This window comes from Pseudophryne corroboree, chromosome 10, assembly GCF_028390025.1.
Source record: "Pseudophryne corroboree isolate aPseCor3 chromosome 10, aPseCor3.hap2, whole genome shotgun sequence".
Classification (NCBI taxonomy): Eukaryota; Metazoa; Chordata; class Amphibia; order Anura; family Myobatrachidae; genus Pseudophryne; species Pseudophryne corroboree.
The window spans coordinates 19,451,233-19,576,809 of NC_086453.1; the positions used below are offsets into that span (position 1 = coordinate 19,451,233).

The 125,577-nt window shown below is 46.3% G+C and overlaps 1 protein-coding gene and 2 pseudogenes across 1 annotated transcript; 2 read left to right on the forward strand and 1 right to left on the reverse strand.

Moving 5' to 3' along the window:
- Positions 1 to 62,368: 62,368 nt before the first annotated feature.
- Positions 62,369 to 98,989, forward strand: NPHS1 (NPHS1 adhesion molecule, nephrin). The gene is made up of 29 exons (XM_063943928.1): positions 62,369 to 62,455; positions 68,084 to 68,281; positions 70,769 to 70,891; positions 71,443 to 71,574; positions 72,942 to 73,020; positions 73,399 to 73,502; positions 74,229 to 74,350; positions 77,456 to 77,627; positions 78,380 to 78,537; positions 78,880 to 79,021; positions 80,874 to 80,998; positions 82,122 to 82,287; positions 82,898 to 83,027; positions 83,466 to 83,638; positions 83,869 to 84,009; positions 87,346 to 87,483; positions 87,896 to 88,017; positions 88,782 to 88,947; positions 93,212 to 93,368; positions 93,461 to 93,612; positions 93,852 to 93,963; positions 94,167 to 94,348; positions 94,680 to 94,739; positions 95,314 to 95,436; positions 96,473 to 96,497; positions 97,215 to 97,326; positions 97,524 to 97,638; positions 98,160 to 98,266; positions 98,357 to 98,989. Exons 1-29 carry the CDS (start codon positions 62,407 to 62,409, stop codon positions 98,477 to 98,479), a joined length of 3,708 nt encoding a protein of 1,235 aa, XP_063799998.1. The 5' UTR covers positions 62,369 to 62,406; the 3' UTR covers positions 98,480 to 98,989.
- Positions 98,990 to 121,247: 22,258 nt separating this feature from the next.
- LOC134968112 (5S ribosomal RNA) lies at positions 121,248 to 121,366 on the reverse strand (annotated as a pseudogene).
- Positions 121,367 to 122,769: 1,403 nt separating this feature from the next.
- LOC134967143 (5S ribosomal RNA) lies at positions 122,770 to 122,888 on the forward strand (annotated as a pseudogene).
- Positions 122,889 to 125,577: the final 2,689 nt, after the last annotated feature.

Here is a 125,577-nt window from a genome sequence, read left to right on the forward strand (position 1 = left end):
GCTTCTTGGTCTTTTAAGGACTCAATACAAAAAAACAAAGGATGGAATCGAACTCATTTAGAGTTGAGTTGGTTTTATCGACCTCTGGTGAGAGAAGTACAACGCTCCGTGGACCCTGAGGTACGGATGTGCCCCCTCGTGCACTGTCGTCAGTCTCCTCAGACAGCCGCTCTCAGCGCACCAGTACTGGGCGTCTCCCTTGCTCATAATCTGCGTCTTATTCACATAAATAAAACACCTTAGAGCAGCAGAACCACATCGCTAGCGAACACTGATCAATTCGGCGTGCGACATTTGTATATCAGTGTATGACTGAGTCTGAATCTGTATATGAAGTGCTGCGATACAGCTGTCGCAGGTTTTTCTTGCGCCGGGTTCTGTGGTATTTCATCTGTGACATTGTACCTTTGCAAGACCAACTCCTGTGCGGTTAGTGTCGCTGCCCAGCGTCTATAGTACCCTCGAGCGTCTGTTTGCTGACTCTGCGATGCGTATATGATGCAAAATTGTCAGAAAGGTACGGCATGACGTCTCTCCCATAGATCAGAGGAGCGGCGCCGGCGGCCGGAGACGGAGGTCAGCAGCGGTCGGGAATCAGGAGCGGGGATGGTGAGTATTAATTAATTTATTTTTAAAAAAAATATTTTTTTTTTTGAGAGCGGCACAAACTAGGGGGCACAAACGGGGGCACAACTCTACTGGGGGCACAAACGGTGGCACAACTCTACAGGGGGCACAAACGGGGGCACAACTCTACAGGGGGCACAAACGGGGGCACAACTCTACAGGGGGCACAAACGTGGGGCACAACTCTACAGGGGGCTCAAACAGGGGCACAACTCTACAGGGGGCACAAACGGGGGCACAACTCTACAGGGGGCACAAACGGGGGCACAACTCTACTGGGGGCACAAACGGGGGCACAACTCTACTGGGGGCACAAACGGGGGCACAACTCTACAGGGGGAACAAACGTGGGGCACAACTCTACAGGGGGCACAAACGTGGGGCACAACTCTACAGGGGGCACAAACGGGGGCACAACTCTACAGGGGGCACAAACGGGGGCACAACTCTACTGGGGGCACAAACGGGGGCACAACTCTACTGGGGGCACAAACGGGGGCACAACTCTACAGGGGGAACAAACGTGGGGCACAACTCTACAGGGGGCACAAACGTGGGGCACAACTCTACAGGGGGCACAAACGGGGGCACAACTCTACTGGGGGCACAAACGGGGGCACAACTCTACAGGGGGCACAAACGTGGGGCACAATTCTACAGGGGGCATAACTGACCACGCCCCTTTATGAAGCCACGCCCCTGTTTTCGCCCGGGGCGCCACAAGGGCTAGAACCGGCCCTGCTATGGGGTCTATGTACTAAGCCTTGGAGAGAGATAAAAAAGTAGAGAGAGATAAAGTAGCAGCCAATCAGCTCCTAACTGTCAAGTTACAGGCTGTGTTTGAAAAATGTCAGTATGGAGCTGGTTGGTTGGTACTTTATCTCTCTCCCCTCCATATGGTGCCTGTATATCGGAGTCTCTGATCTTCTCGCATTTCTTTACTCTTTATGGAGCTGGTTCGGAGGAGGTCACTGCCGGTGTCTTTTGGCGGTCGCTTTGCTTTATACAAATACCGCCACATTCATGCGTGTGAATATACATGGACTCAGACACCCACTTTTCCCGTCTGTACACTCCGCCCTATGGGCGTAATTCAGCATGGATGGCTATTCCGAGAATTCGCAAATTGAGCGATTATTGAACGACTGCACAGGTGTAGCGTTCGCATTGCGCACGCGCGAGGGGTAATAGCGACAGAAATTGCATACAGATCTTAATCGCAATGTAGCCATTGTTTGACCGACAGGAAGCCGGTGTTTCTGGCCGGAAACCTGACGTGTTCTGGGTGTGTCCGAAAAAACGCAGGCGTGCCCAGGCCTTTTTGGGGAGGGTCTCTGACGTCAGCGCAGACCACTTCCAGGCCGTCTCAGTCGCAGATTAATGGCAGCCTCAGACCTGCTCACATTTGCTCAGACGGCAAAAAAATCTTTGATGTTCCGGGAATTGCGTCTGCGTCTGCGAGTGGATTGCGATCTGCGACGCATTCACAAACTTGCATGGGGCGTTGTTTCTTCCTGTCGGGGCGGCGCCTTTCTACTCGCAGACAACTGCAATGTCTCTGAATAGCGGTGCATGCTGAATTAGGGCCTTTGGCAGGTGCAGATTTACCATCGGAGTATGAACAATTGAGCATCTGAGTACGCAAGCACTTCAGTGACAAGCGCACACACTTGTGCGCATGTTTAGCCACCTCCCATTCCCCGCCCAGGAACACCCAGCACTCTTCCAAGACATTTCCGATACTGTGCGTCTCAGTCGCACCAACGCCTTTGCGCCAATTTGTGTAACACTCGCGTTGTAAGAGTTTGTTTAGAGCGTAGCAAAAAAATCACTCGACTCCATCAACACCGCCGTCTCCCGCCGTCAGACCCTATATGCCCCAGGATCATTGCTCCGTCCCTGCCTAGGGGTCTCCGTGCTTCCCCTCTTCTCTTCTCCTCCTCTCTCCTCCTATGTCTCTGTTTCCAGGTCTCTGTCTCAGGTCCTGCACTCTGTGAATCCCAGCGTGCATTGCTCGTACTGCTTTATCCAGAGTTTAATTGGGATTTTCAGGGTTTTTGTAATCCAGGTCTGTTTGAGTTCAGTGGCATTAATCCGGGCGCTGGACTGTTACATCTGTTCTGCGGATTGCGGCTAACACTGCAAGGGCACCTTGTCATCTGTACGTCTTCCCTGCCCCAGCTGTTTCCTGCTCGCTGTCTGTATATTATATAGGTGCATTTACCATTATACACGCAGCCCGCACACTACGGCCCAGGTGTCACAGATCTGACTGCAGACAAAGCGCTGACTCACTCAGGAACCGGAATTCTGTAAAATAAATAACAGATTTGAAATAATTTTAGGCTGCAATAAATAAAATGACGGAATAAAATCTGGAACATGTCCCCCGTCCCCCCTAGCGGAACACAGACAGGAAATGCTAGTGTATCCCGTGGACTGGTACAGTCCTAAATCGTACCTTGTACGTGTAAAGGGGTCAAGTCACTATTTATTTATCCTAGCAATTTACTAGGAAATACTGGTATCACCTAGCCTTGAGGCACTGAGTGCCTCACACCTCCGTGATTACACTAGTTGCTCAGGAATGTCTAGGCTGCTTTCTTATGAATTTTTGTTCATTAAATAAAAAAGAATCTCCTATATAATAGCCCAGATCTGTGACTTTGTGATTCATTTGCTAACGCTGGGCGGAGTCACAACAGTGGGCGGAGTTAGTCAAATGAGTCACAGATCTGGCCAAATCTACTGGAGACTAGGAGCAGAAGCAGATAGTATGGGCATGGCACAGGCAGGGGTGCATACCTCCCAGCTTTCTGCAGGAGCTTTCTTCAGACAGAAGGAGGGACACACACTCGGCGAAAAGGGGGCGTGGCTTCACGGGAGGGCCCCGTTTTCGTCAATGAGGGGGCATGCCCAGCGCTCTGTGAGCTGCTGGCATGCCCCCAGGGGCTGATTATGAGTCCGGGGGGGGCCAGGGCACTTGAGACAGGGGAGCGCTATCTCACTGCTGTGCCTGCTGTGGGTTGGGGGCGTGGCCTAATCACGGCCCGCGATGCCACGCCCCCTTACGCAAATTCCGTTTTTATTTTTTTAAATGTAATTTTGGCCCCTCAGCTAGGGGTAAATCCAGAGGAGGTGGTCGCTCCCCCCTACACACCCGCACAGGCAGAAGAAAGCAGGGAGACTGCTGCCTCCCTGCAACACCACAGACCTGCCAACACGCAGCAGTAGCACAATGCTGCCGTTGTTGCTGGCAGGACGGGGGGGGGCTTCTGAGCTGGGACAGAGCTACTCGAGCCGGGGGCCCCCCTAAAACTGTGGGGGCAACGGTACGTACCCCCTGCCCCCCCCCTTAATCCGGCTCTGCTGCTTGAACCCCCCCTTAATCCATACCCCCTGATGCCCCCTCTCCCTCTGTCTCCACTATTCACCGCTGCTCTGCTAAGCAGAACAGCGAGTACAGGAGCTTTCCAACAGACCCCCCCGTTACCGCGGGACACTGCGACCCGCGGGTGGGACAGCGGGACAGACCCAAAAAAACGGGACTGTCCCGTGAAAATCGGGACATTTGGGAGGTATGGGGGTGTGTGAGGGTGTATGCCGTACAGACAGACGGGCACCGGCTCACTGTGTGCTTGACCCCCCCCCCCCTCTGGCGCGGAGGAGCGTCACTCTCTGGCACACTCCACGCTTCTTAGCTGCAGTTTTGTGGGGCACCTGCCGCTGTGCAGATTCCGTAATGCCTCTGTTATCTCCAGCCCCGGCAACCCCACCGCTAGCTGCAGTGCTGCCACCCACAGTGAGGTGCGCCCAGCTCCTCCACACACTTTAGCCGGCGGGTAACGCTGCAGAAGTCCGAGCTGCTTGCAGGCTCCGACCCCCTCCTCCCTCCAGCCGCAGCATCTCCTGGGGGCTAACCAGTCACTCCCAGTCTCCCCTTACCACAGTGCCCGGCAGCTGCGCGAGGTCTGCGGTGTGTGACTGAGGAGGGGGGGAGGGATGCGGACGGGCAGAGGAAGCAGGACTCCAGCCTAAGAGAGTCAGCCATGCCAGTCTCCACCAGCAGCAGATCCCAACAGGTTGGAGTGGAACAGCAGCAGCCAGCAGCAGTGACTCCGGTAAGACACATCTGTCTGTCACCACTGTTTTGTCCCTAATACCAATCTCTCCCGTGCCCTGTGATCTGTCATGTCCCTGTCACCCCTGGCCTTGCCCTGCCACACTTATCCTGGCCCTTTCACCCTTATCCTGGCCCTGTCACCCTTATCCTGGCCCTGTCACCCTTATCCTGGCCCTTTCACCCTTATCCTGGCCCTTTCACCCTTATGCTGGCCCTGTCACCCTTATGCTGGCCCTGTTACCCTTATGCTGGCTCTGTTACCCCTATCCTGGCCCTGTTACCCCTGTGCTTGCCCTGTCAACCCTATACTGGCCCTGTCACCCCTGTCCTGTTCCTGCCACCCCTACCCTAGCCTGTCACCCCTATCCTGTCCCTGTCATTTCTGTCCTGGCCCCGTCGCCCCTGTCCTGGCCCCGTCACCCCTTTTCTGACCCTGTCACCCCTGTCCTGGCCCCATCAACCCTGTTCTGACCCTGTCACCCCTGTCCTGGCCCTGTTACTGCATACCCTCCAACTACCTTTTTGGCAGGTACAGTACCCGCAGCGCCTCCAGACCTCTCCCCAATGCACCACACCTCTGCACCTTCCCCTCCACCCCTCCCCCACACGCTGTGCCTCCAGACCCCCTACACCACCCGCGGCTCCTACTCCTCCGCCCCTTCACCACCCACAGCACCTCCAGGCCCCCTCCACCATCCACCCCCTTTATATGTCTCCCCCCACACCTGCCCCCCTCCACCCACAGCATCTGCAGACACCCTCCTCCATCCGCGGTCCCCCCCTCACCCGCCCCTCCCCCACCAATGGCACCACCGCACCTGCCCCTCCACCACCAGCAGCACCTCCGGACCTCCTTCCCTATGCACCGCACCACCTGTACCTGCCCCTCCCCTACCCATGGCGCCTGCGGACCCCTACCCCACCCCCGGCACTCCCGCCCCTTCCCATCCCACAGCACCTCCGGAACCCTTCACCCATCCACAACATCCCCACACCTGCCCCTCTTCCACCCATGGCACCCCTGCCCCTCCCCCACCTGCAGTGCCTCCGGACCCCTCCCCAATCTGCATCCCCCACTCCTCTGCCCCTCCCCCACCCGCAGCACCTCCCGACTCTTCCCCATCCGGGCCCCACCCCCACTTCTGCCCCCCCTCCACCTGCAGCATCTACAGATACCATCCGCAGTCCCCCCCCCGCACCCGCTACATTCTGTACATCATGCCCTGCAGGTGCTGTTCACGCCGTCGCAAGGGGCTGCGCCTCCTTCACCATCGCACACCTTTTCATTGTGCAATATTTAACCACTAACAAAGGAATGCAGGTAATACTTTATATAATACAAATATTGAACCCCAGAAAGGCATGCAAGGGTTAAGGGGGCGTAGCCCCTTGCGACGGTGTGAAGAGCGCCCGTAGGGTGCGATGAAGCACCTAGTAAATATATATATTGTTACTTTTGTTAGTTGTATCCTCATGCAGTAGCAAACACAAGATTTCTAGGGGGGATGGGGGGGGGGGGTGTCCAAATGCAATCCACAATTCTCCCGCTCTGCGGAACATTGGAACAAGTGCCGGAGCTTGGAGGAGCAGTAAAAGAACCTAGCATCGACCCTGGGCATTAATGTATACACTGGATGGTATCCGTTCACATGGTCGACCATGTTATGGTCGACAGTCATTAGGTCGACCACTATTGGTCGACATTGACATGGTCGACATGGACACATGGTCGACACATGAAAATGGTCGACACGTGAAAGGTTGACACATGAAAAGGTTGACATGAGTTTTTTAACTTTTTTTTCTTTTGGGGAACTTTTCCATACTTTCCGATCCACATGGACTACGATTGGAACGGTAAAGTGTGCCGAGCGAAGCGGTAGCGGAGCGAAGGCACCATGCCCGAAGCATGGCGAGCGAAGCGAGCCATGCGAGGGGACGCGGTGCACTAATTGGGGTTCCCAGTCACTTTATGCAAAAAACGACACCTAAAAAAGTTAAAAAACTCATGTCGACCTTTTCATGTGTCGACCTTTCATGTGTCGCCCATGTGTCCATGTCGACCATGTCAATGTCGACCAATAGTGGTCGACCTAATGACTGGAACCACACTGAATACAGTATTAATATTTAACCCTATAGATGGTCTATAGTATAGGCTGTATCAAACATATTTAACTACTATAAATAAGTGGTCAGGAAAAGGTTAAACATACAATAATAAATAAATAACTAACTAAATACATAAATACACAAACATGATAGAACCAGCACCTCACATTCTCCCACCTCATGGTAAGGCTCCTGTCTCTTCTTCCTGGCAGCTACTCTCTGGTCCAGTGCACTGATTGGGGATCCACACACACACAGCAAGCTTGGTAGAAGAAGCTGCTATGACTGGGCATGTGTAGCAGCTCTGCTCTGTCCCTTACACTGCATGATGTGGCGGCAGATCTAGTAATCGTATTAAACACCATTGCTGTTGTGGTCATAATTTGAGCCACTTGCTAAGAAGGAGGGAGGGGGGAAGGGGGGAGAGATACACCGTAATGCCTGTCACATACCGCAATGCCCGTTATACCCTATGCCACACACCGCAATGCCCGTTATACATTATGCCACACTGCAATGCCCCTGGGACATTATACCACATACCACAATGCCCGTGATATAGTATGCCACACACCGTAATGCCTGTGACACATTATGACACACACCGCAATGTCCGTGATACATTATGCCACACACCGTAATGCCCATTACACATTAAGTCCTACAGTAAGGCTACTAATTACTTTTAAATTACCTGCTCGTTGCCAGGGGTTTCATGCTCTAGGTTCCATGCACGGTGCCAGGGGTATTCATGCTCAGGGTGTCATGCTCGTTGTCAGGGGTTTCATGCACTGGGTGTCATGCTCATTGCCAGGGGTTTCATGCTCATTGCTAGGGGGTAGTGCTTGTTGCTAGGGCTGTGCCCCCAGTGCCAGATATTCCCCCACAGTGCCAGGTACTCACATGCCCCCAGTGCCAAATATAGCCCCCCCCATGTGCCAGGTACACATATACCCCCCCCCCCAGTGCCACATATGCCCCCAGTGCCAGATATTCCCCCACAGTGCCAGGTACTCACATGCCCCCAGTGCCAAATATAGCCCTCCTGTGTGCCAGGTACACATATACCCCCCCCCCCCCAGTGCCACATATGCCCCTAGTGCCAGATATTCCCCCACAGTGCCAGGTACTCACATGCCCCCAGTGCCAAATATAGCCCCCCCATGTGCCAGGTACACATATACCCCCCCAGTGCCACATATGCCCCCAGTGCCAGATATTCCCCCACAGTGCCAGGTACTCACATGCCCCCAGTGCCAAATATAGCCCCCCCCCATGTGCCAGGTACACATATACCCCCCCAGTGCCACATATGCCCCCAGTTCCAGATATTACCCCACAGTGCCACATATGCCCCCTCAGTGGCACATATGCTCCCCCTCCCCCGAATATGCTCCCCCAGTGCCAGTTAAATTCCTTCCCCCCCCCCCCCCCCCCGCTGTTTTGTGATGAAGGGACACGGAGGGCACAGCGCGCGCCTCTCCTGTGTCCCTCCTCCGTCTCCGGCGGGTCTGTTAAAGGAAGTGCCGGTTCGTGAGCCAATCAGAGCTCACGAACGGCACTTCATTTATTAGACCCGCCGGAGACGCAGGAGGGACACAGGAGAGGCGTGCGCTGTGCCCTCCGTGTCCCTCCTTACAGCAGCGGAGGGTTAGTGAGAGGAGACAGCAGATTGAATCTGCGCTAAATCAGTGGCGGCGCCCCCGCAGCCCTGCGCCCCCAAGCCACCGCGAGGGCTGCGGGGGCAGTAGTTACGCCACTGCCTTCACTGCTTGAATCCTTGTACAAATAGGGCTCATTGTGCCCACATATAAACCATAGATGTAGCCTGTAATACGGTTATATTGTGCAGTGATGTGACACGAATTGCTGCTAACAGGACGCTTATTGATTGAAATCAGTGACTTGCAGGTGATCTGCGTGGTCTGGGCATATATATATATATATATATATATATATATATATATATATATTAGCCTCACTTATGTAATATACAGTAAAGACATGTGACAGTAGTGACAAGCCCTGTTCCAGCACACAGTACAACCACACATTATTGCGCTACTTCCAGCTGCCAGACTGAATTCCTATTTTACCTTTACAGCAGAGCATTGCTATTGTATGTATCCATTATATACGGGGGATTAGTAGGTATATAGTCATTGTCCTGGGTCTCCTGTCCCCCTGGTGGGAGTTTATACAGCCCTGATAACCTCTGGCTGTGGCAGGTCCCAGGGTCAGATAGACAATCAGCAAACTGCTGCGTCTGGTAAATGTATGTACAGAGGAGGAACAGCCTCTGCCGGAACGCTGGACCCCTAATCATCACCCCAGAGCTGAAACATCTTACCAGTCTGATGGATCAATATCTATCTATCTATCTATCTATCTATCTATCTATCTATCTATCTATCTATCTGACAAATCTATGTTTATCCATCTATGTCATGTCTATCTATCTTTCTATCTATCTATCTATCTATCTATCTATCTATCTATCTATCTGACAAATCTATGTTTATCCATCTATGTCATGTCTATCTATCTATCTATCTATCTATCTATCTATCTATCTATCTATCTATCTATCTATCTATCTGACAAATCTATGTTTATCCATCTATGTCATGTCTATCATTCTATCTATCTATCTATCTTTCTATCTATCTATCTATCTATCTATCTATCTATCTATCTATCTATCTTATCTATCTATCTATCTCTTATCTATCTATCCCTTATCTATCTATCTATCTATCTATCTATCTATCTATCTATCTATCTATCTATCTATCTGACAAATCTATGTTTATCCATCTATGTCATGTCTATCATTCTATCTATCTATCTATCTATCTATCTATCTATCTATCTATCTATCTATCTATCTATCCCTTATCTATCTATCTATCTATCTATCTATCTATCTACCTATCTATCTATCTATCTATCTATCTATCTATCCCTTATCTATCTATCTATCTATCTATCTATCTATCTATCTATCTATCTATCTATCCCTTATCTATCTATCTATCTATCTATCTATCCCTTATCTATCTATCTATCTATCTATCTATTTATCTATCTATCTATCTATCTATCTATCTGACAAATCTATGTTTATCCATCTATGTCATGTCTATCATTCTATCTATCTATCTATCTATCTATCTATCTATCTATCTATCTATCTATCTATCTATCATCTATCTATCTATCTATCTATCTATCTATCTATCCCTTATCTATCTATCTATCTATCTATCTATCTATCTATCTATCCCTTATCTATCTATCTATCTATCTATCTATCTATCTATCTATCCCTTATCTATCTATCTATCTATCTATCTATCTATCTATCTATCTATCTATCTGACAAATCTATGTTTATCCATCTATGTCATGTCTATCATTCTATCTATCTATCTATCTATCTATCTATCTATCTATCTATCTATCTATCTGTCATCTATCTATCTATCTCTCTATCTATCTATCTATCTATCTATCTATCTATCTATCTATCTATCTATCTATCTATCTATCCCTTATCTATCTATCTATCTATCTATCTATCTATCTATCTATCTATCTATCTATCTATCTATCTATCTATCTATCTATCTAATCTATGTTTATCCATCTATGTCATGTCTATCATTCTATCTATCTATCTATCTATCTATCTATCTATCTAAAAGAAAAATAATCAGAAGCCCAAGGCGCAAATACACTTCTGCAGCTAAACGACAAAAAAGTGGGCCACCTCACCCACATAAACAAACATATAAAACAAGAAAAAGTCGAAATATAGCGCTCAGTGTGATTCCATTTGATATACTTAGAGTTCATAAATGTCCATATAGGAATATCAACTTCATTGGTCAATCTTGCTGCTGAAATGTGGATCGGAACTTCTGCTTCACAAGTAGACTCAAGACAATATGGAATAAAAGCAGAGATAACAGATCATGGTGCAGTATATCCTTATGGAATATAAAGTTGATATTATGTCTGATGGCAATAAATTCTTTATCTATTGAATGGCGTACCCCACTCACAAGAAAGATAGTAAGAATCCGCTCATAAAGGTATCTTTAACTCTACCATAGTACACGGATCGTGACAGGGAATGCGTACCGTTACTCACTCTGGAATTAGCGTAGATCCTCACGTAGCGGTTTCTTTTCTCGTCACTCCATAAAATAAATATGCTGGTGGCAATGAATACTAATAAAAAACTTTTTATTGTTATAAAAAACAGGGGACCGCAAATGGCTCGAGGCGGAACATGTGATAACTGGTGAGCCGTCGGCCGAAAACGGCAACTACCAGCAAGTTCTAAAAACACAGAATTCCAGCCTCAAGGGAGCAAGTGTGTATAAATCCTCCTGTATATCTTATTCCAACGCGTTTCTACCCAATGAATGGGTCTTTTTCAAGGAAGAAGATTGATCTCATGAATAATTCTATTTAAATAACACAACAGGAAGTGATGTCAAACTAAGCCAATTGGGTAATCATGTGGGTTACCTAGGCAACGTGTCTCCACGTGTACCCAGAATCCCACATGGTAATTAAATTGGCCGTGACGACATCCGTGTTCCTAATAGAACACTATGTCCGATTATCACCATGGTTACAAGACGTATCCACGGGCTTCCGCCCGCCGATCGCATGCACAGACAGGGCCCTGGAATGACGGACTTCCGCCCACGCATCACGTGTACTTCCGCCCGTCCTCCACAGATCGAGTGTCCAACTTCCGCCCTCCAAGCACCGTACTTATGTGCTTCCGCCCTCCAGTCACCACACTAATAGGTTTTGGATTTTAAATCCACTCTGGCGGCGGTAAAGAAATTAATCAAGTTACCATAGTGACGAATCACCATGGCAACAGTGCATGATCATCACCATGGTTACAAACGAGTCCGCCGATCGCATATACAAACAGGGCCCTGGATTGACGGACTTCCGCCCGTGAATTACACGTACTTCCGCCCGTCCTCCACATGTCAAAATAGAGGGTTATGTGGACCTACTTCCGCCCTCCAAGCACCGTGCTTGTGTGTTTCCGCCATCCAAGCACCGCACTTATAGGCTTACTTCCTGGGCTTAATTTGACGGCACTGAATAAATTGGGCATGTTGCCATAGTGACGAATCACCATGGCAGCATGATTATTAACCCTAGTTACAATGATGATGATCATTGCTACAAAGGGATAACCAAATAAAATAAAATAGAAACCACTTGAAGCTGAAATTGTGTAACATAAATGTATAAAACTTATAAAACTTATAAAAACCACCGTAACTCAAAATCATGATTCAAACCATTTGGGACTAATGTTTGCAAATTAAAAATCCATCTCATCTCGCTTTTGGCTAATCTTTTGTCTCTGTCGTTAGTACGCTAAAGAATTTATTGCCATCAGACATAATATCAACTTTATATTCCATAAGGATATACTGCACCATGATCTGTTATCTCTGCTTTTATTCCATATTGTCTTGAGTCTACTTGTGAAGCAGAAGTTCCGATCCACATTTCAGCAGCAAGATTGACCAATGAAGTTGATATTCCTATATGGACATTTATGAACTCTAAGTATATCAAATGGAATCACACTGAGCGCTATATTTCGACTTTTTCTTGTTTTATATGTTTATCTATCTATCTATCTATCTATCTATCTATCTATCTATCTATCTATCTATCTATCTATCTATCTCCATATATGTAATATCTATCTATCTATCTATCTATCTATCTATCTATCTATCTATCTATCTATCTATCTATGTTTTATCTATCTATCTATCTATCTATCTATCCCTTATCTATCTATCTATCTATCTATCTATCTATCTATCTATCTATCTATCTATCTATCTATCTATCTATCTATCTATCTAATCTATGTTTATCCTTCTATGTCATGTCTATCTATCTTTCTATCTATGTCCTATCTATCTATCTATCTATCTATCTATCTATCTATCTATCTATCTATCTGTCTGTCTATCTATGTTTTATCTATCTATCTATCTATCTATCTATCTATCTATCTATCTATCTATCTATCTATGTTTTATCTATCTATCTATCTATCTATCTATCCCTTATCTATCTATCTATCTATCTATCTATCTATCTATCTATCTATCTATCTATCTATCTATCTATCTATCTAATCTATGTTTATCCTTCTATGTCATGTCTATCTATCTTTCTATCTATGTCCTATCTATCTATCTATCTATCTATCTATCTATCTATCTATCTATCTATCTATCTGTCTGTCTATCTATGTTTTATCTATCTATCTATCTATCTATCTATCTATCTATCTATCTATCTATCTATCTATCTATCTATCTAGGTAATTCAGAGTTGATCGCAGCTGCAAATTTGTTAGCAGTTGGGCAAAACCATGGGGGTCATTCCGAGTTGATCGCTCGCTAGCTATTTTTTGCAGCGCTGCGATCAGATAGTCGCCGCCTATAGAGGAGTGTATTTTTGCTTTGCAAGTGTGCGATCGCATGTGCAGCCGAGCGGTACAAAAAAAACTGCAGCGTGCGATCAGGTCGGAATGACGCCCCCATGTGCACTCAGCTGTAGCAGATGTAACATGTGCAGAGAGAGTTAGATTTGGTTGGGTTATATTGTTTCTGTGCAGGGTAAATACTGGCTGCTATATGCTTACACTGCAATTTATATTTCAGTTTGAACACACCCCACCCAAATCTAACTCTCTCTGCACATGTTATAGAAACATAGAAACATAGAATTTGACGGCAGATATGAACCACTTGGCCCATCTAGTCTGCCCATTTTTTTTTATCCTTTAGATAATCTCAACCCTTTAGGTATCTGCCCCCCCCCCCCCCCCCTCCCCCGCAGTGCACATGGTTTTGCTAACAAATTTGCTACTGCAATCAACTCTGAATTGGGCCCTATGGGGGTCATTCCGAGTTGATCGTAGTTGTGCATCGTTCATCGCTGGTGCCTCCACACTGCACGATATGAATGTTATCTCGTTCATTAATGAACGAGATCGTTCATATCGTGCAGTGATGTCGGCCAGTGTGTAGGTCCCATAAGTCTTATCTATCTATCTATCTATCTATCTATCTATCTATCTATCTATCTATCTATCTATCTATCTATCTATCTATCTATCTATCTATCTATCTATCTACAGTATGACAGTATTGCATTTGCATTCTCCTGTTCTGTGTAGCTGTTCCCATTCTCTGGGATGTATTATGGTAACGTATTCTTTGTCAGTGATTATTACGGCAGAATATAAATGGATTATGATCATTTCCGGCCTGTGGGTTCTGCAGCAGATCTGAGTCTGTATCTGACTATTTCTTAGTGCAGAGAGCTGGTGATATATGTTTGGGGGAAACAATACTGAATGTAGCTATATATCTATGATTAGGAGGTGGAATGGTGTAAATGACACAATCCGCTGATCATAGGAAACCATCTGAGAGATATTTTAAATGTTGCAGAAAAAAACAGACTTTAAAACAAAGCAGAAGATGGAATGTTGGGAGACCCAGATGCTTCGGCCTTTGTTCTAGCCACTGGGACATAGTTACTCGGTGACAGATCCCCTCTCTCCCACTTATCCGGAAAGGAATGTTCCCCTCATACTTGCAGGTCCTGTGCGCTGAGACCGGGGACAGCTGCAGAGCCCTGGGGAAGGGGCACCTTTACTCCTCTCTAGAGGTCACTAAATTAATTAGAAAGTGAGAGTCTGGATAGGAAGGGGGGACCTGCGGGTCAGGTATTACTTTTCAAGTGGCTGGGGTCTTTGGGGACTGCGAAATTCCCCCTCCTGCAACTTTACAATCACCACTTTCATTACACTATTCGTTTCCATCTACTCCTAAAATACTGTACTTTAGCAATAGCATTGCCCCTATGATGTATAGGACATACATACTGCAGTACAGCAGCACCCCCATAATGTACAGGACATACATACTGCAGTACAGCAGTATCCCCATGTTGTATAGGACATACATACTGCAGTACAGGAGCACCCCCATAATGTAAAGGACATACATACTGCAGTACAGCAGTACCCCCATGATGTATAGGACATACATACTGCAGTACAGCAGCACCCCCATGATGTATAGGACATACATACTGCAGTACAGCAGTACCCCCATGATGTATAGTACATACATACTGCAGTACAGCAGCACCCCCATAATGTACAGGACATACATACTGCAGTACAGCAGTACCCCCATGATGTATAGGACATACATACTGCAGTACAGGAGCACCCCCATGATGTATAGGACATACATACTGCAGTACAGCAGCACCCCCATGATGTATAGTACATACATACTGCAGTACAGCAGCACCCCCATAATGTACAGGACATACATACTGCAGTACAGCAGTACCCCCATGTTGTATAGGACATACATACTGCAGTACAGCAGTACCCCCATAATGTATAGTATATACATACTGCGGTACAGCAGCACCCCCATAATGTACAGGACATACATACTGCAGTACAGCAGTACCCCCATGGTGTATAGGACATACATACATACTGCAGTACAGGAGCACCCCCATGATGTATAGGACATACATACTGCAGTACAGCAGTACCCCCATGATGTATAGTACATACATACTGCAGTACAGCAGTACCCCCATGTTGTATAGGACATACATACTGCAGTACAGCAGCACCCCCATAATGTACAGGACATACATACTGCAGTACAGTAGTACCCCCATGATGTATAGTACATACATACTGCAGTACAGCAGTACCCCCATGTTGTATAGGACATACATACTGCAGTACAGGAGCACCCCCATGATGTATAGGACATACATACTGCAGTACAGCAGTACCCCCATGATGTATAGTACATACATACTGCAGTACAGCAGCACCCCCATAATGTACAGGACTTACATACTGCAGTTGAGCAGCACCCCCATGATGTATAGTACATACATACTGCAGTACAGCAGCACCCCCATAATGTACAGGACATACATACTGCAGTACAGCAGTACCCCCATGGTGTATAGGACATACATACTGCAGTACAGGAGCACCCCCATGATGTATAGGACATACATACTGCAGTACAGCAGTACCCCCATGATGTATAGTACATACATACTGCAGTACAGCAGTACCCCCATGTTGTATAGGACATACATACTGCAGTACAGGAGCACCCCCATGATGTATAGGACATACATACTGCAGTACAGCAGCACCCCCATGATGTATAGGACATACATACTGCAGTACAACAGTACCCCCATGATGTATAGTACATACATACTGCAGTACAGCAGTACCCCCATGTTGTATAGGACATACATACTGCAGTACAGGAGCACCCCCATGATGTAACATAGAAACATAGAATTTGACGGCAGATAAGAACCACTTGGCCCATCTAGTCTGCCCCTTTTTTATTTTATCCTTTAGGCAATCTCAACCCTTTTTTAACCTTAATTCTTTGTAAGGATATTTATATGCCTGTCCCAAGCATGTTTAAATTGCCCTACAGTCTTAGCCTCTACCACCTCTGATGGGAGGCTATTCCACTTATCCACTACCCTTTCTGTGAAGTAATTTTTCCTTAAATTTCCCCTGAACCTCCCCCCCTCCAGTCTCAATGTATGCCCTCGAGTTCTAATACTTCTTTTCCTTTGAAGAATGTTTCCCTCCTGAACTTTGTTAAGACCCTTGATATATTTGAAAGTTTCTATCATGTCCCCCCTTTCCCTTCTCTCCTCCAAACTATACATGTTAAGATCTTTTAGCCTTTCCGGGTAAGTTTTGTGATGTAGGCCATGCACCATTTTAGTTGCCCTTCTTTGTACACTCTCTAATGTATTTATACATTAGAGAGTGTACAAAGAAGGGCATACATACTGCAGTACAGCAGCACCCCCATAATGTACAGGACATACATACTGCAGTACAGCATTACCCGTAGGACATACAAACTGCAGTACAGCATTACCCCGATGATGTCTTGGACATACATACTGCAGTACAGCAGCACCCCCATGATGTATAGTACATACATACTGGAGTACAGCATTACCCCGATGATGTCTTGGACATACATACTGCAGTACAGCAGCACCCCCATGATGTATAGTACATACATACTGCAGTACAGCAGCACCCCCATGATGTATAGTACATACATACTGCAGTACAGCAGCACCCCCATGATGTATAGTACATACATTAAGCAGAACAGCAGTACCCCCCATGATGTATAGTGCATACATACTGCAGTACAGCAGCACCCCCATGATGTATAGGACATACATACTGCAGTACAGCAGCACCACCATCATGATGTATAGTACATACTGCAGTACAGCAGCACCCCCATGATGTATAGAACATAGGACATACATACTGCAGTACAGCAGTACCCCCATGATGTATAGGACATACATACTGCAGTACAGCTGCACCCACATGATGTATAGTACATACATACTGCATTACAGCAGCAACCCCATGATGCATAGGACATACATACTGCAGTACAGCAGCACTCTCATGATGTATAGGACATACATACTGCAGTACAGCAGCACCCCCATGATGTATAGTACATACAAACTGCAGTACAGCAGTACCCCATGATGTATAGGGCATACATACTGCAGTACAGTAGTTCCGCCATGATGCATAGGACATAAATACTGCAGTATAGCCATGACCCCATAATGTATAGGACATACATACTGCAGCACCCTCATAATGTATAGGACATACATACTGCAGCACCCCCATGGTGTATAGGACATACATACTGCACTACAGCAGTACCCCCATGATGTATAGAACATACATACTGCAGTACAGCAGTACCCCCATGATGTATATAACATACATACTGCAGTATAGCAGCACCTCCATGATTTATAGTACATACATACTGCAGTGCAGCAGCACCCCATGATGTATAGAACATACATACTGCAGTACAGCAGTACACCCATGATGTATAGGACATACATACTGCAGTACAGAAGTACCCCCATGATGTATAGGACATACATACTGCAGTACAGCAGCACCCCCATGATATATAGTACATACATACTGCAGTACAGCAGCACCCCCATGATGTATAGTACATACATTAAGCAGAACAGCAGTACCCCCCATGATGTATAGTACATACATACTGCAGTACAGCAGCACCCCCATGATGTATAGGACATACATACTGCAGTACAGCAGCACCACCATCATGATGTATAGAACATACTGCAGTACAGCAGCACCCCCATGATGTATAGAACATAGGACATACATACTGCAGTACAGCAGTACCCCCATGATGTATAGGACATACATACTGCAGTACAGCGGCACCCCCATGATGTATAGTACATACATACATACTGCATTACAGCAGCAACCCCATGATGCATAGGACATACATACTGCAGTACAGCAGCACTCTCATGATGTGTAGGAAATACATACTGCAGTACAGCAGCACCCCCATGATGTATAGGACATACATACTGCAGTACAGGAGCACCCCCATGATGTATAGGACATACATACTGCAGTACAGCAGTACCCCCATGATGTATAGTACATACATACTGCAGTACAGCAGTACCCCCATGTTGTATAGGACATACATACTGCAGTACAGGAGCACCCCCATGATGTATAGGACATACATACTGCAGTACAGCAGCACCCCCATAATGTACAGGACATACATACTGCAGTACAGCAGTACCCCCATGATGTATAGTACATACATACTGCAGTACAGCAGTACCCCCATGTTGTATAGGACATACATACTGCAGTACAGGAGCACCCCCATGATGTATAGGACATACATACTGCAGTACAGCAGTACCCCCATGATGTATAGTACATACATACTGCAGTACAGCAGTACCCCCATGTTGTATAGGACATACATACTGCAGTACAGGAGCACCCCCATGATGTAACATAGAAACATAGAAACATAGAATTTGACGGCAGATAAGAACCACTTGGCCCATCTAGTCTGCCCCTTTTTTATTTTATCCTTTAGGCAATCTCAACCCTTTTTTAACCTTAATTCTTTGTAAGGATATTTATATGCCTGTCCCAAGCATGTTTAAATTGCCCTACAGTCTTAGCCTCTACCACCTCTGATGGGAGGCTATTCCACTTATCCACTACCCTTTCTGTGAAGTAATTTTTCCTTAAATTTCCCCTGAACCTCCCCCCCTCCAGTCTCAATGTATGCCCTCGAGTTCTAATACTTCTTTTCCTTTGAAGAATGTTTCCCTCCTGAACTTTGTTAAGACCCTTGATATATTTGAAAGTTTCTATCATGTCCCCCCTTTCCCTTCTCTCCTCCAAACTATACATGTTAAGATCTTTTAGCCTTTCCGGGTAAGTTTTGTGATGTAGGCCATGCACCATTTTAGTTGCCCTTCTTTGTACACTCTCTAATGTATTTATACATTAGAGAGTGTACAAAGAAGGGCATACATACTGCAGTACAGCAGCACCCCCATAATGTACAGGACATACATACTGCAGTACAGCATTACCCGTAGGACATACAAACTGCAGTACAGCATTACCCCGATGATGTCTTGGACATACATACTGCAGTACAGCAGCACCCCCATGATGTATAGTACATACATACTGGAGTACAGCATTACCCCGATGATGTCTTGGACATACATACTGCAGTACAGCAGCACCCCCATGATGTATAGTACATACATACTGCAGTACAGCAGCACCCCCATGATGTATAGTACATACATACTGCAGTACAGCAGCACCCCCATGATGTATAGTACATACATTAAGCAGAACAGCAGTACCCCCCATGATGTATAGTACATACATACTGCAGTACAGCAGCACCCCCATGATGTATAGGACATACATACTGCAGTACAGCAGCACCACCATCATGATGTATAGTACATACTGCAGTACAGCAGCACCCCCATGATGTATAGAACATAGGACATACATACTGCAGTACAGCAGTACCCACAAGATGTATAGGACATACATACTGCAGTACAACTGCACCCACATGATGTATAGTACATACATACTGCATTACAGCAGCAACCCCATGATGCATAGGACATACATACTGCAGTACAGCAGCACTCTCATGATGTATAGGACATACATACTGCAGTACAGCAGCACCCCCATGATGTATAGAACATACATACTGCAGTACAGCAGTACACCCATGATGTATAGGACATACATACTGCAGTACAGAAGTACCCCCATGATGTATAGGACATACATACTGCAGTACAGCAGCACCCCCATGATATATAGTACATGCATACTGCAGTACAGCAGCACCCCCATGATGTATAGTACATACATTAAGCAGAACAGCAGTACCCCCCATGATGTATAGTACATACATACTGCAGTACAGCAGCACCCCCATGATGTATAGGACATACATACTGCAGTACAGCAGCACCACCATCATGATGTATAGTACATACTGCAGTACAGCAGCACCCCCATGATGTATAGAACATAGGACATACATACTGCAGTACAGCAGTACCCCCATGATGTATAGGACATACATACTGCAGTACAGCGGCACCCCCATGATGTATAGTACATACATGCTGCATTACAGCAGCAACCCCATGATGCATAGGACATACATACTGCAGTACAGCAGCACTCTCATGATGTATAGGAAATACATACTGCAGTACAGCAGCACCCCCATGATGTATATTACATACATACTGCAGTACATCAGTACCTCATGATGTATAGGGCATACATACTGCAGTACAGCAGTCCCGCCATGATGTATAGGACATAAATACTGCAGTATAGCCATGACCCCATAATGTATAGGACATACATACTGCAGCACCCTCATAATATATAGGACATACATACTGCAGCACCCCCATGGTGTATAGGACATACATACTGCACTACAGCAGTACCCCCATGATGTATAGAACATACATACTGCAGTACAGCAGTACCCCCATGATGTATATAACATACATACTGCAGTATAGCAGCACCCCCATGATTTATAGTACATACATACTGCAGTGCAGCAGCACCCCATGATGTACAGAACATACATACTGCAGTACAGCAGTACACCCATGATGTATAGGACATACATACTGCAGTACAGAAGTACCCCCATGATGTATAGGACATACATACTGCAGTACAGCAGCACCCCCATGATGTATAGTACATACATACTGCAGTACAGCAGCACCCCCATGATGTATAGTACATACATTAAGCAGAACAGCAGTACCCCCCATGATGTATAGTACATACATACTGCAGTACAGCAGCACCCCCATGATGTATAGTACATACATACATACTGCAGTACAGCAGCACCCCCATGATGTATAGTACATACATTAAGCAGAACAGCAGTACCCCCCATGATGTATAGTACATACATACTGCAGTACAGCAGCACCCCCATGATGTATAGGACATACATACTGCAGTACAGCAGCACCACCATCATGATGTATAGTACATACTGCAGTACAGCAGCACCCCCATGATGTATAGAACATAGGACATACTGCAGTACAGCAGCACCCCCATGATTTATAGAACATAGGACATACATACTGCAGTACAGCAGCACCCCCATGATGTTTAGTACATACATACTGCATTACAGCAGCAACCCCATGATGCATAGGACATACATACTTCAGTACAGCAGCACTCTCATTATGTATAGGAAATACATACTGCAGTACAGTAGCACCCCCATGATGTATAGTACATACATACTGCAGTACAGCAGTACCCCCATGATGTATAGGACATACATACTGCAGTACAGCGGTACCCCCATGATGTATAGTACATACATACTGCATTACAGCAGCAACCCCATGATGCATAGGACATACATACTGCAGTACAGCAGCACTCTCATGATGTATAGGAAATACATACTGCAGTACAGCAGCACCCCCATGATGTATAGTACATACATACTGCAGTACAGCAGTACCCCATGATGTATAGGGCATACATACTGCAGTACAGCAGTCCCTCCATGATGTATAGGACATAAATACTGCAGTATAGCTATGACCCCATAATGTATAGGACATACATACTGCAGCACCCTCATAATATATAGGACATACATACTGCAGCACCCCCATGGTGTATAGGACATACATACTGCACTACAGCAGTACCCCCATGATGTATAGAACATACATATTGCAGTACAGCAGTACCCCAATGATGTATATAACATACATACTGCAGTATAGCAGCACCCCCATGATTTATAGTACATACATACTGCAGTGCAGCAGCACCCCATGATGTACAGAACATACATACTGCAGTACAGCAGTACACCCATGATGTATAGGACATACATACTGCAGTACAGAAGTACCCCCATGATGTATAGGACATACATACTGCAGTACAGCAGCACCCCCATGATGTATAGTACATACATTAAGCAGAACAGCAGTACCCCCCATGATGTATAGTACATACATACTGCAGTACAGCAGCACCCCCATGATGTATAGGACATACATACTGCAGTACAGCAGCACCACCATCATGATGTATAGTACATACTGCAGTACAGCAGCACCCCCATAATGTATAGAACATAGGACATACATACTGCAGTACAGCAGTACCCCCATGATGTATAGGACATACATACTGCAGTACAGCGGCACCCCCATGATGTATAGTACATACATACTGCATTACAGCAGCAACCCCATGATGCATAGGACAAACATACTGCAGTACAGCAGCACTCTCATGATGTATAGGAAATACATACTGCAGTACAGCAGCACCCCCATGATGTATAGTACATACATACTGCAGTACAGCAGCACTCTCATGATGTATAGGACATACATACTGCAGTACAGCAGCACCCCCATGATGTATAGAACATACATACTGCAGTACAGCAGTACACCCATGATGTATAGGACATACATACTGCAGTACAGAAGTACCCCCATGATGTATAGGACATACATACTGCAGTACAGCATCACCCCCATGATATATAGTACATGCATACTGCAGTACAGCAGCACCCCCATGATGTATAGTACATACATTAAGCAGAACAGCAGTACCCCCCATGATGTATAGTACATACATACTGCAGTACAGCAGCACCCCCATGATGTATAGGACATACATACTGCAGTACAGCAGCACCACCATCATGATGTATAGTACATACTGCAGTACAGCAGCACCCCCATGATGTATAGAACATAGGACATACATACTGCAGTACAGCAGTACCCCCATGATGTATAGGACATACATACTGCAGTACAGCGGCACCCCCATGATGTATAGCACATACATACTGCATTACAGCAGCAACCCCATGATGCATATTACATACATACTGCAGTACATCAGTACCTCATGATGTATAGGGCATACATACTGCAGTACAGCAGTCCCGCCATGATGTATAGGACATAAATACTGCAGTATAGCCATGACCCTCATAATATATAGGACATACATACTGCAGCACCCCCATGGTGTATAGGACATACATACTGCACTACAGCAGTACCCCCATGATGTATAGAACATACATACTGCAGTACAGCAGTACCCCCATGATGTATATAACATACATACTGCAGTATAGCAGCACCCCCATGATTTATAGTACATACATACTGCAGTGCAGCAGCACCCCATGATGTACAGAACATACATACTGCAGTACAGCAGTACACCCATGATGTATAGGACATACATACTGCAGTACAGAAGTAACCCCATGATGTATAGGACATACATACTGCAGTACAGCAGCACCCCCATGATGTATAGTACATACATACTGCAGTACAGCAGCACCCCCATGATGTATAGTACATACATTAAGCAGAACAGCAGTACCCCCCATGATGTATAGTACATACATACTGCAGTACAGCAGCACCCCCATGATGTATAGTACATACATACTGCAGTACAGCAGCACCCCCATGATGTATAGTACATACATTAAGCAGAACAGCAGTATCCCCCATGATGTATAGTACATACATACTGCAGTACAGCAGCACCCCCATGATGTATAGGACATACATACTGCAGTACAGCAGCACCACCATCATGATGTATAGTACATACTGCAGTACAGCAGCACCCCCATGATGTATAGAACATAGGACATACTGCAGTACAGCAGCACCCCCATGATTTATAGAACATAGGACATACATACTGCAGTACAGCAGCACCCCCATGATGTTTAGTACATACATACTGCATTACAGCAGCAACCCCATGATGCATAGGACATACATACTTCAGTACAGCAGCACTCTCATTATGTATAGGAAATACATACTGCAGTACAGTAGCACCCCCATGATGTATAGTACATACATACTGCAGTACAGCAGTACCCCCATGATGTATAGGACATACATACTGCAGTACAGCGGCACCCCCATGATGTATAGTACATACATACTGCATTACAGCAGCAACCCCATGATGCATAGGACATACATACTGCAGTACAGCAGCACTCTCATGATGTATAGGAAATACATACTGCAGTACAGCAGCACCCCCATGATGTATAGTACATACATACTGCAGTACAGCAGTACCCCATGATGTATAGGGCATACATACTGCAGTACAGCAGTCCCTCCATGATGTATAGGACATAAATACTGCAGTATAGCTATGACCCCATAATGTATAGGACATACATACTGCAGCACCCTCATAATATATAGGACATACATACTGCAGCACCCCCATGGTGTATAGGACATACATACTGCACTACAGCAGTACCCCCATGATGTATAGAACATACATACTGCAGTACAGCAGTACCCCAATGATGTATATAACATACATACTGCAGTATAGCAGCACCCCCATGATTTATAGTACATACATACTGCAGTGCAGCAGCACCCCATGATGTACAGAACATACATACTGCAGTACAGCAGTACACCCATGATGTATAGGACATACATACTGCAGTACAGAAGTACCCCCATGATGTATAGGACATACATACTGTAGTACAGCAGCACCCCCATGATGTATAGTACATACATTAAGCAGAACAGCAGTACCCCCCATGATGTATAGTACATACATACTGCAGTACAGCAGCACCCCCATGATGTATAGGACATACATACTGCAGTACAGCAGCACCACCATCATGATGTATAGTACACACTGCAGTACAGCAGCACCCCCATGATGTATAGAACATAGGACATACATACTGCAGTACAGCAGTACCCCCATGATGTATAGGACATACATACTGCAGTACAGCGGCACCCCCATGATGTATAGTACATACATACTGCATTACAGCAGCAACCCCATGATGCATAGGACAAACATACTGCAGTACAGCAGCACTCTCATGATGTATAGGAAATACATACTGCAGTACAGCAGCACCCCCATGATGTATAGTACATACATACTGCAGTACAGCAGTACCCCATGATGTATAGGGCATACATACTGCAGTACAGCAGTCCCGCCATGATGTATAGGACATTAATGCTGCAGTATAGCCATGACTCCATAATGTATAGGACATACATACTGCAGCACCCTCATAATATATAGGACATACATACTGCAGCACCCCCATGGTGTATATGACATACATACTGCACTACAGCAGTACCCCTATGATGTATAGAACATACATACTGCTGTACAGCTGTACCCCCATGATGTATATAACATACATACTGCAGTATAGCAGCACCCCCATGATTTATAGTACATACATACTGCAGTGCAGCAGCACCCCATGATGTACAGAACATACATACTGCAGTACAGCAGTACACCCATGATGTATAGGACATACATACTGCAGTACATAAGTACCCCCATGATGTATAGGACATACATACTGCAGTACAGCAGCACCCCCATGATGTATAGTACATACATACTGCAGTACAGCAGCACCCCCATGATGTATAGTACATACATTAAGCAGAACAGCAGTACCCCCCATGATGTATAGTACATACATACTGCAGTACAGCAGCACCCCCATGATGTATAGGACATACATACTGCAGTACAGCAGCACCACCATCATGATGTATAGTACATACTGCAGTACAGCGGCACCCCCATGATGTATAGAGCATAGGACATACATACTGCAGTACAGCGGCACCCCCATGATGTTTAGTACATACATACTGCATTACAGCAGCAACCCCATGATGCATAGGACATACATACTGCAGTACAGCAGCACTCTCATTATGTATAGGAAATACACACTGCAGTACAGCAGCACCCCAATGATGTATAGTACATACATACTGCAGTACAGCAGTACCCCCATGATGTATAGGACATACAGACTGCAGTACAGCGGCACCCCCATGATGTATAGTACATACATACTGCATTACAGCAGCAACCCCATGATGCATAGGACATACATACTGCAGTACAGCAGCACTCTCATGATGTATAGGAAATACATACTGCAGTACAGCAGCACCCCCATGATGTATAATACATACATACTGCAGTACAGCAGTACCCCATGATGTATAGGGCATACATACTGCAGTACAGCAGTTCCGCCATGATGTATAGGACATAAATACTGCAGTATAGCCATGACCCCATAATGTATAGGACATACATACTGCAGCCTCCTCATAATGTATAGGACATACATACTGCAGCACCCCCATGGTGTATAGAACATACATACTGCACTACAGCAGTACCCCCATGATGTATAGAACATACATACTGCAGTACAGCTGTACCCCCATGATGTATATAACATACATACTGCAGTATAGAAGCACCCCCATGATTTATAGTACATACATACTGCAGTGCAGCAGCACCCCATGATGTACAGAACATACATACTGCAGTACAGCAGTACACCCATGATGTATAGGACATACATACTACAGTACAGAAGTACCCCCATGATGTATAGGACATACATACTGCAGTACAGCAGCACCCCCACAATGTATAGTACATACATACACTGCAGTACAGCAGCACCCCCATGATGTATAGGACATACATACTGCAGCACAGCAGCACCCCCATCATGATGTATAGTACATACGTACTGCAGTACAGCAGCACCCCCATGATGTATAGAACATAAGACATACATACTGCAGTACAGCAGCACCCCCATGATGTATAGGACATACATACTGCAGTACAGCAGCACCCCCATGATGTATAGGACATACATACTGCAGTACAGCAGCACTCTAATGATGTATAGGACATACATACTGCAGAACAGCAGCACCCTCATGCTGTATAGTACATATTGCAGTACAGCAGCACCCCCTTGATGTATAGAACATACATACTGCAGTACAGCAGTACCCCCATGATGTCTAGGACATACATACTGCAGTACAGCAGTACCCCCATGATGTCTAGGACATACATACTGCAGTACAGCAGCACCCCCATGATGTCTAGGACATACATACTGCAGTACAGCAGTACCCCCATGATGTCTAGGACATACATACTGCAGTACAGCAGCATTCCCATAATGTATAGGACATACATACTGCACTACAGCAGCACCCCACGATGTATAGGACATACCTACTGCAGTACAGCAGCACCCCATGTAAGAAAAAAATCTCCAATGAGCGAAATGCGTTAGCTAACCTGCTTCTGTACTGCTTGTGCCATTTGGACCTTGCCTGTGAGGTCTGTCCAGGGTAGGAGTACTGGTGCGGCCACTTCTACACAACCATGGACATCCATTTGATTTGGACTACTGAGATGCATTGAGAGACTTCAGTGCGCCCTGGACCCCTCGTGCATACACTACAGGAGACGCTGACGCCGCTAGCAGCTGCAGGCCGGCTTCCCCCTCTTGCATGTGATGTTATATAAGATAGAGGGACAGCGCTACAGAAAGCAGCGGTAAGCACATTGGGAACCTATGTGCTTTATACTTCAGCAGTAACACTGCTATAGCGGACAGTGCACTGTTTTCAACGGGTGTGGTATGTTAGATAGACTAGACTTAGGTCGACCACTATTGGTCGACATGTTTTCTAGGTCGACAGGGACTCTAGGTCGACGTGTACTAGGCCGACGTGAAAAAAGGCCGACATGAGTTTTTTTCACTTTTTTTGGTGTCGTTTTCTCCGTGCAATGATGGGGAACTCCAATTATTGCACCGCGTCCCCTTGCATGGGTCGCCATGCTTCGGGCAAGGTGCCTCGCTCTGCTACCGCTGCGCTCGGCACGGGTTACCGTTCCCAATTGTAGTCCATGTGGATTGGAAAGTATGAAAAAGTAAAAAAGAAAAAAAGAAAATACGTGAAAAACTCACGTCGACCTTTTGTCATGTCAACCTAGTACATGTCGACATAGAGTCCATGTCGACCTAGAAACCATGTTGACCTACTTACTGTCGACCAATAGTGGTCGAACTAAAGACCGGATCCCGTTTTAAACTGTTACATTTCCCAGGACTCGAGAAACATTCACTAAAGTAACGAATTGGAGGAATTCCCATTGATAACATTACCCAAGAGTTCCTATATAAAGTGGATATACTGAATGCCTGGCCTGCACTTTATCTGGATGAACGTTTTTAAGAATATTAATAGTAATCGATTGCAGCATTGTTATAATAATAAATTGTATATGTTCTTTACTTTTTCTGCATTGTTGTACTTGTCAGTTCATCTCAGCCATAGCAATCGTTTTTTCTCCGGCGGGACACACACGCGGTTATGCTTTAAACGCATGCGCAGTAGCAAAACATCGCTCCACTGCGTTCGACATCGGCACTGCATCCACCTCTGAATCCGCCATTCCGTTACAGTATTTGTAAATTCCCATTCTGCTTTTTAAAAAAAATAATAACTTATTTTACACATTGCGCTGGAACGGCAATAGTTAACTCATTTCGCAGTGCTGTGCACCGGGAACAGCTACAGCCAAACGCCGCCAGTGATACGTGCAACATTTTGTTGGGTACTGAAGCAAATATTTTGCGGAGCAGTTATGGAAATGCCACTCGTCGTTGGGGTCAAAGTGCCAGCGTGTCATCGTTATGGTGAGAGAACCTGCGCATTTGCGCCACCTAGTGGACAAGCTTCATATAAACATTCATTGAATAGAGGGCTCACGAAGCCATTGCGTCACCACACATAAAATAAATAAATAATCTGAATAAAACAAATATCCCCATAAATCTAACCACACTATGATTGGCTGACACCAAATAATCTGCAACGTGAGACAGCACTTTGATTGGTGGAAAAAGAACTGGGTAATGGGGTACACTACAGTATCCCAACTTGTTTCCTTCTCTCCTGTGTGGTGATTGTTAGGGGGTTTAGTGTTTAGAGAATGTAAAGAATATTTACAAGTGCGCTGTCAGCAGCAGCTGGTAAGGGATGGTCAGTACCCCAAGGACAAAATAGAAATTAAATAATGGAAACCAGCGCTGGCAGTACAAATATTATAAAGATTAATTATATCTATAAACGGCTTGTTTAGAATAAACACATTTATTATAAAAACATATTCAATTAAAAAATTGTATTAAAATATATATATATACACAAAGCGTGATATCACATATTGATAGTGAAAGTAGATTTGTATGAATAATTACCGGAAATGATTACCAAGGTCCTGGTGGTAGATTAAGCTCCTGAGGTAGCTGGACACCACCAGCAAAACGCGTTGAGCTTTATCTACCACCAGGACCTTGGTAATCATTTCCGGCCTATTGGGAGACATTAATCTCTTGGACATCACCATACAGCTAAGTCCCAAACTGTATTCATTCACATAAGGACCTTTCATAACAACCCATGGAGATGGCTGCAATATGAGAGATCTACTATGAACCTGCAATTGAATTACCCCACCTGCATTTTAAAGGACTAATTGCTAATTGACCTTTTATGGGGAACATCCATCTCTAACAAGCAGATTCCTGGTATGAAAATTGGGATTCATTAAGAACTTACCATCAGCCGGTCATCTATATCACCATAGAGCACAACGTTCCAAACTGTGCAAATCCCAACCAGCCAAAATCCAAGGACATCCTGTGGTATTATTCATACAAATCTTTTGTCACTATCAATTAGTGATGAGCGGGTTCGGTTCCTCGGAATCTGAACCCCCCCCGAACTTCACCCATTTTACACGGTTCCGAGGCAGACTCGGATCCTCCCGCCTTGCTCGGTTAACCCGAGCGCGCCCGAACGTCATCATTCCGCTGTCGTATTCTCGCGAGATTCGTATTCTATATAAGGAGCCGCGCGTCACCGCCATTTTCACTCGTGCATTGGAGATGATAGGGAGAGGACGTGCAGCGTTCTCTCAGTTGTGTTCAGTGTGCTGCAAATATCTGTGCTCAGTGTGCTGCAAATATCTGTGCTCAGTGTGCTTGCAAATATCTGTGCTCAGTGTGCTGAAAATATCTACGTTCTCTAACTGAAAAACGCTCCATATCTGTGCTGCATTGTAGTATATAGTAGGAGGACAGTGCAGAATTTTGCTGACCAGTGACCACCAGTATTATATCAGTACGGTACAGTAGTCCACTGCTCTACCTACCTCTGTGTCGTCAAGTATACTATCCATCCATACCTGTGGTGCATTTTAGTTGTGCGCAGTATATATAGTAGGAGGACAGTGCATCATTTTGCTGACCACCAGTATATAATATATAGCAGTACGGTACAGTAGTCCACTGCTCTACCTACCTCTGTGTCGTCAAGTATACTATCCATCCATACCTGTGGTGCATTTAAGTTGTGCGCAGTATATATAGTAGGGGACAGTGCATAATTGTGCTGACCACCAGTATATAATATATAGCAGTACAGTACAGTAGTCCACTGCTCTACCTACCTCTGTGTCGTCAAGTATACTATCCATCCATACCTGTGGTGTATTTAAGTTGTGCGCAGTATATATAGTAGAAGGACAGTGCATAATTGTGCTGACCACCAGTATATAATATATAGCAGTACGGTACAGTAGTCCACTGCTCTACCTACCTCTGTGTCGTCAAGTATACTATCCATCCATACCTGTGGTGCATTTAAGTTGTGCGCAGTATATATAGTAGGAGGACAGTGCATAATTTTGCTAACCACCAGTATATAATATATAGCAGTACGGTACAGTAGTCCACTGCTCTACCTACCTCTGTGTCGTCAAGTATACTATCCATCCATACCTGTGGTGCATTTAAGTTGTGCACAGTATATATAGTAGGAGGACAGTGCATAATTGTGCTGACCACCAGTATATAATATATAGCAGTACAGTACAGTAGTCCACTGCTCTACCTACCTCTGTGTCATCAAGTATACTATCCATCCATACCTGTGGTGCATTTAAGTTGTGCGCAGTATATATAGTAGAAGGACAGTGCATAATTGTGCTGACCACCAGTATATAATATATAGCAGTACAGTACAGTAGTCCACTGCTCTACCTACCTCTGTGTCGTCAAGTATACTATCCATCCATACCTGTGGTGCATTTAAGTTGTGCGCAGTATATATAGTAGGAGGACAGTGCATAATTTTGCTGACCACCAGTATATAATATATAGCAGTACGGTACAGTAGGCCATTGCTATTGATATATTACTGGCATATAATTTCACACATTAAAAAATGGAGAACAAAAATGTGGAGGGTAAAATAGGGAAAGATCAAGATCCACTTTCACCTCGTGCTGAAGCTGCTGCCACTAGTCATGGCCGAGACGATGAAATGCCATCGTCGTCTGCCAAGGCCGATGCCCAATGTCATAGTAGAGAGCATGTAAAATCCAAAAAACAAAAGTTCAGTAAAATGACCCAAAAATCAAAATTAAAAGCGTCTGATGAGAAGCGTAAACTTGCCAATATGCCATTTACGACACGGAGTGGCAAGGAACGGCTGAGGCCCTGGCCTATGTTCATGGCTAGTGGTTCAGATTCACATGAGGATGGAAGCACTCATCCTCTCGCTAGAAAACTGCAGTGCCACTCCTAGATGGGCCAGGTGTTTGTGTCGGCCACTTGTGTCGCTTAGCTTAGCCATCCAGCGTCCTTGGTGCACCTCTTTTTTTCTTTGCATCATGTGCTGTTTGGGGACTATTTTTTGAAGTGCCATCCTGTCTGACACTGCAGTGCCACTCCTAGATGGGCCAGGTGTTTGTGTCGGCCACTTGGGTCGCTTAGCTTAGTCATCCAGCGACCTCGGTGCAAATTTTAGGACTAAAAATAATATTGTGAGGTGTGAGGTGTTCAGAATAGACTGGAAATGAGTGGAAATTATGGTTATTGAGGTTAATAATACTATGGCATCAAAATGACCCCCAAATTCTATGATTTAAGCTGTTTTTGAGGGTGTTTTGTAAAAAAACACCTGAATCCAAAACACACCCGAATCCGACAAAAAATTTTCAGGGAGGTTTTGCCAAAACGCGTCCGAAGCCAAAACACGGCCGCGGAACCGAATCCAAAACCAAAACACAAAACCCGAAAAATGTCCGGTGCACATCACTACTATCAATATGTGATCTCACACTTTGTGTATATATATTTATATATATATATATATATATAGTTTTTTAATTGAATATGTTTTTATAATAAATGTGTTTATTCTAAACAAGCCGTTTAAAGATTTAATTAATCTTTATTATTTGGTTTAGAGTTTAGCATTACTGTCTCACGGCACTGAGGTCTTGGGTTTCATTCCCACAAAGACTCTATGGGGGAGATTCAAATGTTTGAAAAGTCAGCTGGGAGTCTGTTTTTTCCTATCTAATAGACAGACACCCAACCGACTTATCAAACATTTGAATTCCACCCTATATGTGTGGACTTTGTATGTACTCCTTGGCTTCTGATAACAATTTAACCCTAGTGTCTGTCTCTAAATGATAGGAATATAGAGTGTAACATACTTGCCTACCCTCCCGGAATGGGAGGGAGGCTCCCAAAAATTGGGTGACCCTCCCGGTCCCCCGGAAAGGTGGGCAAGCCTCCCGCTTTCCCCCTCGGCCGCCCGCAGCAGAGAACAAGTGGGCGGCCAGAGGGGTCCGATGACACGATTCGCACTGAATCGCGTCATCGTAGCTCCGCCCCCGCTATGTAGCGCCTCGTTTCTCGGCACAGCACAGCGGGGGGTGGAGTCACGATGACGCGACCCTGATGCAACGCCCCCGGACCGCCCATCCTGCTGCCAGCCATGCCCCTGAACCGCCCATCCTGCTGCCGGCCACGCCCCCATGCACCTACAACGCTGCCTCCTCCCAGAGGAGGAGGCAGCAAAGTAGGTAAGTATGGAGTGTAAGCTCCACTGGGGCAGAAGCTGATGTGAGTGACTGATATATACGCTGAGTAAATAATGGTTAATAACTGTGGGGGTAATTCAGACCTGATCGTAGCAGCAAATTTGTTAGCAGTTGGGTAAAACCATGTGCACTGCAGGTGGGGCAGATGTAACATGTGCAGAGAGTTAGATTTGGGTGGGGTGTGTTCAAACTGAAATCTAAATTGCAGTGTAAAAATAAAGCAGCCAGTATTTACCCTGCACAGAAACAATTTAATCCACCCAAATCTAACTCTCTAACAGTGCCGTAACTAGACATTTTAGCGCTGTGTGCAAGAAACAGCATCGGCCCCCCCTATCCACACCCCATATACAAAACAGGGTCAATGCGCGTGGATTCATGGGGAAGGTGACGTGGTCACAGAGCTCCATTTTACACATTACGTTAGGAAAAGCTCCCTTTTACACAGTACGTTAGGAAAAGCTCCCTTTTACACAGTATGTTAGGAAAAGCTCCCTTTTACACAGTACGGCAGGAAAAGCTCCCTTTTACACAGTACGTTAGGAAAAGCTCCCTTTTACACAGTACGTTAGGAAAAGCTCCCTTTTACACAGTACGTTAGGAAAAGCTCCCTTTTACACAGTACGTTAGGAAAAGCTCCCTTTTACACAGTACGGCAGGAAAAGCTCCCTTTTACACAGTACGTTAGGAAAAGCTCCCTTTTACACATTACGTTAGGAAAAGCTCCCTTTTACACAGTACGTTAGGAAAAGCTCCCTTTTACACAGTACGGCAGGAAAAGCTCCCTTTTACACAGTACGGCAGGAAAAGCTCCCTTTTACACAGTACGGCAGGTATTCTCCCCTTTTTACACATTAAGCAAGCAGAGTCCCTCCTTGTTTTGCACATTACATCAGCATCCACTTTTTTTTTACACTTTAGGCAGGGTCCCCCTTTTTTACACATGACAGTAACAGAGTCCCTATTTTCACATATTAAGCAGGCAGGGGGTGAGTGTGTGTGTGTGTGTTTTACTCACGTGCGGGGAGGCCACAATCCAGCATCCACAGAATGCAGGCTCTCTCCTTGGGGACGGCAGCTGCTGCGTTGCTCCGGTGCCCTATACAGCGGAAGCTACACACAGCCGGCGGAGCAAGCTGGACTCAGGGCCAGAGTGGGGGTAGCGACGAAGCTCCGCAGCCCTTACCTGCAACAGCACGACACAGCCGGCGGCACAAGCGGGCCTTAGCACGGAGCGGGGGGATGACTGCTTTCATATGACGGCTGCGCAAGACCTCCGCTCCCTCGGCTGCAGTGCAGGGGGGAAGGTGTGCGCTGCCAGATGGCATCTGTTACAGCGTTCAATGGCAGAGACACAAGCGGCGGTGGAACACAAGCGCCCAGGACACAAGAGGCGGGACACAAGCGCGGGCGGCAGGACTTAGAGTAAAAACTTGCTGGTGAAAATGGCTGTACGGGGGTGTGATGCCTGATGGTGCGCCTTCAGTGCATTTGCGCTGTGGGCAAGGCACCATCGGCACACACCTAGTTACGGCCTTGGGCAGTAATTCAGAGTCGATCGCAGCAGCAAATTTGTTAGCAGTTGGGCAAAACCATGTGCACTGCAGGGGAGGCAGATGTAACATGTGCAGAGAGAGGTAGATTTGGGTGGGGTGTGTTCAATCTGCAATCTAAATTGCAGTGTAAAAATAAAGCAGCCAGTATTTACCCTGCACAGAAACAATATGACCCACCCAAATCTAACTCTCTCTGCACATGTTACATCTGTCACACCTGCAGTGCACATGGTTTTGCCCAACTGCTAACAAAATTCCTGCTGCGATCAACTTGGAATTACCCCCCATGTGCACTGCAGGTGGGGCAGATGTAACATGTGCAGAGAGAGTCAGACCCCTTTCCCACTAGCTCAAAAAAACACACACGGGTAAATGCATTGGGGCGCGCATTTACCCATGTCTTTTGCTAGTGGAAACGGCTCCCTCAGGAAAAACCCGGATCAAGTGACCTGGGAATCCTACCTGGGTAGGACACGGGAATGATCCGGGTAGGGTTGTAGTGTAAACGGGAGCCGTGTCGATGCGACACGGCTCCCGTTTACACTGTATGGAAGGGCGGCGCTTGGGAGATCATGTGATCTCCCAGTGCTGCCGGTGCCACATCACCAGCAGCGTCACCAACCCACCAATATGCCGGGATGGTGACTGCTGATGGGAAAGGGGCCGATGCGGGTCGCACCCGTGTCAGGCTCCCGGCTGCGACTCACATCGTCAGATGGAAAAGGGGTATTAGATTTGGGTGGGTTTTATTGTTTCTGTGCAGGGTAAATACTGGCTGCTTTATTTTTACACTGCAATTAAGATTTCAATTTGAACACACCCCATCCAAATCTAACTCTCTCTGCACATGTTACATCTGCCCCCCCTGCAGTGCACATGGTTTTGCCCAACTGCTAACAAATTTGCTGCTGCGATCAACTCTGAATTAGGCTCTATGGGGCCCTCATTCCGAGTTGTTCGCTCGTTAGCTGCTTTTAGCAGCATTGCACACGCTAGGCCGCCGCCCTCTGGGAGTGTATCTTAGCATAGCAGAATTGCGAACGAAAGATTAGCAGAATTGCGAATAATAAATAATTCTTAGCATTTTCTGAGTAGCTCGAGACTTACTCCTACACTGCGAACAGCTCAGCCCGTTTCGTTCCTGGTTTGACGTCACAAACACGCCCTGCGTTCGGCCAGCCACTCCCCCGTTTCTCCAGACACTCCTGCATTTTATCCTGGCACGCCTGCGTTTTTCCGCACACTCCCAGAAAATGGTCAGTTTCCGCCCAGAAACACCCACTTCCTGTCAATCACACTCCGATCACTTCAACGATGAAAATTCTTCGTTCGGACGTGAGTAAATCTACTAAGTTTTGTGCTAAAATACTTAGCGCATGCGCGCTGCGTACCATGCGCATTTTTGCCTTAATCGCTCCATTGCGAAAATCGGCAACGAGCGAACAACTCTGAATGACCCCCTATGTGTTTATTACCAGTTATTTATATAGCGCAGCGCTTTACAGACGTTCATGCAAGGGCAGTGCCGTAACTAGACATTTTAGCGCTGTGTGCAAGAAACAGCATCGGCGCCCACCCATATACAAAACAAGGCCAGTGTACGCCAAAAATATAGGGACGTGGCTTCATGGGGAAGGTGCATGGCCACAGATCTCCATTTTACACATTACAGCAGCAGAGTCCCCTTTTTACACATTAGGCAGCAGAGTCCCCCCTTTTTTACACATAAGGCAGGCCAGAACGGTAACTAGACTTTTGGTGCCCCATGCCAAAAAGAGAATTGGTGCCCCCTTCCCCCCCACAATTAAAATAGGGCAGTGCGTGCCGCAGTGTGTTCCACAGGCGTGAGCTAAATATATAGGGATGTGGCTTTATGGGGACGGGGCATGGCCATAGAATTGTACCAATTCATATTACGCCGCACAGCAGAATCCGTCAATCACATGACCATGCACCTTAGCATCCGTCGGTCACAGTACACCACAAAGTAGCGTCCAACGGTCACATTACACCATACAGTAGCATCCAACGGTCACATTACACCGTACAGTAGTGTCCAACGGTCACATTACACCGCACAGTAGCATCCAACGGTCACATTACACCGCACAGTAGCATCCGTTGGTCACATTACACCGCACAGTAGCGTCCAACAATCACATTACACCGCACAGTAACATCCGTTGGTCACATTACACTGCACAGTAGCATCCAACGGTCACATTACACCGTACAGTAGTGTCCGTCGGTCACATTACACCGCACAGTAGCGTTGAACGGTCACATTACACTGTACAGTAGTGTCCAACGGTCATATTACACCACACAGTAGCGTGCAACGGTCACATTACACCACACAGTAGCATCCGTTGGTCACATTACACCGCACAGTAGCGTCCAACAATCACATTACACCACACAGTACCATCCGTTGGTCACATTACACTGCACAGTAGCATCCAACGGTCACATTACATCGTACAGTAGTGTCCAACGGTCATATTACACCACACAGTAGCGTCCAACGGTCACATTACACCGCACAGTAGCGTCCGTCGGCAGTGGCGTAACTAGAAATTTTTCTCCCCCAAGCCAAAAAATTCTTCGGCCCCCCCCCATAATTGGCACTAGGAAAGGGACAAACATGTGCGCGCCGAAGGCGCGCGTCACCAAAAAGGGGCGTGGTTTTGTTTAAATGGGCGCGGCTTCGCATAAAGAGGCGTGGCATTGCAGGAATAGACTACCTTATACCCCAGTTTTGCAACCTGCACGCCCAGACGTTAGCCACCACAGGAAAGAAAAATTATCCTGATTCATGCCCCTTCCATTATTTGTCATCTTTCCTCCTTATAGTAATGCCCAGTATACATTATGCCACATACTGCAAAGGCCCTCAGACATTATGCCACACACAATAATGCACATGACACAATATGCACACACCGTAATGCCCCCGACACATTATGCCACACACCGTAATGTCTGTGACACATTATGACAGGAATCGCAATGCCAGTTATACATTATGCTACACACTGCAATGCCCCTGATACATTATAGCACATACCACAATGCCCATGATATAGTATACCACACACCGCAATGTCCGTGATACATTATGACACACACCGCAATGTCCGTGATACATTATGACACACACTGCAATGAACCTGAGACATTATACCACATACCACAATGCCCATGATATAGTATACCACACACCGCAATGTCCGTGATACATTATGACACACACTGCAATGCCCGTTATACATTATGCCACACTGCAATGACCCTGAGACATTATACCACAATGCCCGTGATATAGTATACAGACACCGTAATGCCTGACACATTATGCCACACACCGCAATGCCCATTATACATTATGCCACACACTGCAATGACCCTGAGACATTATACCACATACCACAATGCCCGTGATCTAGTATACCATACACCGTAATGCCTGTGACACATACCGCAATGCGCGTTATACCCTATGCCCCACTGCAATGCCCCTGAGACATTATACCACATACCACAATGCCCGTGATATAGTTTGCCACACACCGTAATGCCTGTGACACATTCTGACACACACCGCAATGTCCGTGATACATTATGCCACACACCGTAATGCCCATTACACATTAAGTCCTACATTAAGGCTTCTAATTACTTTTAAATTACCTGCTCGTTGCCAGGGGTTTCATGCTCTTGGTTCCATGCACGGTGCCAGGGGTTTTCATGCTCAGGGTGTCATGCTCGTTGCCAGGTGTTTCATGCACTCGGTGTCATGCTCGTTGCCAGGGGTTTCATGCACTGGGTGTCATGCTCATTGCTAGGGGGTAGTGCTTGTTGCTAGGGCTGTGCTCCCAGTGCCACATATGTCCTCAGTGCCAGATATTCCCCCACGGTGCCAGGTACTCACATGCCCCCAGTGCCAAATATAGCCTCTCCCCCCAGTGCCACATATGCCCCCAGTGCCAGATATTCCCCCACAATGCCAGGTGCTCACGTGCCCCCAGTGCCAAATATAGCCCCCCATGTGCCAGGTACACATACAGTGCCATATATGCCCCCTCAGTGCCTCCCCAGTGCCATATATGCCCCCTCAGTGCCCCCCAGTGCCATATATGCCCCCTCAGTACCCCCCAGTGCCATATATGCCCCCTCAGTGCCCCCCCAGTCCCATATATGCCCCCTCAGTGCCCCACCAGTGCCATATATGCCCCCTCAGTGCCATATATGCCCCCTCAGTGCCTCCCCAGTGCCATATATGCCCCCTCAGTGCCCCCCAGTGCCATCTATGCCCCCTCAGTGCCCCCCAGTGCCATATATGCCCTGTGCCCCCCAGTGCCATATATGCCTCCTCAGTGCCATATATGCCCCCTCAGTGCCCCCCGCAGTGCCATATATGCCCCCTCAGTGCCATATATGACCTCTCTGTGCCCCCCCAGTGCCATATATGCCCCCTCAGTGCCCCCAGTGCCATATATGCCCCCTCAGTGCCATATATGCCCCTCAGTGCCACCCCAGTGCCATATATGCCCCCTCAGGCCATATATGCCCCCTCAGTGCCCCCCCCTGTTCCATATATGCCCCCTCAGTGCCATATATGCATACCTCCCGCAGTGTCCCGCGATGGGGGGGGGCAGTTAGGAGGCTCCTACAGTCACTGCTCTGCATAGCAGAGCAGTAGTGAATAGACGCTGTGCGCTATTCAGCAAAGACAGTGGGAGAGAGGGCATGCCAGCAGCTCACAGAGCGCTGGGCATGTCCCCTCAGTGACGAAACGGGGGCGTGGCCCGCGATCGCGGGTCCTCCGCGAAGCCACGCCCCCTTTTCATAGGACACCCCCCCCCCCCCGACACGCCGGAGACTCAGAGGGACACAGGAGAGGCGCACGCTGTGCCCTCCGTGTCCCTACTTCACAGCGGGGGGCTAGTGACAACAGATTGACATGCGGACGTTCGTCCGCATGTCAATCTGCTCTAAATCAGTGGCGGCGCCCCCGCAGCCCCTCGCCCCTCGCCCCCAAGCCACCGCGAGGGCTGCGGGGGCAGTAGTTACGCCACTGTCCGTCGGTCACATTACACCGCACAGTAGCGTCCAACAATTACATTACACCGCACAGTAGCATCCGTTGGTCACATTACACCGCACAGTAGCGTCCGTCGGTCACATTACACCACACAGTAGCGTCCGTCGGTCACATTACACCGCACAGTAGCATCCAACAATCACATTACACCGCACAGTAGCGTCCAACAATCACATTACACTGCACAGTAGCATCCGTTGGTCACATTACACTGCACAGTAGCATCCAACGGTCACATTACACCGTACAGTAGTGTCCAACGGTCATATTACACCACACAGTAGCATCCGTTGGTCACATTACACCGCACAGTAGCATCCAACAATCACATTACACCGCACAGTAGCATCCGTTGGTCACATTACACCGCACAGTAGCGTCCAACAATCACATTACACCGCACAGTAGCGTCCAACAATCACATTACACCGCACAGTAGCATCCGTTGGTCACATTACACTGCACAGTAGTGTCCAACGGTCATATTACACCACACAGTAGCATCCAACGGTCACATTACACCGCACAGTAGCGTCCGTCGGTCACATTACACCGCACAGTAGCGTCCAACAATCACATTACACCGCACAGTAGCATCCGTTGGTCACATTACTCTGCACAGTAGTGTCCAACGGTCATATTACACCACACAGTAGCGTCCAACGGTCACATTACACCGCACAGTAGTGTCCAACGGTCATATTACACCACACAGTAGCATCCAACGGTCACATTACACCGCACAGTAGTGTCCAACGGTCATATTACACCACACAGTAGCGTCCAACGGTCACATTACACCGCACAGTAGTGTCCAACGGTCATATTACACCACACAGTAGCGTCCAACGGTCACGTTACGCTGCACAGTAGCGTCCGTCGGTCACATTACACCGCACAGTAGCGTCCAACAATCACATTACACCGCACAGTAGCATCCGTTGGTCACATTATACCGCACAGTAGCGTCCAGCTTCTGTTCTGTCCCCTGGAAGTCCCTCTCCTCACACAGCAAGACGGGCAGCGCTGGGGGGACGGTGATCTGAGCGCATGGGAAGCACTCTCTTACTTCCTGCTGCTGTAATCTACATACAGTAGACAGACATTGCGGGGGTCAGAAGGAGTTAAGTGGGCGGGGCTTCGGGCGGCCGGAGGAGCTGCCGCCGAGTATGGGAAGCAGTCAGCTAGAGCTCTGGTGGTAGAGTAGTGCTGATCAGGAACAACATACACACAACGATTGCGGTAATTGCGGGAGAAGGGGCCAGGCTTACCTCTCCGGTCACTGCTGCCAGCACTGCAGCTAGCGGTGGTAGTCGCGGCCCCACAGTTTCTGGCGGCGGTCCCGCGCCCACAGTGCTTTTGCGCTGTGTGCCAGACACCGCTTGCCCATAGGTAGTTACAGCTCTGTGCAAGGGTTAATTATGTTGGGAGCCAATTAACCTACCAGTATATTTTTGGACTGTGGGAGCAAGACGGCGTACCAGTAGGAAATCAATACAAGGATGGGGAGAACATATAAACTCTACACAGGGCCATGGTGGGAGTCAAACCCATGACCTCAGTGCTGTGAGGCAGTAACGCTAACCACTACACCATCCGTGCTTCCCATTATGTGCCGTAGTAAGTCCCAAAAAATTATTTCAATGTCTACTGACTCCCGGAACTTCTCACGGAGACTAATGAGAATAACACGCTGGCACATTATAAATAGAGGTGTGTGATAAGATAAAGATAGGATATTACTGGCATATTTTAGCACATTAACACAAGGTAGTTTTATTTAATCCTGTTCCTCTCTCTCTCTCCGTTGTCACTTGATGATTCATTTGTTTTCATTGTCAGCAGGTAAGGAATATGGGGGTCATTCCGAGTTGATCGCTAGCTGCAGTCATTCGCTGTGCAGCGATGAGGCAAAAAAAGGCACTTCTGTGCATGCGTATGCGGCGCAATGCGCACGCGCGACGTACTATTACAACGAACTATGTAGTTTCACACAGGGTCTAGCGAAGCTTTTCAGTCGCACTGCTGGCCGCAGAGTGATTGACATGAAGTCGGCGTTTCTGGTTGTCAGCTGACCGTTTTCAGGGAGTGGTCGGAAAAATGCAGGCGTGCCAGGGAAAACACAGGCATGGCTGGGCGAACGCAGGGCATGTTTGTGACGTCAAAACAGGAACTGAACAGTCTGAAGTGATCGCAAGCGCTGAGTAGGTTTTGAGCTACTCTAAAACTGCACAAAACAACTTTGTAGCCGCTCTGCGATCCTTTCGTTCGCACTTCTGCTAAGCTAAAATACACTCCCAGTGGGCGGCGGCATAGCGTTTGCACGACTGCTAAAAACTGCTAGCGAGCGATCAACTCGGAATGACCACCCTGATCTTGTGAAGTTCCCTGCTGTTTGCCGGATGGACACTGAGCGTGCGCAGAAGGCGAGCCTGATCAAGTGGACAGAAAACATTCATACCAAGACAAACGGTGCGCAATCTCTGTAGAGGGTGTTGGGCATCGCCCAGAAATTCCAAATATCTATTTCCACTCAGAAGAAATCATTCAAAAGTTGGTCACTGCCGGCTGCTGCCATATTTAGGTGAATGTCTGCCCCAAACCCCAACTTATTGATCAGTGTGTTGTGGGTAATGTTTATAGCACAAACCATTGGGGGTCATTCCGAGTTGGTCGCTCGTTATATTTTTCTCGCAACGGAGTGATTAGTCGCTAATGCGCATGCGCAATGTCCGCAGTGCGACTGCGCCAAGTAAATTTGCTATGCAGTTAGGTATTTTACTCACGGCATTACAAGGTTTTTTCTTCGTTCTGGTGATCGTAATGTGATTGACAGGAAGTGGGTGTTTCTGGGCGGAAACAGGCCGTTTTATGGGTGTGTGCGAAAAAACGCTACCGTTTCTGGGAAAAACGCGGGAGTGGCTGGAGAAACGGAGGAGTGTCTGGCCGAACGTTGGGAGTGTTTGTGACGTCAAACCAGGAACGAAACTGACTGAACTGATCGCAGTTGCCGAGTAAGTCTCGAGCTACTCAGAAACTGCTAAGAAGTGTCTATTCGCAATTTTGCTAATCTTTCGTTCGCAATTTTGATAAGCTAAGATTCACTCCCAGTAGGCGGCGGCTTAGCGTGTGCAAAGCTGCTAAAAGCAGCTTGCGAGCGAACAACTCGGAATGAGGGCCCATAATAGAGGTTAAATTGAAAAACATATTAGTTTAGATCAGAGAAATGTGTGGCATAATATTATTGAAATACAATTAAAACTACAAAAAAGTAAAAAGAATAACATAAAAGTTAACAAAATTCTGATGCTGGAAAATGCTAGAATTTTTTTTCTTTTAATCTCAAGGATTCACAATCCTGTCCCCAAAATACAAATTCCCAGCTATTATAAAACAGCTACTTGTGGTGGGAGGCACTCCATATCCCGGCTGTCGGAATCCCTGCGTTCTGTATACCGGTGCCGGGATACCGACAGCTGTTCTCCCTCTTGGGGTGTCCACGACACTTAATAAAAACCAAACACAGTGTAGCAATCCTTTAAAACGAAAACATTTAATGCTACAGATTGCACTTACAAAACACATAGATTTAAAACCAGTGGTGCAAGTAGAAAAAATGCCCCAAAGGTACTGTGTGCGCGCGCCGAAGGCGCGCATTGAAAAACATGGGTGTGGCCAAATGGCACATGGGGCGTGGCCAATGGAAATTGGGGCATGATACACATATGGGGGGAGGGGCAGATACACATATGACCCCAATAGTGCCAGATACACGTTGCCCCACAGTGCCAGATATACATTGCCCCACAGTGCCAGATGCACGTTGCCCCACAGTGCCAGATACACAATTGCCCCACAGTGCCAGATACACATTGCCCCACAGTGCCAGATACACATAACCCCACAGTGCCAGATACACATTGCCCCACAGTGCCAGATACACAATTGCCCCACAGTGCCAGATACACATTGCCCCACAGTGCCAGATACACATAACCCCACAGTGCCAGATACACATTGCCCCACAGTGCCAGATACACGTTGCCCCACAGTGCCAGATACACATTGCCCCACAGTGCCAGATACACGTTGCCCCACAGTGCCAGATATACATTGCCTCACAATGCCAGATACACAAATGCCCCCACTGTGTCAGATATACATTGCCCCCCAGTGCCAGATACAGAAATGCCCCCACAGTGCCAGATATGCCCCCGGTGCCAGACATACATGTCCCCCAATGCCAGATATGCCCCCAGTGCCAGATACACATGCCCCCCCAGTGCCAGATATGCTCCCTGTGCCAGATGTGCCCCCAGTGCCAGATATGCCCCCAGTGCCAGGTACACATGCCCCCCTGCTGCTTACCGCGCTGCTGCTATCCTGTGTGTGAGGGGAGGAGAGCGCAGTGTGCGCCTCTCCTGCACCTCAGTCTACGGCGGCGGTGCGGGTGTCTACCTTCAATTCAACGCTGATCCGTTAGCCAATCAAAGCTCGCGGTCCGGCAGCCAATCAGGAGCCTTGGCTGAATTGAAGGTAGACACTGAGGGGCAGGAGAGGCGCATGCTGCGCTCTCCTCTCCTCAAACAGCAGCGGCGTGGTGAGCAGCAGGGGAGGGAGGGAGCGTCGGCGGTGGGTACGGCGTAACCACGGCTAACTTCTTAAGGGCACGCCGTACCCACCCGTACCCACCCACTTGCACCGCTGATTAAAACAGCATATCGCAGTAAGCTCCATAGGACATAGCAGCATCGATATATCACCCTGGGAGAAGAGGCTTGTGATGAAGGACTAACCAGTCTGAAACGCGTCACGTTTCCTTGTGTGGACTCCAGGACTTGTTTATCGCTATGAGAAGCTTTTTCCTGTGTGGAACCGGGCATCCGGAGCTTGGGACTGACCCACTGACAGACCATCTGTGGCCTCAGGAATCTCCCAGGGTGATATATCGATGCTGTTATGTCCTATGGAGCTTACTGTGATATGCTGTTTTATCAATGTGTTTTGTATGTGCAATCTGTAGCATTAAATGTTTTCATTTTCAAGGATTGCTACACTATGTTTGGTTTTTATTAAGTGTCTCCAGTTATCCCCAATCACGAGGGGAAGGAGACGCGATATCTTTCAGGTTTATCAAAAGTCACCTGAAGTATTGTTGCTGAGAATTACCCTGCAAAGAAGGAATTCATACAATCCTTTGGCTGTACCTTTCCCATAAAGGAGTCCGAGAGGACTTTTTTTTTGGGTGAATCAGCCTCCTTTATATTACACTTGGGTGTTATATACAATTACGCGGTACTTGGAGAGCGCTCGTACTTGTGTACAAAACATTCTTTGTCTATATCTTGTTTTAAGTGTTTTTGGGCTGTACACTTATTTGTACATGTTGTAGCTGTACCCTAAGTTTTATTGCGCATCTAGCTAAAGTCTCCTATATCCAGATGCATATATGCCCCACAGTGCTAGATACACATATGCCCCCCAGTGCCAGATATGCCCCTAATGCCAGATACACATCTCCCCACAGTGCCAGATATGCCCCCAGTGCCAGATACACATGTCCCCCCAGTGCCAGATATGCCCCCAGTACCAGATACACATGCCCCCATAGTGCCAGATATGCCCCCAGTACCAGATACACATGCCCCCATAGTGCCAGATATGCCCCCAGTGCCAGGTACACATGTCCCCCCAGTGCCAGATATGTCCCCAGTGCCAGATACACATCTCCCCAGTGTCAGATATGCCCCTAGTGCCAGATAGACATGTCCCCCCAGTGCCAGATATGCCCCCAGTGCCAGATACACATGTCCCCCCAGTGCCAGATATGCCCCCAGTACCAGATACACATGCCCCCATAGTGCCAGATATGCCCCCAGTACCAGATACACATGCCCCCATAGTGCCAGATATGCCCCCAGTGCCAGGTACACATGTCCCCCCAGTGCCAGATATGCCCCTAGTGCCAGATACACATGTCCCCCCAGTGCCAGATACACATGCCCCCCAGTGCCAGATATGCCCCCAGTACCAGATACACATGCCCCCATAGTGCCAGATATGCCCCCAGTGCCAGATACACATCTCCCCACAGTGCCAGATATGCCCCTAGTGCCAGATACACATCTCCCCACAGTGCCAGATATGCCCCTAGTGCCAGATACACATCTCCCCAGTGTCAGATATGCCCCCAGTGCCAGATATGCCCCTAGTGCCAGATACACATGTCCCCCCAGTGCCAGATACACATGCCCCCCAGTGCCAGATATGCCCCCAGTGCCAGGTACACATGTCCCCACAGTGCCAGATATGCCCCCAGTGCCAGATACACATCTCCCCACAGTGCCAGATATGCCCCCAGTGCCAGATACACATCTCCCCACAGTGCCAGATATGCCCCCAGTGCCAGATACACATCTCCCCACAGTGCCAGATATGCCCCCAGTGCCAGATACACATCTCCCCACAGTGCCAGATATGCCCCCAGTGCCAGATACACATCTCCCCACAGTGCCAGATATGCCCCCAGTGCCAGATACACATCTCCCCACAGTGCCAGATATGCCCCCAGTGCCAGATACACATCTCCCCATAGTGCCAGATATGCGCCTAGTGCCAGATACACATCTCCCCATAGTGCCAGATATGCGCCTAGTGCCAGATACACATATCCCCCCAGTTCCCCCACCCCCCAGTGCTGCTCACCGCGTTGCTGCTGTTTGTGAGGGCAGGGAGGAGAGCGCAGCGTGCGCCTCTCCTGCCCCTCTCCTGCCCCTCAGTCAGTCTCCAGCTGCGGTGTCTATGTTCAATTAGGCGCTGGTCCGTGAGCCAGTAAAAGCTCATGGTCCGGAAGCCAGTCAGGAGCCTTAGCTGCCAGTCCGCGAGCTCTGATTGGCTCACAGGCTGGCGCCATTAGGAACACTAAGAAGTGTGCCGGGCAGCCTGGGCTGTTGGGCAGCGCCACAGCGGGAGGCGGGAGCCGACCGAGCCGCATGCGGAGGATGAAAGAGCCGCGGGTTGGCCACGGCTGCACTAGTGTCTAGGGCAGTGGTTCCCAAATGAAGTCCATAAGGCACCCGAACAGTCCAGGTTTTAAGGATATCCAAGCTTAAGCATAGGTCAATCAATTAGTTTGATTATACCATCTGTGCGCAAACAGGGATATTCCTAAAGCCTGGATTGTTGGGGTGCCTTGAGGACCATGTTAGGGAACCACTGGTCTAGGGACTGTCTTACAATATAGGAGGAAGACATCCAGCTTTACATGACTTTAGAACAGGATTGATGGCGACATTTGTTACTCCCCAATGAGGTATTGAGGTATTTGTGGCAATCTTTTAAAAATGCCTCCAGATTGTTAAAACCATCACGCTGAACGTCTGTCTCCTGGAGTGCCTTAATTCTGGGTATCGCCCCTTCTTAGAATCTCATGGAGCTTCATCAGACCCGGATAATGATCCTACCTACGGGGCTCTGGCCGAGATACTGGTTTTGTCCCCATCAGTTCGTCAAATCCCCGGCAAAACGCCAAAAACGTTACAGCAACTAAAAACAAAATAAATACATAAAAATAAAGAAGGATTAAGTTATTGTGGAAAAGTCGAAAACTAAAATAAAACGTTCCATGTGTAGGCCTCCAGGGGAGAGTTTGGGGGGTGGGTTTGGGATGAGTGGGGGGCACCGAGGTCAGGCGGCAAAAGTAAAGAAAAAACAAACCTTGATTTCAGTACTAATTTGTCTCTGACAATTGTAACATCACCTTTGCAGGAGGACAACCAGCCCAATAATTACCGGGTCACCAAGCGGTCAGCGACTAGAACGCAAATCTCAGCACATTCCTTACAGGACACCTAATAACAATGTGACGCAGTAAAACAGTCCAACTACTAGAATTATTATCATTTTGTTTTAAATTATTTTTAACAAAATTTTTTTTTTGGGGGGGCGTTAAGACAATGGTATTAAAATTTTATCCGATGTATCGTTATATCATGTCAAACCGCAACTCGAAGATCGCTTGGCTCATCGCTCCCCTGGAATACACAAAGTTAGCAGGTGACGGCGCCGTAAGAGTTAATTCCGGTTTCTGTCACTATTACCAGACTCCTCAGGTTTCAGAGCTAATGAAGGCAGACATAGTGGTGTTTTCATATAATTATGCAGCGATATGTGGGAGAGAGTCACTCCCTGCTAGTGCCAGATGGGTGAGTGCGCCAGCCGCAGTGTCAGCAGAGAACCGTATGAAAGTGATTGCAAGCTTTTCAGGCTAGAATCATTTTTATGCGTATATCTCTAAGTTTATAACTATTTACTATGGGGAACATTTACTAAGCAGTGATAAGAGCAGAGAAGTGAGCCAGTGGAGAAATGTCCCCATCAACCAATCAGCAGCTCTGTATCATTTTATAGTATGCAAATTATAGATGTTACTTCAGTGCTGATTGGTTGCCATGGGCAACTTCTCCACGGGCTCACTTCTCCGCTCTTATCACTGCTTAGTAATGTACCGCTTTGTGTTTTATAAGGCAGTAAAGAAGGGTTCACCAAGTCCAATCTTCAGGGACCCCATACAGTACAAGTTTTCTGTATCTCCTTGCTGGAGCACAGGTGCATGCATTACTGACTGACACATTTTAAAAGATCCTCCGGTGGTGCTAATTACAGTATTTCACTCGTGTCAGAAGATATCTGGAAAACATGCACTGTTAGGGGTCACTGAGCACTGGATTTGGGAAGCGCTGATATAAAAATATTTAAATCAGTTAAAAAATATGGGTGGTCATTCCGAGTTAATCGCTAGCTGCATTCGTTCGCTGTGCAGCAATGAGGCAAAAAAAATGGCACTTCTGCACATGCGTACAATTGCAACAAATGATGTAGTTCCACACAAGGTCTAGCGAAGCTTTTCAGTCGCACTGCTGGCCGCAGAGTGATTGACAGGAAGTGGGCGTTTCTGGGTGGTAACTGACCGTTTTCAGGGAGTGTTTGAAAAAACGCAGGCGTACCAGGAAAAACGCAGGCGTGGCTGGGCGAACGCAGGGCGTGTTTGTGATGTCAAAACAGAAACTGAATAGTCTGAAGTCCTCGCAAGCGCTGAGTAGGTTTTGAGCTACTCTAAAACTGCACAAAAAAATATTGCCGCCGCTCTGCGATCCTTTCGTTCGCACTTCTGCTAAGCTAAAATACACTCCCAGTGGGAGGCGGCATAGTGTTTGCACGGCTGCAAAAAACTGCTAGCGAGCGAACAACTCGGCATGACCACCATATTTCACAGCAACAGTCTTAGGCTGGGTACACACTTCCCGATGTGCATCTGATATATCGGCGGATCGGACGATATATCGTATACGTTGGCAAGTGTGTATACCCTATCTCATTAACGATACAAGCTCCCGCGGGTCGTTAACGAGGTACAATAGCTTTAGTTTTCAACTTGAAATCTAAAGATATTGGCCCTCATTCCGAGTTGATCGGTCGCAAGGCGAATTTAGCAGAGTTACACACGCTAAGCCGCCGCCTACTGGGAGTGAATCTTAGCTTCTTAAAATTGCGACCGATGTAATCGCAATATTGCGATTACTAACTACTTAGCAGTTTCAGAGTAGCTCCAGACTTACTCTGCCTGTGCGATCAGTTCAGTGCTTGTCGTTCCTGGTTGACGTCACAAACACACCCAGCGTTCGCCCAGGCACTCCCACCGTTTCCCCGGCCACTCCTGCGTTTTTTCCGGAAACGGTAGCGTTTTCAGCCACACGCCCCTGAAACGCCGTGTTTCCGCCCAGTAACACCCATTTCCTGTCAATCACATTACGATCGCCGGAGCGAAGAAAAAGCCGTGAGTAAAATTACTTTCTTCATAGTAAAGTTACTTGGCGCAGTCGCAGTGCGAACATTGCGCATGCGTACTAAGCGGATTTACACTGCGATGCGATGAAAAATACCGAGCGAACAACTCGGAATGAGGGCCATTGTACGAGACGGCATGCACCTGGATGTGGGTGTATGCCGTCACTGACGAGACGCATACTATATCGTTCAGTGTGTATGAACAATACCGTTTGCGGGGCGGATCTTGTGCGATATCACTGACATCGGCAAATGTGTACCCAGCCTAAAGATATCCTTTTATTATGTAAATTTTATTTCTCTATCGTCCTAGTGGATGCTGGGGTTCCTGAAAGGACCATGGGGAATAGCGGCTCCGCAGGAGACAGGGCACAAAAAGTAAAGCTTTAGGATCAGGTGGTGTGCACTGGCTCCTCCCCCTATGACCCTCCTCCAAGCCTCAGTTAGATTTTTGTGCCCGGCCGAGAAGGGTGCAATCTAGGTGGCTCTTCTAAAGAGCTGCTTAGAAAAGTTTAGCTTAGGTTTTTTATTTTACAGTGAGTCCTGCTGGCAACAGGATCACTGCAACGAGGGACTTAGGGGAGAAGAAGTGAACTCACCTGCGTGCAGGATGGATTGGCTTCTTTGGCTACTGGACATTAGCTCCAGAGGGACGATCACAGGTACAGCCTGGATGGTCACCGGAGCCTCGCCGCCGGCCCCCTTGCAGATGCTGAAAAGAGAAGAAGGTCCAGAATCGGCGGCAGAAGACTCCTCAGTCTTCTTAAGGTAGCGCACAGCACTGCAGCTGTGCGCCATTGCTCTCAGCACACTTCACACGGCAGTCACTGAGGGTGCAGGGCGCTGGGAGGGGGGCGCCCTGGGAGGCAATGTAAACCTATTTTTTGGCAAAAAATACCTCACATATAGCCTCCGGGGGCTATATGGAGATATTTAACCCCTGCCAGAATCCGTTGAAGAGCGGGAGACGAGCCCGCCGAAAAAGGGGCGGGGCCTATCTCCTCAGCACACAGCGCCATTTTCCCTCACAGAAAGGCTGGAGGGAAGGCTCCCAGGCTCTCCCCTGCACTGCACTACAGAAACAGGGTTAAAACAGAGAGGGGGGGCACTAATTTGGCGTTAGAAATATATAAAAAGATGCTATAAGGGAAAACACTTATATAAGGTTGTCCCTATATAATTATAGCGTTTTTTGGTGTGTGCTGGCAAACTCTCCCTCTGTCTCTCCAAAGGGCTAGTGGGTCCTGTCCTCTATCAGAGCATTCCCTGTGTGTGTGCTGTGTGTCGGTACGTGTGTGTCGACATGTATGAGGACGATGTTGGTGAGGAGGCGGAGCAATTGCCTGTAATGGTGATGTCACTCTCTAGGGAGTCGACACCGGAATGGATGGCTTATTTAGGGAATTACGTGATAATGTCAACACGCTGCAAGGTCGGTTGACGACATGAGACGGCCGACAAACAATTAGTACCGGTCCAGACGTCTCAAAAACACCGTCAGGGGTTTTAAAACGCCCGTTTACCTTAGTCGGTCGACACAGACACAGACACGGACACTGAATCCAGTGTCGACGGTGAATAAACAAACGTATTCCTTATTAGGGCCACACGTTAAGGGCAATGAAGGAGGGGTTACATATTTCTGATACTACAAGTACCACAAAAGAGGGTATTATGTGGGATGTGAAAAAACTACCTGTAGTTTTTCCTGAATCAGATAAATTAAATGAAGTGTGTGATGATGCGTGGGTTCCCCCCGATAGAAAATTATTGGCGGTATACCCTTCCCCGCCAGAAGTTAGGGCGCGTTGGGAAACACCCCTTAGGGTGGATAAGGCGCTCACACGCTTATCAAAACAAGTGGCGGTACCGTCTATAGATAGGGCCGTCCTCAAGGAACCAGCTGACAGGAGGCTGGAAAATATCATATAAAAGTATATACACACATACTGGTGTTATACTGCGACCAGCGATCGCCTCAGCCTGGATGTGCAGAGCTGGGGTGGCTTGGTCGGATTCCCTGACTAAAAATATTGATACCCTTGACAGGGACAGTATTTTATTGACTATAGAGCATTTAAAGGATGCATTTCTATATATGCGAGATGCACAGAGGGATATTTGCACTCTGGCATCAAGAGTAAGTGCGATGTCCATATCTGCCAGAAGATGTTTATGGACACGACAGTGGTCAGGTGATGCAGATTCCAAACGGCACAAAGGTGTATTGCCGTATAAAGGAAGAGGAGTTATTTGGGGTCGGTCCATCGGACCTGGTGGCCACGGCAACTGCTGGAAAATCCACCGTTTTTACCCTAAGTCACATCTCTGCAGAAAAAGACACCGTCTTTTCAGCCTCAGTCCTTTCGTCCCTATAAGAGTCATATTTGCCCAGGGATAGAGGAAAGGGAAGAAGACTGCAGCAGGCAGCCCATTCCCAGGAACAGAAGCCTTCCACCGCTTCTGCCAAGCTCTCAGCATGACGCTGGGACCGTACAGGACCCTTGGATCCTACAAGTAGTATCCCAGGGGTACAGATTGGAATGTCGAAACGTTTCCCCCTCGCAGGCTCCTGAAGTCTGCTTTACCAAGGTCTCCCTCCGACAAGGAGGCAGTATGAAAAAAAAAAAAAAAAAATTCACAAGCTGTATTCCCAGCAGGTGATAATCAAATTACCCCTCCTACAACAAGGAAAGGGGTATTATTCCACACTATATTGTGGTACTGAAGCCAGAAGGCTAGGTGAGACCTATTCTAAATCTAAAAAAATTTGAACACTTACAAAGGTTCAAAGCAAGAGGGAGTCACTCAGAGCAGTGATAACGAACCAGGAAGAAGGGGACTATATAGTGTCCCGGGACATCAGGGATGCTTACCTCCATGTCCCAAATTTGCCCTTCTCACTAAGGGTACCTCAGGTTCGTGGTATAGAACTGTCACTATCAGTTTCAGACGCTGCCGTTTGGATTGTCCACGGCACCCCGGGTCTTTACCAAGGTAATGGCCGAAATGATGATTCTTCTTCGAAGAAAAGGCGTCTTAAATTACCCCTTACTTGGACGATCTCCTGATAAGGGCAAAGTCCAGGGAACAGTTGGAGGTCGGAGTAGCACTATCTCGGATACTGCTACAACAGCACGGGTGGATTCTAAATATTCCAAAATCGCAGCTGATCCTGACGACACGTCTGCTGTGCCTAGGGATGATTCTGGACACAGTCCAGAAAAAGGTGTTTCTCCCGGAAGAGAAAGCCAGGGAGTTATCCGAGCTAGTCAAGAACCTCCTAAAACCAGGAAAAGTGTCAGTGCATCATTGCACAAGGGTCCTGGTAAAAATGGTGGCTTCCTACGAAGCAATTCCATTCGGCAGATTTCACGCAAGAACTTTTCAGTGGGATCTGCTGGACAAATGGTCCGGATCGCATCTTCAGATGCATCAGCGGATAACCCTATATCCAAGGACAAGGGTGTCTCTCCTGTGGTGGTTACAGAGTGCTCATCTTCTAGAGGGCCGCAGATTCGGCATTCAGGATTGGATGCTGGTGACCACGGAGGCCAGCCCGAGAGGCTGGGGAGCAGTCACACAAGGAAAAAATTTCCAGGGAGTGTGATCAAGTCTGGAGACTTTTCTCCACATAAATATACTGGAGCTAAGGTTAAATTTATAATGCTCTAAGCTTAGCAAGACCTCTGCTTCAAGGTCAGCCGGTATTGATCCAGTGGGAAAAACATCACGGCAGTCGCCCACGTAAACAGACAGGGCGGCACAAGAAGCAGGAGGGCAATGGCAAAAACTGCAAGGACTTTTCGCTGGGCGGAAAATCATGTGATAGCACTGTCAGCAGTGTTTCATTCCGGGAGTGGAAACTGGGAAGCAGACTTCCTCAGCAGGCACGACCTCCACCCGGGAGAGTGGAAAATTCATCGGGAAGTTTTTCCACATGATTGTGAACCATTGGGAAATACCAAGGTGGACATGATGGCGTCCCGTCTGAACAAAAAACGGGACAGGTATTGCGCCAGGTCAAGAGACCCTCAGGCAATAGCTGTGGATGTTCTGGTAACACCGTGGGTGTACCAGTCGGTGTATGTGTTCCCTACTCTGCTTCTCATACCTAAGGTACTGAGAATTATAAGACGTAGAGGAGTAAGAACTATACTCATGGCTCCGGATTGGCCAAGAAGGACTTGGTACCCGGAACTTCAAGAGATGCTCACAGAGGACTTATGGCCTCTGCCGCTAAGAAGGGACTTGCTTCAGCAAGTACCATGTCTGTTCCAAGACTTACCGCAGCTGCGTTTGACGGCATGGCGGTGGAACGCCGGATCCTAAGGGAAAAAGGCATTCCGGAAGAGGTCATTCCTACCCTGGTCAAAGCCAGGAAGGAGGTGACCGCACAACATTATCACCACATGTGGCGAAAATATGTTGCGTGGTGTGAGGCCAGGAAGGCCCCACGAAGAAATTTCAACTCGGTCGATTCCTGCATTTCCTGCAAACAGGAGTGTCTATGGGCCTCAAATTGGGGCCCATTAAGGTTCAAATTTCGGCCCTGTCGATTTTCTTCCAGAAAGAATTGGCTTCAGTTCCTGAAGTCCAGAAGTTTGTCGAGGGAGTATTGCATATACAACCCCCTTTTGTGCCTCCAGTGGCACTGTGGGATCTCAACGTAGTTCTGGGATTCCTCAAATCACATTGGTTTAAAACCAGTCAAATCTGTGGATTTGAAGCATCTCACATGAAAAGTGACCATGCTCTTGGCCCTGGCCTGGGCCAGGCGAGTGTCAAATTGGTGGTTTTTTTCTTAAAAAAAGCCCATATCTGTTTGTCCATTCGGACAGGGCAGAGCTACGGACTCGTCCCCAGTTCTCTCCCTAAGTTGGTGTCAGTGTTTCACCTGAACCAGCTTATTGTGGTGCCTTGCGCCTACTAGGGACTTGGAGGACTCCAAGTTGCTGGATGTTGTCAGGGCCCTGAAAGTATAGGTTCCAGGACGGCTGGAGTCAGGAAAACTGACTTGCTGTTATCCTGTATGCACCCAACAAACTGGGTGCTCTTGCTTCTAAGCAGACTATTGCTAGTTGGATGTGTAATACAATTCAGCTTGCACATTCTGTGGCAGGCCTGCCACAGCCAAAATATGTAAATGCCCATTCCACAAGGAAGGTGGGCTCATCTTGGGCGGCTGCCCGAGGGGTCTCGGCATTACAACTTTGCCGAGCTGCTACTTGGTCAGGGGCAAACACGTTTGCAAAATTCTACAAGTTTGATACCCTGGCTGAGGAGGACCTGGAGTTCTCTCATTCGGTGCTGCAGAGTCATCCGCACTCTCCCGCCCGTTTGGGAGCTTTGGTATAATCCCCATGGTCCTTTCAGGAACCCCAGCATCCACTAGGACGATAGAGAAAATAAGAATTTACTTACCGATAATTCTATTTCTCGGAGTCCGTAGTGGATGCTGGGCGCCCATCCCGAGTGCGGATTATCTGCATTACTTGTACATAGTTACAAAAAATCGGGTTATTATTGTTGTGAGCCATCTTTCAGAGGCTCCGCTGTTATCATACTGTTAACTGGGTTCAGATCACAGGTTGTACAGTGTGATTGGTGTGGCTGGTATGAGTCTTACCCGGGATTCAAAATCCTTCCTTATTGTGTACGCTCGTCCGGGCACAGTATCCTAACTGAGGCTTGGAGGAGGGTCATAGGGGGAGGAGCCAGTGCACACCACCTGATCCTAAAGCTTTACTTTTTGTGCCCTGTCTCCTGCGGAGCCGCTATTCCCCATGGTCCTTTCAGGAACCCCAGCATCCACTACGGACTCCGAGAAATAGAATTATCGGTAAGTAAATTCTTATTTTTTTCAAACGTTTCTGCTAATAAGCTGCCTGACGTAACCGGGGTCTGTTCCGCTTTCAGGAATAAGATTCCGCTCCTGTTTGGACTGAGAGCTATTTGGTCACTGGCAAAACTCCTTAACTGGCAGAAGACGCAACACTGACACCTGCTGGTTAGAAAAGGAAACGTATCAGGATAGTACTGAACTTAGAAGTTCACCAAACTGATTAAAGCTATGGGACAGATTTATCAAAGTTTGGAGAGAGATATTGTACCAACCAATCAGCTCGTGACTGTCAATTTTCAAACACAAGTCTGGTACTTTTGCTATATCTGGTACGTTTGCTATATCTGCCCCTAAAGGGGATTTCTAAAAAAACTGCAAATTGTGGATCTGATTCAGTAAGGATTGCTAAGTGGCAGAATTTGCGCTCCTGTGGATCGCAAGCTGGGGCCACCCATCGCAGTACAAGGCCACCCGGTATGCTAACAGCTGATGCCCCCCCTCCCCCTTGACCACGCTGAAATTGCGGTCGCACTGCAAATGGAGTAGCCTCCTGCTGGCGCAGCCATTTTAGTGATCGCAGCGGCTATGTGTGATGTCACGCAGCCACCCCAATCATGCCCCGTCACGCTCACCATTTGCCTGGCTCCGTCCCATTTCACCGCCCCCGCAATGCTCCATCTCTGCCTTGGAAATGGAGCATTGCCGACTCCCCCCCGCCATCTCTGGATGGCGATACCCTATAGAAGCCCATGGGCTTCTTATCGCCGACCGCCGCAACCCACCACCTCCACCAACCCCCGCCGCAGACACCTTCCCCCCTCCCCCCGGCATACCTTCCTCCAGGCAGCCCTGGACCAGGAAGGTAATCTCTAGCAACGCAGCCGTAGGTCCTTCCGGTTGCAGGGGGAGGAGGAGGCGCTGGGGGCAGCCTGCTGCTGCTTCCCGGCGTCTAGCCAGTGTGGGGACCCCTGGGAGATGACAGAGACCCCCCGCAGACCACCTCACAGGTATCGCGGGGGGCCTCCGTCACCGCATTGCGATATTGACCGCATATGTTAGTACATATGCGATCAACATCGCTGCGATAAGCGGCGAGGGGCGGCGATGTGTCTTAATACATCCCGCCCACAGTGAGATCAGTGCATCATGACCTATATTGTGCATTTACTCATCATTATTTTATTTTAACAGTTTGCAGAGGAAGATGTGTACTGGGTTCTCTCTGTGGTACGCTGGAGATGCATGGGCATATGTCATGTTAGGCTGTGTGTAGCATGTTTGTATGCAGTGTATGGCTGTCACATGATGCATAATTAAACATGACAGGTAAATGTAATTGACAGTTTATTGACGATTTTGTTGCAGTATACACACCTGATTCAGGGGGTCTAAGGGGGTCATTCCGAGTTGATCGCTCGCTGACAATTTTCGCAGCACAGTGATCAGGTAAAAAAACGGCAAAACTGCACATGCGTATGCACCCCAATGCGCAGGCGCGTCGTACGGGTACAAAAAGGATCGATGCTAGGTGATGGATTCATCGAAGAAACCATTCGCACAGCCGAACGCAAGGTGATTGACAGGCGTGTCCGGGCGTTTGCAGGGTGGGTGCAAACACGCCCCCCCCCCCTGTTTCCAGTGCAATGTGTTAAATATTGTAACCCCATCCCTCTGGGCCAATACACCACTGTGGGGTATTACCCCCAGCATCCCCATTGGGGGTGTGGCTTTAATATACACCTTGTAAATGTGCCTCTCCCATCACGCAGAGCACAGCGGAGCCTGTCTCAGAGAGGGGACTGATTATCAGTTTGCAGATCAGATTTCTTCTTTAAAAGCCAGGGAAGGGAGCAGGACGGCGCGGCTGCATGGGGTGCGACTGCGCCAGGCAAAGCCCAGCTGGCTGCAGCCATATCCCACGTGAATGCGCCAGTTATGGGGTTCAAAAATATTTTTTTTTATTGCTTAGAAAGTCTAGAGTCAATCAGAACGCATCGTGTTTAAAGTTATAATGCCGACACGGTTAAAAAGCCTTTACATGGCAACAGTGTCGGCATATGCAGTCGGCATTCTCCTGTTTTGACTGTTGACGAAATGACTACTTCCCACGGGGAGCTGGGATCAGGTTGGGATGCAATAAGGAAACTGGTATCGGAACGCGGCGAGCGGAACGTTGTCAGACTAACATGGGATTCCGCCCCGGAATAAGGGGGATACGGTCATTAGGTCGACAGTCATTAGGTTGACCTCTATTGGTCAACATGCATTAGGTTGACAGGGTTTCTAGGTCGTGGACTACGAAGATAACGACACCAAAAATTTAAAAAATCTTTTGTCGACCTTTTTTCATGTCGACCTAGGACATCTGTCGACCTAGAAACCCTGTCGACCTAATGCATGTCGACCAATAGTGGTCGACCTAGTGACTGTCAACCTAATGCTTGTCGACCCAATGACACATACCCGAATAAGGAACCAGGCGAATGTTTTGTGGAACAGTTGTGAAAGTGTAATATCTAGTGCACAGTGCGGGGGGCAGGTCTGTCTGTCACACAATATTGGGATAAACTTGCTGTGTCAGTCTCACAGATGCTGAATATACTGACTCCCACCACCCCTGAGAGAGAGAGAGAGAGAGAGAGGGAGGAGAGACCGCTGCGAGTGACGGTGAGAGAGTGAGGCGCTGGGAAGTGTGACAGTCATCTGCCCAGTGACACAATAAGAGACAAGAACACAGATTTCTCCTGTACGCAGTGGGTAAGTCACTTCCTTCATGTGTAATATTATTTATATGTGTTCATCTCTTCACTTTCCCAAACCACCATCCCTCTTCTTCATTATAATCTTACTCTGATTCTCCCAGATCTTCCGCTGTCTTCATCGTCATCCCTCAGTGACACCCGTCTCTTTCAGTCATCATTACAGCATCAGTACATTCATTGCATTCATTTATGTTTTATTTCGCATCATAAACTCAGTGTAACCGGGTGACGTTTACTGCGCGGAATGTTCCCATCGCTGTAACTGATTTATCCCTCTGGATATCTGCGTCCCCCATCACTAAACTCCAGTCTATACTTTCATGTTCTTCCTCTGTTTCACCTGCCGCATAGATCTGTATAGGTCAGTTCTGCCGTCTGCTCCCAAACCCATAGGATGTAATGATATGTATTAATAATAACCAACATATGTAATAATAATGATAGTATTTGTATTATTATCTGTCATGTGTTGCAAAGTTTGCGGTGCCTCTAATAAGTCGGATGTGTCACTTCTTAGTTCTTAGTGGACTATAGGGAGTTTGGGAATTATAGGGTCTGTTAACTAAGCCTTGGATGGAGCTAAAGGTGGTCATTCCGAGTTGTTTGCTAGCTGCATTCGTTCGCTGTGCAGCGATGAGGCAAAAAGCCGGCACTTCTGCGCATGCATATGCGGCGCAATGCGCACGTGCAACGTACTATTACAATGAACGATGTAGTTTCACACAAGGTCTAGCGAAGCTTTTCAGTCGCACTGCTGGCCGCAGAGTGATTGACATGAAGTGGGCGTTTCTGGGTGTCAACTGACCGTTTTCAGGGAGTGTTCGGAAAAACGCAGGCGTGCCATGAAAAACGCAGGCGTGGCTGGGCGAACGCAGGATGTGTTTGTGACATCAAAACTAGTGATGAGCGGGTTCGGTTTCTCGGAATCCGACCCCCCCCCCCCCCCCGAACTTCACCCATTTTACACGGTTTCGAGGCAGCCTCGGATCTTCCCGCCTTGCTCGGTTAACCCGAGCGCGCCCGAACGTCATCATCCCGCTGTCGGATTCTCACGAGATTCGTATTCTATATAAGGAGCCGCGTGTCGCCGCCATTTTCACTCGTGCATTGGAGATGATAGGGAGAGGACGTGCAGCGTTCTCTCAGTTTCTGTGTTCAGTGTGCTGCAAATATCTGTGCTCAGTGTGCTGAAAATATCTACGTTCTCTGCCTGAAAAACGCTCCATATCTGTGCTGCATTGTAGTATAGGAGGACAGTGCAGAATTTTGCTGACCAGTGACCACCAGTAATATATAGCAGTATGGTACAGTAGTCCACTGCTCTACCTACCTCTGTGTCGTCAAGTATACTATCCATCCATATCTGTGGTGCATTTTAGTTGTTGTGCGCAGTATATATAGTAGGAGGACAGTGCAGAATTTTGCTGACCACCAGTATATAATATATAGCAGTACGGTACAGTAGTCCACTGCTCTACCTACCTCTGTGTCGTCAAGTATACTATCCATCCATACCTGTGGTGCATTTAAGTGGTGCGGTGTATATATAGTAGGAGGACAGTGCAGAATGTTCCTGACCACCAGTATATAATATATAGCAGTACGGTACAGTAGGCCACTGCTCTACCTACCTCTGTGTCATCAAGTATACTATCCATCCATACCTGTGGTGCATTTTAGTTGTGCGCAGTATATATAGTAGGAGGACAGTGCAGAATTTTGCTGACCACCAGTATATAATATATAGCAGTACGGTACAGTAGGCCACTGCTCTACCTACCTCTGTGTCGTCAAGTATACTATCCATCCATACCTGTGGTGCATTTTAGTTGTGCGCAGTATATATAGTAGGAGGATAGTGCAGAATTTTGCTGACCACCAGTATATAATATATAGCAGTACGGTACAGTAGGCCACTGCTCTACCTACCTCTGTGTCGTCAAGTATACTATCCATCCATACCTGTGGTGCATTTAAGTTGTGCGCAGTATTATATAGTAGAAGGACAGTGCAGAATTTTGCTGACCACCAGTATATATATAGCAGTACGGTACAGTAGTTCATTGCTCTACCTCTGTGTCGTCAAGTATACTACAAAAGTTCAGTAAAATGACCCAAAAATCAAAATTAAAAGCATCTGATGAGAAGCGTAAACTTGCCAATATGCCATTTACGACACGGAGTGGCAAGGAACAGCTGAGGCCCCGGCCTATGTTCATGGCTAGTGGTTCAGATTCACATGAGGATGGAAGCACTCATCCTCTCGCTAGAAAACTGCAGTGCCACTCCTAGATGGGCCAGGTGTTTGTGTCGGCCACTTGGGTCGCTTAGCTTAGTCATCCAGCGACCTCGGTGCAAATTTTAGGGCTAAAAATAATATTGTGAGGTGCGAGGTGTTCAGAATAGATTGGAAATGAGTGGAAATTATGGTTATTGAGGTTAATAATACTATGGGATCAAAATGACCCCCAAATTCTATGATTTAAGCTGTTTTTGAGGGTTTTTTGTAAAAAAAAAAACCCGAATCCAAAACACACCCGAATCCGACAAAAATTTTTCAGGGAGGTTTTGCCAAAACGCGTCCGACTCCAAAACACGGGCGCGGAACCGAACCCAAAACCAAAACACAAAACCCGAAAATTTTCCGGTGCACATCCTTAGTCAAATCCGGAACTGAATGGTCTGAAGTCATCGCAAGCGCTGAGTAGGTATTGAGCTACTCTTAAACTGCACAAAAAAAGTTGCCGCCGCTCTGCGATCCTTTCGTTCGCACTTCTGCTAAGCTAAAATACACTCCCAGTGGGGCGGCGGCATAGCGTTTGCACGGCTGCTAAAAACTGCTAGCGAGCGAACAACTCGGAATGACCACCAAAGTATCAGCCAATCAGCTCCTAACTGCCATGTCATAGGCTGGGTTTGAAAGTGACAGTTAGGAGCTGATTGGCTGGATCTCCGTCCACTTTATCACCATACAAACCTTAGTAAATAGACCCCTATACTGCTATTAAACATATTCATAGTAGATTAGACAAATGTGACCATATCTGGTATTATAAAGGAAGCGGTGTGTGTGTGTGTGTGTGTGTGTGTGTGTGTGTGTGTGTGTGTGTGTGTGTGTGTGTGTGGGGTGGGGGGGGGGAGGGGGAGGAGAGCTGTAAATCTGGGAGTCAAAGAGCAATAGCTAAACTTCACAATGTATCTGTAGCTGCAGAATCGTCCCTATTATTTATTTTTACAGTTTATAGTTTATGTACAAGAATGCACACTTTACGGGGAGATTTATGAAATCTTGGAGAGAGATAAAGTGGAAACAGATAAAGAACCAACCAATCAGCTCCTGTCATTTTACAGGTTATGCTAGAAAGAAGAGAGTTAGCTGGTTGGTACTTTACCTCTCTCCATGGGGTAGATGTACTAAGCTTTGGAGAGTGATAAAGTGGAGAGAGGTAAAGTACCAACCAACCAACTCCTAACTGCCATGCTACAGACTGCGTTTTGAGAATGACAGTTAGGAGCTGATTGGTTGGCACTTTATTTCTCTCCACTTTATCACTCTCCAAAGCTTAGTACATCTACCCCATGGAGAGAGAGAAAGTACCAACCAACCAACTCCTAACTGCCATGCTACAGACTGCGTTTTGAGAATGACAGTTAGGAGCTGATTGGTTGGTACTTTATCTCTCTCCACTTTATCACTCTCCAAAGCTTAGTACATCTACCCCATAGAGAGAGGTAAAGTACCAACCAACCAACTCCTAACTGCCATGCTACAGACTGCGTTTTGAGAATGACAGTTAGGAGCTGATTGGTTGGTACTTTATCTCTCTCCACTTTATCACTCTCATGGGCGATATATAATCTACAATCTGTGTTATTACAGGGCCGAGGACACTTAACTCCTGAGGTGTGTTTTCCATTTGTATGAGCCATGGGTTCTGTGGCTGCCATCCTCGGCTGCTGTCTCTGTATCCTCGGAGGTATGTACAGCAGGTTCTCCCACCGTCCCTAATTAATTACCAAGTATAATCCAGGTTTTAAAGATTTGTCCCTGTCTCTGGACCTTTCCCTAATAATTTTTCTTTGTACACTATAAATTCCCAGAGCTTAGCGTCATGTGTCGTGATTCCCCGGCTTTAAGAATTAGAGATAGAATTTATTGAAACTCTTATGTAATAAAAAGGTTTTTTGGGAGTGTGTAAACACTCCCACTCCTGGCGCACCTTGATTATATAAATTCAAAGAAAGCTGGACAACAGCTGCAAGCACTGGGGGACTGCTATTTCCCCCAAAAGACAGAAATAAAATATATATACAAGTGCTGCGCTTGAAGTGAGCTAGGTTAATTGGTACTTAGTGAAAAAATAAGTATATAAATAGGTGTCTGCTCCAATCAATCAACAGCTCACACGGAACTTGCTGATAAACAAATTTAATAATACACACAAGATAAATAAAAAGACAATTGTAAAAACAAATGTTTAAAACTAGCTCAAGCACACTGATACATTTGCTGAATGGATCACTGAAATAAAAAGTTTGTAAATAGTGTCACTTCAATGTTGCCACAATAGACCTGATTGTGGTCTCTTTGTATCAATTGGAACTGATAAATGACAGTTAGTACAGCCTGTTGGAGAATGAATGTAAGAAACTCTTGTACCTCTAAGCTACTGGCGTCCCAGTGCAGAGGAGAAGCCGCTGATTATAATTACCCGTCCTGTGGGAAATGCAATGACGCGGCACAAGAGGTACCGGAGCAGCTACCGTGCGTCCGCCGTTGGCACTAGCAAAGTGCAGATGGTAGGATCTTGGCGAGCCGGTAGTGGTGCTGCAGTGATACGCTGGGCTGGCGTTCCGGTTAAAAGTTCTCCACAGCTGATTGAGCAGGTTCAAGAAGCACCACTGCGGGTGAAAGTGACTGGCAACACTCAGTGCGTCCGTGAGCAATACGAAGGAGTGACGTCAGCGCGTTTCGTCCCGTATCCCGGGACTTCCTCAAGACGAACTTGAGGAAGTCCCGGGATACGGGACGAAACGCGCTGACGTCACTCCTTCGTATTGCTCACGGACGCACTGAGTGTTGCACTTTGCTAGTGCCAACGGCGGACGCACGGTAGCTGCTCCGGTACCTCTTGTGCCGCGTCATTGCATTTCCCACAGGACGGGTAATTATAATCAGCGGCTTCTCCTCTGCACTGGGACGCCAGTAGCTTAGAGGTACAAGAGTTTCTTACATTCATTCTCCAACAGGCTGTACTAACTGTCATTTATCAGTTCCAATTGATACAAAGAGACCACAATCAGGTCTATTGTGGCAACATTGAAGTGACACTATTTACAAACTTTTTTTTTCAGTGATCCATTCAGCAAATGTATCAGTGTGCTTGAGCTAGTTTTAAACATTTGTTTTTACAATTGTCTTTTTATTTATCTTGTGTGTATTATTAAATTTGTTTATCAGCAAGTTCCGTGTGAGCTGTTGATTGATTGGAGCAGACACCTATTTATATACTTATTTTTTCACTAAGTACCAATTAACCTAGCTCACTTCAAGCGCAGCACTTGTATATATATTTTAACTCTTATGTAATAATCAAATTCTGCAAACCGGGCATGCTGGCATTTGCAGTGCTTCATAGTAGATGGATTATATACTTTACATGCACAGTATATGAGAGAAATACGTTTGATGGGGGTCATTCTGACTCGATCGCACGCTGCAGTTTTTCGCAGCATAGCGATCGGGTCAGAACTGCGCATGCGCCGCAGCCGCATGGCCACCCGTCGCTGCGCAACGATCGCCTCTACCTGATTGACAGGCAGAGGCGGTCGATGGGCGGGAGGGGATGAAACGGCGGCATTTGGCCGGACCATGCGGGGAGTGGCTTGCAGCAGCTGCGTGACGTCACACGCAGCCACTTCGGGCCGGGGAGCGATGAGTAGCTCCCAGCCAGCACGCTAAAGCTGCGCTGGCCGGGAGCTACTCTTAAAGTGCAAAGGCATCGCCGCTGTGCGACTAGCCCTGTGCTGGGCGTCCCCCGCATGTCAGTGTAAATTTAGCACAGCTACGATCAACTCGGAATGACCCCCGATATCTGCTGTAAATACACAATAGGGAGTGTGAAAGAGCCGTTTCCAAAGGGAGGCTTATTTTTATTTATAAGTATAGGTCCTGTATTTTGCAAATAGCAATATATCATTTGCAGGTCTGGCCGATCGCTGCAGAGGCCAAATATCCAGATCCGTCTTCATTTAGTGTTGTTAGAAAATGACCAGGCACATACTGTAGGGGGAGTTTGATCAAATCTTGGAGAGAGATAAAGTGCCAGCCAATCAGCTCCTAGCTGTCAGTTTACTTGCTGTGCTAGAAAAATAGCAGAAGCTGACTGGCTGGTGCTTCATCTCTCTCCACTATATCTCTCTCTCTCCAATATTTGATAAATATCCCCCTATAGTGAGATATTACATTTTCTAAGTCCACTGTATATACAGTAAATAACACTTGTTGTAATTGTTCCTATTTTTGAATCTATGCTATTTTATGAACATAGGTGAAAATCATTGCAGAGATTCTAAAAAGAGAATTACATCCAGTGTATGGAAACATAATGGCCATTGTGCGCCCAAGGACAGCGGCGATACATTAAATCATCAACACCGTATCCATGGAAATTATTTGAAAAAGATGGAAACATTTCTGCCTTTTTATGTTAGAGTTTACAATGTATCCATTTTAATAGCCGATCACTTTGCTAGGAACCAGTGACGTGGCCGGGACGCTCCCTGACCAATATTCATGAGGCCCTATGAATATTCATGAGACCTGACTAATATTCATGAGGCCTGACCAATATTCATGGGGACTGACTAAAAATCATGGGGCCTGACCAATATTCATGAGGCCCTATGAAAATTCATGAGACCTGATTAATATTCATGGGGCCTGACTAATATTCATGAGGCCTGACTAATATTCATGGGGACTGACTAATATTCATGGGGCCTGACTAATATTCATGGGGACTGACTAATATTCATGGGGCCTGAGTAATATTCATGAGGACTGACTAATATTGCAGGGGCCTGACTAATATTCATGAGATCTGACTAATATCCATGGGGACTGACTAATATTCATGGGGCCTGAGTAATATTCATGAGGACTGACTAATATTGCAGGGGCCTGACTAATATTCATGAGATCTGACTAATATCCATGGGGACTGAGTAATATTCATGAGGCCTGACTAAGATTCATGAGATCTGACTAATATTCACGAGGCCTGACTAATATTCATAAGATCTGACTAATATTCATAGGGCCTGACTAATATTCGTGGGGCCTGACTAATATTCATGAGGACTGACTAATATTCATGGGGCCTGACTAATATTCATGGGGACTGACTAATATTCATGAGGCCTGACTAATATTCATGAGATCTGACTAATATCCATGGGGACTGAGTAATATTCATGAGGCCTGACTAAGATTCATGAGATCTGACTAATATTCACGAGGCCTGACTAATATTCATAAGATCTGACTAATATCCATGGGGCCTGACTAATATTCATGGGGCCTGACTAATATTCATGGGGACTGACTAATATTCATGAGGCCTGACTAATATTCATGGGGACCGACTAATATTCATGGGGACTGAATAATAATCATGGGGCCTGACTAATAATCATCGGGACTGACTAATATTCATGAGATCTGACTAATATCCATGGGGCCTGACTAATATTCATGGGGACTGACTAATATCCATGGGGACTGACTAATATTCATGGGGACTGACTAATATTCATGAGATCTAAGTAATATTCATGTGGCCTGACTATTATTCATAGGTCCTGACTAATATTCATGAGGACTGACTAATATTCATGGAGACTGTATATTATTCATGGGGCGTGATTAATATTCATGAGTCCTGACTAACATTCATATGGCATGACTAATATTCATGGGGCCTGACTAATTTTCATGGGGACTGACTAATATTCATGAGATCTGACTAATATCCATGGGGACTGACTAATGTTCATGGGGACTGACTAATATTAATGAGATCTGACTAATATTCATGGGGCCTGAGTAATATTCATGAGTCCTGACTAATATTCATGGGCCTGACTAATATTCATGGGGACTGACTAATATTCATGAGATCTGACTAATATCCATGGGGACTGACTAATAATCATGGGGACTGACTAATATTCATGAGATCTGACTAATATTCACGGGGCCTGACTAATATTCATAGGTCCTGACTAATATTCATGAGGACTGACTAATATTCATGGAGACTGTATAATATTCATGGGTCATGATTAATATTCATGAGTCCTGACTAACATTCATGAGGCCTGACTAATATTCATGGGGCCTGACTAATATCCATGGGGACTGACTAATATTCATGGGGACTGACTAATATTCATGAGATCTAAGTAATATTCATGTGGCCTGACTATTATTCATAGGTCCTGACTAATATTCATGAGGACTGACTAATATTCATGGAGACTGTATAATATTCATGGGGCGTGATTAATATTCATGAGTCCTGACTAACATTCATGGGGCCTGACTAATATTCATGGGGCCTGACTTATATTCATGGGGCCTGAGTAATATTCATGGGGCCTGAGTAATATTCATGAGTCCTGACTAACAATCATGGGGCATGACTAATATTCATGGGGCCTGAGTTCTATTCATGAGGCCTGACTAATATTCATGGGGCCTGACTAATATTCATGGGCCTGACTAATATTCATGAGATCTGACTAATATTCATGGGGCCTGACTAATATTCATAGGCCCTGACTAATATTAATGAGATCTGACTAATATTCATGGGGCCTGAGTAATATTCATGAGTCCTGACTAATATTCATGGGGCCTGACTAATATTCATGGGCCTGACTAATATTCATGGGGACTGACTAATATTCAAGAGATCTGACTAATATCCATGGGGACTGACTAATAATCATGGGGACTGACTAATATTCATGAGATCTGACTAATATTCACGGGGCCTGACTAATATTCATAGGTCCTGACTAATATTCATGAGGACTGACTAATATTCATGGAGACTGTATAATATTCATGGGTCATGATTAATATTCATGAGTCCTGACTAACATTCATGGGGCATGACTAATATTCATGGGGCCTGAGTAATATTCATGAGTCCTGACTAACATTCATGGGGCATGACTAATATTCATGAGTCCTGACTAACATTCATGGGGCATGACTAATATTCATGGGGACTGACTAATATTCATGAGGACTGACTAATATTCATGGGCCTGACTAATATTCATGATATCTGACTAATATTCATGAGGTGCTGGTTCCTAGTGAATTTATCATCGACATTTCAGTCAAACTGCACAAGTGAAAGCTTTAGTGGTCTATTTGTTTGCTTTCATTGTGCAGAGAGCTTCCATATGAGACACACCTATACAGCTTCCACCTGCTCAGTTCCAGAGATGCGTCCTACAGATGGCTAGGAACACTAAAGAGCTCCTAATGTAATAATCTGTAACTGAAGGCTGCAACTCTCTCTCCTCAGGTGTTGCTGCCATACAGCAGGCCTTCCGCGTCCAGCCGGATAACGTCACTGCTTTACAGGGATCTACGCAGGTGCTGGGCTGCGAGGTGGAACATGCATCGGGGACAGTGCAGTGGGTAAAAAACGGGCTCCTGCTGGGACCTGACAGGAAAATTCCAGGGTTCCCTCGTTACAGTATGACTGGAGACCCACAGAAAGGTAGGAATTAGATGGGCCTGCTTCTGCAAAACCTGCCAATTTCGTGGTGACAATGTAGGGATGGTTATCAATGATTTTGCCAATGATGGCAAAGGTTCAATAGTTCACCACCATGGATAGCAGAGAGATCCCCATCCTTCCTTCGGGATTGGCAGCCGCTGCCTGGTACTCTGTGTGAGAGAATTAGTAGCCATCAATGGTGTAGCCACTCACTGGTCATCTCCAGACTGGACTACTGTAATCTCCTCCTATATGGCCTCCCTGACAAACACCTCTTTCCACTCTAATCTATCCTCAATGCTGCAGCCTGGCTCATCTTCCTCTCCAAACGTACTACATCCACCTCACCTCTCCTACAAGACCTTCACTGGCTTCCCTTCCTTTTCAGAATCCATTTCAAGCTTCTCACACTCACTTACAAAACCCTCACTCACTCCTCTCCCATCTACATCTCTGACCTTATCTCCCTTTACATTTCCACCCGTCCTCTTCGCTCGACAAATACACCCCGCCTCTCCTGCCTACTGCTCACTTTCTCCTATTCCGACCTCCAAGATTTTGGCTGTGGTGCTCCCTACCTCTGGAATTCTCTAATACTCTCCCCCTCAGACTCTCCACCTCTCTACAAAACTTCAAACGGGCTCTCAAGACCCACTTCTTTACCAAACCCAGCCAACTCTCATCCTAACCCTCTGTTCCACGCTCACTTTCTACCCCATCTGAGTCACCCCTGCCTGTCTGCCCCAGTGGCAAACGCAGGATTTGCATGGGGGTGTTCCAGAACTGGGCGGAGCCAATCACGGGGGTGGGGACTGAGGTGACCCAGTATATGTTGGGTCCGTAAAACTATATCATATGTGTGTGTGTGTGTGTGTGTGTGTTTATATGTATGTATGTATGTATATACATGTGTATATATGTATGCACATGGATATATATGTACTATAATTAAAATAAAGTAAACTTTTATTGCATTTACAAGTGCCACCAGGAAGACAGCAGGCTGCAGAGGACGCTAGACAGCCATTAATAATACTCATGCAGCTTATAAAAAAAAAAAAAAAAAATTAGTGGAGGGGGGTTTCTGGGTGCTCGGAAACCCCCCCTGGGTGCGACACTGTGCCCCTCCCATTTAGAGTGTAAGCTACCACGAGCAGGTCCCTCTTCCCTCATGTACTTTTCTCTCTGTTACTTAGACTATCTTCTACTCCATACTTCCTACAATGGCACCTAACCCTTGGTTTCTGCCGCCCTGATGCTTATGTCAGTGTCCAGTCCCCTGATGCAGCAATGTTTATATACCATATACTTGTCCTACATTGTCTTATACTGTAAATCCCTTTTGTCCTGTTTTGCTGACTTATGTACTATGTGAGGCGCTGAGGAACCCTTGTGGCGCCATAAAAAAATAAAAATGAAAATACAGTAATAATGGGATACAGTAATTAATTATGCCGACCACACTTAGGTTGACAGCCATTAGGTTGACCACTATTGGTCGACATGCATTAGGTCGAATTGAACAAGCTCGACATGGAAAAAGGATCGACGTGAGTTTTTCACGTTTATTTTCATTTTTTAAACTTTTTCATACTTTTCGATCCACGTAGACTACGATTGGGAATAGTAACCTGTGCCGAGAGCAGCGGTGGCGAGCGAAGGGACACGGTTCACTAACTGGGGTTCCTCATCACTTTACGAAGAAAGCGACACCAAAAAAAGTAAAAAAACTTATGTCGACCTTTTTCCACGTCGACCTAATTACCCATACCCATAATAATAACATAATAATAATAATAATAATAATAATAATAATAACAGTTTCCCATCGATCATTTACTGCCATTGTCGTAAACCATTGATAGCAGCGTTGATGGAGACCATCGATGGTGAAACACGATGGTGAAACACGATGGTGAAACACGATGGTGAAACACGATGGTGAAACACTCGATGGCCATCCCCATGACAGATGAAATGTTGATGTAGAACGCGGCGGAGTGATCTATGTTTTCCACAGCACATGCGTCTAAGTCGCACCGCGCAGGTGTAGCAATGGTCATGCGCAGTGAGGACTTATCCTCAAACTGATGAATAGAGAGCATGTGAGGGCGGCAGCGGTGGATCCCCTAACCATCCCGTACGTGGTTAAAATGGCTGAGAAGGTCAATTATCGTTCAGTGTGCGTCCAATGGTTGCTAGTGGTGATGGAAGGCAGGATTCTCCTTATTAAAGTCACAGGACCTGCAAATTTTTTTATTAAGTCCTTTTTTTTCTAACCAGAATTAGGATTTTTTTTTTTAGTTCAACTGGATTGTTTGGCTCATGCATTAGTGCACCCCCTGGTGGTGACACCAGTATTACTGCTGCAATATGACAGGCAATGATATAGGACACTCGGGCTACCCTGCTTGTGTATCCAGGGGGAACTTGCTGTATAATAATTTTCTTTTCCTAATTGGATATGTGTATTTATGAACTCTGCAGGGGAGTACAACCTACGCATTGAGCGGTGTGAGCTGTCGGATGACACTGAGTATGTCTGCCAGGTGGGGAGGTCAGAGGTCAGCCTGGGAATCATTTCCAGTACATCCTTGCTGACTATCCTGGGTAAGTGGCATGGGGCATCACGTGGCGTGTCTCCAACCTCGCGTGCTCCGTCTCATGTCTTCCCTTAGTCGTTGATTGTGGAGACCATGCTCTGCCCATTTTCTCAGCCATGTGTCTGCTCACGCCTGTTTCCGTCTCCATCTTGTTTGGTATACCGGATGTTTGTTTTCTGCCTGGTTGCCACTGAAAAATTGTGATGGGCCCCCAGTACGTGTAATCATAAAGTCCCATGTTTTCATGTCTTTATTTGACTGCGTTAAGTTTATAGTATGTATTCTTTAATGACCTAAGATATATTATGTGGCTGGCATAGGGGACACTCCTCAGACGATAAGAAGGCTTATAGCTGTCTTGCGAAATGCGTTATATTATTTTTCCCTCTGGAATGTGGCCCCTATGCCGCTGAGACCTCTGCAAATTTGCATGGACTCCTCTAATGTTCTAGTTGCATTCTTAATGACTTTTCTCGAAACTACGATATAAACATTCTGCCATTTTTCTATCACCCAACGTTTTTTTTTAATATGGTCACTTTGTCTCTCTTCTACCAGTACCCCCAGAAGCTCCTGTGTTTAAGGATCATGTTGCGGGGAGTTCCGTCACGTGGGTCTATGGGGAAGAGTATTCAGTCACCTGTAGCATCCTCAATGCCAAACCAGCTGCTCTACTGACCATCACCAAGAGTAAGTATGAGTGACGGGGTTGGATGGTATCTTGGGAGGGAGACATTTGAAAACCAAGATGCCAACACTCAGGGATAAATTTACTAAGCTTTGCTTTGTTTACTAAGGTTTGTGTTCATTTAACTCCTTCCAAAAAGATAGTATTAGGGTTAGGCAGTTTCTAAACCACTATCCCAGCAGGATCCCGCTGCAAACCTGTTGTGAACCTGACATGGTTTGGAAGCCTGCAGAGATCCCAAAGATATTGAAATAAATAAAAATGATGTGTAGATATCCCTTCCTATTGGAAGCCTTGGGTAAATTAGCCTAGGCTGGTGGTTAAAAATGGTGGGGGCGGAGGACAAAATGCACAAATGCAGTTGGGGCCCCTTTATATTTCACTAACCAATATTAGGCTCTATTAGATGGGACTGGTGACATCAAAGCAGGGCACCAGACACACGGCATGGGGGTCACTCTGTCATAATGTCAATCAGCCCTAGATTGCTCAGCCCAAGGCTGGCATCCCTGTGGAAGTGGTGATCCCCCAAAAATGGGTTAGACAACTCCATTGCTAATGGGTACTGATGTAATTAATGATATTAGTATTAATATTGTTCTTTATACTGTAGGAGGACTACTGATTTCAGCAAGCCTGCCAGACATGAAAGCACTTGGACAACCACAAGTGCCAACATGCTATGGCATCATGGGTCTGCTGGCAGCTGTTGTCCGCATGCAAGAAAAAATTATACAAAAGAGGAGACACACACACTGAACATTGTAATATTTTATTAAAGTAAAATACACCGCTCATTCTACACTTTAATACACACAATTCCAAGAAATCGCATCCTCTTCAGTACATGTTGGCATCCCTGAGTCTTGGTGCAACCAAAAAAACACGCTACTTCTCCTCCAGGAGCCTCACCGCTAATGGGAGGTCACTTGTGGACTCTCTCCATAGAACTGAACTGATTGGTCAGAGTACAGCAGTACCCATGTTCTGACCAATGAGCATGGGTTTTCAGCAGGGTAGGAGTCTAGAAACACATCAACAGTAGGTTCTCTTTAAAAGATCAAAGGAGATGGCATTTGAGATACAGATAATTGTGGTTGGGGTATGAGATGTTTCAGGACACTGTCACTGTGCCTTATGGCAAATATTGTGTGAGGGGTGAGGCGGTAATGAAGTCAGACCTACTGCAGTCCACGCTCTGGTCTTCCACAACTCCAAAGAAGCTTGAGTTTCTCTTGCTGCTAGTTGCAAGTTATAAGACAACTAGTTTATGATCAAGTGGTCTGAAATATTTTAGCTTAGGCTGCAGGGAAAATGTCTTCTACACTTTAGGAATGTATTAAGTCTCTGATGTCCTCTTTATGACCAGGTGGGGTGGACGTTCCCGCAGATTCCAGCAACAGTCCTGGATCCGAGGAAAAACTGGAAAATACGGAGATTACTGCAAAGTGAGTGTGGACACAACACAACATGGGGTGGGGGATCCCTGGCTTTAGCGGCCCATGCATTCTTGCGTTTTGATGACTGATGAGGGTGCAGCATGTCTGGGTGAAATGCGTCTGCAGAACCTCACCAACACTGTATTTTAGAATATTTATAGTTTGACAGAGACTGATGGAGAATGCAGTGCTAACACGAACACTCAACGCCGCGTGTGGGGTCATAGGCAGTTGTGCCTCATGCGGCGATTGAGCCGTTAGATCAGATCTGTCTGAGTTGGCTGCATACCATTGTAGTAGATCAACCCCTTGGGTCACACAGCCGAATCCGCCCGGGCACTGTCACTTTTTGTATGACCAGGGTCTGAGTTTCTCCCTCTCTTGCAGGGTCACCCCGCAGAGCACAGATAATGGAAACCTAATTGTCTGCTCGGGACTGAACCCGGCTCTCCAGACACCTCTCACCGTGAGCTTCACCATGAATGTGCTGTGTGAGACAATGCTATACTGTAACTGTACCCACCATTTACATCTCATTCAATCACATGATCTAGCAGGACGTATCATCCTCTATATTGCGCCAAACATTCTAATGCTCTGATTGGCTGCAGGTTTCTCTCTCTCCGCCATTTCCTCTGCTACATTTCAATGCGTGTCCTGCTTTGGGGATAGATGTATCAAGCCTTGCACAGAGATAAAGTGGAGAAGTTATCCAAAGCAACCAATCAGATTCTTACTGTCATTTATCTAGCACAGTCTTTGAAGTGGCAGTGAGAAGCTGATTTGGGCTTAGGGCAACTACTCCACTTTATCTCTCTCCAAGGCTTGATACAACCCGCCCTCGGAGAGCTAACACAATAAGCGCTCGGATCTGAGCCAAAGCCCCCTAAAAACAAAACAACATATGAACATTTCTGTGCCACTTATATAAACAACCCCAACATGCAAAACTATATCCAAACTCTGCAATTGTTAAACATATATTGTTAAAGGAATTGTGATACACAGTGTTATTCCTCTCACAGTGCACATGTTGCCTAGGCACAGTGGAGGCGGCCATGTTGCAGCCTTAACTGAGAATGCAACAGAGCAATATAGTGCAGGCAAAATGGCTGCCTCCACTCTGTTTAGTCAATGGGCACATTGCAAAGAATTTAGTTTTCTTCTTGTATTCACTGCTTCGTCCTTCCTCTCATTTATCTCATATGTCCTCATAGTTCCCCCTGACACCCCAACTATTGAAGGTTACGAACAACTGGTTGTAAAAGCTGATGAAGTCCTGAAACTGACCTGTACGTCCAAAAGTGGGAATCCTCTGGCTACTCTGCAATGGTTAAAGGTGAGATTTTAGGTCTGAGATTTAACCAGTGCTTGACTACACTACTGACCTACGCATAGCGCAGCCATTTTGTGAGCTCAACCCCTATGCAGCCTGTCCGTTTTTTTGTTCTTGGAACTAGTGACATTACTGAGAAGTGCCCATAGGTGTGCGCAGGGGGGGTGCCTGGTGCGCACAGGCACCCCCTAATGTCTGGCACCTCGATCTCACATGCCTGATGCAGCAATTGCCGAGCAGCCTGATTACTGTCCCCTCTGCGCTGCACCCTGTCAGGACCGCATTACTGACCAGACGCCTGGGTAAATCAAGGATGCCACCGCCCACCCGTCACACCCGCCACATGCCCACCTCTCTCCTTCTATGCTATGCCTACACCAGCCACTGATAAGTAGCAGCATGCAGCCAGCGTTCCTCTTAGGAAGACAAATTCAATACTGGCAGGCAGTCGGCAGCAGCATTGACACGTCACTCGTTTTTTCCAGCAGCAGCAGCAGTACTAGTCTGCGACTGTCAGTGTCAGTGAGTGACTGACTTGTAAGTAAGCTGCTGCAGCTTGCAGGGGAAAGAGAGGGGGAGCCAGACCAGGCTGAGGAGGAGCAGTGTAATTGCAGTGAGTGCCATCATGGGTGTTTGTTTGGTGCACACCACAACATCTGACAATGTATCTGCTTTATTAGGATTGGCACAAGGGTGGATATTTTATATTGCGCTGACGTCAATAGATGGTGCTAGACACGCCCAAAAGGCGGTGCTAGACACACCCATCCGACGGTGCACCCCCTAATAAAATGTGCTGCACACGCGTATGCTCACTAATATTCATGAGGCCTGACTAACATTCATGAGGCCTAACTAACATTCATGAGGCCTGACTAATATTTTTGAGGCCTGACTAACATTCATGAAGCCTGGCTTACATTAATGATGTGCAGGTTCCTAGTATATTTATAGGGTACTGTCTCATGAATATTAATTTACTACCACTTGAACTGGGATTAGGAGCTTATTTGCCCCTCAGAGGCAACTGGCATGCCCACCCGTGCTCTGACCATGTCTCAGTGGCGATGTGTTTATGCCTTTATTGTCTGTGCATACTCAGCACTTGGGAGGTGGGCTGTCCTGTATCCAGCAGTTGAGAGCTGGTATCTGGCCTCACCCATAGGATATGTAGCCTGCAGGTGTGTATATATAGAGAGAGCAATCAGCGCAGTACAACTGTGACCGCCCCTGGTCCATAAGGAGATGTCACAGGTCCTCACTGATCTTTAGGCGAACATCTTTTTTTAAATTATTATTGTAGCTCAAAATACTTTTCTTCTGGGTTGCTTTTCCATATATATGGAACGGCTGACTCTTTGCCACAAATGGCGGCTGGATCATGTGTACACTGTACACTGTACTACTGGCTGCAGGTTGGTGATGCTTGTACACACAGCCCAGTCATGATCATTGTCCCACCAAAACTTCTGTCAGTCTAGAGATTGTTGACCGGGACTTGTGCTTGTTTTATGCCCACAGATGTTGTACCTTGCAGCCAAATGGGTCTTAAAAGACCTGTTTGACCAGCAGGGATTCAGTTTCTGCTAGCACCTCTAGAATTCACACTTATGCAATTACTGAGGCCCAGGGCTGTTTCTTGGGGCAGGCGAGCAGTGCAACCGCACTGGGCGCCCGCCGCGGCACTAACTGTGGCTCCCTGCTTCCCCCTCCTATTTCTCCCCGAGTAACCCGCACGGGGGGCGGAGTTTCACGGAATGACGCGGTGCATCGTTACGTCACGACACAACCCCGTCACTCCGCGAAACTCCCCCCCCCCCCCCACGAGTGGAGTACAGAGGGGGATCCAAGTTAGGAAGAGGGAAAGGCCGGCGCGAGGAGCGACTGGTGAGGCGGGCCGAATAGCGGTAATCGCCTCTGTAAGTATTCTCTCTCTCTCTCTCTCTCTCTCAATGTGTAAAATGGGGACACCTGCCGTAATGTGTGAAATGGGGACTCTTGCCTGCCGTAGTGTGGGGATTTAATGTATCAAGGGCATTGCGGTGCGTGGCATAATATCGTGCAGGGGGCATTACTGTGTGGGGCTTAATCTGGTAGAATTTTTTTTTCCTGTGGTGGTCGTGATCTGTTGGAGCAGGGTCAAAAACTGGATTGTGAGGTAGTCTTTTCAGACGAGGCCATGCCCATTTAAATGAGGCCACACCCATTTAGATGAGGCCACGCCCCCTTGCCGAGTGTGCGCGCAAGTTTTTTTTTTTATCTAGGTGTGTGTGTGGGGGCGCACATTTTTTTATGTCATGGGGGGGCGCATTTTTAAATCTCGCACTGGGAGCCAAATTGGCTAGAAACAGCCCTGCTGAGGCCACACATGAGCCAATGGTTCACCTGAATCCAGAGTTGAGTGTCAGGATCACTATTTAAAAAGTAACTTATGTCAGGAGCGGTGTGGCTCTGGAGCCTAGGGTCCACAGTGTTGGCTATGATAAGGAGCAGAGTTGTGGAGATGTAGTCTACCAGAGCTGTTGTAGAATACTGTATGCATCCCACAAACAGGGAAGGTTTTGGTATAAACATTATGGTGACCTGTAATACTTTATAACATAACATGGAGGATTAACAAACAACATTGTAGAAGAGAGAGTGTACCCTATTATAATAAGAGAAAACTCACAAAGTGATAGCCCAAGACACAGCGCCACCCACTGTCCCTCCAGTATATCCTCCCAAGCATACCTGGCCTGCAGCTGTTGCTATAGTCCAAGAAGGGGCACAGGAATTGGCTGCTAATGTATGAGAGGTGGCAAACAATGTTTAAGTGGAATATACAAGTGAATAAAATCAAATCGACTGGGAAAATGCGGTTCAGCTGGGGCACGGGAAAAAAGAGAAGTTAAGACGAAAGAAAGAAATACACCGAAAAAGATCGGAGAGAGAGAGTGCAGATGTGAAGCAGAAAGATTTTCTGTAAAAAATTAAAATTAGAGAGGGTAGAAGGGAATTGGGGATAGGGTAAAAGGAAGGTGGTAGCAGATAAGAATCTGGCTAATTGTCCATTTCTGTTTAAATATAGAAAATAGAGGCCTTTTTCTTTTTCTCCCTCCTCTGCAGAATGATGAAGTGTTCTACACGCGTTGGGAGACCGATGCCAAAAAGAGACTGTCTAGAAGTCACCTGACCTTAAACATCAAGCCGGAATATAATCTGGCTGTGATAAACTGTGAGGCTGTCAATCACGTGTCTCCAGGGGTCCTCCAAGCCAGCATCACTCTCAGTGTTGTGTGTGAGTATCCTTATCTGAGCTTTTCCTGATATAAGCGATGAGACACCTTTTAAGGTTTGTACACACAGGTGTTAACTGTAAGCCCATAACGTGCGAGCCCTCCTAATTATAGGTTATATGTAGTGTATGTCTGTCTTATACTCGGCAGATGAAGTCATGAGTCAAACTGCAGCATTCTCTACCTACCTCCCAAGAAGCTCCGGAGGCACCAGCCCCACCCCTGCTCGAAGGCCCCTAAAATCGTGAGGCCTTGGGACAGCTGCCCAGTGTGCCTATATGTTGAGATGGCCCTGCCTCAAAAATTGGATCTGTGGGATGTTATAAACATGGCTCCAGGGGGTCATCACATAGCCATCTTTTAAAAAAGAGCCTATTTGTGAGGGTGGGATGGCAAACATGAGATCTTGATTTCTTTGTTTTTTTTTTTTAATAGAGGAACTTCAAATATACATCCTTAATAAATGTCCTCCAAGGAACAAGTGCTAGAGTTAATAATAAACACGCATTTGAAATGAAACTAAACATTAAAACATTATTTTCAAAAGACTCATTTGGACGTTGCTCACTGCATGCTTCCATAACTTTGTAAAATTCACCCCACATCAAAGATTAATGACCTTGTGAGGCCCAATGTCTGATACAACAGAACAATATATCCACAACAGTTCTAAGCCACAGTTATAGCCATATCTGTCATGTGTGTCTTATATGGAGTTTTTCAGAACTGTCTTTCTCTGTCTTGTCTTTTTCAGTTCCTCCCACTAAAGTAACAATTCTCGGTTCCTCCAGTGGTCCCGAAAACACGTCTCTCTCCTTCTCCTGCTTTACTGCATCCAGCAATCCTCCCGTGTATATCCGCTGGTGGCTGGGAGTGGTGGAGCTGGCAGATGCCAATGCAACCATAACAGATGTGAGAAAATTGTCTTTGTAGTTCCCCTGTATATACGATTGCCTAACCCTGATTTACAGATACAGCTCCATGTGCTTAACCGAATATTATCATCATCAGATGATCATCATTGTCCTGCTAAGCGATAGCAGACAATTTAAGAGGTTTATTATTTAATTTGAATTAGGATCAAAATAAATCAATCCAGTATATTACACACAGGGCATTGTGTACAGTACATAGAACATCCTTTTTATTCCAGTTTTCTGTGATGTCATTAATAATATTGGCTGCCACTTGTGTTCCGGTGATAGGAAAGATCTTATTTTTGTTTTTTTTTAATGTAAATTATTTTCTTTCTAGGCAGAGCACGGGGGGAAGATGACGATGTCAAATATAACCACAGTGATTCAGAGGGACCATAACGAGATGCAGCTGACCTGCGAGGCTTTCAACGAGGCTCTTCTATACTCCAAAGCAAACAGCGTAAAGCTCAGCGTGCAACGTGAGTAATGGAGATGGGCCACAATGGGCCCCCCGGGAAGGGAAGCCTCGTTTGAAACCTTGATTGAGGGAAACTAACAGTAACACTATAAAATGCACAAATATACAGGGTATGCTTGTATATGTCTAAATACAGTATATGTGTCAAAGTCTGCATACCGTGACAGTGCCAAGAGAATGACTAAACTGAAAAGTTTATGGATCAGGTATAAATACAAGTGGACTCTCCTAGAATGCCTGTCTTAGACTTCTCCCAGAATCCTAACATAGAGACTCCAATTTTCCCCCATGGTGTTAGAAGTGGGATGATCCAGGGTCAGGCTGGCACGATTCATGTTGGTGGTTTGGGCCACAATATTGCAAACTGAGTCACCCTGACCCCACTACCCTGACACGGTAGATAGGTATTCAGTCATTAAATTGCCAATCAAAATGTCTACATCCAGAATGTCAACACCAGGACAACATTCATGATGTTGATATGGCTGAATTGTCAACATCATTAATTTTGACACCTGAAAAATGTCAACATTGCTAGAATATCAACATATGAAATGGCAACATTGTCACAATGTAAACATTTCCATTAGTCTTAGGGTTAGTGTTAGCGTTAGTGTTACTGGTAGGGTTAGGGTAAGCGTTAAGATTAAGATTAGTGTTAGGGCCTAGTGTTCCTGTTAGAGTAAGGGTTAGAGTTATGGTTACTGGTAGGGTTAGGGCTATGGGTTAGGGTTAGCACTAGGGTTACAGTTACTGACAGGGTTAGGGCTATGGTTAATGTTACTGGTAGTGTTAGGTTTGCCAATAAGGTTAGTGTTAGGGTTGCGGTTGCTGGTAGGGTCAGGGCTGGGGTTATGGTTAGTATTAGGGTTTCAGTTACTGGTAAGGTTTGGGGTACTGTTAGGGTTAGCGTTAGGGTTATGGTTATTGGTAAGGATAGGGCTATGGTTAGGGTTAGCATTAGGGTTATGGGTACTGCTAGGGTTAGGGCTACGATTAGAGTTAGTATTAGGGTTACGGTTACTAGTAGAGTTAGGGTTACAGTTAGGTTTAGAGTTAAGGTTTCGGTTACTACTAGGGTTAGGGCTATGGTTAGGGTAAGCATTTGGGTTACAGTTACTGGTAGCTACAGTTAAGGCTTTCGTTAGAGTAATGGGTATTGGTAGGGTTAGGACTATGATTAGGGCTAGCGTTAGGGTAACAGTTATTAGTAGGGTTAGGGCTACGGTTAGGGCTAGCGTTAGGGTAACGGTTATTGGTAGGGTTAGGGCTAAGGTTAGGGTTAGCATTAGGGTAACAGTTATTGGTAGGGTTAGGGCTACGGTTAAGGCTAGCGTTAGGGTAACAGTTATTGGTAGGGTTAGTGCTAGTGTTAGGGTAATGGTTATTGGTAGGGTTAGGGCTACGGTTAGGGCTAGCGTTAGGGTAACGGTTATTGGTAGGGTTAGGGCTACGGTTAGGGCTAGCGTTAAGGTAACGGTTATTGGTAGGGTTAGGTCTACGGTTAGGGTTATAATTAGGGTTCAGTTTACTTCTAGGGTTAGGGCTATGGTTAGGGTTAGCATTATGGCTAGAGTTACTGGTAGAGTTTGGGTTACCGTTAGAATTAGTGTTAGGTTTGCCAATAAGGTTAGGGTTAGCGTAAGCGTTAGGTTTACCATGAGGGATAGTGTTCCTGTTAGGGTTAATGGTAGGGTTAATGGTAATTGTTGACATAATGTGTCACACGCCCCTCGCAGTCTTGGCAAAGCTAAACAGCGAAGGGACGCGTCTAACTGGTTGTTGTGGTTTAGTTACAATTTTGCACCAAAATCCAATGTTAGCAAACGAGACCTCGTGTCGTTGCTGTTTAGATCCCCCTCAGAAGATCTGGATAGAGGCACCTCCACAGGACAAGCGATTTCGCGCTGGAAGTCGCGTGAAACTCACCTGTTTCTCCAGTGGGGGGCACCCCGCGCCTCGGCTCATCTGGCTAAAGGTAAGGGGACTATTCTCAAAAAGGTCAAAATCTGCCTCCAGAAAAATGCCGCCATCGCTGAACTTAGTGTGGGGTGCCAAATTACCGCAGGTCTATATTTTCCATGTATTCACTGTAGAGAATCATTATCGGTAATAATATACTTATATAGTCGTGATAAGACCTGAAAGATATAACTGGTTCTTCCGCCTGAGGCTACAATTCCAGGCCTGCATGTTTCCAGGCTTCCCTCATATCCCCCTAATGCACTGAAAGATTAAATGAATGAATATATTCATTAGTCTTCAAAGTCTTTTTTTGTTTAGTGCATGTTTCTAATGGTAACTGTTCTGCTTTGGTAAATGCGATACTCAGAGAGAAGACCACCCCAAACCCTCTTCTCATGGGAGAGCTGGTTCACAGCAAAGAGTTTGCAGATTATTATTTTTTTAAACGCTACAAACCCAAAAGAACCTACTGCTTGTGAGAACCCGCGTTGAGCATGTTGAAGCCGGAGAACGTTACTGTGCATACTCCATATCAGCTCATTTAGGGAGGCCTCAATCCCTAGCCAAGATGGCTGCCATCTGTACTTCTCCGCAAGCGCGGCGCCGCATTGTTACTGTGTTAGAGCGCCACCCATGGGACACGGACTTGCAGGGTCGGACTGGCCCACAGGGGTACCAGGGAAACCACCGGTAGGCCCACTGCCTGAGGGCCCACTCCTTCCTCTAGGGATCAGGTTCCAGACTGTGCACTTGTATTATACATGGTAGATATGTTGCATTACACTGCACTAGACTATTGTGTATTTCAAGCCTCTGTAGAGGCTGACCACACCCCCTTTGTAGGCTGGCCACACCCTTAATGCATTCCCCCAGTGGGCCCTTAATGCCCCAGTCCGACACTGCGGACTTGTTCCATTTAGCTCCCGAGACTCCCTGCTATTACTGCTTGTTCCATCCTATTACAACTGTTGGTACTGCTTGCATCCTGTACCGCTACCGGCATACAGTCATTGGCTGGTGATCTGTATGCTCCTTTCCATGCTGAGAGTCTGTATATGCATAACTAAATGATTGGTATCTCTTCAGATGGTGACTTGGAAACGGTAAAAAATGTGGTCCCTATTTTCGTTGCATAGGATAAGAGAACGGTGTCAGACGGGAGAATGGTTACCGCAGGAAAGATCGTCTCCAGGGAGCTCATTCTGGAGACGGTTCCGAGCGACAACCAGGCTGTATACCGTTGCAATTCAACCAATGATGGGAAGAAAATACTGAGCGACATGACCAAGCTTCATATCCAGTGTGAGTGGGAGCGCTGATGATGTAACGACGAAAGTACGGAATAATCTGTCAGTTACTTGAATTTAACTTAAATTTGCCCCGTCTGAGTAGGGGTCTGAGATGAGCCCGGTTCTGTCTTTGTACACTTCAACTCAAAGCCACCCGTTAGTTCTGCAGACATTGGAGGCAGCGGGTTAGTGGACTATGGATAAACCATTTATATAACCGAGGAACCTAGTTGTAGAACTCAAACTAGATCTCAAGAACAAAAATAAAAAAATTAAATGACATTAGCGACAGACGTGCTTTTTTGGGGGGCAATCCAATTGTGCGCGAAGGACGCCATGTGCCATTCTAGAACATCACGTTGAGCCTACCACCATCGCAAGTTTTCTCTCAAGCCCCATAGAGGTGGGAGGGAAAACCTGCGAAGTTGGCACTACCAAAACTGGGCGATATGAACACAGCCGGGCATCATCGCTTACAACTGAATTCCCCCCTATGAGACTTATATGGGGATGCATCCAAGTCTAATTATGTTGTTGCACTAATGTTAACACCCCTTTACTGGTGGTGTCTGTGTAGGAGGCATCTGCTCTGTACTTACTGTGTTTCTCCTATCTTTTGTTAGTCCCACCCATAGATGTTAAAATTATCAACCAGAAGAAGCCATATAAACGTGGAAGCACCATCACTCTGGACTGTAGGACCGGCAGCAGTAACCCTGAGGCCACCATATCCTGGTTGAAGGACGGAGTAATGTGAGTTGTACTGGGATGAGTATCCAAAGCACATATTGTTGCCTGTTATATATTTCCCCGTCGTGGCCCCATAACGAAATATAGAGGGGCTCCCGGAAATGCAGCCCACCTCTCCCACGGCCGCTGCGGTGAACTGCAGAGACTCAGCAAGGGTCTGAGTGTGACCAGTAAAGCCGTATCCTGGCTGAGAAGATAGTGGGTGTAGGAAGTGGTGGAGCTAGCGCCTGTTGCATGGAGTGCAGCGGCTACAGGTTACCTGGTCATCTCTGGGTCCCAAAGCCGCTCAACCCCCTGCAGCACAGGAAAACAAATTGGAGTAATTTTATTTTTGCTTCTGTTATATAAGTTCAGCCTATCCTTCAGCTGTAGGGACTGATGACTTTACCAGTGACAGCGACTGTACCAACAACTAACTAATGGTACAACCTTTCTTTCCAGTCTGAAGGGGAAGAACCTGGGCACCAGGGCTGCAGAATATGGTGGGAGGTCCACCTCCAGTAGTGTCACTCTGACGGTGTCCTCTGCAGATCATGGCAAACGGGTCTCCTGTGAGGCCTACAGCAGCGTCCTGAATGAGGGTGTCAACACCTTGTACAAGCTGGACGTCCTGTGTAGGTATCTCCAGTACTTCTGCAAATCTGATATTCCCTTTCTGCTAGGACCAATTCCTTTAGGTTCTGGTTGTTCAAAGTAACAAACTGCGATGGTGTTAATGGTCGGCCATTTTGATTAAAAAGACCCAAATTGGCCAACCATGGTCTGACCGTGGGTCCCTTGGTGGTGCACTGCTGTAGAGCTGGTAATTCTTTGAAGGTCCTTTCTATGTATCTTCATATTTCAGTTCCACCAGAGTTCACAGATGAACAGCCAAAGATGGTCCAAGCCGTGGAGCATGGCGCAGCCCTTATCCCTGTACATATACGCACCAATCCTACTGCTGTCAACTACACGTGGTTCTGGCGAGGGCGAGAACTAACCCGAGGTAAGGGGCGATGGTAAGCAGGTTAAAAAAACCCCCACCAGAATGAGTGGATGAAATGTAAAATACAGTGTTAAAGTGTATACAGAGCCTACCCATGATGGGCTAGGAGTGGACACTTTTCATCCAGTTAAGTCAGTAGTAATGGCACCAGTGAGGCATGAGGCATTTGTATCTGATGCCTCAGTTATACGTTAGGTTGCATTGTGATGAAATCTGGGCACATCAGCTGAGGGTGACTGGGAAGTAAGACTCCTACAAACTTTAGGCCTAATTCATGTTTGTAGGCAATGGCCGATTATCATGCAATGGAGCGATTACCTGCAGACTGCCAATGTGCCGGGGTCACAGTGCACATGCACAAAGGTGCCGCTGCGATCCCGCTCGCTCTGAGGATTTCATGAAAAACTGATTGACAGGAAACGCCCGTTAGGAGGTATTAACAGGGAGTTTATGGGGAGTGGATGGAAAAATGAATGGCTGTTCTTGGGGCATGTATCTGCGGATGGCTGCGAGCTCGTACGCGCAAAAACATGGCACCTGAGTCGCTACTGGCGTGTGCGGTCTGCGTAGCCATAGGTCAACCCTTAGCCCTGATGTTCCGTTTTTTATTATATGCTACGAATTTGTACGCAATTGCGAATGAACTTGCGATGGCTTCCGGTGGGCGTCTCTTTTCATTTCTGGGCTGCAGCAAACATAAATTACGCCCCTTTGTTTTATTTTGGCTATCTTAAGTACGGTTGCTTCTTAACGGGAAGGATGAGCCTCACCATGTTGCAATCTGGTATTTCCTATCCCGTTCTCCTACGCCATCCGGACTCTATCAAACTTATTCAAGATGCCTTAAACTGTTGATCAGTGGGGCATAGGGGAGTATAAGGAGTAGGTCGAGATGGTCTATGTTTAAAGCGGTGCCTGTATAATTAACAAGTATTGAGAAATAATTAGTTATTAGTAGGGTACAGATTCCTTACTCTGATTTACATTACAAAGGGCCTGATTCAGAGATGTACGCCAGTACCACCGCTGCGGCCAATGTGTGCACAGCGGCTGTGCGGCAGTATGCACGTGTCCCAGCCCCTGGGATTGGTATTGATACGCCCACCGGCGACTTTGCAAGCGTCTGCGTACAAAGACAGCGTCCGTCGCAGATCACTCAATTATCAAAGTTCTAAGTAAACCCATAGTTACTCAGGATGGGTGCCGGAACTGCGTACGGAATCGCAGTGGCCGACTCTCCACTCAGCCAGGATGCTCCGCCATTTATCTGCCAATGGGGTTATATTAATCTCTTACATTTAATGAATAAATTCCGTCCAGGTAACTGCAACAAGCACAGAAGTAGAAAGTTCACTAACAGGACATTCATTCTGCAAATGGTAGAGAAACGTGAATGCGGCCAGTGGCTGCACAGAATATTGTTATTATTAGACAGTGCGTTGTCTCACATGTGTTGGAATCAGGGCCGGTTCTAGACCTTGTGGCGCCCAGGGCGAAAGTTTCCTTTGCCCCCTCCCGAGACGGCGAAATAGGGTTAGTGCGTGCCGAAGGCGTGCGGTAAAAATGGGGGCGTGGCTTCATAGGAAAGGGGCGTGGTCAGTTCTGCTCCCTGTAGTTTTGCCCCCTGTAGCGTTGTGCACCCTATAGAGCTGTGCCCACAGTAGCTGTTGTGCCCCCTGCAGCTGTTGTGCCCCCTGCAGCTGTGCCCCCAGTAGCTGTTATGCCCCCTGCAGCTGTTGTGCCCCCTGCAGCTGTTGTGCCCCCTGCAGCTGTGCCCCCAGTAGCTGTTATGCCCCCTGCAGCTATTGTGCCCCCTGCAGCTGTGCCCCCAGTAGCTGTTATGCCCCCTGCAGCTGTGCCCCCATTACTTGTGGCCCCAGTAGTTGTGCCCCCTGCACCTGTGCCCCCATTAGTTGTGGCCCCAGTAGTTGTGCCCCCCTTAGTGTGCCCCCATTAGTTGTGGCCCCAGTAGTTGTGCCCCCATTAGTTGTGCCCCCGTTAGTGTGCCCCCGGCCCCTGCAGCTGTGCCCCCATTGGTTGTGGCCCCAGTAGTTGTGCCCCCATTAGTTGTGGCCCCAGTAGTTGTGCCCCCCTTAGTATGCCCCCTGCAGCTGTGCCTCCATTAGTAGTGCCCAAAAGTAGCTGTGCACCTAGTAAAAAAAAATAAAAAAATACTTACCAACCCCGTTCCTGTTCCCGATCACTGCACTCTGTCTCCGGCGCCACTCCTCTGCGCTATGGGAGAGATGTCATGACGTCTCTCCCATTGCGCTGCACAGAAAGGTCCTCTCCGCGAAGGGAAAGTAGACGCTACCTCACTGCGCGTCTAGATTCCCTTCGCAGAGAGGACCTTTTCAAACCCACCGCTGCCGCCATCCTAGTTAGTAGCGGCTCTTGCCATGGCGGCGGCGCCCCGGGACAGCGGCGCCCTGGGCAAAAGTACTGCCTGCCCGTGGCAAGAGCCGCTACTAGTTGGAATTAAGGACCTAATTCAGACCTGATCGCTCACTAGCTGGTTTTTGCAGTCCTGCGTTCGCATAGTCGCCGCCCACTGGGGAGTGTATTTTAGCTGTGTAAGTGTGCGATCGCCTGTGCAGCTGAGCGGTACAAAAAAACTTTGTGCAGTTTCTGAGTTGCCCAGAACTTACTCAGCCGCTGCGATCACTTCAGCCTGTCCGGGCCCGGAATTGATGTCAGACACCCGCCCTGAAAACGCCTGGACACGCCTGTGTTTTTCCAACCACTCCCAGAAAACTGTCAGTTGACACCCACAAACGCCCTCTTCCTGTCAATCTCCTTGCGATCGGCAGTGTGAATGGATTATTTGTAAAACCCAGCGCACAGCTTTGTACCTGTGCGACGCACCTGCACATTGCGGTGGATACGCATGCGCTGTTCTGACGTGATCGCAGTGCTGCAAAAAACGCTAGCGAGCGATCAGGTCTGAATTACCCCCTAAGTTACCAATGTTGTATGATGTAAGTTTACAAATCCTACTGTAAATCACTTTATTAGTTTATAGCCGCAAGGGGGAAGCGGTTAACATACCGCCAGTCGAGATCCTGGCGTAACATCCTGTAATCTATACATAGCAATTGCAAGAGTGACATCTTGTGGCAAAGAGGATGTACTACACCTAGTTAAAAATGAAAATGAGCAAAGTTGCAAAAACAAAAGTGTATTATTTTACAGAGTTAAATTATATTTTGTATGCTTATTGAAGTGTTATTTTTTAGCTATGTCACATGTTTAAAACTCGTATTTTATTAGTGCCACTCTTCAGAGTGTAAAACTATTGAGTGACACTGACCTGGTTCTTATATGCTGTGTATGTAGGCGCTTACAGACATCACCTGAAAGGAGCTGGCGCACTGGAAATTTGGAACGTTAGCCGAGACGACTCCGGGGACTATACCGTAACCTGCCTGAATGCAGAGGGGACCAACAGCACAGTGGTGCAGCTGGATGTGCATTGTAAGGTCCCAGCAACAGCTATAATACACAAAGAATTATATATGTGTGTATACATATATACATATATATATATATATATATATATATATATATATATATACATATATACATACACACAAACATCGTTCTGAGGCCACCAACATAACAGCTGCCATCAGATGTTCTTGCAATAATGAATACTCTTGTATTTAAGTATCTTGCAATAATACTGTTGCGTTTATGTGTTGGTGATTATGTAGTTATGCACATTCCATCCACATACATTTGATAAACTTATCCCATCCCACACTCTAAACAAACAGAAAGAGTCTGATTTTTTTGGTAGAACACACATTTTTCTACAGACGTAAGCACTCACGTATCCCAGAGTTGGACCCTTTTCCTAAATATCTCCTTTCTTCCACCCGCGCAGACTCTCCATCCATTCGCAGTCTTAGTGACCCCACAGAGGTGGATCTGGGCTCAAGAGCTGAAATCGTGTGCACGGCCGACGCAAACCCGGCTACCGATACAATGTTCCAGTGGAGATGGCTGGTAGGAAATGTTGGCTTTGTGTTTGATTGGTCCATTTCTATTGTATCTTCAGAATTAAACTTTTGGCTGGAAATCCTGATCATCCAGTGGGTGGGGCACAGCCAGTCTGCACTATTTACGTCTTCTATTGACCCCTCGCCTGTGTTTTACTAATGCCAGTGGGTAACCAGCCTTAATTAAAATACTGTGCCGTGTATAGAAATATTCTAATATGTCAACGATATTATTAAGTGCCAATATTTAACTGTCAAACACCTACAATAAATGATAAGTTCTACATGTACCAGATGGTGACATCGGGGCTTTAAAATAATTCGAATAAGGACTAAAAGTGTGAAATCCAATTAAATCCCATCGGAAGATGTTGGAGCGCCGGCAGCCACCAACGTCGACAATTTTCTCGCACACCCCATAGAAGTAGACAAGAAAATGAGTGATCTTCGGCTACCATAATTGTCTGAGATGTGTGCAGCCGAACATCTTGGTGTAGAATCGCACCCTAAAAGTAATTAACAAAACCACAAAGGTGCGAGTCCTGCAGCGCAATCTCCCTCTGTACCTGGTTTTGTTCCTGGCTACGGGAGGGGACCTGGGCAAATTGGGAGCAACTCCACTGTATCTCTCAAGCAGATCATTCCAGGAAAACCGATGCCCCCTTCCAGTAATGTGCTTTAATGTCAAAATAGTTGCATTTATGCAACTCCGGTCATAGGGAACGGTATTTTGTTGCCAGCGTGTAAGTGACCCTTTATGCCCGGTGACAGGGTGACGACGAGAGAGATCTGTCCAGTTTGGAGCGGGAAGTAAATGGCCTCACCGGACGTCTGATCATAAATGAGACCAAGAGGACCGACGCCGGCCGCTATGAGTGTACCGTGGATAACGGCATCCCTCCCCCCATCAAGGCTGATGCCCGTTTGATTGTGCGTTGTAAGTAAGAAAACCTCTCGTATCTGGCGCTAAAAGACTGTACATTCCCTTATTACCCTGTGCTCTTTCTATTGGGTCGCAATAATACATACAGCTACTGTAGCAACACTAGACAGTCTTTACTGATTGGTCGCGCCATCGCCACTCATTTCATTGAGCGGGTCAAACCTACATTACGGTGCAGAAGGATCATTGTATGTTGCATACATGTATTGTACAAAGGAGGTTGCTGGTCATACATACACTATAACCTAGAACAGTGGTTCTCAAACTCGGTCCTCAGGACCCCACACTGTTCACGTTTTCCATGTCACCCAGCAGCTGCACTGTGTGTCAACAACTGTCACATTTTAAAAATCTACAGGTGACCTGCAAAACATGAACCGTGTGGGGTCCTGAGGACCGAGTTTGAGAACCTGTGACCTAGAAGGTGGATAAGGATATGTAATTAATGTGATGGCTACAAAGTGTCCCTGTCCAGGTGTACCGAGGGTGGTGGTGGTGGATACAGAACGACTGGTCCTGTCAGGAAGGTGTAACCATACCCCAAAGATGGTATGGCCATGCCCACCCAGTGTCCAAACCTGTTGGCCTAGTCCTGGGACCCAGCCAATCTCTTAGGGGCTCTGGCCGCAGTCGTAGTATGAGGAACATGACTGATAACACTAGTAGCTGTGAGGATGGGTTTTCCTGTAATGAGTTGAGAGTATCTTTGCACCTGGCATGGTACCTTTGGATTACAATACCCATTATTACTAGAGATGAGCGGGTTCGGTTCTCCCCCCCCCCCCCCAACTTCACTCTCCGAGTCTGGATCCGAGCCCGGCTCAGACTCAGAAATCAGAACGAGGCAAAACGTCATCATCCCGCTGTCAGTTTCTTGCGGAATTTAGATTCCATATAAACAGCCGCGCATTGCTGCCATTTTCACTCCAGTCCTGGAGAGCGTAGTAGCGTGGCGCGTGGGTGGGGTGGCGACCTGCTCTTTTGTATCAGTCCAGTGGTGGTGTCTTGTGCTGCATCAGTCCAGTCACTCCAGTGGTGGTGTCCTGTGCTGCCATAAGTCCATTGCTGCTGTATAAGTCCAGTTCAGTGGGGCTGTGTTGTGCTGCATCAGTCCAGTCACTCCAGTGGTGGTGTCCTGTGCTGCCATAAGTCCAGTGGTGGTGTCCTGTGCTGTGCTGCCATAAGTCCAGTGCTGCTGTATAAGTCCAGTTCAGTGGGGCTGTGTTGTGCTGCATCAGTCCAGTCACTCCAGTGGTGGTGTCCTGTGCTGCCATAAGTCCAGTGGTGGTGTCCTGTGCTGCCATAAGTCCAGTGGTGGTGTCTTGTGCTGCATCAGTCCAGTCACAGTGGTGGTGTCCTCTGCTGCCATAAGTCCATTGCTGCTGTATAAGTCCAGTCCAGTGGTGGTGTCCTGTGCTGCCATAAGTCCAGTGGTGCTGCCGTATAAGTCCAGGGGTACTGCCATATAAGTCCAGGGGTACTGCCGTATAAGTTCAGGGGTACTGCCGTATAAGTCCAGGGGTACTGCTGTATAAGTTCAGCGGTACTGCCGTATAAGTTCAGTGGTGCTGTATAAGTCTAGTCCAGTGGTGCTGTCTTGTGCTGCCATAAGTCCAGTGGTGGTGTCTTGTGCTGCCATAAGTCCAGTGGTGGTGTCCTGTGCTGCCATAAGTCCATTGCTGCTGTATAAGTCCAGTGGTGGTGTCCTGTGCTGTCATAAGTCCAGTGTTGCTGCCGTATAAGTCCAGGGGTACTGCCGTATAAGTCCAGCGGTACTGCCGTATAAGTCCAGGGGTATTGTCGTATAAATCCAGCGGTACCGCCGTACAAGTCCAGGGGTACTGCTGTATAATTCCAGGGGTACTGCCGTATAAGTTCAGTCCAGTGGTACTGCCGTATAAGTCCAGTGGTCCTGTCCTGTGCTGTATATTATTTACTCCAAATAAAGGGGTTATTAATATTTAATCCAAATAATTTTTACAGGGTTTTCCCTGTGTGGTGTAGGAGTACGCTCTCCTGTGCCGCATATTGTTATATAACTCCAGAAAAATAATGGAGAACTTTGGAGGATAAAATAGGGAAAGATCAAGAACCACTTCCTCCTAGTGCTGTTGCTGCCGCTGCTGTTGTTGCTGCTGGGAGTCGATCGTCATCCCAGAGGGGAAGTCGGAAGACCACTTGTACTCCTTCCAGTAAGCAATTGACTGTCCAACAGTCCTTTGTGAGGAAGATGAAATATGACAGCAGTCACCCTGTTGCAAAGCGGATAACTGAGGCCTTGGCAGCTATGCTGGTGTTAGACATGTGTCCGGTATCCACCATTATTGCAGTGGGATTCAGACAGTTGATGGACGTACTGTGTCTCCGGTACCAAATCCCCTCTAGATTCCACTTCACTAGGAAAGCGATTTCCAACTGTACAGGGAAATTAAGAAAAGTTTCCTCAGTGTCCTGAAAAATGCGGTTGTACCCACTGTCCAGTTAACCACGGACATGTGGACAAGTGGAGCAGGGCAAACTAAGGACTATATGACTGCGACAGCCCACTGGGTAGATGTATTGCCTCCCGCAGCAACAACAGCAGCAGCGGCACCAGTAGCAGTATCTCACAAACGCCAGCTCGTTCCTAGGTAGGCTACGCTGTGTAAAACCGGTTTCCACAAGAGGCACACCGCTGACAACCTCTTACGGAAACTGAGGGACATCATCGCACTATGGCTTACCCCACTTAGACTTTCCTGGGGATTTGTGATATTGGACAACGCCACCAATATTGTACGCGCATTACATCTGGGCAAATTCCAGCACGTCCCATGTCTTGCACATACAAGTAATTTGATGGTGCAGAATTTTTTTTTAAAATGACAGGGGCATGCAGGAGAAGTTGTCGGTGGCCCGAAAAATTGCAGGCCACATTCGACATTCAGCCACCGCGTGCCACTCCTAGATGGGCCAGGTGTTTGTTCCGCACACTTGTGTCGCTTAGCTTAGTCATACAGCAACCTCGGTGCACCTCTTTTCTTCTTTGCATGATGTGCTGTTTGGGGCCTAGTTTTTAAAACTGCCATCCTGTCTGCCACTGTAGTGCCACTCCTAGATGGGCCAGGTGCTTGTGCCGCACACTTGTGTCGCTTAGCTTAGTCATCCAGCAACCTCGGTGCACCTCTTTTTTTTTCTTTTTGCATAATGTGCTGTTTGGGGCCTAGTTTTTAAAAGTGCCATCCTGTCTGACACTGCAGTGCCACTCCTAGATGGGCCAGGTGTTTGTGCCGCACACTTGGGTCGCTTAGCTTAGTCATACAGAAACCTGGGTGCACCTCTTTTCTTCTTTGTATGATGTGCTGTTTGGGGCCTAGTTTTTAAAACTGCCATCCTGTCTGCCACTGCAGTGCCACTCCTAGATGGGCCAGGTGCTTGTGCCGCACACTTGTGTCGCTTAGCTTAGTCATCCAACAACCTCGGTGCGCCTCTTTTTTTTTTTTTTTGCATCATGTGCTGTTTTGGGCCTAGTTTTTAAAAGTGTCATCCTGCCTGACACTGCAGTGCAACTCCTAGATGGGCCACGTGTTTGTGTCGCCCAGTTGGGTCACTTAGCTTAGTCATACAGCTACCTCGTGCAACCTTTTGGCCTAAAAACAATATTGTGAGGTGTGAGGTGTTCAGAATAGACTGGAAATTAGTAGAAATAAATGTAATAAATAACCAATCCAGATTCAGATTCAGATTCAGTGGAGATCCAGATCCAAAACACAAACACAAAAAGTTCCCGCCGCACATCTCTAATTTTTACTAAGCATGATTATAATGCCACTCATTCTCCTTTTTGTCGACCTAGACACTGTCGACCTAGTTACTGTCGACTTTCCATACCACACCCCTCCTACGTTACCCCTGGCGTCATCATGGCGAGCACCAGCCACTGACATGGAGGGGTGGCTTGTGCTCCTTTCCTTTGAACTTGCATAATCCAGGTAAAGTAGCAAATGTACCCATCAATAATACTGCAATGGGTATGGCCATCCCTAGCTCTGTAGCCAAGGAGAAGACTTAGACTTAACATTAGCTGAGGGTCTAGTTGGGGACTGCTACTGAAGCACATCGTCTTAGAGAGATGAAGAAAGACAGGGACCATATTCAAGTGAGCTGAGAGGGGAGTTACAGGAGGGAACTGGTGGAGTCTTAGAGAAATGGATTAGAATCTTGGACGTGTGTGAGAAATGGGCTGATCTGTACACTGTTGAACTCCTTGTCCTTGCAGTTAAGCCAGAAATACAGAAGGGGGTGCACCTGAGTAAGGTGGCTGTACCTGGTGATGGGAAAAGCTCTACAGGTCTTGTCTGCAAAGCAGAGGGAATCCCAAGTGTGGCTTTCAGCTGGGCAAAGAATGGTGTGACGCTGGACTTCAAAAACCCCAGGTAACTCTTTTCTTCATCAGAACCTCCAAGATCACCTCCTGCCACCACTTGCCTACTAGTTTTTTTTACTAGTATTACATGGGCTTTCACAGGTACTCTGTGCAGACCTTTCATGAGCTATGGATTCACACCAGTACATTGGTCATCGCTAATGTGAGTGCAGTGCACGATTATGCCATCTTCACTTGCACGGCCACCAACGCTCTTGGGTTGGACAGCTTCTCCATCCATCTAGTCAGCACAAGTAAGATTTTATCACTTTACTAATCATCAATATACCTATATACCTACCGATAGGGCAGAAGCAGGATGTAAACAGAAGTCTCACTGCCAAGAAGTTGTCCAGAAAATACTGTTCATTTATATTAATAAAATTGTTCATCTTTTTACCTTGCATAAACAGCACTGTGTAGGTAATAGGGCACTAGTTACACACACATTATATTAAAGTAACATTTCTTTACTTCCTTTGTGGTGCTCAAGGCCGCCCTGATCCTCCCTCCAATCTGAAAGTCCTCAGCTTCACGCATAATTCGGTTACCCTGGGATGGAGCACGGGGTTCGATGGGGGACTGGAGCAAAAGTTTCGCGTCAGGTTAGTGGCCTCTTTTGGGTTTGTCCTTGAATAGATTTTCCATAATCTGTGGGTTCTTACACAACAACACAATTGTTCAGTAATCTCAGCTGTTGGTTCAAATGAGAGTAATAGAATAGGTCATTGGGCCATGCAGCCAATATCTAACTTATCAAATAACAGGGACAGACGTGAAGTAATAATTCTGCACTACTGTTTTACAGGTACCGGTGGAGTGACTCGGAGAGCTTCATGTATGTGGATGTCTTCCCACCACAGTCAACAGTGTTCTCGATTACGGGGCTAAAGGGCAACACGGCCTATAACTTCTCCGTGAACGCCATCAACGTGCTGGGAGACAGTGACTATGCAGATGGCGGGGCCGTGATCACTGTCACCACACAAGGTGACCTGACCTCTCTCTTGGTTATCTGTGTTTCTTCCACCTGTTGTGTGAGACACACCGCAGTGATTTGTAACTCGGTCGTTGTTACGCCAAGTGTAGACTAGTGAGAAGACAGCAGTAGTGATGCCCAGCGAATGATGGAATCTTGGCTTTGGACTGGTGGCTTTGTGTGCCAGGTCTTCTTTATAAGTCCCATGCATATTTAGTCCCTTACTACCATACAGCGAGAGAATTTATAGAGACAGATGTTTCCCCTTAAGTGCCGACAGATGTGGGTCACATTTGAGGAGCATTTCTTCTAATTTTCATTTTTGGATAATGTTTTTTCCAGCGGGCTCCCAGGAGGACATCCCCAAACCCGGAGAGCCAACTGCTGCTGTTCCAAAAACAGGTGAGATGTGGAGGGAAGATGGGACAAATCAAGCAACCAGAGGTGGACTAAGTCAATGTATTTATGTCATTAATGCCCGATGGACAACGGAGAGATGGCTTATTTGATGACATTGGTGATGAGATTCCTGGTGACAGGAGTGACTGAGGCCCCAGGACAATCCTCAATATATGTGTCACCTTGCGCCAAAGGTGCATTATCTTCTCCTGTACCTGGATTAGTGATACAGTATATCTCATTAACTCCTTGTGATCCAGCTGCTTTAGAGCTAGATAACAAATACATTATCTCGCATGGGGGTCTATTCATGAAACAGTGAAAAGAGTGGAGAAACAGACCACTGGAGAAGTTGCCCTTGGCAACCAATCAGCATCTCTCTTACATATTACAGAATGTACTTGATAGAGGCTTCCTTCAAAGCTGATTGGCTGCCATGGACAACTTCTCCACTGGACCTTTTCACCACTCTCTTCACCGCTTCATGAATAGACCCCATGAGATGAGGGAACCTCAGTCTACAGCCGGCCTATGATGAGACAATAACCAGAAGACCTCTTTGTCATTCCTCACCCAGACTCTTTGGCATGGACCCCATACCTGTATGCAGCAATAGGCGCTGGAGGGGCGTTAGTCATTATATGTAACGCAGGGCTGGTCTGCTGTTTGGTGAGAAGATATCGTATCAGGGTGAAAGAAGGTGAATATAAACATGTATTAACGTGGTGCAATAATTACAAATGTCACAACCAAACATGATTAGCATGCTCCAATTCGGGAACCCATCAGGACCCTTTTGGGGTCCAGATTTGAGCTGCCTCGTCCGTGCTGCTATCTGCAGGCTGCACCCACTTTCTACACCCTTAGATCGGAGTTCAAAACTCGCAGCTCTTCTGTGTAGTGGAAGTTAGACTCCAACACAAACTTGCCCAGCATAATATACTGTATATCAAAAGTGGCCAACCTCTGGCTGTTGTGGAACAACAAATCCCAGCATGCCCCACCCGCCAAACACAAGTGTTCTATATACAATGAGGTCTTATATGCTATGTAGCACAGCCGAACACTGTCATTGCTGTGTATCTCTATTATCCACAGGATAGCCCCATACGGGTTCGGTATGGGTGACCGGCGGGCGGGATGCCGACTGTCAATGACTCATCTGCCAGAATGCCGGCAGCGGGTCGAGCGCTAAGTAATACGTTTCAATATGGGTGGTATTAGGGATATATCCCTACACTCTGCAGGCTACCTGGTTGTCGCTAATTCTAGGATACTAGATGTGTCGCTCATTAGATAATATGGCGGATGACGGAGAATAAAGGCTGGATATCAGCTGCGCTGTAAATCTATTATTAAACGATGAGGCGCAGAATTGCAAACAACTTTTTTACGGGCGGATCTTGCGGCCTTTAACACCGCGCACGCGTCTATGCCTGTTTGAGTGTACGCAGAGATCCAAGTATAGGTGCAAGTCCACAATGTTAGTGATGGCAGCTACTTTCACAAGTGGGTGGAACTCTGGATCTGCGCAAAGACCCGCATTTAGTTCCATTCACATATGGCGGACGCACTTGCGGCAGAATTTTGTGCAACTCTCGTCTCAATGAGCCCATTATTGTTATTTGTAGTTAGTTTATATCAGACTACTTGTTTGGTTGGCGTAGCCGTTTCCATGTTGATACACCAGAATATGCCTTCAGATTTACTTCTATATTTATTTCTTCCCCCCGCAGGCGATGCAGTAAAGAAAGACGACAGGTGAGATCGCTAGCGGCAGATTTACGTATGTCTCTGCTTCTCCCACTGAAAGGTTTATGTAATAACGTGGATAAAAAACAGGCCAAGCATTTCACCCAATCCCCTATCACCTTTGGGCAGTCTAGCACTGAAGTTATAGAAGCTAATATCTCATTGGGCGCCACAGCTCACAATCTTTCAGCATGTTCCCTGCCCGATCTACTGGTCATACTGACCTATATATAATTTTGTCAGTCAATGAACTGACAGCTAGTGAAAAAAACGTCAGTAAAACATTTGTTAGTAAGAAAAAACCATAGAGACCAGTAATAGTGTGACAGCCTCCGACGGCTAAATGTCAGTCAGTGCAGCAATGAGCCCCCTTCTTTCAATCCATGATCCCCTTCTGGTAAAACACATACTGCATAATGTAAATTAGCGTTGGGAACACGGGATATGTTCCTTTATAATATCTAAAGTCTCCTGGGAGGTAAATGATTTAGGATCCATATAGAAACATCCACCCCTCGCGCTCCCCTCAGCAGATCCCGGCAGATCATTGTAGACCTAACTGGTCACGTGTAGTACCGTGATTGGGCACAAAATCGCCACTGATCTAGAACAACGTCTGATTGGGGACTGTCAATGTATTTGTATAATGTCGATCGGCCCCCTCCTATCTGTGTACATCATACGGTACTATACTATCCCTATAATTCTGCAATCTAACCCATACAGCATGCCCCATGGTGCCCTCAATGAGTATGGAGACGGAGAACTGATCAACACACAAGCCAAGAAGACTCTTCTGATAGACAGCGGCTCAGATCTGAGCTCCAGTGTTTACCAGGTAAGAAGGACATGGGGTTAAGAGGGGGTCTTTGGGGTGAAGGTCCTTAGGTGTGGAGGAGGACATTGGGAGTGGAGGAGACCCTTAGAGATGGAGAAGGCCCTCAGGGATGGAGAAGGCCCTAGGGGCAGAGAAGGGCCTTGGAGGTGGACCTTAGCAGCATCTGTTCACTTTGTTCCATACTTCTGTTTCCTCAGGATAGTGCCTCTGAGTCCGGACTATACTACTACCCGACCCGGGATTATCATCCATCTCTTTCTCCTCAGTATGAGAATGCAGAGAGGGGGGACCCTGGACTCCAGAGCTGGGCTGGTAAGTGCCACCTCCCCACCAGTGCAATATACAGTATTCCAGAGTATTCCATCCAAGGTGCAAATAGACTAAAGTAACTCACTCTGTGGAGTAGTTTTGGAGATCATCCACCGGTTCCTTGGTTCTCTGCAGAAACCTATCCTTGCAGTTACTTGCTGCCTGCCCTGACCTTTGATCACCGAATGGTTGTGTGTGTGAGCAGTTTGACCACATTGTTAGAGACCTTATTGCACAGATCTGGTTGTTTGTCCCGATGGCTGGAAGACCATTCTGCTTCTCAATCGGCCAGTGACCTTCCGGGCCAATTTATGAGGGTCCTTAGCCCACTTATTTTTCCACCCTGAAAGATGACATCTGATCTATTTTCATACTGGCTTCTGGTCATAGATGTTGCGGGCATTGGGAGACTTCAGATGCAATCCCGCAAATAAAGGAACAATGCAGAATCGCATTTTTCCAATGAGCTTTAGGGCATCCGACTATTCAGACTTGTGATCCCACCGGTTATGTATCTCTTACAGAGGGTGGATATGAAGACTGGTACGGTGCTTCTGATGCCCATGAATATGAGGAAGTCCAAGGAGGTTACCCGCCATACACCAGAACAAGATGGCAGCACGGCATGGAGGTGAGTCACATGATTTCAAGACTCAGGAAAATCGCTGTTTTTATATAGTCATGGTATCCAATCAGAGCTTCTCCCCCTTTGTCTTTGCAGGACGGGGTGAGAGGGGACCGCCCATGGGAGGGATTTCAGGAGCCAGATAGGGTCTACGATGAACCGGAATCATTATCTGCAGTGTATGAAACGCCATATGGAGGACAGGGACACTTAGTGTGAGCCAGGGATGCGGCACCGTGACTTCTAAATCCACTCCCAAATGTTAGTTCAAACCTTGGTTCGCAGATCACTTACTGTAGCTCCACTAATAAAACAAAGATGGAGACCCCCCCCCCCCCCCCCCAAGCAAAAACAATGAATTTGTCCTAAACTTGATTTTCACCCTTTTTTATGTTTTCTAGGACTAGGCAATCTGCCTGGGTTCCTGATAAGGGTGGTGGTGGTAAGGAGAGCCTGGGACTTCACACCCTCTTTTTTTTTTTTGTGGCATTCGGTAACCTCTTTTTACAATAGTATAGTACTTTTTACTTAAAAGCTCCTTTAAGTTCGATATGTTATATTACAAATGAAATTGTAGTTTCTTCCGTTTCCTGTGTTGTAATAACAGCTCATGATATTACTGCATAAGTTGTTTACTGGACGCTGCCATATCCCAAGCCACTTAAATTTTTTTACATCAATTAGTTGACAGAAATATACTATAAAGAAGACTTTGGGTCTAATTCAGACCTGATCGCAGCAGCAAAATGTTTCTCTAATGGCCAAAACCATGTGCACTGCGGGGGAGAGGGGGGAGGGGGGGGGAGATATAACATGTGCAGAGAGTTAGATTTTGGTGGGCTATTTTGTTTCTGTGCAGGGTAAATACTGCCTGCTTTATTTTGACACTGCAATTTAGATTTCAATTTGAAGTTTTGAACACACCCCACCCACATCTAACTCTCTCTGCACATGTTACATCTGCCCCACCTGCACTGCACATGATTTTGCCCATTAGAGAAACATTTTGCTGCTGCGATCAGGTCTGAATTAGGCCCTTTATTGTTACTGCAAACATTTTCCATCCTATGTTTTTTTGTTAAAAGAAAATCGGTACAAAACATTTGCGATAATAAAATTATCACCCAACTGAGATCGCTGGATCTGTGACGACGGTTTTATATTACCCACTCGTCTCTAAAGCTGATCGCACCTGATATAATCTGGGTAACTATTTATTTATCCCTATCGAATACCAGTTGTATGGATAAGCCGTTGTATATTTTATCTGGGTGCTGACTTGAACTGTCCTTTTTGTCTTATTCTCCCCTCTATTTCTGTTTCACCTGCTACCTAAAGCCCTTCAGCTTTCCTGATTTACCTCCCTGTCAAGTCAATCCTACTCCAGAACCAAAGCTTTTGCCCATTTCAGTTAAAAAAATATTTAAAAAAAAACAAAAACGTATTATTCATATCACCAGGATAGAGCGATTTTACTTGGAGTTCCAGTCAGTTATTTTTTTCAGTTTTTTTCCCATTTGACTATGGGCCAGCTGCAGATTTTATACGCAGTAGCTGTGCGCAAATGTGCAAATGCTGCAGCCGCCTGGATTTGTTATTAAGACGCCCACTAGCTGCTTTGCAAATCCCAGTGGCTGAGTACAAAGATGCAGCATCTGTTGTAGACAGTGGCGTTACAAGAGGGGTGCAGACCGCACCCAGGTGACCTCACTGGGAATGAGCCGGCAGTGCAGGCAAAGTTTCCCGGGGAAAACCCAGCATCTCCCAGGATGCAGGGCACGCCCCCTTGTGTGATGTAAAAGGGGGATTTCTCACGAGGTCATACCCCCATAGTGATGTTAGCGGGGGACTTCCTGTAGGGCCACACCCCCTTTCTTGAGTACTAATGGCCGCACCGGGCATCACCAATCCCATTGCCGCTACTGGTTGCAGACCAGTCGATTACTGAAGTTCTATGTAGACCTATGGTCATGTCACAGTACCACCGGAAGTGGTGTAATGGTCGTGGGTTCAATTCCCACCATGACCTTAACTGGGTGGAGTTTGTATGTTCTCCTCGTGCCTGTGTGGGTTTCTCCAGGTACTCCGGTTTCCTCCCACACTCCAAAAATATACTGGTAGGTTATTTGGCTCCTGACAAAAATTAAACCTAGTGTGTGTCCATGTGTTTAGGGCAGATTAGATGGACCAAGTGGCCGCATTCTATGATTCTATGAAGATGGCGGAGCCATTGTAACTGTGTAGGTGATTGCAGCTTCGAGCACACCCCCAAAAGAGGTCACGACGCACATGCATTTTGGTGGTCACTTCCCCATTACCCCCCAAAATGTTCTTTGTGAATATACCCTATCCTCTTTGTGAGCGCTGCTGCAGTACCATCGTAACGACTGCTCCACTGCGTACAACTCTGAACTAGACTTTAAAAACATGTTTGGGACACAGATGCCTAGAATGTAACACCTTATTTTACAATAAAACCTTAAAAACATTATTCATTATTGTCTTACTTACCTGTTATGACATTATAAATGTAGAAGTCTATGATTAAGTATTGTCTACAAATAGCAGGCCACAAAGCTGTGCGTGTGTTGTTTAACCATAGAGGATTGGTAGGGTATAAATAATACAGCATTATACAGGAAGGTCAAATGAACCGCATGTTCTGCAATTGAACCGCAATAGTCACAGCGGCCACTAGATGGCAGCCATGTCATAGGAAAAATACATTACCAAATTATACTTCGTTTTATAAATTAGATTGAATTACTTTTGAACACACATCTGAGGAAAAATGACTTTGCCATAAAATATTTTATTTGCTTTTTTCGACTCTTTATAAACAGCTTATTTGTGTTAATTTAGCATAAACCAAATATTCCAAACAGGAGATTTCCTATTACATTCATAGTGACAAGATGATAAATTAAACATTTTGCTACAATAAATAAAATGTGTTCACTTTAAATAGTATTTTAAATAATTATAAAAATATGTTTGTTTGTTTTTTCCAATTACCTCACTGGCAACACAGTGCAAACCAATATATGCAAATTCCATGTTAACTGCTGCAACCAATCAGATTCTGCATTTAATTTCTTTTAAATAAAAGAAAGATCTTCTGATTGGTTTTTTAATGGCTTACAGAATATTGGGGGTGATTCCGAGTTGTTAGCAGCATTGCACACGCTAAGCCGCTGCTCTCTGGGAGTGTATCTTAGCATAGCAGAATTGCGAACGAAAGATTAGCTAATTTTCTCGTAACGATTACCCCGCAGTTTCTGAGTAGCTCCAGACTTACTCTGCCATTGCGACCAGCTCAGTCCTTTTCGTTCCTGGTTTGACGTCACAAACACACCCAGCGTTCGCCCAGCCACTCCCCCGTTTCTCCAGACACTCCTGCGTTTTTCCCTGAAACGCCTGCGTTTTTCCGCACACTCCCAGAAAACGGCCAGTTTCCGCCCAGAAACACCCACTTCCTGTCAATCACACTCCGATCAGCAGAACGATGAAAAAAACTTTGTTACGCCGTGAGTAAAATACCAAACTTTTGTGCTAATTTACTTGGCGCAGGCTTGCTGCGTACATTGCGCATGTGCAGTTTGCGACTAATCGCTCCGTAGCGAAAAAATAACGTGCAAACAACTCGGAATGACCCCCATTGCTGGAATGTTTCGTCATCTGTTCAGGCTTTTCATCCAAATTTGACAACTTTACATTACAATAGACACTGATGGTCATTTTCATATTAAATATGGTATCCAGTCTTTAGGATAACAACACTAGGTCGACCACTATTGGTCGACATGCATTAGGTCGACATATGAATAGGTCGACTCTAAATGTGTATAAACTTTGTACTGCAAAGTACACACATCCCTTGTCCATTCTCTCATTTTCTGTAGCTTAATAAAACACTAAATAACATTTGCATGTAAAACATTGCATTCAATGATAGTTGCACTACTCTGCTTCTCCTCTAGATGGAGCAGTGGACTGGTCGCACAGTAATAGTGATGCGTTCCACTCTTCCTGGAGTGACAGCGTAAAATCTGGATCTCACTATACGGCTAAGCTTTGTCCAGTCTGTATATCTCCAGTCATTGGACTACAAACAATGAGTCAGACATTGTAGTCAACAATTGGAGATGTCTCACATCCAGTCTTCGAACGGTGGACCAATATGGCCCATATATAGGATTCATTTCACAGAAATGATAAATATTTGAATATTAATTAACACTCGTTCTTTAAAAAACATCACCAGCCGACAAGAACAGATGGAAGAGAAGGGCAAATAATAATATGGAAATTACATTGCTGTTTCCCCCCCCGATCTATGCAGTATGTGTCTCCACTGGTCATTACAATGGTAATGGTACTTAGTGGGATATAATATTTAATAGAACATCTGATGTTCGGACCATTTTGAGAACCAGAATCTGCCGCCCGCACATTCCAGGGGTCACATTACTTGGAAAGCTTACAGATCATTTTGTAAGTAAACATAAATCTACGTTAAATTGTCTTCAGTGAATGAAACTGGTTCTTTCATGGGGGGTAGTATGGTATGCCGGCGGCCGGTCTCCCGGCGGCCAGCATACCGGCGCCAGAATCCTGACCACCGGCGTACCGACAGCTGGGCGAGCACAAATGAGCCCCTTGTGGGCTCGCTGCGCTCGCCACGCATGCCACGCTATCTATTCTCCCTCCAGGGGGGTCGTGGACACCCAAGAGGGAGAAAAGGTGTTGGTATGCCGGGTGTCGAGATTCTGGCGCCGGTATACTGTGCGCCGGGATCCCAACAGCCGGCAAACTAAATACCACCCCTTTCATGATGTCTAAATTGTTGCAAAATGTTGCAAAGTAAATACTAAATACTTTTTGTGGAAGATAGAGTGACTTAGCTGGAAATATTCATTTGCATGTACTAAGCACTTAAGGAGCCCCCATTTATAGGGGGTCTGCAAAGCTAATTTCTAAAAGTGCAGACCCACATTGTAAATGCCGGTCAGTGGCGGCTTTAATGGATTTCTCTGTCCTAGCGGTTGGCGTTAGTGGAGGTGCAAGTTTGAGCATTTTCTGGTGGGAGGAGCCGCGCAGATTGGGGGGTGAGCGTTGCTAGGTGGTCAATAAATCGGATATGCACGGACAGAATAGCTCTCTGACCTTCTATGATTTGCACTTTTAGAAATGACCCTTCATATCCTCCTACAGGGAAATCAGTAAAAATGTGGTGTTCAAAAAGAATCGAAAAATCAGGACTCGTAGTATGAAAGTAGGGGGAAGATCAGGACTATTAACGTTGGCAGGAATGAAAACCTGGCAATGTATGGGAGCAAATTACATTTGTCAATTTGCTCCCAAAACCAACTTCTCTGAACGACCGTTTTCATTGGTTTTCCATTTTTTCGGAGCAAATTGACGATTGTAATTTTGGTCCCATAAATTACAAAATTTTTGTTCCCGCCAACCAACTAGCTGGATGGTTGGGTGTAAGTTGACCCAATGTATGGACAGCCTAAGAATTGGCTATTGCAGATTTCAAATTAATTTCTTGTTGTAGAAACTGAAATTATAATAAATAACCCTCCACCTCTATTATAGTTGCCAATTTCTTAAAATAGATCACATGACGAGCTGACATCCGTGAAACAATTATTTGCAGATTTGCTGTGGAATATTATTTATGTGGAGTCGCCTACGCCGCAGCCTGGTTACTTATTAGTCTCCAGCTGTGACGGGGTTAACAGTTTCACAGAAACCAGAATGTATATCATGCGTATGGCGACAATACTAAATTTATATCCCCATTTTTGTAGCTTACTAAAAAAATCCCTTCTGTAAGTATTGGGTAAATCCGTGTCATTGGAAGAAACCGCTCCGCCTGGAGATACATCGTTCTTCCGTCAGCGGCTGCGGACGGATCTTGACTATGGGACTAACACAACAAGTCCTGATCTGTGCGATTTCTATAAGGAATGTGCTGATTGGCTGCGGGTTGATGACATCACTCGTCTCCTTTTCAGCAACAGCTTAATCTAGGGAGGGAAGTATATGGCAACCTGAAGATTAGTTCAATATACTGTATGAACAGCAAGCAAATCAGATAAAGCAGTACAGATATTTGCCACCTAGTTCGTATAGGATACAGACACCTCTGAACATTTTAAAGACAAATAGGGACCATTTATTAATTTGAACTGTTCTTTGGTCCATCCAGACTCACCTACAGTAACTAGGGGTATTGAAAACAGAATGTTGTAGTCTTTATAGCATAGGAAATGGAGCTGAAGGATTGGACCTCAGATTCAGATACTTGGCAGGTAAGTAGGGTGTACCAAAGAATACCTACAACTATTAAGGAACTTGTCCTATGCTTGGTGGTGGGTCACACTTGGCATGGGCCATGAGCATTTTGTTATTTGGGGGATATTTATAGTCAGTGGACATTTTAGACATTTAGAACATTCTCACTTCTTCAATTTGGATAACACATTTTTTTGAACTATCCCTAAATGTTTCTTGTACAGTATTTAGGAATTGTAAATACACTCTGCATAGGAGACTATACTTGGGTTGTTAGCGCATTACCTGTTCGGAGAACTCCCCAGTAGGGACCAAATGGGCCGGCTGTTCATTCTCTAGGTTGCGGGTGCTTGGATCACCCCCATAGAATAGAAGGAGCTTGATCAGATACTCTGTAGATTGATTAGGAGGTAGAGCAGCTGCCATGTGCAAAGCCGTGTTACCATGAGCCTGCCAGAGAGAAGAGGACATTACTTTAAGGTGCCCATGAGTATACCATCAGATGGGCAGGAGCCCATGAGGATATCATCAGGTGGGATAGAGATGATGATGCCATTAGGTGGGACAGAGACAATGAGAATAACATCAAGTGGGCAGGAGACCACTAGGATTCCCAGATGGGAAGAAGACAATGAGAATGCCATCCGGTGTGGCAGACACAATGAGGATTTCACCAAGTGGGAAGGTGACAATAAGGATACCATAAAGTGGGACGGAAACAATGAGGATAGCATCGGGTGGGAAGGTAACAATGAGGATACCACAAGGTGGAAGGGTGACAATGAGGATACCACCAGGTAGGCAGGAGACAATGAGGACCCTCATTACGAGTTGTTCGCTCGCAAGCTGCTTTTAGCAGCTTTGCACACGCTAAGCCGCCGCCTACTGGGAGTGAATCTTAGCTTAGCAAAATTGCGAACGAAAGATTCGCAATATTGCGAAAAGACTTCTCTGTGCAGTTTCTGAGTAGCTCGAGACTTACTCTTCCAGTGCGATCAGTTCAGTGCTTGTCGTTCCTAGTTTGACGTCACAAACACACCCAGCGTTCGCCCAGACACTCCTCCGTTTCTCCAGCCACTCCCGCGGTTTTCCCAGAAACTGTAGCGTTTTTTCAAACACTCCCATAAAACGGCCTGTTTCCGCCCAGAAACACCCACTTCCTGTCAATCACATTACGATCACCAGAACGAAGAAAAAACCTCATAATGCCGTGAGTTTAATACCTAACTGCATAGCAAATTTACTTGGCGCAGTCGCAGTGCGAACATTGCGCATGCGCAGTTAGCGGAAAATCGCTGCGATGCGAAGAAAATTACCGAGCGAACAACTCGGAATGACCACCGAGGATACCACCAGGTGGGAAGGAGACAATTAGGATAGCACCAGTTGGGCAGGAGACAATGAGGATACCACCAGCTGGGCAGGAGACAATGAGGATACCACTAGGTGGGACGGAGAAAATGAGGATACCATCAGGTGGGAAAGAGACAATGAGGATATCACCAGGTGGAACAGAGATAATGAGAATACTGAGAGTGGGGACAGAGACAATGAATACACACGATGGAGACAATAATAAATCAGGACAGAGAAAATTAGGATATTAAGAGGTGGGATGAAAAAGGAACTACGATGGGCAGAGAAAAGTTACCATATGACAATAATAAAGCTTGCTACCTACAGCTCCGAGCATATAAAATGTTGGCATTTTTCACCTTCATGTTGACGAGACCAGGATGTTCAGCGTGAGATATTTCAAGGAAATATTTGACCAGAGGGATGTTCCCGGCCTGCACAGCCAGATGGAGGACAGTCTTATTGCTCTTGATGTCCTGTTTGAGAAAATAATGGAGCTGTTTCAAGTAAGTCATCAGTTATGGAAGGCTAAGAGAAGCTCATTGCAGTATTATCTGATTGGGCTAATGACAGGAAGTCTGCCATGAATGGGGAATGATGACCCCTCCATGCAAAAAAAACATCTCAAATAGGTTTACTGATAAAAATTCATGCTACGTGAACCCTGATAATTGTGATCGTTGTTATTGCAGATTTTCTATGCACAATAAACAGAACTTCCAGTAATCCATACTCCCAGTGATGACCAAATAGAAAATTCATTACACAAGGCCTGATATCTAGAGATGGACACATTCTACTGCATCTTCATGCTAAATGCTGTAGCTGATGGCAATCCTAATGAGATGCCCACCGGCCGCAACACAAATCCGTTGATGTTTACACAAATCAAACCATCGATTGGACATAGGCTGCACCATCGGTCATTTCACCAACCGTGACACCGGTACGCCAGCCGCCGCTAGCCACCCCACTAGTCACCATCCAGGAATTGGGATCTTCCCAAGGGAAGAAGTCTGCACCAGACTAACCATGCTCCCTCCATAATATGTCTAACATGGTCTACATGTATCTAAAGGTTTCCATACCCTAACAGAATTGGAGTTGTTTGACCTAATACTGATTCTGCTCAGTGGAGTGTAGGCTACTACCCGGTGAGTAAGACATGCGCAGGGAACCCGTGTGTAATGGAAATGCCTTCACATCAGCACATTTATGGGGCTGTTTGCATCTTGTACCTGGCTGACGCAGCTGGCTCCCATTTGCAGCAGAAGATGGACACACGACAGGGTCTCACGGTCACGTTGCTGGGCGTCTGGGCAACTCGGATTCTTCTTGTTTTTGTAAGCGGCGTTCTGCGATATGACAGCGCAGTGAAGAGGGGACAGACCTGCAAGACAAGAACCAAACGTTGGGGGAGATGTGTCAAACGAAGTGGAGAAGTTGCCCATAACAACGAGTTTCTACCTATCATTTTATAGAATGTACTTGATCAGTGCTAGCTAGAGGCTGATTGGCTGCTATGGCCGGCTTCTCCACTCTTTAGAATGTTTGATACATTTACTCCATAGTTACTCCAGAGGAGTATGCTGAGAAACAACTGATACTGGTGGTGTCTGTGGTAGGCTATAGGACAAATATTCATATTTACCGTTGTATTTTTTTTCCTGGTTACTGTTACATATTTATAAGTCTGCAATGTGTCATGTGACTACCAAGGTAACCATAGTCACATGGCACATGATGTAGTGAGCAGAGAAACTTTGGAATCCCAATCTGAACTCTAACTCCACTGTGACATCCCCCCCCCCCCTTCATTTCCTCCTTCTACCATCACATGACATGCTGAGAGCTATGACTACTTGTGTCTGGCAGTCATGCTCTTTTTTTTTTTTTTACCTCCAGAGAGATTTTGAAATGAGATAATGGATAATAGGAGGCCAGTGCAGGAAAAGAATGCATTCTAAAAAGGGACTTCGCTTACTAAGAAGGAAAAGCTTTCGATTGCTGCTTAAGTTGTGTGTACTGTGAGAAAACAACTCAAAACAATACTAATCGGACATCGTAAAGTCTCCTTCCTTTCCCAAGCTCTGGATGATTCTGCATAGCTGGTTTACACAGCATAAGTGCCATAAGATAGCATTGCTCACAGGTTGCACTAAGCACTTTTCTGTCCTACTATTAAACCAAACCGGGTAGGGAAGCTCTTGCTCTCACCTTCGTAGTTTCTCATCTCCACATCAATGTTCTTTTGGTGCTGAACAGCAAGGAACACCTGCAATTATCATGATCAAACCATTAGATTGAGGGGTCAGGGAACTCCCTATATGGGAGAAGTATGAAATCTTGGAGACAGATAAAGGGAAGAAGTTGCTCAAAGCGCTTCCAACTGTCACTTCAAAGACTGTACTCGTTCAGTAACAGATGCAGATTGTTTCTATGGGTAACTTCTCCAATGTACCTCTCTCCAAGGCTTGATTCCTCTCCCCCTATGTATCACACATCTATCTATCTAGCTTAGCTTTATGCTGAGAGTTTTTTGGAGCGCGTTATGATCAGACCCTGCCTTCTATACCTGCCTGACCTTTAAAGTAAACTTACTCTGAGCACGTCAGACAGTCCGTAGGTCCCAGCCACGTGTAGCGCTGTCTGTCCTTTGCAGTCTGAAGCATTGACATCTGCGCCAAGCGTGATGAGGTCATAGACAATCTCGGGCTGATTGGCTGCTACAGCGACCAGGAGCGGAGACTAAAGAGAGAGGAATAACCAAGACTTTAATCAGTCGAGTACGGGAGTTAAGATATGTGCAGGAGAATAAGGTTAATTCAAAGTGCACCCTCCTGCAACTTAGACCTGGGCATTATGCAGTATCACAGAGCAGGATATGTAATTGCGGAGGAGGCTATATGGGGCAGAGGTGGTATTAGCCTCTATGGCAGGCAAAGATATTTCTCATATCTGAAATAATGCATTGGAGGACAAAGATAAATAAATATTCCTTGAGTTTATGGGGGTCATTCCGAGTTGTTCGCTCATTATTTTTTTCTCGCAACGGAGCGATTAGTCGCTAATGCGCATGCACAATGTCCGCAGTGCGACTGCGCCAAGTAAATTTGCTATGCAGTTAGGTATTTTACTCACGGCATTACGACGATTTTTCTTCGTTCTGGTGATCGTAATGTGATTGACAGGAAGTGGGTGTTTCTGGGCGGAAACTGGCCGTTTTATGGGTGTGTGCGAAAAAACGCTACCGTTTCTGGGAAAAACGCGGGAGTGGCTGGAGAAACGGAGGAGTGTCTGGGCGAACGCTGGGTGTGTTTGTGACGTCAAACCAGGAACGAAACTGACTGAACTGATCGCAGATGCCGAGTAAGTCTGGAGCTACTCAGAAACTGCTAAGAAGTGTCTATTCGCAATTTTGCTAATCTTTCGTTCGCAATTTTGATAAGATAAGATTCACTCCCAGTAGGCGGCGGCTTAGCGTGTGCAAAGCTGCTAAGAGCAGCTTGCGAGCGAACAACTCGGAATGAGGGCCTATGTTCCCAACTTCCAACGACTTTGGTTTATTATCTTACACCCTCATGTAACTGGTGCTAAATATATTTCTTTATCTTCAGTGCTTTCTATTGTAAATGTCTGCCATGGCTTAATGTCATCAGACAAAGCTTATATTGGTTACCGTTGGATACAACACAGATCTCCCTGTTCACATAAGATTGTATCTGTGGCGTGTTTGATCACATGGAGTTCTGCAGAGGGTAGCGCACATGCAAATGGACTGAGAGGCGCGTACCTTCCCATTATGTTCCTTGGCATCCAGCTGACCGTACTGCAGGTAGCGCTCGGCCACGGCATACGTCTGGCACCTGAGGCCCCTCGCTGCGTACAGGTGGAGAATTCTACAGGAGAAATGAAACCTCGCTGTTATGTGAATTGATGACACAAAATCCATACTCTCGTCTAAGCACTAATTCAATAGAGAAATATCATATAACAATTAGCAAATCATTATTGTGGCGGGACGAAATGGAAAACTGCACCAGGGGGTGTCAGTGACCTATGTGAGTAGAGGGGGGCTTTGTGTTAGTAACAGAAACTGATGTTTTCATCCAAATACAGTGATGGTCGGGGGCAGATGGCATCAGGGCAGCCACCAGGGGGGGACTGTGAGGACTGGTGTCCCGGGCCCATACAGAGAGGGGCCTGGGACCATACAGAGACCCCTTGCTCCTACCGACAATACCTTTAGAGTCACACCAGTCTGTAAATCAACAGCAGGCTGAGGCCCAGGGACTTCTTAAAACAAGCCTTATTTGCACATCAGCTCTCTGTGAACCGTTCCTGTAGGTCTACAAGACTCCACCTATATGTGACATCACCATCTATGACATCACCTAGGGGTGGAGTAGTGCAGAAAAATCCTTTTTTGGGTAGGAGGGGCCCTGTCTATTTTGTCAGTCCCGGGCCCCACAATTTCTGATGGCAGCCCTGGATGGCCTCATGACTCTGATGGGGATGTGGCAATGGTAACATCGATTTTAGGCCCTGGGCCAGATGTACTAAACCTTAAAAAGTGATAAAGCGGAGAGTGAGAAAAGTACAAGCCAATCAGCTCCTAGCTGCCATGTCACAGGCCCTGTTTGAAAAATGACAGTTAGGAGCTGATTGACTGGTAGTTTATCACTTTCCAATGTATCACTTTTCAAGGCTTAGTACATCTGGCTCCCTGAGAGAAAGCAACAAGAAATCAAATGTATGCATTTCCTATAGTCCCCCAAACCACTCACGTGTCTCCGTCCTCGTCGCGATGCAGCAGCTGCTCCGGGCTGAGGCCCTGAATCTGTGCTCCGGCTTCCTCCAAGTCCACGGGCATCAAATCTGGTACCACGGAGCTCGGCATCCTCAGGAAGGAGTCTGCTCCAGAGGTGGAACACGATGCGGGTCCCAGCCAGGAGGAGTCATGGGCAAAAGCGGGCAAGTAGGAACCATGTGATGCCGATGCAGCCTTAGATGATGATAATAACAATAATAATAATAATAATAATAATAATAATAATAATGTCACTGTATTTATTATTTATATCTAGTGTTTAAATATTCTTAAATAAAGAACAGGTCACATATATTATCTTTTGTACAGGTGTATGTGATAATACTTTCATTTACCACTAGAGGGCAGAGCAAAGGGTCAATGCAGTTAGGGGGTCATTCTGAGTTGTTCGCTCGCTAGCTGCTTTTAGCAGCATTGCACGCGCTAAGCCGCCGCCCTCTGGGAGTGAATCTTAGCTTAGCAGAATTGCAAACGAAAGATTAGCAGAATAGCGAATATAAATTTCTTTGCAGTTTCTGAGTAGCTCGATACTTACTCTGCCACTGCGATCAGTTCAGTCCTTTTCGTTCCTGGTTTGACGTCACAAACACACCCAGCGTTCACCCAGACACTCCCCCGTTTCTCCAGCCACTCCCGCGTTTTCCCAGAAACACCAGCATTTTTCCGCACACTCCCATAAAACGGTCAGTTTCCGCCCAGAAACACCCACTTCCTGTCAATCACATTACGATCACCAGAACAAAGAAAAAACTTTGTTACGCCGTGAGTAAAATACCAAACTTTTGTGCTAATTTACTTGGCGCAGGCGCACTGCGAACATTGCGCATGCGCAGTTTGCGACTAATCGCTCCGTAGCGAAAAAAACTAACGAGCGAACAACTCGGAATGACCCCTTTAGTACGATCCTATGGCACACATTGTAGCCCCTACATTGAGTATTATAATATTCACCTCCATGGGGCTGCAAACGAAAATGAGCAAATTAGTGGCAAAATCATCGATGGTCTATGACCGATGTTGAATACTTTTACCATCGAAGGGGATGAACCCGATGGTTCCCCGCTATCGATGGTTCAGTGATACTGAATTGTTTTTTTTTTTTCAAACTGTCAGGGCACGAAGCTTTGCTCCACCCCCTGACACCCAATAAGCCATGCCCCCTTGTTCGCCAGCATTATTACTGTAAAGCAAGCATGACCATCGACGTGTAAAACCATCGATGGATCCATTCCAGATGGTTTTACACCATCGAGGTTATACATCAATAGTGACCATCGATGGATAACCCACCGATGGCCATCCCCTAGGGGCAGCATTTGCTGGCGGGCACTAAAATCCTCTCCCCCTGCTCCTCCTATGTACTCCGCTCCGCTGGCGCAGTTTTGTGGAATGACGCGACTGCGTCATGATGTCATAATGCGATCGCGTCACGACGCGATCGCGTCATTCTTCAACAGTCCACTGGACGAGAGGGGTGCAAGGAGGAGGGAGGGGGATATGTAGCAAACCTTGGAGAGAGGTAAAGTGGGGAAGTTACCCATAGCAACCAGAATCAGAGTCTAGCTATTATCTTCTAGAAGGCGCTGATTGGTTGCCATGAGCAACATCTCCATGTCTAAAAACCCTCACTTTAGTAAATATACTCCACAGGGTCCATTATCAATCTGCATATACCAACAGGTCCGGTAGTAAGGTCTAGCCCGCACTACATGAACCAGCAGGGACAGAGAGGGTCACCTATCTCTGGACTGTAGCTGGTATAACATCTCATACACTGGGACTTCAGTCACAAACAGCCCCTGACGGTACGCCAGGATCCAGGAACCTAGGCTGTGCCCAGCGTCATGTACAGGGTACGGTTTAGCCTTATACGTGGACCGCCACCGCTGTGCTTAGACCTTTGCAGTGTCTCACCCCTATGTCCGTCTCCAGAGATTGAGAATCGCTCCTCCCGGTCTCGTATCGTCCCTCGTGGCTGTACATCGGGCCAGGCCTGGCAGCGTATAGGTCCGGCAGCGAGGAGTAGGCGTAGTGAAGGGTCGGCCTTTGGAACACGAGGGAATCATCTTCTCTCTGGTTAGGGCTGTGGTGGATGAATGACGCACTGACTGCACCTACAGTGGAGAAGCGACACTTACTGAGTAATACCGTATGTGATATAAATATACAGATAATATGACGAGCAAAGCTTACACTGACTGCACGTCACTGCAGAATGTCTCTCAGCTCTATAGATACACGGAGAAGATAACAACAACGGGGGGAAATATATACGTAGCATTATGTCATTGCGAGATAAACACGTAGGTGCCTGATGCAGGTGCGGTCGGAGGAGCTATCGCTTACATGGAAGCCGCAGGGATGCACCGGTACGGTGACGCAGCAGGGGGTGTCTGATATAAGAAGACGCCTCCTGCTGCATTTGTGATCCGTGCTACCGCATCAGATCACCTGCAACACCATCCGCTGGCTGCGTCTCCCACAGGGTAGCGCAAGTCAAGCTGCCAAGATACAACACAGAGGCTGGGGAAACTCTGTCTTCTGATCAGTGGTGCAAGTAGAAATATTTTCTTAGTGGTACTGAGGGCCGAAAAATAGACGTAGTCATGTGTTGTGAGGGGGCGTGGTCATATGCTGCTAGTGGGAGTGGCTACATGACACTAGTGGCGTGGCCACACGACAGCCCCTTTTTTGGGGTGGAATCTGGAGGCAAGGCTAAAAATATATAGTAATGCCTCCAGTATAATAGAAATATATAGTGATACCTCCAGTGTAATAGAAATATATAGTGATACCTCCAGTATAATAGAAATATATAGTAATACCTCCAGTATAATAGAAATATATAGTAATACCTCCAGTATAATAGAAATATATAGTGATACCTCCAGTATAATAGAAATATATGGTGATACCTCCAGTATAATAGAAATATATAGTGATACCTCCAGTATAATAGAAAGATATAGTGATACCTCCAGTATAATAGAAATATATAGTAATACCTCCAGTATAATAGAAATATATAGTGATACCTCCAGTATAATAGAAATATATAGTGATACCTCCAGTATAATAGAAAGATATAGTGATACCTCCAGTATAATAGAAATATATAGTGATGCCGCCAGTATAATAACAATATATAGTAGAGATGAGCGGGTTCGGTTCCTCAGGGTCCGAACCCCCCCCGAACTTCACCCATTTTACACGGTTCCGAGGCAGACTCGGATCTTCCCGCCTTGCTCGGTTAACCTGAGCGCGCCCGAACGTCATCATCCCGCTGTCGGATTCTCGCGAGATTCGTATTCTATATAAGGAGCCGCGCGTCGCCGCCATTTTCACTCGTGCATTGGAGATGATAGCGAGAGGACGTGCAGCGTTCTCTCAGTTTCTGTGTTCAGTGTGCTGCAAATATCTGTGCTCAGTGTGCTGAAAATATCTACGTTCTCTGCCTGAAAAACGCTCCATATCTGTGCTGCATTGTAGTATAAAGTAGGAGGACAGTGCAGAATTTTGCTGACCACCAGTATATATATAGCAGTACGGTACAGTAATCCATTGCTCTACCTCTGTGTCGTCAAGTATACTATCCATCCATACCTGTGCTGCATTTTAGTTGTGCGCAGTATATAGTAGGAGGACAGTGCAGAATTTTGCTGACCACCAGTATATATATAGCAGTACGGTACAGTAGTCAATTGCTCTACCTCTGTGTCGTCAAGTATACTATCCATCCATACCTGTGCTGCATTTTAGTTGTGCGCAGTATATAGTAGGAGGACCGTGCAGAATTTTGCTGACCACCAGTATATATAGCAGTACGGTACAGTAGTCCATTGCTCTACCTCTATGTCGTCAAGTATACTATCCATCCATACCTGTGCTGCATTTTAGTTGTGCAAGGTATATAGTAGGAGGACAGTGCAGAATTTTGCTGACCACCAGTATATATATAGCAGTACGGCACAGTAGTCCATTGCTCTACCTCTGTGTCATCAAGTATACTATCCATCCATACCTGTGCTGCATTTTAGTTGTGCGCAGTATATAGTAGGAGGACAGTGCAGAATTTTGCTGACCACCAGTATATATATATAGCAGTCCGGTACAGTAGGCCATTGCTATTGATATATTACTGGCATATAATTCCACACATTAAAAAATGGAGAACAAAAATGTGGAGGGTAAAATAGGGAAAGATCAAGATCCACTTCCACCTCGGGCTGAAGCTGCTGCCACTAGTCATGGCCGAGACGATGAAATGCCATCAACGTCGTCTACCAAGCCCGATGCCCAATGTCATAGTAGAGAGCATGTAAAATCCAAAAAACAAAAGTTCAGTAAAATGACCCAAATATCAAAATTAAAAGCGTCTGAGGAGAAGCGTAAACTTGCCAATATGCCATTTATGATACGGAGTGGCAAGGAACGGCTGAGGCCCTGGCCCTATGTTCATGGCTAGTGGTTCAGATTCACATGAGGATGGAAGCACTCATCCTCTCGCTAGAAAAATGAAAAGACTTAAGCTGGCAAAAGCACAGCAAAGAACTGTGCGTTCTTCTAAATCACAAATCCCCAAGGAGAGTCCAATTGTGTCGGTTGCGATGCCTGACCTTCCCAACACTGGACGGGAAGAGGTGGCGCCTTCCACCATTTGCACGTCCCCTGCAAGTGCTGGAAGGAGCACCCGTAGTCCAGTTCCTGATAGTCAAATTGAAGATGTCACTGTTGAAGTACACCAGGATGAGGATATGGGTGTTGCTGGCGCTGAGGAGGAAATTGACAAGGAGGATTCTGATGGTGAGGTGGTTTGTTTAAGTCAGGCACCCGGGGAGACACCTGTTGTCCGTGGGACAAATATGGCCATTGACATGCCTGGTCAAAAAAATCACCACTTCGGTGTGGAATTATTTTAACAGAAATGCGGACAACAGGTGTCAAGCCATGTGTTGCCTATGTCAAGCTGTAATAAGTAGGGGTAAGGACGTTAACCACCTAGGAACATCCTCCCTTATACGTCACCTAGAGCGCATTCATCAGAAGTCATTCACAAGTTCAAAAACTTTGGGTGACAGCGGAAGCAGTCCACTGACAACTAAATCCCTTCCTCTTGTAACCAAGCTCCTGCAAACCACAGCACCAACTCCCTCAGTGTCAATTTCCTCCTTAGACAGGAAAGCCAATAGTCCTGCAGGCCATGTCACTGTCAAGTTTGACGAGTCCTCTTCTGCCTGGGATTCCTCCGATGCATCCTTGAGTGTAACGCCTACGGCTACTGGCGCTGCTGTTGTTGCTGCTGGGAATCGATCGTCATCCCAGAGGGGAAGTCGGAAGACCACTTGTACTACTTCCAGTAAGCAATTGACTGTCCAACAGTGCCCTTTGCGAGGAAGATGAAATATCACAGCAGTCATCCTGCTGCAAAGCAGATAACTCAGGCCTTGGCAGCTGTGGTGGTGTTAAACGTGTGTCCGGTATCCACTGTTAATTCACAGGGAATAAGAGAATTTATTGAGTTAGTGTGTCCCCGGTACCAAATACCATCTAGGTTCCATTTCTCTAGGCAGGCGATACCGAGAATGTACACAGACATCAGAAAAAGAGTCACCAGTGTCCTAAAAAATGCAGTTGTACCCAATGTCCACTTAACCACGGACATGTGGACAAGTGGAGCAGGGCAGACTCAGGACTATATGACTGTGACAGCCCACTGGGTAGATGTATTGCCTCCCGCAGCAAGAACAGCAGCGGCGGCACCAGTAGCAGCATCTCGCAAACGCCAACTCGTTCCTAGGCAGGCTATGCTTTGTATCACCGCTTTCCATAAGAGGCACACAGCTGACAACCTCTTACGGAAACTGAGGAACATCATCGCAGAATTGCTTACCCCAATTGGACTCTCCTGGGGATTTGTGACATCGGACAACGCCACCAATATTGTGCGTGCAATACATGTGGGCAAATTCCAGCACGTCCCATGTTTTGCACATACATTGAATTTGGTGGTGCAGAATTTTTAAAAAAACGACAGAGGAGTGCAAGAGATGCTGTCGGTGGCCCGAAGAATTGCGGGCCACTTTCGGCATTCAGCCACCGCGTGCCGAAGACTGGAGCACCAGCAAACACTCCTGAACCTGCCCCGCCATCATCTGAAGCAAGAGGTGTTAACGAGGTGAAATTCAACCCTCTATATGCTTCAGAGGATGGAGGAGCAGAAAAAGGCCATTCAAGCCTATACAGCTACCTACGATATAGGCAAAGGAGGGGGAATGCACCTGACTAAAGCGCAGTGGAGAATGATTTCAACGTTGTGCAAGGTTCTGCAACCCTTTGAACTTGCCACACGTGAAGTCAGTTCAGACACTGCCAGCCTGAGTCAGGTCATTCCCCTCATCAGGCTTTTGCAGAAGAAGCTGGAGAGATTGAAGGAGGAGCTAAAACGGAATGATTCCGCTAGGCATGTGGGACTTGTGGAAGGAGCCCTTAATTCGCTTAACCAGGATTCACGGGTTGTCAATCTGTTGAAATCAGAGCACTACATTTTGGCCACCGTGCTCGATCCTAGATTTATAACCTAAATTGTATCTCTCTTTCCGGCAGACACAAGTCTGCAGAGGTTCAAAGACCTGCTGGTGAGAAAATTGTCAAGTCAAGCGGAACCTGACCCGTCAACAGCTCCTCCTTCACATTCTCCAGCAACTGGGGCTGCGAGGAAAAGGCTAAGAATTCCGAGCCCACCCGCTGGCGGTGATGCAGGGCAGTCTGGAGCGATTGCTGACATCTGGTCCGGACTGAAGGACCTGCCAACGATTACTGACATGTCGTCTACTGTCACTGCATATGATTCTGTCACCATTGAAAGAATGGTGGAGGATTATATGAGTGACCGCATCCAAGTAGACACGTCAGACAGTCCGTACGTATACTGGCAGGAAAAAGAGGCAATTTGGAGGCCCTTGCACAAACTGGCTTTATTTTACCTAAGTTGCCCTCCCTCCAGTGTGTACTCCGAAAGAGTGTTTAGTGCAGCCGGTCACCTTGTCAGCAATCGGCGTACGAGGTTACTTCCAGAAAATGTGGAGAAGATGACGTTCATCAAAATGAATTATAATCAATTCCTCGGTGGAGACATTCACCAGCAATTGCCTCCAGAAAGTACACAGGGACCTGAGATGGTGGATTCCAGTGGGGACGAATTAATAATCTGTGAGGAGGGGGATGTACACAGTGAAAGGGGTGAGGAATCGGACGATGAGGAGGAGGTGGACATCTTGCCTCTGTAGAGCCAGTTTGTGCAAGGAGAGATTGATTGCTTCTTTTTTGGTGGGGGCCCAAACCAACCAGTCATTTCAGCAACAGTCGTGTGGCAGACCCTGTCGCTGAAATGATGGGTTTGTTAAAGTGTGCATGTCCTGTTTATACAACATAAGGGTGGGTGGGAGGGCCCAAGGACAATTCCATCTTGCACCTCTTTTTTCTTTAATTTATCTTTGCATCATGTCCTGTTTGGGGACTATTTTTTGAAGTGCCATCCTGTCTGACACTGCAGTGCCACTCCTAGATGGGCCAGGTGTTTGTGTCGGCCACTTGGGTCGCTTAGCTTAGCCATCCAGCGACCTTGGTGCACCTCTTTTTTTCTTTGCATCATGTGCTGTTTGGGGACTATTTTTTGAAGTGCCATCCTGTCTGACACTGCAGTGCCACTCCTAGATGGGCCAGGTGTTTGTGTCGGCCACTTAGGTCACTTAGCTTAGTCACAGCGACCTCTGTGCAAATTTTAGGACTAAAAATAATATTGTGAGGTGTGAGGTGTTCAGAATAGACTGGAAATTAGTGGAAATTATGGTTATTGAGGTTAATAATACTATGGGATCAAAATGACCCCCAAATTCTATGATTTAAGCTGTTTTTGAGGTTTTTTTTGTAAAAAAACACCCGAATCCAAAACACACCAGAATCCTACAAAAAAATTTCAGGGAGGTTTTGACAAAACGCATCCGAATCCAAAACACGGCCGCGGAACCGAATCCAAAACCAAAACACAAAACCCGAAAAATTTCCGGTGCACATCTCTATAAGTAATGCCTCCAGTATAATACAAATATATAGTGATACCTCCAGTATAATAGAAATATATAGTGGCTCCCATTCCCCTACAGAATCTTCTTCAAACTCCTCACCCTCACATACAAGGCCATCTCTAATTCCACTGCTCCCTACATCTCCAACCTCCTTTCCCTTCATACTCCCTCCCGCCCCCTACGGTCGACTAATGACCGTCGCCTCTCCACCGCCCTGGTCACTGCTTCCCATGCACGAGTTCAGGATTTTGCCCGTGCTGCACCCCTTCAGTGGAATGCCCTCCCCCGCTCCATTAGACTCTCCCCGACCTTGCAAAGCTTCAAACGGGCACTAAAAACCCACCTATTCATCAAAGCATACCCTCCCGATGCATAACCCAGTGCTGAAGCCGCGCCTCCACCCCCCTGCCTCATGCCGTGAACACCTCAGCTTTGCTTGCATACTGCCATCTGGCTACCTCCCACTTGCCTGCACCTCTTGTCATCTGTCTGTCGCCCCTCCCCACTAGATTGTTAGCTCTTCAGAGCAGGGCCCTCTTTTCTCTTGTTATCTAAGCCCTCGTCTCGACACATTTCACTCGCAGCTCTCCCCTACTCAATGACCATCTTTATCCTGCTAGTAAAGGCTCATCTCCATCTATGGCCACCAGCCTCTAGTAGTACGATGATCACTCCATCAATACTTACATCTTAGCTGTATTATGTCTTGAGAACGTGTGGTGCTCTGTTACCTGTACTCTATTTCTGTTATTTATTTACTGTAATGCTATGTTTTGTCTCCCTGTACTGTCCTTTGTACGGCGCTGCGAAACACATGTGGCGCCTTATAAATAAAATGCAATAATAATAATAATACCTCCAGTATAATAACAATATATAGTAATGCCTCTAGTATAATAGAAATATATAGTGATACCTCCACTATAATAGAAATATATAGTGATACCTCCAGTGTAATAGAAATATATAGTGATACCTCCAGTATAATAACAATATATAGTAATACCTCCAGTATAATAGAAATATATAGTGATACCTCCAGTATAATAATAATAATATATAGTAATGCCTCCAGTATAATAGAAATATATAGTGATACCTGCAGTATAATAGAAATATATAGTGATACCTCCAGTATAATAGAAATATATAGTGATACCTCCAGTATAATAGAAATATATAGTGATACCTCCAGTATAATAGAAATATATAGTGATACCCCCAGTGTAATAGAAATATATAGTGATACCCCAGTACAATAGAAATATATTGTAATGCCCTCAGTATAATAGAAATATATAGTGATACCTCCAGTATAATAGAAATATATAGTGATACCTCCAGTATAATAACAATATATAGTAATGCCTCCAGTATAATAGAAATATATAGTGATACCTCCAGTATAATAGAAATATATAGTGATACCTCCAGTATAATAGAAATATATAGTGATACCTCCAGTATAATAACAATATATAGTGATACTTCCAGTATAGTAATAACAAAAAACCCTCAAAAACAGCTTAAATCATAGAATTTGGGGGTCATTTTGATCCCATAGTATTATTAACCTCAATAACCATAATTTACACTCATTTTCAGTCTATTCTGAACACCTCACACCTCACAATTTTATTTTTAGTCCTAAAATTTGCACCGAGGTCGCTGGATGGCTAAGCTAAGCGACACAAGTGGCCGACACAAACACCTGGCCCATCTAGGAGTGGCACTGCAGTGTCAGACAGGATGGCACTTCAAAAAAATAGTCCCCAAACAGCACATGATGCAAAGAAAAAAAGAGGCGCACCAAGGTCGCTGTGTGACTAAGCTAAGCGACACAAGTGGCCGACACAAACACCTGGCCCATCTAGGAGTGGCACTGCAGTGTCAGACAGGATGGCACTTCAAAAAATAGTCCCCAAACAGCACATGATGCAAAGAAAAAAAGAGGCGCACCAAGGTCGCTGTGTGACTAAGCTAAGCGACACAAGTGGCCGACACAAACACCTGGCCCATCTAGGAGTGGGAAATGTGGTCTTAAGAAAAGAGCAAAAGACAAAGAGCTGCTATATGCCTTTTCCAGGGCACACTTAGAAAAAATATATATGTGATAAATTATGAAATTATGAGTAAATTAATACTTAACTTTTATTGAGATATACTTGGTAAAAGGGAGGAGGCGAATATAAATAATTTGTTACAAATTGGGGCGATAAAGATTGGGAAGGTGAAAATATGTTTACTCCCTTTGTTGTCCAAAATTACTTTGTTTCTGAATTGAACAAGTGTTTGTGGGAGTAAATTTGCTCCATTGGGTTCAGCTATCCCATGTCAGAATATCTAAATTAAACAAAATGCCTGGGGCTGCATAGAGAACTGGAAAGACTCAAATGGTGTGAGAATAAAATACCTACGGTACCTAGTATTCCCTGGTGGTCTCCCAACCGGGTACTTACCAGGCCCTGCAATGTATGGCTTCCAAGATCAGATGAGATTGGGCATACTCAGTGCGGTTTGACCGTAGGTGAGTAAATCTCCAGCTTGTGCAATCAATTCCAGTGTGTGGTTACTTCAGGCAAATTTCATGGCTAAGATAGTCTGACAGGGACTACCCCCCTAGATGAAATATGAATGATACTGTGCAGTGGAAAAGCACACCGTATTCTACTGGGTGTCTGTTGCCCCCATATGGGAATCCTGATGATAATCCTGTGACTAGCAATAATAACTCCTAAAGGTTTATACCTCTGCTGAATGTTCCTATGGCTAGATATCACATCATATTGCTACTATGCATTCAAATTGGCACAGGGAAAAAAAAACGTTTCTCAAAAATGACAAATGATGTTTGTTGCACTAAGTATCAAAATATCATAAGAATGAAAATTATTTTAGAAAAAAAGGGGTAGAGCAGACAACCTAAAATTAGGCACAGAATCGTTATGCTGTGCCTATATAGGAGCCCCCCCTGGTGGAAATTAGAAATACAATTGTAATACAATTATAATAGTGTGCCTCACTGGATGTGAGGTTCAAACCTTAATGCCTGCATGCATTGGTGGGCAGTGTGAGGTCTGAAGTGTCCCGCAATTGTGGGTAGAAGTTTCCAACCAGGGAGAGTTCTGGAGCTGTGGAGCCGATGTCCGCGGTCCGTGCGACCGGAAGTTCGGACGCCGGGACCGGAAGTTGACGTACGTTTCGCTCTGGGAGCTTGATCACCTGATCACCTGGCGATCAGGTGATCAAGCTCACAGAGCGAAACGTACGTCAACTTCCGGTCCAGGCGTCCGAACTTCCGGTCGCACGGACCGCGGACATCGGCTCCACAGCTCCAGAACTCTCCCTGGTTGGAAACTTCTACCCACAATTGCGGGACACTTCAGACCTCACACTGCCCACCAATGCATGCAGGCATTAAAGTTTGAACCTCACATCCAGTGAGGCACACTATTATAATTGTATTACAATTGTATTTCTAATTTCCACCAGGGGGGCTCCTATATAGGCACAGCATAACGATTCTTTGCCTAATTTTAGGTTGTCTGCTCTACCCCTTTTTTTCTAAAATAATTTTCATTCTTATGATATTTTAATACTTAGTGCAACAAACATCATTTGTCATTTTTGAGAAACGTTTTTTTCCCCTGTGCCAATTTGAATGCATAGTAGCAATATGATGTGATATCTAGCCATAGGAACATTCAGCAGAGGTATAAACCTTTAGGAGTTATTATTGTTAGTCACAGGATTATCATCAGGATTCCCATATGGGGGCAACAGACACCCAGTAGAATACGGTGTGCTTTTCCACTGCACAGTATCATTCATATTTCATCTAGGGGGGTAGTCCCTGTCAGACTATCTTAGCCATGAAATTTGCCTGAAGTAACCACACACTGGAATTGATTGCACAAGCTGGAGATTTACTCACCTACGGTCAAACCGCACTGAGTATGCCCAATCTCGTCTGATCTTGGAAGCCATACACTGCAGGGCCTGGTCAGCACCCGGTTGGGAGACCACCAGGGAATACTAGGTACCGTAGGTATTTTATTCTCACACCATTTGAGTCTTTCCAGTTCTCTGTGCAGCCCCAGGCATTTTGTTTAATTTAGATATTCTGACATGGGATAGCTGAACCCAATGGAGCAAATTTACTCCCACAAATACTTGTTCAATTCAGAAACAAAGTAATTTTGGACAACAAAGGGAGTAAACATATTTTCGCCTTCCCAATCTTTATCGCCCCAAATTTGTAACAAATTATTTATATTCGCCTCCTCCCTTTTACCAAGTATATCTCAATAAAAGTTAAGTATTAATTTACTCATAATTTCATAATTTATCACATATATATTTTTTCTAAGTGTGCCCTGGAAAAGGCATATAGCAGCTCTTTGTCTTTTGCTCTTTTCTTAAGACCACATTTCCCATATAGTTTTCTGAACTATTTTCCGGGAGCACCACCAACCCATTGCTGAATTTATTTGTTTATGTAGTAAGCATTATGTTGGTTTAACAAATTACTAAAGTTATATAAACATTACTAACATTGTATTCTGTGCAGATTTACCATCTTTTACCATCTAGGAGTGGCACTGCAGTGTCAGACAGGATGACACTTAAAAAAATAGTCCCCAAACAGCACATGATGCAAAGAAAAATGAAAGAAAAAAGAGGTGCAAGATGGAATTGTCCTTGGGCCCTCCCACCCACCCTTATGTTGTATAAACAGGACATGCACACTTTAACGAACCCATCATTTCAGCGACAGGGTCTGCCACACGACTGTGACTGAAATGACTGGTTGGTTTGGGCCCCCACCAAAAAAGAAGCAATCAATCTCTCCTTGCACAAACTGGCTCTACAGAGGCAAGATGTCCACCTCATCATCATCCTCCGATTCCTCACCCCTTTCACTGTGTACATCCCCCTCCTCACAGATTATTAATTCGTCCCCACTGGAATCCACCATCTCAGATCCCTGTGTACTTTCTGGAGGCAATTGCTGGTGAATGTCTCCACCGAGGAATTGATTATAATTCATTTTGATGAACATCATCTTCTCCACATTTTCTGGAAGTAACCTCGTACGCCGATTGCTGACAAGGTGACCGGCTGCACTTAACCCTCTTTCGGAGTTCACACTGGAGGGAGGGCAACTTAGGTAGAATAAAGCCAGTTTGTGCAAGGGCCTCCAAATTGCCTCTTTTTCCTGCCAGTATACTTACGGACTGTCTGACATGCCTACTTGGATGCGGTCACTCATATAATCCTCCACCATTCTTTCAATGGTGACAGAATCATATGCAGTGACAGTAGACGACATGTCAGTAATCGTTAGCAGGTCCTTCAGTCCGGACCAGATGTCAGCACTCGCTCCAGACTGCTCTGCATCACCGTCAGCGGGTGGGCTCGGAATTCTTAGCCTTTTCCTCGCACCCCCAGTTGCGGGAGAATGTGAAGGAGGAGCTGTTGACGGGTCACGTTCCGCTTGACTTGACAATTTTCTCACCAGCAGGTCTTTGAACCTCTGCAGACTTGTGTCTGCTGGAAAGAGAGATACAACGTAGGTTTTAAATCTAGGATCGAGCACGGTGGCCAAAATGTAGTGCTCTGATTTCAACAGATTGACCACCCGTGAATCCTGGTTAAGTGAATTAAGGGCTCCATCCACAAGTCCCACATGCCTAGCGGAATCGCTCTGTTTTAGCTCCAACTTCAATGTCTCCAGCTTCTTCTGCAAAAGCCTGATGAGGGGAATGACCTGACTCAGGCTGGCAGTGTCTGAACTGACTTCACGTGTGGCAAGTTCAAAGGGTTGCAGAACATTGCACAACGTTGAAATCATTCTCCACTGCGCTTGAGTCAGGTGCATTCCCCCTCCTTTGAGTATATCGTAGGCAGATGTATAGGCTTGAATGACCTTTTGCTGCTCCTCCATCCTCTGAAGCATTTTGAGGGTTGAATTCCACCTCGTTACCACCTCTTGCTTCAGATGATGGCAGGGCAGGTTCAGGACTGTTTGCTGGTGCTCCAGTCTTCGGCACGCGGTGGCTGAATGCCGAAAGTGGCCCGCAATTCTTCGGGCCACCGACAGCATCTCTTGCACGCCCTGTCGTTTTTTAAATAATTCTGCACCACCAAATTCAATGTATGTGCAAAACATGGGACGTGCTGGAATTTGCCCAGATGTAATGCACGCACAATATTGGTGGCGTTGTCCGATGTCACAAATCCCCAGGAGAGTTCAATTGGGGTAAGCCATTCTGTGATGATGTTCCTCAGTTTCCGTAAGAGGTTGTCAGCTGTGTGCCTCTTATAGAAAGCAGTGATACAAAGCATAGCCTGCCTAGGAACGAGTTGGCGTTTGCGAGATGCTGCTACTGGTGCCGCCGCTGCTGTTCTTGCTGCGGGAGGCAATACATCTACCCAGTGGGCTGTCACAGTCATATAGTCCTGAGTCTGACCTGCTCCACTTGTCCACATGTCCGTGGTTAAGTGGACATTGGGTACAACTGCATTTTTTAGGACACTGGTGACTCTTTTTCTGACGTCTGTGTACATTTTCGGTTTCGCCTGCCTAGAGAAATGGAACCTAGATGGTATTTGGTACCGGGGACACAGTACCTCAATCAAGTCTCTAGTTGCCTGTGAATTAACGGTGGATACCGGACACACGTTTCTCACCACCCAGGCTGACAATACCTGAGTTATCCGCTTTGCAGCAGGATGAC

Excerpts from the sequence above, each read along its gene's own strand:
- NPHS1 (XM_063943928.1), top strand. The coding sequence starts at position 62,407 with ATGGGTTCTGTGGCTGCCATCCTCGGCTGCTGTCTCTGTATCCTCGGA. Across the intron at positions 77,628-78,379 it reads CATCACTCTCAGTGTTGTGT|TTCCTCCCACTAAAGTAACA; the intron begins GTGAGTATCCTT and ends TGTCTTTTTCAG. Across the intron at positions 93,964-94,166 it reads GAGCAAAAGTTTCGCGTCAG|GTACCGGTGGAGTGACTCGG; the intron begins GTTAGTGGCCTC and ends ACTGTTTTACAG.